The sequence below is a fragment of the Desmodus rotundus genome, chromosome 2 (genome assembly GCF_022682495.2).
Source record: "Desmodus rotundus isolate HL8 chromosome 2, HLdesRot8A.1, whole genome shotgun sequence".
Classification (NCBI taxonomy): domain Eukaryota; kingdom Metazoa; phylum Chordata; class Mammalia; order Chiroptera; family Phyllostomidae; genus Desmodus; species Desmodus rotundus.
In genome coordinates, this window is record NC_071388.1 from 195,339,797 (window position 1) to 195,475,625 (window position 135,829).

At 54.2% G+C, this 135,829-nt stretch overlaps 7 protein-coding genes, 1 long non-coding RNA gene and 1 pseudogene across 20 annotated transcripts; 5 read left to right on the top strand and 4 right to left on the bottom strand.

Annotated features, from left to right (window-relative positions):
- Positions 1-3,167: 3,167 nt before the first annotated feature.
- Positions 3,168-25,132, top strand: ASIC4 (acid sensing ion channel subunit family member 4). 2 transcript variants are annotated; one of them, XM_024564253.3, is made up of 10 exons: positions 3,168-4,240; positions 19,363-19,507; positions 19,605-19,732; positions 19,927-20,089; positions 20,544-20,600; positions 22,513-22,666; positions 23,851-23,942; positions 24,019-24,098; positions 24,426-24,530; positions 24,717-25,132. In XM_024564253.3, the coding sequence occupies exons 1-10, from the start codon at positions 3,659-3,661 to the stop codon at positions 24,828-24,830; spliced, it is 1,620 nt and encodes a 539-aa protein (XP_024420021.2). In that variant the 5' UTR covers positions 3,168-3,658; the 3' UTR covers positions 24,831-25,132. The 2 variants fall into 2 exon arrangements, with proteins under 2 accessions (XP_024420021.2, XP_045054261.1); XM_045198326.3 differs by lacking the exon at positions 20,544-20,600 and having other exon boundaries at positions 3,327-4,240.
- Positions 25,133-25,701: 569 nt separating this feature from the next.
- On the bottom strand, positions 25,702-30,513 carry CHPF (chondroitin polymerizing factor). The gene is made up of 4 exons (XM_024564160.3): positions 29,929-30,513; positions 28,380-28,953; positions 27,693-27,872; positions 25,702-27,371 (listed from the first exon to the last, which is right to left on the bottom strand). Exons 1-4 carry the CDS (start codon positions 30,240-30,242, stop codon positions 26,112-26,114), a joined length of 2,328 nt encoding a protein of 775 aa, XP_024419928.2. The 5' UTR covers positions 30,243-30,513; the 3' UTR covers positions 25,702-26,111.
- A 174-nt stretch (positions 30,514-30,687) lies between these two features.
- Positions 30,688-37,203, top strand: TMEM198 (transmembrane protein 198). 3 transcript variants are annotated; one of them, XM_045198146.2, is made up of 6 exons: positions 30,688-31,079; positions 31,255-31,287; positions 31,380-31,584; positions 34,159-34,734; positions 35,740-35,942; positions 36,318-37,203. In XM_045198146.2, exons 3-6 carry the CDS (start codon positions 31,419-31,421, stop codon positions 36,453-36,455), a joined length of 1,083 nt encoding a protein of 360 aa, XP_045054081.2. In that variant the 5' UTR covers positions 30,688-31,079; positions 31,255-31,287; positions 31,380-31,418; the 3' UTR covers positions 36,456-37,203. The 3 variants fall into 3 exon arrangements, with proteins under 3 accessions (XP_045054081.2, XP_045054078.2, XP_045054082.2); XM_045198143.2 differs by lacking the exon at positions 31,255-31,287; XM_045198147.3 differs by having other exon boundaries at positions 30,688-31,584; positions 34,213-34,734; positions 36,318-37,008.
- Positions 37,204-37,334: 131 nt separating this feature from the next.
- OBSL1 (obscurin like cytoskeletal adaptor 1) lies at positions 37,335-56,699 on the bottom strand. 5 transcript variants are annotated; one of them, XM_045198142.3, is made up of 22 exons: positions 56,547-56,699; positions 55,371-56,401; positions 53,426-53,695; positions 53,091-53,342; positions 52,619-52,921; positions 52,157-52,453; positions 50,778-51,050; positions 49,478-49,750; positions 48,676-48,948; positions 45,688-45,960; positions 44,625-44,900; positions 44,255-44,542; positions 43,801-44,076; positions 42,909-43,178; positions 42,470-42,742; positions 41,201-41,467; positions 40,183-40,295; positions 39,496-39,652; positions 39,170-39,331; positions 38,722-38,826; positions 38,149-38,418; positions 37,335-37,470 (listed from the first exon to the last, which is right to left on the bottom strand). In XM_045198142.3, exons 2-22 carry the CDS (start codon positions 56,380-56,382, stop codon positions 37,463-37,465), a joined length of 5,691 nt encoding a protein of 1,896 aa, XP_045054077.2. In that variant the 5' UTR covers positions 56,383-56,401; positions 56,547-56,699; the 3' UTR covers positions 37,335-37,462. The 5 variants fall into 5 exon arrangements, with proteins under 5 accessions (XP_045054077.2, XP_053775085.1, XP_053775087.1 ...); XM_053919110.2 differs by having other exon boundaries at positions 55,371-56,699; XM_053919112.2 differs by lacking the exon at positions 44,625-44,900 and having other exon boundaries at positions 55,371-56,699.
- A 248-nt stretch (positions 56,700-56,947) lies between these two features.
- On the top strand, positions 56,948-60,086 carry INHA (inhibin subunit alpha). Of its 2 annotated transcripts, XM_045198386.2 has the most exons (3): positions 56,948-57,108; positions 57,479-57,762; positions 59,097-60,086. In XM_045198386.2, exons 2-3 carry the CDS (start codon positions 57,492-57,494, stop codon positions 59,924-59,926), a joined length of 1,101 nt encoding a protein of 366 aa, XP_045054321.2. In that variant the 5' UTR covers positions 56,948-57,108; positions 57,479-57,491; the 3' UTR covers positions 59,927-60,086. The 2 variants fall into 2 exon arrangements, with proteins under 2 accessions (XP_045054321.2, XP_024420086.2); XM_024564318.3 differs by lacking the exon at positions 56,948-57,108 and having other exon boundaries at positions 57,352-57,762.
- A 117-nt stretch (positions 60,087-60,203) lies between these two features.
- LOC128780319 (UBX domain-containing protein 2B-like) lies at positions 60,204-70,413 on the bottom strand (annotated as a pseudogene).
- A 903-nt stretch (positions 70,414-71,316) lies between these two features.
- STK11IP (serine/threonine kinase 11 interacting protein) lies at positions 71,317-87,277 on the top strand. The gene is made up of 25 exons (XM_053919115.2): positions 71,317-71,497; positions 71,663-71,748; positions 73,727-73,932; positions 74,157-74,231; positions 74,428-74,523; positions 74,869-74,976; positions 75,118-75,189; positions 76,514-76,640; positions 76,880-76,983; positions 77,117-77,212; positions 77,473-77,514; positions 77,708-77,842; positions 78,017-78,101; positions 78,686-79,009; positions 79,168-79,379; positions 79,637-79,753; positions 79,841-80,018; positions 81,577-81,807; positions 81,927-82,030; positions 83,054-83,151; positions 83,253-83,431; positions 83,663-83,744; positions 83,897-83,967; positions 84,466-84,713; positions 85,432-87,277. Exons 2-25 carry the CDS (start codon positions 71,688-71,690, stop codon positions 85,579-85,581), a joined length of 3,201 nt encoding a protein of 1,066 aa, XP_053775090.1. The 5' UTR covers positions 71,317-71,497; positions 71,663-71,687; the 3' UTR covers positions 85,582-87,277.
- Positions 87,278-95,331: 8,054 nt separating this feature from the next.
- Positions 95,332-109,009, top strand: SLC4A3 (solute carrier family 4 member 3). Of its 5 annotated transcripts, none has more exons than XM_024563854.3 (23): positions 95,334-95,592; positions 95,759-95,902; positions 96,237-96,402; positions 96,980-97,260; positions 97,351-97,466; positions 97,896-98,095; positions 99,655-99,803; positions 99,934-100,114; positions 100,577-100,712; positions 100,993-101,176; positions 101,599-101,698; positions 102,159-102,343; positions 103,175-103,400; positions 103,618-103,836; positions 104,187-104,335; positions 104,537-104,731; positions 105,186-105,404; positions 105,718-105,807; positions 106,345-106,511; positions 106,934-107,187; positions 107,535-107,704; positions 107,872-108,045; positions 108,700-109,009. In XM_024563854.3, the coding sequence occupies exons 2-23, from the start codon at positions 95,852-95,854 to the stop codon at positions 108,775-108,777; spliced, it is 3,690 nt and encodes a 1,229-aa protein (XP_024419622.2). In that variant the 5' UTR covers positions 95,334-95,592; positions 95,759-95,851; the 3' UTR covers positions 108,778-109,009. The 5 variants fall into 5 exon arrangements, with proteins under 5 accessions (XP_053775091.1, XP_024419622.2, XP_045054345.2 ...); XM_045198410.2 differs by lacking the exon at positions 95,334-95,592 and adding an exon at positions 96,496-96,623 and having other exon boundaries at positions 95,862-95,902; positions 96,323-96,402; XM_053919116.2 differs by lacking the exon at positions 107,872-108,045 and having other exon boundaries at positions 95,332-95,592.
- A 10,343-nt stretch (positions 109,010-119,352) lies between these two features.
- On the bottom strand, positions 119,353-123,576 carry LOC128780339 (uncharacterized). The gene is made up of 3 exons (XR_008426263.1): positions 123,490-123,576; positions 120,084-120,178; positions 119,353-119,912 (listed from the first exon to the last, which is right to left on the bottom strand). It is a non-coding gene; the product is annotated as an uncharacterized lncRNA (long non-coding RNA).
- Positions 123,577-135,829: the final 12,253 nt, after the last annotated feature.

Consider the following 135,829-nt stretch of genomic DNA (forward strand, 5'->3'; position numbering starts at 1 on the left):
GACTGGCCCAGTCCCGGCCTCCGCCCCCATCCTTGCTCCTTCCCACCCATGTCTGTCCCACACTGGCTCATCCCTTGGCCCACACCAGAGCGGGGGTCTGGGACAGGTGTGTGAGTGTCAGGGGTGGCATGGGGGTGTCCTTTGGGGCCAGGAGGAGGCTGAGGACTCTCTCTAAGAGAATGCTTTCTAGGAGTTTGGGGATCATGTCATTTATGATTGGGGACACCCAGGCAAAGAGTTGGACCCACAGGTGGTGGGAAGGGGCGAATGCAGTTCAGCCTGAGGGGAAAAGAGGCAGAGCCCCAGGAGCCCTGAGCTAGAAGGGCCTGGAGGCACTCTTGGAGCACCCAAGCTGCATCCTGGGGGGTCTCCGGGTTTGCCTTGGGGCCACTTTGCTCAAATTAAACCTCTTGCCCCCTCCCAGGTGCTGAGTCAGAACCCTTCTGCCCTCCCTGTCACCTCCCTCATGCTTCGCGGCTCCCCCCCCCACCCATGCCCTGCCTTGTCAGGCTGTATGGATGCCATCTAATGTCACCTCTCAGTCCTTCTACCATCCTCTCTCCATCAGGGAGCCTAGTTCATCCCCTGGGGGGTAGGAGGGTGGAGGACTGGGCTGGGAACAAACCCAGGGAATGGGGGGCAACTGGAGGGCAGAGGACACCTAGCTAAGACTTCACAGCCTGACCCTGCAGCCATACCCCACCCCCACTCCATGGCCCCCTGCACTGGGCACCCACACTCCCGACTAGAGTGCCCGACAACCCTTCCCATTTCTATCACACCCAGTGCAGGTTCTGGCCGGCAACACTGGCCCTGGTTCTCACTGCAGGGTGCAGCTGGTCCCCTGGGAGTGGGTGGGGGAAGCAGGGAGGGGATGGGAGAGCTTGGGCGCTGGGCTGGGGGTGGGGAAGAAGCTGGGCCGGGCCCCAGGGACCAGCTGGGCAATGAGCCGGGGAAGCAGCCAGGAGGCTAAATGAGGGAGATTATCACCCAACTGCAGCCGGGCAGAGAGGGAGGCAGGCAGGGAAGCGGGGAGAGGGAGGGGAGAAAGGACGGGGGCCAGGGAGAAAGCAGGAGACACTGGAGTTGGGGGGTGACCAAAGGATGGGCTGAAAGGCTGTGGGGGGATTCCTGGGAAGCTGGGAGACTAGATGACGGGGACCTGGGGACAACTGGAGACAGCTGCCTGTGTGGCAATGGTGGGGGGTATGTGCTGTTCCGTTTCCCGGGGCCTGGAGCTCTCCCCCCTCCCCGTACACCAGGTTAGCTCCCAACTTCATTCCCTCTAGAGGGCGAAGGCTCCCTGCCAGGCTCTCAGAAGGAAAGAGGGTGTACTTTGGGCTCATGATGGAGGCCAGTGTGTGGGGGGAAGCATGACCCTGTGATCTCAATGGGTGGCAAGGCAAGTTAGGGATGTGGGGGGGGGTGTCTAGCGCAGCCACGAGCGCTGGGCAAAGTTTGGGGGGCAGCTCCCCACTTTTCTGGCTGAGCCCCAGACTGAAATAACCTTAAAAAAGCAATTAAATCACCTTTTTAAAAAACTCAGTAAAGAAAAATCAATACTAGGAGAAAGGGGAAGAGAGGCTCAGGGAGGACAGGGAGGTGGGAGAGGAAGCGCTGGAAGGGTCGAGACTGAAAGTGTAGCAGGGAAGGGAAAGCATGGGAGGGGCTACCTGAGCAGGGGGCAGAATACTAACTCAGCAGCTGCTTCCAGTGCCAACTCAACTTACCCGTTAGGGACCCTACTGGATGCAGCCCCTGGCCCCAGGGGTCTTATCTTCCCAGCTTGGGGGAGCAGGCTTGTGGGGAAGTCCAGCCGTGTGAGCCCCGAGGAAGCTACTTTGATGAGGTTAGGGACAACCCAGCAGGAGGCCGCACATGGCCAGGGGGGTGTGTGTGTGTGTGTGACCTGTGCTGGGGTGACCTGTGGTGACCGAAGGGGCTGACCTGGTCTTGCAGCCACGGGTGGGCAGAGTAGCTCCCTGCCCGCCTGCCCCCCCCATCCCTGGGCCCCTCCTCCAGGGCTAGGCAGGGGCTGTGACCTGAAGGGCAGGCCTGCCGCCTGACACAGGGGAGGGGTGGCCACCGGGCAGTGGGTGGACCTCGGGCTCTAATCCCCAGCAGCTGCAGTTTCCCTCAGATCGATTCCCTTCTCACTTTTTTTTCAGCTGCTGGTTCCGCGGCTCAGATCGATGGAGCTGCCTCCCCCGCCCTTCTGAGCTTCCTCTCCCTGCTGCTCATTAGCGCCCCGATTAATCAGCCCCCCATTTCCTGTAGGGGACAAGTGCTTCCTCCCCCAGGAGGGCTCACTTTTTCATAGGGCCCCCCCCAGGCCACAAGCTGCTGTGACCCTGCGGCACCCAGGCCCCACCTCCTGTCCTGCCAACGGGGCGTCCTGCTCGTGACAGCAGGCCCACACGCCTGCCTTTCCCCCCCCGAAGGACAGCAGCGGCCCAGGGCTTCCCTGTCCTGCCCCGCTAGGGGACACCACCTGGGTCTGCCTCTTTAGGACTGCACCCCCTGCCGTGCAAGCCCTGAACATTTCCAATCCCTTCGATACCCCCATTTGGCCTCCCTGCTCCCTGGCCTGTTCACTCAATGGCATCCTCCCCCGAGCTCCCAGCCCAGCTGTGACTAGAAATTTGGGAAACATTTGAGGAAGCAAAGTGGCCATAGATGTGCGATTCAGCCCGGGTGCCCTCTGCCCCAGATATTCAAGTGACTGAGTCTAGGGGTTGGGGCAGCTGGTGGCCTAGAGGGGGCAGGGTATGGGAGGTGTAAAAGTCGGGAGTAAAGCTCTAAGGAAGCCAAGAATCTTGCTGGCCTCCCTGTTGTTCCCTTGTCTGTCTGTCTTGCCCTCCTCTGCCCCCCATTCAAACAAGTGGCTCTCCCGAGGAGTTTCTGGAAGCCACTGTGAGTGGGGCAGTGGGGGTCAGGAGGTGGCTGGGCGCTGGCGTCAGGAGTCAGGGAGGCCGGGAGCTGCGAGATGGAGTTGGCTGTGACTCCTCCTGAGGTGTGGTCCAGAAAAGTGGCAGGATGAGCTGAGGACTCTAGGGGCAGCCCTCTTTCCTGGTGGCGTGGGAGTGGGGCCATCTGAGCACCCCACAAGTTGCTAAGGTCTAGCCAGAGTTTGGGGAGCAGATCAACGAGGTCTCAGAAAGGGACCAGGGATCTCTGTCCTAGGCTGGGGGCTGCCCCCTCCCCTGGCCTGGCTCCTGCCGCCCGTGCCGCCGGTGAAACGCTGTTGACATGTCCTGAATTATTAAGCACGGGGTGGGCTCCGGAGCACATGCTGAGCGGAGCGGCTGGGGCTGCGCGGCGTGGCGGAGCAGCTCACTCGCTTGCTCGCAGGGACACACGCAGGGGCTGACAGCTGTGCTGGTGCTGATAAGGGAAGCCACAAGGAGACGATCGAGGAGAGAGACAAGCGGCGGCAGAGGCAGCGGCGGCAGAGGCAGCACCAGGGCTGCGGAGCTGCTCGGAGTGGGAGTGACTCCCCCACCTCAGGCCCCCACCCTGTCCCCATCCTCCTCCAGCTTGCCCTGAGTTTAGAAGAGCAGCCGCTGCCACCACCGACACTCCGGAGGGCACCAGGGGCTGCTGGTCAGGGAGGGACAGGGGCAAGGAGGCTCTGGCCAGTCCCAGCAGCCAGGGACAGATGCCGATCGAGATTGTGTGCAAAATCAAATTTGCAGAGGAAGATGCGAAACCCAAGGAGAAGGAGGCAGGGGATGAGCAGAGCCTCCTGGGGGCTGCGCGGGGGGCAGCAGCGCCCCGGGACCTGGCCACCTTTGCCAGCACAAGCACTCTGCACGGGCTGGGCCGGGCCTGTGGCCCAGGCCCCCATGGACTTCGTAGAGCCCTGTGGGCACTGGCTCTACTCACCTCGCTGGCTGCCTTCCTGTACCAGGCGGCAGGCCTGGCCCGGGGCTACCTAACCTGGCCTCACCTGGTGGCAATGGACCCCGCTGCCCCAGCCCCAGTGGCGGGCTTCCCAGCTGTCACCCTCTGCAACATCAACCGCTTCCGGCATTCGGCACTTAGTGACGCTGATATCTTCCACCTGGCCAATCTGACAGGGCTGCCCCCAAAAGACCGGGACGGGCACCGTGCCGCTGGCTTGCGCTACCCGGAGCCTGACATGGTAGACATCCTCAACCGCACTGGCCACCAGCTTGCCGACATGCTCAAGAGCTGCAACTTCAGTGGGCATCACTGCTCCGCCAGCAACTTCTCCGTGGTGAGTCCTCCCAGCTGGCCCGCCTGGCCTGGGGTGGCCAGAGACTGGTGGAGGGTGGTGCGTGGGGGCATCCTCAACAGGGTTTCCCTTCCTTCCGCCACCAGAGGCTGGCCTCGAGTCTCCCCCAAGCTTGGTGTTTCCCTCTGGCTCCACAGCCACGGAGCAGGGGACACTCAGGGGCTTACCCTGGCGCTGCTGCTCCTCTTCTTGGCTCTGCTGCTGCTGCAGTGCCCAGGGCCGGGCCCGGGTCCTGGAGGGCCCTCCAGGGGCCCCACAGCTGGTCAGCTGGCAGGGAAGGCATGTACCAAGGCTGGACCAACTGACCCCACGTTTCTTCTGTGACTTCTGGATTCTTCTCATCACCTAATGAGGGTGATGGGGAGAGGGTGTTTGGGGGATGCTCCAGCAGGGGAAGGACTCAGACTGCCTCCTGGAGAGCTGGCCCGGCCGGCAGGCTGGATAGAGATGATCTTGGTGTACACTGGGCACCAGTGTCTCTTCTGTCTCTGGGTCTCTCACACACACCCCCTTTCACAGACTCCCTCACACATCCCTCTTTCATGCTGCCCCTCTGGTTTCTCCCACCTCCAGTCCCTCCCTCCTTCCCTGATTCCTGCTGCTCCCTTGCCCGGCTCTGGCTCTGACACCGAGAATCACTCATTCACTCTATTCACTCCTCAGTGCACGGCTCGCCCTCACCGCTGCTCGGCGCGTGCACACACGCACACACCCCTCTACGGCTCGGGGCCACAGTTTCCTGCACACTCTGTGTCACACACCCTCAGTGCACACTCAGTGTCCCTGCCACCACACTCACATGCACACCCGCACACCCACACATCTGGAGAGCTACTTATCTCTGTGCTCACTTCCCACCTCTTACTTAGCTGCCAAGGACAGGGTCATGCTGCGGATGCCATGCCCTCTCGTGGCTACCCCCCCATCTCAGCCCGTTCCCCAATGGGGGCCGCCGCCGCCATCTCTCACAACACGCGTGAGTGTGGGGGTGTGTCTTGTGCGCTGTCTGTCAGTGCTCTGGTCACCCCGTCGTGGGGTATCTATTATTCCTGGTGTGTGAGATGGCGGTCCCCAGTCCAGTTTACTCCCTGTATCGTGTATGTGTGTTTGCACGCGTGTTACCACTGCCCAGACGCATATGCACACACATGTTGTCAACATGGTGCCCACTCCAGCCCAGCCTCCAGGGCCGGCCCAAGAGATGGGAGACTTTCCCTCCTCACGACCCAGCCACCCCCTACCCGGGTTCTCACTCACTCCCTGCCTCAGTATCACCAGGAAACGCGCTCCCACCAAGTGCCTGGCTCCCATTGTGCCTGCATCCTCGGTCCTCTGTCCTAGGGGTGGGGCAGTTGGGTAGAAATGGAGGAAGGGACAGAGGGAGAGAATTGTGCCGGGAGAGGAGTCGGGGGCACTGACCTATTGTCTGGCTACAAACCCCCTCTTTTAGGTAGAAGTCACCTCTCCCAAAGCCAGGCTGTGCGAGTCCCCTAAAAGAGGTGGGGTGTGGGGTGTGAATGTGGACTTTCAGACCCGTGGGGCTCCTCTATACAATATCCTCACACCCTGAGTTGGGGGGACAGAGCCCAGTCTTAGCAGGTGCTGTTGGGGCAGAAATCAATGGGGGCTTTGTGTTCCCGAGTGGGAGTTTGTGTCCCAGGCCCTGGCTGGGGGGTGGGAAGGAAGGAGAAGAGGGATGAAACCTCAGTGGGAGGGAAGGAGAGGAAGAGATGGAGGGTCGAGGAAGCAAGGTGAGACAGGCATGGGTTCCTGCTTTCCTGTCAGGAAAGGAGCAGTGCCAGGGGCTGTGGGAGGAGGGAGTCGTCGTCGTCCCCCCTCCCGCCACCCGATCAAGGCTGACAATGAGTCTCTCTGAATCCCGGGGACACCCTCGCAGGGATAAAGGCGGGTCTCACACAGGCCCTGGGGCTGGAGGGTGGAGGCTAATACAACTTGTGGGTCTCAGCTCTAGGGCTGCAACAGGACAGTGAGGGGGCAGAGGGGACAAGCAACCACTGAGGGGCAGGAATTTCCCTTTGGATCCTGCTCCCCCTGCCCCCACCCATCCTAGACCCCATGCCTTTCTGCCTGCACCCCACCCCTATCTGCTGAGTATAACTCTCCGTTGGACTTGGCATTGTAGGCTGAGACTTCTGCAATTCACAGGGTCTGGGACTATGGATTGGGATGGGGGCTCATGATCTACGGTAATGGGGGAGATGGGGTGCGTTGTTGCAGCAAGATGGGAAAAGGGGTGTGGAGATGAAGACGGGGGGTCTCTGATGAGGACATGAGGTCCATCATGCACCATGGTGAGAACATGGAGCCTTGACAGGGATCTATAGTGGGGAGATGGGTACAGGGACCAGTGGGTGAAGAACCTGCCAGGGCATGAGTGGTAAGGTGCTCAGTGACAGGGACAGGCTTTGGGTAAGGGGCTGTTGTGTGTTTTCTGTTGCTTTCCTTGTTTCCTCCTTTCCACTCCCCACTCTGCTGTGACCTTTCCTCTGGAATCCAAGTTAATAAATGTCACATTTTCCAGCCTATTTTTATTCCGGGTAATTCACCCTCCCCCAGTCCCCTAAGCTGCTGCTCTTGCTTCTGCTACTACTGCGATTGCCACCCCCCCCCCATTCCCTGATATCCCCTCACTGACTCCCAATCACTCACTCACTCGATCCATCAACATGGTGTTCTGAACACCTACCAGGCTCCCTGCCAGGTGCTGCGGGGAGAACAAAGAAGGGAAGCCCTCGTCCCCAGTCCTTGTCCTCAAGCAGCCTACAGTCTTGTGGTGGAATAGGGACAGAGCCACTCCAAAGCTTAACCAACCATGCAATAGTGACCCAGCCATGCAAACCAAGCAGTGTCATGAGGTGCCAGGATTAATTGCCAAACTAGGTACATGGACAGTTAAGAGCCTGAGTTCAGAGAGGAGACCACTCCGGGCCAAAGAAAATTGGGAAGGTTTAAGGAATGAGCCAGGCTGCAGTGCGCGAGGTTTGGAGAGAGAGGACGGGGAGAGAAAAGAGATGGCTCCCAGGTGAGGATGTTCTCGCCTCTTCACCCATTTCACCCTTACCCCCCTCCACCTAGCCCCCCCCCAGCTCTTCTCCTCTTTCCCTTTCCCCTACTTAATCACTCTCATGCCAACCCACGCTCACCTCCACCTCCTAATTTCACCACCACCTTCATGTTCGCCCTTTCCTCCCGGATTCCTTCCACCATCTGCTACCTTGCTCCAATGCTCCAAGGCCCATCTAGACTTTCCCCACTGCGGCTTGCTCTCAGCCTGCCCGCTTACTAGAAGGCAGAAATCACTCTTTCTTCCCAGGCATCATTTCTTTAGCTGTAAAATGCAAGGATGACTCTAACATTCAGCATCTCCTCTCAGCTGGGGACTGTATGGTATGCAGTCAAGTGTGTGGGTTCTGGAGCCAGGCCACATGGACTCGAACCTTGGCTCTACCCTTTAAGCTGTGCGCCCTTGGAGGAGTCAAAAAAGCTTCCATAAGCATCAATTTTCGTAGTCATTAAATAGAATATTAGAACCTAAAAAATGTGGGTGGTTGTGGGGATTAAAGAGAGAGCTTAACACAGTACCTGGCACGCACAAAGTGTCAGCTGTTAGAATGCCACGGCCCCAACTCCTGGCTCTCTTTCACCTGCCTGTGCCCAGCACCACCTGCCATTGTCTGACCCATACACTGACTGGCACCTTCGCTACTCTCCATCGCCTCGCCTTCCCCCTTTCTAGACCCTCAAGCCCCCTCTCTCTCCCTCCCCTATCACAGCATTCCCCTGCTTCCTCCCAAACATTCATGCACACAGGCATAGATGCAGAAGCGTGGGCACACACTTGAGATCACTGCGACCCCACAGAACATTCTGTGATGACGGAAATGTCCTGTATCTGCGCTGCCCCACACGGTAGTCACTAGCCACCCCGGCTATTGAGCGTCTGAAATGTGATTAGTGTGACAGAGAAAATGAATGTTCCCTTCAAATAGCCGCATGTGGCTAGTGGCTGTTGTATTGGACAGTGCAGCTCTGGTCCTAGGAACGAGGTTCTGGCTGCCAGATTGGGCGGGGCTAGGAACTCCAACTGGTATCAAAGAATATAAGGCGACAGCTGCGCGCTGTGATTGGAATCCTGGCATCTAATCTCTGGGCTGAGGTCCCAGGTTGAGCTGAGGATAGGGCCTGTGTCTGGGCACATCGAGGTATTTGGAAACACCACGTGAGCCGTACACCTTTCTTCCTAGGTGCAGGACATGACCTTGGTCTTTTCCATTCTATTGTCTGCAAAATCGAGGCACAGGGGAAATGGAGAATGAAGCCTTGAGGAGACAGGGGTATAATCCTGCCCCTCTCTGTGGATGGGCAGGTGACCAAGGACCTGTGGGCACTTCACTGTCCCCATCGCCTCCGGGCTCTGACTTCCCTCCCCCTTCCAACCCTCCTTCTGCACATGCTGGTGACTGCCGAGACTATTAATCACTCGCACTGTTCTCTTCCTCTCTACTAATCAGGCACAATTAGACAAGGCCTCTTCCAGCTGGGCAGTCCCCTCCCTGTCCTCCCCCCTCCTCTCCCAGCTCCACCCCAGCTGCCACCAGGACAGCGCTGGGGCAAGGGGAGCAACGTGCAAGCTCTCTATCACTCTCTGACTTCCCTGACCCCCTGTCGAGGCCCCTTAGCAAAACCCTGCCTTCTGTCCAAGCTTCCTACTGAGACTGTTCCCTTCCCTGGTGTGGTCAGGCCAATACTGACGGTCTCTGCCCTCTGTCCTTGGTCATGGGAGGGGCTACTTTACGCATCCCAACTCCATGCCTTTGCCACTATCTCCAGAGGCATGAGGGCCTTTGCCTTCTTGACTCTGGAAGGGAGGGGGTATCCACTGAGGTTAGTCCAGGCCTCTTACTACCAAATGAGCTCCCCTCTGATCCCCATCCCCTGTCCAGCCCTCTGTCCTCTCTGGTCCCATTTTCTCCTGAGGCATGAAACTTGACAACATTTAATTCAACATCTAGTTCAGGGTTGGTCCTGCTTTCAGGAGCCAGGCAGGTCAAGCCTGGGAGGGCACACAAATAGGGAAGGATGGGCCCTGAGGAGACCTGAAAATCTCTTACCCTTGAACGGAGCTGCCCCAGCTAACTTGCCCTATGGTTAGGGACGCCCAGTGTTGGTGGGGGTTGAATAGGCCTTCCAAGTTGTCCATAGAAGCCCGGAGCCTTGATTATTTTAATAAAATTTTTCCTGATTAAAAAAATAAGACTCTGAGGACTACCTACAACTCAATTACAGAAATCCAGCGTTCTAGCCCTCACCTGCCACCCTGCCACTGGCTGCTGCCCCTGGAAGGGGCGCTCTCAGGCGGGCTGATACTCATTGGCCAGCGGAGCTGGCAGAGGGGGATTTGAGTAGTGATGGCAGAGCAGCTAAGGGCAGGGGCTGTAATTGTTACAGAGGACTGGTCTGCAAGGGCAGCGGGAGGGCCATGAGGGACGTGCCCCCACCCGGCCCCACTTAGCAGCCCAGTGGCCTCTTCATTAATCAGGAATCAGCCCCGAGCTGGGCTCATTATCAGCTCAGCTTCTCACGGCACTGCCGGAAGATGCTGATTAGCATTTGAAGAAATGGCCCCCACGTCCCCCTCCCATCGCTCCTCTATCTCCCCTACCCGTGCTCCTTTCTGGACTCCCACCCCTGCCCTTCCGCTTCCCGGAGGAATCTGCTCCCTCTCGTGGCTGGCGGCAGGGTTGCCTCTGCTCCACCCAGGCAGGGGGCAGGAAGGATCAGGAATGAGGGGCAGGGAGGCGGGAGCACCCCAGGGAGCACAAAAGCCTCAGGGTTGCTCAGGTGGAGACCCCTGGGTAGAGGGGAGAGAGTGAATGCCTGCTGCAGACTAAGGTGGTCAGGTGGAGGTGAGGAGTCTGGCACCCTGGAGGAAGGGAGGAGAGGGCAGCCCCAGGCTGGTGAGTTATCACTGTTTCTCTGCCCTACCAGGCTCTCCCAGCAATGCCCTCTTCTTAAAGCAGCTGGAGTGGGGACAGCCAGAACCGTGGACAAGAGCCCGAGGGTGGTTTCTTGGGTTATATTATTTTTTTGCAAATCATGGTGCAGGCTTAGGGTCTTGGAACCATCCCAGATGAATGGGAGTGTAAGGCAGGAGAAGGACAGGCACCCAGAGGGTAGAGGTAGGAGGGTTCGGAGTGCTGTGTGTTTTCCAGAAGGGGCAGAGGGTGTCTACTCGTCTTACCCTGGCTCCCAGGCCAGAGGATGGTAGCGCTATTGTCTGGAAAATCGAGGCACGGGGGAAATGGAGAATGAAGCCTTGAGGAGACAGGGGTATAACCCTGCTCCTCTCGGTGGATGGGCAGGTGACCAAGGACCTGTGGGCACTTCACTGTCCGCATCCCCTCCGGACTCTGACTTCCCTCCCCCTTCCAAATGTTCACCATGCCCTTGGGACACCCGGTTTGGGATGGAGGGAGAGCCGTTCCAGAGACACAGGCAAGGGCTGCAGCAGCCGAGGCAGCAGCGAGAGTTCAGAGAGGAGCCACGGGATGATTAAGGGGAAATGGAGGATTGATTTAGGAGGAAAGATTAAAGGAGCTAAATCCGTGGCGCTTGGCTCAGCGGTGACTAAGCGTGGACAGGATAATAGCTTACAAATGTGTGAAAGGTGTAAATACCAAACGGGGGAGGGGAGGCAGCTAGGCGGGCCAGGGATGCGGGGCGGGGGCTGGGCTGCCTCGGGGGTGGGGCGGGCTGGGGACCCCTGGGCGACTGCCCCATACGCCTGGCCCTTCTCCAGTGGGAGTGCCGAGGGAGGAAAAAGGGTTGTCGGGGAACCCCAAGTTTCAAGCAGGGGTTCCGTTTCTGAGGCGCAGCTTCGCCGCCCGGGTGCTGCGCTTCAAGTCACACTCCCACCCCGCTGGGGACCTGAGGTCGAGGGTTCAAATCCCACCCGAGTCCCTCTTCGCCCCCCTCTCCCGGCACCAGGCCTTGCCCACCTCTCCCAGGCCGGCCAGGCGGACCCTGCTCTGCAGGCCTCTTCCCCGGCCCCCGCCTCGCCGTCCAGCCTCTCGCCCCCTCTCCCCTCCCCGGCCGGGCGGGCGGCGGTGGCTCCCTCCGCGGTGGAAGCCTCTGGCGCCGCTGTGTGCGGAGGTCACTTTGCAGAGGAGCCGGGAGCCGAGGGAATGCAAATGAGGCAAACCCAGGGAGGAGAGCGGAGGAGCCCAGAGGAGACGGGAGGGAGGGCGCTCGGGCGCTTTGATGGATGCCTGCCCCGCGGGAGAGAGGGGAAGGCGGAAGGGAGCGCGAGGCACTGGGTGCAGCCCCCTGGGTGTGGCCCTCTGGGTGCGGGTGGGCCGGGCCTGGACGCCAGGGTACCTGTGAGGGGGTGGAGATGTGGGGGCGGGGATGGGATCTGGAGAGGCGCCCACCCACCCACCCAGCCACCACGGCCACTGCCGACTTCTCAGTCTTGGTTCCTGTACTCCCGCCCGGCCGTGGGTTTGTGCTCCACTGTGTAAGCAAAACTCTTGAACGCCTAACTTTGCATCGAGGGGCGGGAATGTCAGGGAAGGACTTCGTTACAAATTAAAAATATTCCCGCCTGGAAAATTGACTTTCTAGGGTTTGAGGCCTAGGCAGCCGTTACCTGGGAATAGGTTTGATTGTTTACCTGCGTCTTGGAGCCCCGAGCTCTCCTCTCCGGTGGAAATGCGGCGCTCGCCTGTAATCATGGCGTTCTGCCGCGCGGCCTCAAGCTGTCCCCGGCTGCCAACGCGGCCTCAGCCTGGAGTCACACGGCCTAGACACGGTCCCTACTTTTCTTCCACCACCCCTCCCACATTTACATTTGAACAAATCCTGCGCCCATTTCCTCCTAGGCCTACAGCACTTCTACTTCGGGGAGGAAGTCACCCTGAAAATCACTTGAGTGGCTGTAGGGGTGAGGGGTGGGGCACTGTGATGGCCATATGGTAAGGGAGGGGGCCAGGCCTGCTTGGGGAAGGGTATTCTCCCTCCGTCTGACTGTGGCATGGTTGATGCCCTTCACAGGCTGGTGATTGGGCTTTCTCTGGGGGGGCTTTACTCTCCAGCCCAATTGCAACCCTGTTCCACTGTCAGAGGACCAGGACCGGCACCAGCCCCCCATCACAGCACCAAACATAACTAGCAATGATCTACTGTACCCCGTGCTTTGTGTTTTGGTGCCCACTGCTTTGCACCTGGCTCAGAGTGTAAGTGCTCAATAAACACTTTTTGTGTGAGTGAATGTCTCTGCAGCCAGATAGCAAACTCTTTCAGGGCTGAAATTGTTTTGTTCGCTGAGTCATCCCCAGCACCAGGCGCTGCGCCGGACACGCTGCCCAGGCTCAAGGAATCGTGTCGGGCAAATAAGTGCTGTTGGAACACACACTTTTTTCTTGAGCACCTACTGTTTGCCAGTGCGATGCCAGGCACATGTCATCACGCTGTGGCTGTGAGCACAGACCAGCACCACACTGCCTGGCCCCCAGCTCCGCCCCGCGACGAGGCCCTGGCAGGCTCCTTACCTCTCTGGGCCTCATTTCTTGTCTGAAAAATGGAGATAAGAGACCTCCAGTTCCGGGTTTCTGTGAGGATTAAGGAGTTAATAAAACACCTAGGACTGTACTTGGCACAGAGTAAGCACTAAATAAATATTAGCTGTGTCTCTTTCCTTGTGATACCTCTGAAGGGTACCTATTATCAGTCCCATTTTACAGATGAGAAATGGAGGGTCCGAGAGGTTAAATGACAGAGTCCTAATCCCACAGACAATAAGGGCAGGACCCAGATGTGACCCACACTGGGCTTCTGGCCTGTGCCCCGGGTGCTGCTTCCCATCTGGTGGGAGAGGCCTATCTTGGAGCCTGGGTGTTTTGCTCTGGTAGAGCTCTGTCCTCTGCGAAGCACTGTCTCTTCCAAATCTCCGAGAGAGCCTTTACCAAGGTGCCTGAGGCCTGTGAGAATGGGTCTGGTATGAATCCAAGATCAAAATGGCTTCACCATCTTGGCAGGAAGCTCCGTTCCCGATAAGCTTCCACTCTTCTTGAACTGATCTCTAATCCTCATGACTAATGTTCGGAGAAGGAATCCCCATTCCTTTTCTACAGATGAGCAACCCAAGGACCAGACAGGTTAAATCATGCATCCAAAGTTGTTTGTCCAAAGTTGGTGGCAAAGCCAGGATTTGAACCCTGTTTTGTCGGGCTTCAAAATACATGTGCCCCTTCCCCCACGTTATGAGCTGATGTGGACCTGTCTGTGGCGCCACATGCAACGGTCCTCTCTGCCCCAGCTTGGTTCTTCCCGGTCTCTACAGCATTCTTACTACTAATATTGGGGCATCATGTATATGATTTGGCTTTGCAAATGGCTTTCATATATTTTGTCTCTTTTGAGACAATCACCCTATGAAGTAAATCAAGCAGGAATTTCTATCTTCACTTGACAGATGAGGAAACTGAGGCCCCGAGAAGTCGATCAATCACTTTACTGACCAGGTTTATATAGGGTGTCAGTGGTGGGGCCCGAGCTGGGACCAGGGTCTCCTGACTCCCTGGGGGAGACCGAGGTTAGTGGAGAATGCTGGGGTCACTGGGTGGGGAGACTGGGCTTTCATTTTGAATTTGCCCCCCTTTTTGGTGCTCCCTTCGACATGTACCTTGCCATCTCCAGACTTCTGTTTTGGCCTTTGTACCGTGAGGGTTTGGACTGAGTGACTTCCAATTTCCTCCAGCTCAGACACCCCAGGCTTTTTGAGTCGGTGCCATCTTCCTGCCTCTGCCCCTCCTGAGGACGGAGAAGAGGAGACTTCGAACCTGGATGCTTCTGCCACCCCTGAGTAAAACTGGGCCGGTAGCGCTCCAAACACCTGAATGAGGATGCACCCCCTTCCACTGGACCCTGGGGGAATGCAGGGCTAAGGAGCAATGATCTCGGGGCCTAAGTGAGAGGCTTGGGGCTGGACTGAAGCAGAGGACAGCCGATGGAATTGGAAGCGGGGGTGGGGATGAAGCTGCCATGGAAAAGGGGGGGGTGATGCCAGGGCCTTGGCAGAGGCAGGGTGCCCAAAACACAGTGGAGATAAAGCCCAGGCCGCAGATTAGCTCAGGGATTAGCCCAGCCTCTGCTGCTCCTGGCGGCTCCTTATCTCCTGGAGGCCGGGCCCTCTCCCTCACAGCTTTGAGCCCTGGACCTGCTAATTGCCTGTTAACCCCATGGGCTCTGTGACTACAGGGAGGATGGGGGGCGGGGAGAGTACGCAGGCAAGCCAGCCAGAGGAAATGGGAGCTGTGGGTAGATGAGACTCAAGGGACAGAAAAGCCACATGTTTGGATCTCTCTCAACCTCTGATCATCGTCTGGGGCAGACCTGGAGGAAGGGCAGGGTGAAGGAGGGGAGAGCACCAGGGAAGGCTTTCTGGCTTGGACAGGGGGAGCTGCCTCAGGCCCAGGGAAAAGTCTAAGAGGAAGACAAGAGATAGAGACTGGACAGCTAGACTAAGGGATAGACAGAGAGGAGAGTGAACAAGATGCGGATGTAGACAGCAAAGGAGCATGGGGTGGGGTGGGGAGCCAGGATAACAAGAGGGAAAGACAGAGGCCAGGGGCATGGACAGTCCAACAAAAAGCAAGAGACAGAGAGACAGAGAAACAGAGACCAGATGGATAATTGATTGGATGCTGAGGACAGACAGGCCAGGAGGAGGGACTTTAGAGAGAGACTGAGATCGGAGGCAGAGGCTGGGGAGACTGACCAACCCAGAGCAGGTCCAGGCTAACACTAAAGGGGAGCTGGTCTGAGAGGGACCGGCAGAGGCTGGTCGGAAGGAAGGTGGTGGAGAAGTCCAGGCGTCTGCACACAGCACAGATAGATTCCCATCAAGCAGCTGTCCAGCCTAGGTCCACAAGGGCTCTGGGAGGCCATGTGCTCAGCCTGGAACCGGGAGGGTGGACCTGGAAATAGGCAGAGAGCAAGGAAGGGCACAGAAGAGGGAGGGTGAAGGAGGTGGTGGGGTGTGAGATGTGGACAGGGGCTGGGGCTGAGGGCTGGTGGTGGGCGATCTGGAGACAGCCCCTCAAGCCATCAGCGCACATCCTGGCCTGGAACCTGCCCCTTTGCGTGGCCGAGCCTTGGACTCTCAACTTGTATACACACACCCTCCTTTCCGGCCAGTCCGTGGGGAGAGAGCAGTGGACAGCCAGTGGGGCCCTGTGGCTGAGCGGTCGTGCCGTCTCCATGGAAGAAGCTGTGGGCTGTGCTGCCACAAATATTCTGCCACTTAGGAGCTGGCGGCCCCACCTGCCACCGCCTGCCTGGCCCAGGGACCGTCTCCAGAGCAACGCTCTGCTCTGCCCAGCAGTTGGGCCTGACCCGGGCTGTGCAGGTGGCCTGGCCCTGCCAGTCTGGCCTGTCCATTTCCAGCAAAGTGCACCCATCACACCCAAAGTCCTTCCGCCTGTCCCCCTTTGTCACAGCCACCTCAAGGCCGGGGTGCCAGATAACTGCTCTCCTCCAAAGCCATTAGAGCCAAAGCCGTCCCCATTGGCTTGGCCCTGCCCAGCGCTGGGCTCAGTGTCCTGCAGCAGCGTGTGTGTGTATGTGTACCTGTTGGGGGCATCAGGTAGGGAGGATGCCCCAAACCCACCTCCGGTGAGGAATCTCCCCAAGTCATTCACTCACGGAACACTGCCAGATGATTTAGAAGCACTCTGTTTTGGCATCAGGCTCCATTCTGTTTGAGTCTCATCTACTTGCTGTATGTCCTTAACCAAGTCCCTTTTCCTCTCTAAGATTCCTCATTATCAAATGGGGGCAATGCTACGTAGCTCGTGTGGTCATCTTGGAGGCTCAAAGGGGAAAACAGACCACAGGCCTGTAACAACAGGACCTGGTACAGAGTGGGGATGTTTGACAGTGCTCACTTTGCACTTCTTCCCTCCGCCTCAGGCCTCCTTCTATGAACTGCATGGGACTCTGGGGGTGCCAAGATGGCAACAGGGGGCTCCTGGCCTCAGGCAGTCCACTGTCCTGTGGATGAGTTGCCAACAGGCAGGGCTCTGCTGCCGTGATCCAGCGTGCTGGGGCACACGAGTGAGCAGCTCGCGCCGGGTCCCCCCTGCAGCTCACGCCTTGTCTAGCCTCTCAGCTGGAGCATTCACTCAAAACTGTCTGCATCAGCGAAAGCGGATTCCAACATCTTGGCCCGGAATAGGAAGAGGGTGGGTGCTTTGAAAACTGAGGCAAATACTTACATGTTCACTTCTGCCTTTCCTGCACCACTGGGGACACAGAAATCTTGCACCCAGTCTCCTCAGGGTTCCTATCTCTCCAGGGAGAGCATGGGTCTAGCTGGACTCTCCCCACTCCATCTAGGGCCTTTTGACTCCAAGTGCAACCTGCAGGTGGTTAGAATGCAGACTGAGTCCAGGCCCCCGCCCCACACATTTAACACACCCAGAATCTGCATTAATATGATCCCCAGGTGCTTTGTGTGCACGTCGGCACATTCAGGTTTGCGAAGCACAGATCTTGGAGATCTGGGCAGATCAGCTCACCTCTCTGAGCCTTCCGTTTCCTCCTCAGTCAGACGTAGGGTGGTTGTGAGGATGCAATTGGAATGAGTATGGTAAGCATTTAACGCAGTGCCTGGGCCAGAGAGAGCGCACTGGACTGTCCGGGATGCCTACTACTGCCCCACCCATGGACGCACGCATGGCAGGGAGTTGGCCACGGGTGAAACAGTTAAGAACTGGAATCTGGAAGATGGTGAGGATGCCAAAGGAGGAAGGGAGAGACAGGAGAAGAAGTGGGGGACTGAGAGTAGCAGTCATGGAGAAGGAAGAGTGAGGAAGGTGTGGAGAGGAGTGGAGTGGACGGGAGGGAGGGACAGGAGATGAGGGGATGGTTTGGGTTACATCACAGCTGAATGGGGCTGAAGCAGGAGCTGGGACTTGGAGCAGGGTGGTGGTGGCGGGCACCTACCCAGAACAGGTAGAGTCTTGCATCTAGATGAATTACGCCTCTCCCACTGACTAGCTGTGTGGCCCTTGAGTAATAATCAGGTTAACTCCACCTAGCCGATACCAGGGTTGCCGAGGGGATGAAACGGGGCCGCGGTAGATGTTGCGGGTTCTGTAAACTGCATGGTGCGTGTTTTGTTTTAGGAACCTGAGGCAGGGTGTTAGGGTGATAGAAGAACTATGTGAGAGGGGAGGAGCAGCAGGGTTATTAACCTAGTGAGAATGGGAGACCTAACCTCGTTCCACAACAAGGGTGCCCCCAGCCCCCCAGTTCTTAGAACACCTCACTCCCATCGCCCTCAACCCAGCCCCTCTGCCTTCTACACTGCGCCTCTGAAGCTAGGCATTTAGGATATCTTTTCCCTGACATGCCTCATGCCTTTCCACCCAGTTTTTGCCAGCGTAAATATGTTCCCAAGGAGAGGGGAGGGGGAGCGAGAGAGAGTGATTGAGTGCGCTGACCCCTGGCCCCCAGGGACGGTGCTGCCTGTGATGGCTTTGACACGGGGGCTTGTCTCTGTGGGGTGAGCCTGGCAGGGGAAACTTGCATCTGCCTCTCCCTCAGCCTCCTCCCACCCAGCTGCTGAGCAAATCCTCACCCAGCGGCGGCCCCACCCGGAGCCTCGGCTTCCATCCCCGAGGCGCCAGCGCCCTCTCGTGTCTATGCTGGGGAGCTCTCCACTGGGTCAAAGAGGGGCTTCGTTCTGCGCTGCAGTAACCGCTGATTTTGTTCTTTGCGTTCCTGGTACTGGGCCAGGTGCTGGGAACGCCAGACAAGCTCACTGTTCCTGTGCAGCACAGAATCTGTTGGTGGGGGAAAGATGAACAGTGAACTAGGAGACAAACAGATAAACAGTGTCATCTCAGGTCTTTTTATTGTTTAAAGATTTTATCTATTTTTTAGAGAGAGGGGAGGGATGGAGAAAAAGAGAGAGAAACACTGATGTGTGAGAGAAACATCAGTTGGTTACATCTCACACGCCCCCAGCCAGGGACCTGGCCTGCAACCCAGGCACATGCCCTGACTGGGAATTGAACCTGGGACTTTTGGGTTCACAGGCCAGTGATCAACCCATGGAGCCACACCAGCCAGGGCTCTGCTTAGGCCTTGATAAGCACTTAGAGCCAACCAACAAACATGCTGATTGTTGGGTGGGGGCAAAACTGGGAATGTGTGTGTGGTATAAGAGTGTGCGTATGAGGGAGGGACACTTAAGCTGAGGTTTTGAGAGATGAACAGCTGGCCATGCCAAAACAGGAGGGGGAGGCATTCCAGGAGAGGGACCTGCCTGAACAAAGGTCCAATGAAGGAAGGCGCACCGTGAGTTTGAGTTTGTCAGAGATCTGGGGGTAGAGTGGCAGGAGAGATTGGCAAGGGTCGCCTCCCATGGTGACTTTCAGGCTAGGGAGGGAGTCTGGCTTTATTCTGCAGGAAATGGAAATCCGTTGTGGGGGGGCTTTAAGCTGGCAGGTGACTTGGTCCGGAGGAGCTCTGGCTGCAGTGAGAATGGCCTGGAGGCAGAGGCAAGGACCGAGGAAGGGAAACCGGTTAGGAGCGCACTGCTGTGGCCAGGTGGGAGATGGCGGCAGAAGGGGGAACGCAATGTGGAAGGAAAGTGGGTAAATTCTAAATAGATTTCAGAAGTAGAATTGCCCAAGAAAACTGCCGGTGAGGGAGAGGAGGTTTCAGGGATTCTGATCTGAGCAACTCCGTAGATAACGGAGGCCTGTATGCAGAGGAGGAGAACGGTGTGTGTGGTGGGGCAGGATTCGGAAAGATGTCAAGAGTTCTGCTATTGATTTGTTAAGCTGGAGATGCCTTTTAATCATCTAAGGGAGGATATCAGCAGAAAAGATGGAGCTCAGGTGAGAGGCTGGGCTGTAGATTGATTGCTGGAATATGGGACAGGGCTGCCCGGGTAGGTCTGGTGACCCTGGCAGGGGGCAGGGAGACAGGGAACCCTAAGCATAAGGAGTTGTCTTAGCCTCTCCTTCCATCTCCCCTTCTCTTCTCTCTCACACCCTCCCCTCCCTTGCCAGGTCTATACTCGCTATGGGAAGTGTTATACTTTCAATGCGGACCCACAAAGCTCCCTCCCCAGCCGGGCAGGGGGCATGGGCAGTGGCCTGGAGATCATGCTGGACATCCAGCAGGAGGAGTACCTGCCCATCTGGAGAGAGACAAGTACGTAGGTGGGGAAGGGACAGGGCCAACCTGGGGGCTCTGGCGTGGGCTGCCTGCCTGGGATGGCTTTTTCAAGCTCCCCATCTCCACCGTGCAGACGAGACGTCGTTTGAGGCTGGCATCCGAGTGCAGATCCACAGCCAGGAGGAGCCACCCTACATCCACCAGCTGGGCTTCGGCGTGTCCCCAGGCTTCCAGACCTTTGTGTCCTGCCAGGAACAGCGGGTGACCACCTCCGGCTGGGCATTGGGTTGGGCACGGGGTGGTGCCTTTGGGTTTAGAGGGGATGCTGACCAGACCTCTCTTCCCAAAGCTCACAGCCCGCCAGTCTGCCCATGGACTTTGCTCGGGGCTGTGAGCACTGGAGGGCTGGGTGGGATTCTTGGGCATGACCCACCCCATCATGCCCACCTCTGCAGCTGACCTACCTGCCCCAGCCCTGGGGCAACTGCCGGGCGGAGAGTGGGCTCAGGGAGCCTGAGCTTCAGGGCTACTCAGCATACAGTGTGTCTGCTTGCCGGCTGCGCTGTGAGAAGGAGGCTGTGCTTCAGCGCTGCCACTGCCGAATGGTGCACATGCCAGGTGGGCACCCCGCCTCCCCACTAACCCTCCGGGCCACCCTGCCAGGCTCCAGAACCTCCAGGAGCAGAGCACTGCTCATGTGCATGTGTGCAACATGTGTGCATGTCTGTATCAATGTGAGTGTGTGCTTGGGATTTCACACATGCTTTAACATGTGTGTGGAATGCACACCTGCACAATAACATGTATTTAAGCATGCACATGCTTGCACACATCTGTACCTGTGTGCTTGTGGGGGTTGTGTGCGTGTGCTCGAATGTGTGCGTATACACATGTTTGCACATGTGCTTTCATGTTTACACACATGAGCATGCACACGGCCTTGCCTGCATGTGTGTGCAAACATGCCCGTTGGGGCATGTGTGTGTTCATGCAGGAGTGTGCCCACGTTGGGAATGTGGTGGGGATTGGGGATGGAACCCTAGACTCCAGGAATAATCTTCTCTCCTTCTAGGCAACGAGACCATCTGCCCACCAAATATCTACATTGAGTGTGCCGACCACACACTGGGTCTGTGCTGCCTGCTCCCTTTGTGCCTCTCCATCACCCTCCTCTTCACCTCTCTGTCCACCCTCCTCCTAACTGCCTGGGCTCCTCCCAGTCTTTCCCTGGGGGGCACTTCCTGGGGGTCGAGACTTATCCCATACCTCCAGGGGTCTGAAGACCTTTGCAGGTGTGGACATTTGGGTAAGTGGAGGCAGCAGGGTGAGGGGGTGCAGAGAGTCCAGGCTTCCTGTCTTGGTTCAGCAAATGAGCTTGCCTTTCTGGGGAAGTGAAATGACTGCTTTCTTGGTGTGAGGAAAAATGCATTGCTGGCTCTCAGTGTGGGGAAGGCAGACCCATCTGTCCATAGGTCCTGTCTGATCTGCAATTCATTTACTCATTCATTCATTCATTCATTCATTCATTCTCCAGGTGCTTACAGCCCACGCTGGTGCTGGAGGTGAGAGGGGAAACAAGAGCCCCGCTCTTGCAGAGCTCACTGCTGGGCAAGGCTGTGGATAGGCACTACAACAGGGAGTGTTAATCTTTGCATAGGGGAAACTCAGGGATCCTACAAGGCCCCGGGGCGGGGACCTGGGATGGCAGGGAGGATTCCTAGAAGTGACGGAGTCACCCAGGTGAAAAAGGGGCGTGTTCTAGACAGTAAGAACAGCACATGCTAAAGACCTTGTGGCCAGGGAGAGCGCGTGTTTCGCACACTGACAGATCAGTGTGCTGAGAGCAGAGAACGTGAGGGGGCAGCGGAAGCCTGAGGGAGGGGGAGAGTAGAGGAGGCTCTAGGAAGCCAACAATGGCTAAGGCATGGCAAGAATACTATCTGATTTGGGGAAGGTGACTCCGATTAGATGTGGAGAATGGATAGGTGGGGAGTGAGACCAGAAGCAGGGTGACTGGTAAGAAGAGCGTTGCAATAATCCAGCTGATGGAACCATGGGAGGAGATGCTGAGGCCACAGAATCACATCGGGACCTTCTGTTCTGCACACAACTGTGCCAATCAAAGGGGCAATCGAAGAGTGTCTAGTGAAGGCGCAGATGTGTGAGCAGGGATTAGTGAACCACAAGAGGTGGTAAGACTCCTCAGAACTAGCAATATCAGGGGGGCTTTACTCCCCCAGGCCTGGATGGGGACAGGAAGGGAGCCCTGTTGGAACCCAGAGAGAGCTGTGGCTGTCCGAGAGGGCCAATGGACAGGGTCTGTGAAGCCTCCTGCCAACTACGAGAGGAGGGATGAAGCCTCTGCCAACTACGGCCTGGCAGTAAGGAAGCCGGGAAAAGAAATACCCTGGTATCTCTTCCCTCCTTGCCTTCTGACCCTGCTGGGGCCTCCCATTGGCCAAACCAAGCCCAAAGCCAGAAGATGAGGGGGCCTAGGTGATACATTTGGCAGAGCTCAGCCTACTGGCCACAGAGAAAGGTGGAGGAGAACGGAGGGTGGATCTGAAGGGGTAAACAGAGAAAACCCAACATACTGAGCATACAAATCCTATCTACCCACTTGTTCTTTTGTCTGTCTGTCTGTCCATCCAACCATCCAACCACTCACCTATCCACCCACTCATCCCGGCATCTCTCCGGGTCCCTTGTGTGTCTGAGGCCTCACGTGTTTGATTAGCTCTGGTGGATGGGCCATGCCCTCCCTCTAAGCCAGGAGGACCTCCTGCACCAGGGAACTGGGGGACAGAGGGACAAGCCTGTGGGAGGGTACCTGGGAGCTTAGCCTTTGCCTGCTTTCTTGGGTAGTCTGAAGCTGGTCCAGGAAGGGACCCCCATCCCGTGATCTCTGGGCAGTGCCAGGGCTGGCCAGTCAAGGCCCTCAGTGTGGACGTGGCTGCCGCAGGACAGCCTCTGCAGCTGGTGGCCTCTGGGCCACCCAACCCTCCCCTGCCCCCACTGCAGCTGGTGCCTCTGTGTTGCAGACTCCCTGGGTGGGGGCTCCGAGGGCCCGTGTTTCTGTCCTACTCCTTGCAACCTGACCCGCTACGGGAAAGAAATCTCCATGGTCAGGATCCCCAACAGGGGCTCAGCCCGGTACCTGGCCAGGAAGTACAACCGCAATGAAACCTACATACGGTATGTGTGTGTGTGTGTGCGTGCGCGTGTGCGTGTGGTGGAGGCCACCCTCAACAGGCCTGGTGCATGGTGGAGACAGGGAGCAGGGTGCAGCTTTGTTAATAAGGAGTCTTCTGCCAGGAATGTTTTTCACAGTTCTTTCCTTCGAACCAATCCCTACCCACCCTCCAAGTCACATCCGTTGTCTCCACCTCCATGGAAGCCCCTGGTCCAAATGCCTTTTATTTGAGCTACCAAGCACCCTGTACCTGTTGCTGTCCTTGCACGTACCTATTGTTTTAGAGTCTCTGTTATGTGTCTTTTTCCCCCAGCAACCTGGGGCTATTGAAGGCATGTTGAATAAATGCCGTGGTGAGGGGGAGAAACCGGGAGGGCTGAGAGAGCAATAGGGTGGCCTGCAGGAGGGACCACCCAGAGCGCTGGGTCTGGTACGTTGCAGCCAATCTACAAATGCTGGGCATCTTCTGAGTGCCAGGCCCAGTGCTGGGTCCTGTTGGGACAGAGGTGATTACAACACAAAACCCACAGCACAGTGTGTGGATGAGCCCACGTGTGGCTGTGTTTTTGTGGCTCCTCAGGCCCCAGGAGAGACGAATGTGTATGGGGTAGGGGAAGCAGGGTAGGTGTGAACTGGGCCTCTGAGGACCCCAGGTCTGTGAGGGGAAGAGAACGGAGGAGAGAGAGGAGGCATCCCAGTTAGAGAACTGTGGGACGAGGTGGAGACTGGCCTAAGTTGCAGGGGCGGGGCAGGTGGGTGAGATGCAGATAAGAAAGGCAGCTTGGATAGGAAGGCACAGACAGTGCAACAGATCATGGGCATTCTTGGAAGTCTGGAAGAATTTTGGAATGGACTATGGGGCATAGGGAGCCACTGAAGGTTCTAGAGAGGTATAGGGATGAGGAACATGAACACTATTTGCTGCTTTAGAGAAGGCAGGCGGGAAACTGCAGGCCCAGGCTTTTTTTTTTGGCTCTCCCAGGCCTTTTGCTAGTCCTCAGAGTGTGACACTAACTCGTATCTAGGAATGGCCCCCCCCCCCCACAGCCTTTGGGAGTCTGAGGGGAGTCACCAGCTTCCCTGCACAGGGGTTCTCGGATCAGCACTGCTGGACCTGGGATGTGCCTGCCAGCCACTCCCTTGGGAAGGTGGTCTCACGTGGACATCCTGCTTCCTTTCTCCGCAGGGAGAACTTCCTTGTCCTAGACGTCTTTTTTGAAGCCCTGACCTCTGAGGCCTTGGAGCAGCGAGCAGCCTATGGCTTGTCAGCCCTGCTGGGTGAGACCTGGCCCAGATTCCGTGGGTGTGGGTCAGCTGGGCCTGCTCCCTCTGACCCTGCTCTCATGCTCCCCAGGAGACCTTGGGGGACAGATGGGCCTATTCATCGGGGCTAGCATCCTCACGCTGTTGGAGATCCTTGACTACATCTATGAGGCAAGAAAGGGGCCTGTCTAGGGCCACCCACACAGTGAAAACAGGAGGGGGAGGGGCTCTGAGAAAAGCAGAGGGGCAATGCTGGCTTCCTGGTGGAGGTGGTCCGGCTGGGAAGTCCAGCTCTGGGTCCTTTGCCAGAGTTCCTTGACTGACTGGGAGGCCTGAGGGTTCTGAGAAGTCAGGAGAAAGGGATGGGTGAAGAGGATCGGGCGGTCTTAGTGGGGGTTTGCTGGGCAGCAAGTCTTATAACGTGAGCCTGGTTAGTCTGCCCCTCTCCTCTACCAAGTTTCCTGAGCCCACAGCTATGCCCCGACCCTGAATCCCAAGGTGTCCTGGGACCGACTGAAGCGGGTGTGGCGTCGTCCCAAGACCCCCCTGAGGACCTCCACGGGGGGCATCTCCACCTTAGGACTGCAGGAGCTGAAGGAGCAGGTGAGGGTGAGCCTGCAGGGTGAGCAGCCAGCTCATTCTCCCAGGACTGAGTGCCCCCATGATTTCTGGACTGGCCTGTGAGAGGGGGGTCCCTGGCCCCCTTGGAGCCTCTGCCCCAGGGACATGGAAAGGCTGGCTGTACAGGCCTTGGGGGCATGGTTTGAACTCTCCCGCTTCACTTTGCAGAGTCCCTGTCCAAGCCGGGGCCAGGCTGAAGGTGGGGGAGCCAGCAACCTGCTCCCCAACCATCACCACCCACATGGCCCCGCAGGAGGCCTCTTTGAAGACTTCGCTTGCTAGGATGATGCTGTGTCTAAGAGACCCAGGAGTCTGGGACTTCTCCCTGGATCTTCCTGCTTCTGGGACAGAAGGCCCAGGGGCAGCCCAAGGCTGCGGGTGGGAGAGGGTGGTGGTGCTCACTAGGACAGAGCCTCAGTCCCTGTTCTCACCACCATGGCACCAGCTGCTTTGCAAGAGGGTCCTTCTTGTCCCTACTCCCCTCCTGAGGCTGGTGCCCAGGAAGGCTGGAGAGCAGGCCATGGGCCCCCAGGAAGGGGAGAGGGTAGAAGAGAGGGAGGTGGAGAAACCCCAGAAGGGGTGGAACCCTGTGTACATTTGTATATATTTAGGGAGGACAGGGTGGGGGGGGGGTACAGACATAGAAGGTGGGTGGGTGATTCAGGGACAGCCAGGGTCCCAGCCCTAGAGTGTCAGCAGGAGAGGGTGGGCTCCCAGGAGTCAGGACTGCTGGGCTTCTCCTACTTCCTGCCCCTCTCCAGGCCCAGCTCCTCATTTGGCAGGGGGAGCGGGTGGCCCAGCAGGCCTGGCCCAGCTCCGATTCCCCCTGCCCCATCCCCACCCACAGAGTCCCCTCCACAGGGAGCAGGTGGGCCTTTCAGACCCTGGATGAGCTTGGGAGTGGGAAAGTCTCCTCAGGCCTCTGTCTCCAGTCTGGTTTTATAAAGTGCTGATGAAACTCAGAATAAAGAGGCATAAGGAATCCTCTGCCTGTGTGTGACTGAGCTGGGGGCTGGGGCAGGGCTGGGTCAGGGCTGGGCGTATGCGTGACGTGGTTCCAGGAAATCCAGGCCCAGTCAGGACAGGGAGCCTCCATCCTCACTGCCAGCCCTCCCTGCTCCCTGCCTAGCTTACAAAAACTCAGAATCACCAGTCCACACTCAGCCTGTTTATTTAAGGCAGAGAGCTTCATCAGGGGTCCAGAAAGGAGAAGCTGGGAGACACCGCACATTCCTCTCTCAGTTCCCCCGTTCCCCAACATGTCATCTACAGCCCAGCCCCCAGGACTCGGAGGCAGGCCTGGCGTCAGACAGACTGCACTACATAAATACTGAGGCCACAGCTTGAATCAGCAGCGTCAGGGGCAGGGATTCAGGGCAGGGAGGGGTGGCTCCTAGGGCATCTCCCACAGGGCTTGTCCTCAGCCTGAGGACCCACAAAGCCAGGGAGACGGGGCCAGTGGGCTGTTCTGAAGTCTGAGGCTGTCCAGGGAGGCTGGCGGGTGGCTCTGGGTGGTTGGGGGAGAAGCACCGCCAGGCCAAGGTTTTGGAGTGCAGGGTGGGGTCAGGTGCTGTTGCCCTGCTCCTGCTCGAAGAGCAGCATGGCGAGCTGGGTGCGGGAGCCAAGGCCCTCCAGCATGCTCTGGCGGCAGCGATGGTAGAGGTCCTCACTGAGCCGTGCGCTGCACGTCTGGGCCCGGTAGCGCTGCATCAGCGCTGGCTCCACTGCCCGCAGCACGTGCAGGCTGGAGAAGCGCAGGAACAGCTCGTACACATCCATGCTCTCCAGGAGCTCCTCCTCCTGCTCTGAGGCCGCTGCCAGCCGCCCTCGGGCTGCCACGTAGTCAGAGTTATAGAAGCAGGCTTCACTGGCTACCTGGCGGTCAAAGTGGCCCGTGTCTCGGCCAAGTTCTGGGGGTCCTGGGCCCTGTGGTGGGGCCACAGCTGGGTGGAAGGCCTGGAAATGCATGGGAAAGAAGGTCTGCCAGCCAGAGATGGCGTGCATGCGGCAGCGGTTCAGAAAGTCAGGTGTGAGTACCGTGTCCGGCCCGGCCAGCAGGAACAGTGTGTCCAGCGGGTGCTTCTTAGAAAGCAGATCCATGAGGCGCAGTGGTGAGGGGGCGGCTGTCTGCACACTGAGCCAGGGGACCCGAGCACCTGGAAAGCGCTGCTCCAGCTCTGCCACATGGGCCTTGACAGGGGCGAAGACATCTGCATGGGCGGCCCGCTGGGCCTGTCGTGGCTCATACAGCAGCAGCAGGGTCAAGGCCGCTGCGGTATCGCCAGGCTCCAGAGCTGCAGTGGCAAAGGCTTCCAGGAAGCCAGGGGCCAGGTCACGCTCGGCCGCAGCCAGAGGCAGTAACACAGTGAGACGTGAGGCCTCGGTGACATAGGGCACTGGCAAGATCTCCACTCGGCTCAGTGGCCGCAGCAGCTGCACTCGGTGAGTGAGGGGCCGGCGGCCACCCTGGGGGGTCAGCGCCTCCAGCTGCAGATCCAGTGTGTACTCCATACCCCGAGCGGGATCGAAGCGTCGGTAGCCATTAACCAAGTGCTGCTTCTGGAGCCGCAGGGCTGGGTGGTAGCGGCGGTTGAGCTCCTCCAAGGCTGCCCCCAGAACATCGGCCACATCAGCCCGGTCAGCCCCACGCAGAGGGCAGCGGGGTGAGCCATCAGCACAGGAAAAAGCGTGCTGCTCAGTGAAATAGTCCCAGCGCAGCACCTCAAAGCGAGAGGCTGGGCGGGATGGTGCTGGAATGCCCACAGGCCAGGCAGCTGCCCGCTCCCCATCAGCTGCCAGACGGCTGGTGTTCTGGATCTCCCACTGGGTTGGAGAAACAGACCGTGAGCAAGGTACAGACCCCAGGGGCCAGCACACAGCTAGGGGACTGGGCAATTGGCAGGTGCCATTCAGGGTGGGTCCTGTCCCCTGCCAACCTCTGCCCTCCCAGGGCCTCTACTTATCCTTTCCCCTGATGCAAGCAGCCTGGGAGTTAAAATGGGGGTTTACGGAGGGGCTTCTCAGAATGGATAGGAACAAACAGGGACAGGAGGCAGGCGTGTTCTGACTCTAGTACTCAGAGTTTACTCGCCTGGGATCTCTAAGACCTCATAGGACCTGCCCCAACCCCGGCCCAGACCATACCTGCAACTCCTGGATCTCCTGGTACGTGCGTTCCAGTTCAGCTCGGGCAAAAGCCTTGTGCAGCTGGTACATGTGCACAGGGTCACGCACAGGGTGGGCGGTCAGGGCGCTGCGGAAGCGAGGGTTTCCCTCCTGCACGGGCTCCCCAGAGCTCAGCTCCAGGTAGCTATAATGTACTCCCTGGGGAGGGGAAGGGAAAGAGTCCATAATGGGGAGAAGGATGGAACAGCCTCTACCCTCACCTCACAGTATGCATCTCATCTACCCCTCCTAGGACCTCTTGTGGACTTGCAGTCAGAATTCTGTGGGTTTAAGTACCTTAAATTGTGAGCTTGGGGAAGCCTTTGCTAGCTAGCTCATCTGCAAAATGGGCACTCATCTGGTCTCAGAGCTGTCCAGGGGCTCAAATAAAATAGTAATAGCCAACACTGAACACCTATCATGTGCAAGGCTCCCTCATTTTTTCTAATCCTTGTAACAACCCTAAGCAATAATTATTTCCATTGGTATGAAGATACTGACACTCAGGAGATCCAGTAATTTACCCAAGGTCACAGAGATAGAAAAGGATAGAGCTGGCAGGGAAACCCAGGCCCATATCTCCAACCACCCCTTTGCCCCTCGGGGGAAGTGCACAAGCTTAGATAGGAGGCACCCGTGGGGCGGCTTATCTTTTTCACTTCTCACCTCGTGGTCGCCAGTGCAGCCCACTCCGGTGGCATCAAGGATGCAGCGTCCCAGCCACTCATCCGGACTTGCACTGATGATGTCATTGCGGCAGCCTTCCAGATGGGGGCGCAGCTGCTGCAGCAGAGTACGGGACAACAGTACCCCAAAGCCGCCATGGCAGTAGCGGCCTGGGGTGGGATCTCCACCGATTAAATCCTGGGGCCGGCCCAAATAGAGGTGGGCAGCAGCTGCCAGGCTGAGGTGGCCAACGAGGCGCGCCAGTCCGTGCGCCTCAGTATAGGTGGTATCATGCACTAGGAAGAACCAGTCAAAGTCGTCACCGTGCTGGTCCAGCAGGTGTCGCAGTGCCAGGTGCAGGTGGCCGATGGGTCTCTCCTCGCCCAGTGTCACCACAGCCATGCCCGGTGGTGCCCGACGGCCTCGAGAGCCTGTCAGGAACACCACACGCTCTAGCCGGTGCCCCAGCGTGCGGTTCACGGCCACGCCGAGAGTGGGCAGTGTGGCCTGTGAGGTCAGCACTGCCACCAGCAGCCTCTGCCTGATGCCCAGCTCGGTGCTGATGTAGCGGGTTCTGGGGAGGAGACAGCATAAGATTATCAAAAAGACAATCAGGGTGGGCAGGAATAGGATAAGAATAACAACTCCCTCCCAGGGGTCATGTGGAATTAAATGAAAGATCAGTGTTTTGGGGGAGATGGCAATATTCATGCAGATATGAAAGGTTTATTATGTGTCTGATTCCCTGTTTCACGACTTAGTAGTTGTGTCCTTGAGCAAGTTATTTAACCTATCTGTGCCTCAGTAGCCACATCTAAAAATGGGGTTGGTTATATTTACCTAAAGCACTTAGGCAAATGCTTGGCTCATGGGTACTCTACACACCATGCATACAGGGCTTATTTCTGTGTACATATGCCATTACATCACAAATACATTACATAAATGATGTAATGGAATATATACATAGGGGGTGTATTGAGTGCGTTTGGGGGAAGGGCAAACTGGAGTTCAGGAGTTCCAGTAACTTCTCTTCCACAACATAGAAGTTGCAGAACTGGAATTTGAACTCTGTGTTACTTAGGAGAAATTATTTTAACTAGGCAGAGGCATTAATGGGATGGCTCTATCACTCCTCTCCCACACATCTCATCACGAAGTGTCCCACCCAGGAACACGAGATACAAGTAAACCTCAGTTCTCTCTTCTTTCTTTCCCTCTCTCTTTCAACCCGTTGTATATACCAGTAATTTATCTAAACCCAGCAGCCCAGCCAGGAAGCTAAGAGGATCTTTGGGGGACCATGGAGTCGAGCTGGTTTAGCACAGAGGCGGACAAGTTCAGCCCAAGCCAGACGGGACCCAGAGAGGGCCTCAGAAGGGCTCCACTGTTCCCCGGGAAGCAGGGCCATCGGAAGTTATCTGGGCCCAAAGACTTCCTGGCCGGCCAGTCTCTTCCTTCCGGAGCCTGACCCGGCCCCCAGCGGCCTCCCCAGAGCGCCCGTCCCCGCTCGTGCCCACGGGGTGGTGCTGGCGGGACTGATCCCTACCTGACGGCCTTTTTGGCGACCTGGCCAGGCTGTGCAGGGTGGTAGGGCAAGACACGCGGCTCCCAGTTCTCCGCTGCGGCTGCGCCAGCCCCGGGTCTCTCGCGCTCCGCTCCGTGCTGCACTGAGTTGGGCCGGCGCGCAGCGTTGGTGTTGCCTCGCGGCGGCAGCTCAGAATCTCCGGGTTGGGGTGGCCCTGGGCCGCACGGCTCCTCCACCCAGGTGACGCTGAGCAGGCTCAGCGTGAAGCCCAGGGAGATGCCCACGGCCACGGGCCCTGCGGGCCGCAGCACCGACAGCAACAGCGATGCCCGCATGGCGCCCGGACCGCGGGCCCCCGGCACTGGAGCAGCCCCAGAGCAGCCAGAGGAGGCTCCGAGGGGGCGGGACCGGGGAGGGGGCGTATCCGGAGAGCCCGGGCCAAGCGGGCGGGCCCGCTCCCGCCCCGCGGAGCAGAGCCCGCGGCCCGAGCTGAATCCCCTGCGCCGTGCTCCAATCCCCCTCCCGCCGCCGCTCTGTATCGCCCAGGGTCGTGCTTTGGGCGCGGGAGCCCCCGCCGTTGCGGCCGCGGTCCGACGTGTCACTGCGAGGGCCCCGCCCCCGGGGTGGGGTCTTGGGCTCAAGCTACCGGAGAGGGAGGAGTAGGGGGAGGTTAAAGGGGAAGGACCCCCGGAAGTGCCCCCTCCACAGCGAGGGAGAGAGAGACGCCGGGGCGGAGTCCCCTACCTCCCCCCGGCGTGGTTGGTGCGTCCCGGGTGACGTCAGAAGCAGCCCGCCCCTGCCTGGCTAGTGCGCCTGAGTGACGTCACGAGCCGAGGCCGGAGCTGTCCATCAGCACCAAAGGCCGCGGGCGGGCTCAGGGCATGGGGCCGCGGCTCTGGGGCAGCCCGAGCCCCTGCTCTCGCTCCTTACCCTTCCCCAGGCCCAGCCCGAGTCCCCGGACGCCGTGGGACTGGAGTGCCAGTCGGTGTGGGAGGCGGGGCGGCGACGACGCCGCGCACAGACTGGTTCCTTCGGCCCAGCAGCCGCCTTCCCCGCACAACGGACTTTGCCTGGACCCCAGGCATCTGGGGCCTCTGGAGCCCCGCAACCCCGGACCCTACGGCCTCTGCACAGCCTCTTTCACTCAAAAGCTCAGGTCGCCGCCAGCCCAGGTAGATTTTGGACAATCCCGGATTTAGCCGCCCACAGACGAGTCTCCTGGCTGCCTCCTCACCGGCAGCACACTGCCCTCATCTCCCCCCAAGCCAGTTGCCCTTTTAACTTCTTCATCCTGGCCCCCTCTAGCCAGGCACTTTTGTTCCCTTTGTCTTTTGTCCTCCACTTTAGGGATGCCTGCTGTGGGCAGCACTCCTTTGTCCGGTGTGTCCTTGCCTAGTTCTCCCACGCCCGTTCTTGCCCCATTCTGGTGGAGACCCAGGACTCCTCCTTGACTCCAACTTCCTCTCCGTCAGGCTGACCTGGGAGGGTGAGTCCCTTTCGTTCCTAGCATTATGCCAGGCACTGTGGCGACACTACGGTTCCAGCTGCTGCCCCCTGAGCCAGATGATGCCTTTTGGGGTGCACCCTGTGAACAGCCCCTGGAGCGCAGGTACGAGGCACTGCCGGCTCTCATCTGCATCATGTGCTGTCTGTTTGGAGTCGTCTACTGCTTCTTCGGTGAGACCCCCAACTGGGCTTCCTTCACCTGGGCTTCCCATTGTTTCCCTAAGTTATTTTTCTGAGGCACCCCAAATCTCCAGAACTTCACCACCACCACCATCACTGCCACCACTACCACCATCACCACCACCATCACCTCCACCAGCACCACTGCTACTAGCACGAATAACTATCTTTTCTTACTTTCGTTCATCCTACCTGTTCGTAGATCCTCTTAGACGCTAGATCCTAGAGAACACAGGTTTTTGAATTAGGCATGCTTCCATTTGAACCTGGCTTTGTACCTTCCTAATTGTGATGCCTTCCTAATGTGAGTACATTAACCTGCCTGAGCCTCAGTCTTCTCATCTGAACAGTGGGAACAACGATGTTTACCTCCCGTAGTGTTGTTGTGAAAAGTAGCAGGGACTCAATAAATACTAGCTATTGTGATGAAGATGTGTTTGGGTCAGCGTGCTAGCTAGAAAATGAAAACACTTAGCAGAGTGATTAGACATGCTAAGTATAGGTGCGGGAGAGACTGCTGGAACATTCTCACTTGTGATACACGTTATAATTGACCCTTGAATAACACAAGGGTTGGGGGTACAGTCGAAAATCCATGCATAACTTAAGAGGGCCCTCAGCACCTGCAGATTCCCAACCTTGGACCCCAAATACTGTTTTCAGCCTGTATTTCAGTTGAATTCGTGCATGTAAAACCTGGGGATATGGAGGGCTGACTGTATATTTACTGAAAATATCCATGCATAAGTGGGCCCGTGAAGTTCAATCTTGTGTTGTGCACGGGTCAGCTGTAGAGTAGGCTAGACGGTAGTCACACACATGGAGGTTGCCCACAAGGTGGGCTCCAGTAATCAGGGCTGCCATGAACTGTCCTACAGGATGGCTACTATACAAGGGAGCTCAGTTGAGTGGGCAAGTGGGCCTGAAATCCAGCCAAACTCTAGGCCTTGGCACTGGGCTGCTTTGCTTAGAGGATGGCACACCTTTTTCTAATTTGCACAAAGGTGCTAGGTGGACTAGTGGAGTAAGTGCCCAGTGACTCTACGGCCAGAGTTACAGAACTTCAGAGAGGAGAGCAAGCTCTATCGGCTGGGGGTCCAAGGAAAGCCTCCAGAGGTACATTGTAAGTGGCTGGAAGAAGTGCAAAGGAAGTTTGCAGGTCTGGGTTGCAGGCTGGGCAGAGGTGGGGTGAGACTTGTGCTCTGATGCCTCTACACCTCCCCCTAGAGTGGCTGGGTGGTAGGCAGGAATGGGAGCCAGATGGTCCTTTTCTTTCCACCCCCAAATGCTTGGCTGAACAACTGCAGAGTGGGCAGAAGAAAATGCCCCTCCTAGGGTTCAGGATACATTGTGGGCCTCCAAAGAGGCTGTGTCACCTCCCTCCCTCTCCTATCCATACCCACTCCCTCTGCAGTTGCTCATCACATCCTGACATTCCCTCTCCCGTGCTTCCCCGTCACCTTACCCCACTTGAGTGCCCCCACTCCCTGGCCCTTGGACTGAGCTCCTGTGCATGCCCTTCTCCTCTTCCTGACCTGAGAACGTCCTGGACACTGAGGCTTCCATTCCTTCCCAGAACTGAGTCTCCTCTTTGACCTTTGTCTTTGGCTCTCCCTGACCCTTTACCCCCATCCTCCCAACTATTTAGGATCTACAAGTCCCTCACTCTTCCAGGTACCCTTAAGCGGCCCAATGGCCCTATAAGCTCGTTTTCCTGGAACTCCAGAACCACTATTTCACTCTATAATCCTCTTTGACCCCTTATGGTGGGTTATGACCCCTTGTAAGCCCTAGTGACCCCTGCCCCAGTTATCTCATCAACTTTTATTCTTCTGATTCCATTTCTCCTAACTCTCTGATTCCTAGGATCTCATTGCCTCATTGCCCCTCCTCCACTATGATCTCAGAGATCCCATTTCTCTGGCCTCAATATTACCCTCTCTCTGAAACCCTTTAATACTCTCAATGATTCCAGGCTGTTGGTCCCCCTGACCTGCAGAGACCTCATCTCTTGGAGCCAGTCCCTAATAACCCCGCTTCCCTGTTCTCTTTGTAACCTTTTCATGATGTCATGTCTCTGAAGCCTTGTGACCCCTCCAAGACCTTGTCTTGCTGAACCCCTGTGACCCTCATCTCTCAGATTCTTTCTGCCTTTCAAATACCTCCTCTCTCTGAACAGTCCCTCCCCAGACCCCAATGCAGCTCCCCTTCTGACCCTGTGACCTATTTCTGACTCCTACAACTCCAAAGACCCCAGTGACCCACCACTGATTCCCTTCTGACCCCGTGACCTATCTCTGACTGCTCTAACCCTCGAAGACCCCACGTTCATTTTGGTGACTGTCTCTCCGTTTTCCAAATGACTCCTGGTGACCTATCTCTCTGACCTCCCTTGACCCCAGTGGCCCCATCACTGGTGCCCTCAGGGCCCCAGTGACCCCCAATTCTCTTATCTTAGTGCCCTGCCTCTGGTTCCTCTGATTCCATGTTTCTGGCCTCTCAGACTCCTTGCCTCCATCCCGGTGACCTCATGTTGGCCCCTCACTAGCCCCTGTTCCCCTCTAGGTTACCGCTGCTTCAAGGCAGTGCTGTTCCTCACTGGGTTGCTGTTTGGTTCAGTGGTCATCTTCCTGCTGTGCTACCGAGAGCGGGTGCTGGAGACACAGCTGAGTGCCGGGGCGAGTGCGGGCATCGCGCTGGGCATCGGGCTGCTCTGCGGGCTGGTGGCCATGCTGGTGCGCAGCGTGGGCCTCTTCCTGGTGGGGCTGCTGCTCGGTCTGCTGCTCGCCGCTGCCGCCCTTCTGGGCTCCGCGCCCTACTACCAGCCCGGCTCCGTGTGGGGCCCACTGGGGCTGCTGCTGGGGGGCGGCCTGCTCTGCGCCCTGCTCACGCTGCGCTGGCCCCGCCCTCTCACCACTCTGGCCACCGCTGTGACTGGTGCCGCACTCATCGCCACCGCCGCGGACTACTTTGCTGAGCTGCTGCTGCTGGGGCGCTACGCCGTGGAGCGGTTGCGGGCCGCCCCTGTGCCTCCCCTCTGCTGGAGGAGCTGGGCCCTGCTGGCGCTTTGGCCCCTGCTCAGCCTGATGGGTGTTCTGGTGCAGTGGAGGGTGACGGCCGAGGGGGACTCCCACACCGAAGGTGAGAGAGGGCGCTGAGCAGGGTGGGCATAAGAGAAACGGGGGGTTGGATGGCAGCGGTGAGCAATTCGGGAGGGGGAGAAGCTGTGCACCAGTGTCGGAAGGCCGCAGTGGGATTAGAGAGGTGACTCGCTCGTGGTCTGGGAAGATAGGACCTCAGTGGTGCATTCATTCCACAACATATGGAGCAGCAGCCCGTTGCAGAGCTGGAGAGACCGCAAAGACCAAACAGGAAAAGTCCCTGGTCTTTATGGAGTTAGATTTGTGGGGGTGAGGGTGGGCAGACAGATAATAGACATGCAAACAGAGGAGATAATTCCAGTTGTGCAGAGTGATATGCAAGAGATATGCTGGGTAATGTGAGTTTCCTTCTGAGGCTATTATAGACAGGGTGCTCAAGGAAGGCACTTCAAAGAGGAGACATTTAAGTAGAGTCTTGGAGGATAAAGAACCAGCCATGCAAAGAGCTAGAGAAAAGGGAATAGCAAGGGTCAAGGTGAGAAGGAATGGGCATGGCTTGCTGAGGAAGTGGGGCTGGACTGTGATGGGGAGGGATGCTGATTGTGTGGGCCCCCTGGGCCACACGAGGACCCCAGATTTTATTAGGAAGGCCATAGGACACTGTTGGAGGTTTAAAGCAGGGAGGATGTGATCTAATCTAGCATTCGGGATACTCATTCTGGCTGCTGAGTGTGGAAAGCACTGGGGAAGGCAAGCGTAGAAGGGAAACCAGTGAGGAGGCAGCGGTGGTTGTCCAGTCGAGAGATGACGATGGCTGGGAGAGGGACAGCAGCTGGGGATGGGATACCTACAAGTCTAGGAATCTTCCTCAAAGACCTTTAGAGGTAAAAATCAATGGAAATCCCATCTGGGAGGTAGAATACTAGGAACAAAAAGGGGGGAGGTTACACACAGGGGGAATCTGGGAGCTTGGAGCCCCTGGGTAGGAAGGGTGCAGATGGCGCACGTGGGCCTCTGAGACCCTTCTCTGCCCGCCCCTTTGCAGTGGTCATCAGCCGGCAGCGACGACGTGTGCAGCTGATGCGGATAAGGCAGCAGGAAGAGCGCAAGGAGAAGCGGCGTAAGAAGAGACCCCCGCGCCCTCCCTCCAGAGGTGCCCGGGCCCCTGCAAGGCCTGGACCTCCTGACCCTGCTTATCGGCGCAGGCCAGTGCCCATCAAACGCTTCAATGGAGATGTCCTCTCCCCGGTGAGCACTCCGAGCCCCTCCAACCCGAATGGGGGACCAGGGAGTGTTGTAAACTCTGTCCAAGCAGGACCAGGCTTTCCCCGGGGGCTCGTCACTGTTTAGAAGGCTTAGCGTTTGTCCACCCATCATAACCCCTGTACCATGAGACTGATGGGTCCAGCTCTGGGATGGGGGAGAGGTGTCTGAGTAAGGGTTTTAATGAGGTATGATACGGGGTAGGGCCTCAGGGGTGAGGACTATGAGCATGAGGAGGTGCCGGGCCTACAGCTGTCTGGGGTGAGTCATAGGCTTGTGGGTTGCAGGGAGAGGCTGTCTGCCTGAGGTGGCCCTCAGGGGTCTGTGGCTGCACTCACATCTGTGTTCACTCTCCCACAGAGCTATATCCAGAGCTTCCGGGACCGGCAGACGGGGAGCTCGCTGAGCTCCTTCATGGCCTCACCCACAGACACGGACTATGAATATGGGTCCCGGGGACCACTGACAGCCTGTGTAGGGCCCCCTGTGCGGGTATAACAGTACAGCTGCTCCTGCCCCCCTGGACTCTGTGCTCACCAGCTCTGTTAGCTTGGGGAGGCCTGCTGGTCCACCACCCAGCCCTCCTGGACCTGTGGCCTACGGCTGTCCCTCTCCCCTCCCTGGAGAAGACTGGCCTGGCTGCTGGAAGGGAGAACCTGTCTCAGGCTAGGCCTGGCCTGAGGGAAAGGCCCCTCCCAAGCTCCCAAGGGGCCCCTGAGGGACTCGAGGTGTGAGCCCCTTTGGGGTGTGCTCAGGGTTGTGAGTGTGTCACCTGTGTGTGCGTGTGCATGGAGGGGTGGGCTTGGTGGGGACACTGGGACACTTGCCTTAGATTTCTGATTGGTAGGGCTTCTGCAAGGTTGGCCCCACCTCCTCTCCCACAGCTGGGGTCCCATGGGCCACTCTCCTGCATGTCTAAGTGGAGGAGGTCTGCCTTCTTCCCCCATTGCTCTGCCTCTTAACGAGATTCATCCAAGGCTTCTTGTCCTCGTCCACTGCAGCACCCTTTCCCCTGGTCCCCTGTCCTCTGCAGAGCCACTAGCCTGAGGGCAGTGGAAGGGGATGGGGGTGGGGGTGCTGCTTTGGGTTGGGTTGGGGAGGGGATCTCGGGGGAGGGGGCTTAAATGCACGATGCATGTCTGGTGTCTGTCATGCCACCCTGGACACCTCATGCTTCTGTCTCCCTCTACCCCAACCTGTTTTACATCTTTTATAAATGTGCCAAACTGTGCGGCTTCTGGCAGGAGTGGTGGTCTTTGGTGGCTGGCACGTCCATGGGCCAAATTAGGAGCACAATAGTTCTTGCTTCCCTGTGTCACTCACTACGCAGGGTTTCCAGGCCAGTTCTGCCCTCCTACGTCACACAGAGAGCCAGGGAAAGGGGCTGCATAACTTTTATTGTCTCCCATCACCTCTGGTTCCCCTGCCTCCCCACCCCTGCCCGGCATAAGGGCATGCGCCTTCCAAGCTGTCCGAGGGCACCCGCCTGGCCTGGTTCGGTCCTTCTAGCTACCTGCAGAGGAATGACTTCGCGTGGGGCTGGGGAGAGAATGGGTACCACCTTCCTCCCTGGCAGAGGCTGGGCACCCACACAAGAAGAGCGGGCCCTCACCCTCTGCCCCACCCTTGCTGGGCCTCTGTCGGAGCTGTCTTTGGGGCAGGACAGTGGGGGCTGGTTAGGGTCAGGCAAGGCATCTAAAGGGAATGCAGGGATCAGGGTGGAGAGTGGGGCATATCCTACGTGGGAAAGAAAATAAACAGGACTAGTTCAGAAGCCTTCTGCCCAGGCTGATGTTGAACTCCCTGAGATGGGCAGAAGCCAGCAGAGAGCAGGAGGGGGGTGAGGGACAGGTGGGGGGCACGAAGCAGAAGCATTGGGAAGGATAGGAACTTGGGTGCAAATGGGGTGTTCAGGTGACACAAACATGGTCCAGGGACAGGAGGGAGTGAGGAGAACACTGGACAGGAAAGGGTGTAGAAACGTGGGAGCAGCTGCCCTGAACCAAGGGGTTCCCGCTGAGAACACAGTTCCCTCCTCTCCTCGCCTGGGTGAGATCTCTGGCCTCCCCACTTCCTACCTTCAAGACATTCCAAAACCAACTTGCTATCCCAAGTCCTGAAAAACCTGGGTAGGTGTGTCTCGGACCACTTCTGCTTGGCCAGCCCACCTGTCCTAGTCGGCTCCACTCACCCTCTACCAGCAGCCGCGTGTGGGCACTGTCTTCGCCAGCCTGGCAGCAATAGGTGCCCTGGTCCTCAGGTCGCACGTCATGGATGACCAGGCTGTGGGTGGGGCCGTGGCTGCGCAGCTCATACTTGTCTCCTGGACTCAGCTCGATCCCCTCCCGCAACCAGCACACGTGGCCCCCTGAGCGGGACACAGTCACCTCCAGCACCGCCCGGCGGCCCGCTAGCACCGTCTTCTCTCGAGGCGGGCGGCGGCACATCTGGAGAGGCAGTGCTGGGGGTGGATGCCGAGGTCTTAAGTTAATAGGAAGACGCAGGACCCCCGCCCCCGCCAGGAGGAGAAACGCATCTTCCCTCCCCCTGCGGCCTCAACTCCTGGTCTCAGATCTCTATGCCACCGGCCCATTACTCTGCAGCCTCTACCCAAGGTCTCCTCCTCCCCAGGAAATGCGCTGCCCTCTGTGACCCGCCCCAGGAGAGCCCCTCGAGGAAGGGGCTTTCCCAGGGCCAGCCGCCAGCCGGCCTGCCCCACGGAAGGTGACGCCCGCTCCAGGCAGCCCTCGCCGCAGTTGCTTACCCTCCACCTCCAGCTCAGCCACGGACTGGGCGGGTCCCGCCTGGAAGTGGACCTCACCCGCATCCTCCGCGCGCAGCTCACTCAGCATCAGAATATGTTTCTTCCCTGAGGACGAGGAGGGCGCTAGCGAGGCTGGAGCCGCCTCGGGGGAGGGATCGGGGATGAGGGTGGGGCCGGAGTAGGTCTCCCCGGTCGATCGGGACGAGATGAATAAGCACTAGGGCAGGGGACGGAACTGGATGCGTGGAGTTGGGATGCCGAAGGGGAAGTGGAGCCGGCCAGGACGGAGGGCTCAGAGCTGAGGGGCGGAGAGACAGCGAGACTGCTCTTTGGCCCAGGGGGCTGGGCCCATTCGGGCTGGGGGTGGGACTTATCGTAGTGGGGCGGGGTCTGTGGGAACCCCGGACGCGGCGGCAAGGGGCCAGAACCAGTGGAAAGTCGGCCAGACCTTCATGGCGGATGCGGACGCGGCCTCCGGGCCTCAGTGGGCGGCCTCCAAGCTTCCAGCTCCCGGTGGTCTCGACCTCCGATACAATGCACTCAAATGTGGCGCCGTCGCCTTCGCGGGCTCTCACCGACCGGAGCTCGGAGAGCACCGAGACCACCCGCTCTGGGGCGGAGCCGAGGGCGTGAGGCGGGACGGGGCGGAGGGAGAGGTATTCGCTCCCGTCCCTCCCCTCTCCCAAGGAGCACCCGAGTCAGTCCCAGGAAAGGGGCCATCTGCAGCCCCCAAGCCCACATCAGTGTCCGGCCCCAGCAGCACCCCATACCCACCGCGCACGGTCAGGCGGACAGGGCCGGCGCGAGCCGTCCCCACCGCGCAGCTGTAGGTCCCGGCGTCCAAGGGGCCGCAGCGCCGCAGCTGGAGAAGGCGTCGAGTGCCGAGGGCCTGAAGCCTGAGCCGAGGGCTTGGGGTGAGCGGGCGCCCGTCCTAGGGGTGAGAGTGGCAGAGGGTCGTGATGAGCCGGCGGCCGCAGACGTGGGAGGCGGTGGCGCCCTCTGTTGATGCCAAGCGGTTTCGAGGGGCGTTTAGGCTTGTCTGTGTTCCAGAGGCTGGGATGGAGCCGTTCTGCGCCGAAGTAGCGCGCTAAGAGCCTCATTGGGAAGGTGTCACCCTTTGGGGACGATAGGGCTGAGAAGGGGCTTCACAGGTGCGGATAGCCCAGGGTCATGTACCAATCACACTGTCCATGTGCGTGGATTCTGGAATTAGGTAAATCTAGATTCAAATGTGGGCTCTGCCCCTCGTCTTCCCCTGGGCAATCCTTCACCCCACAGAGTGGGTGACATGTAGGTAACACGAAGATAACAAGAACTACCTCAAAGGGTTGTTGTAAAGGTTAAAGGATTAAATGTAAAGCAGATCTGAGCACAGTGCTAGGCACATCCACTCAGTATTCTTAGTATGTTTGGGGTGTTATTACTGTTAGGATGCTGAGGTGGGTTGGGCTGGGCTCTGACCTTCTCCCAGGTAACATCAGCCAAGGCCTGGGAAAGCTCACACTCGAATGTAGCTGTGTCACCCTCGGTCACCTCTAGGTCCCGTGGCACCTGCACAATGGTCACTGGGGCCTCTGGGAGTGAGAAGAGGAACAGTGCAGAGGGAGCAGGGGTGAGGGCAGGACAGGGACCTGGCTCCTGGGGACAAGAACACTCATGGGCACAAGGGTCAGTCAGCGGTAGACACACTTAGGCCAGGCCAGGCCAGGCCATCAGTGTGGAGGTCACTGGTGAGCGGGGGACACGCTGGGACAAATGGTCCATGGGGATGCTGGTCAGGGAGGGTACAGGGGTCAATGGGGCAGGAGTGGCCAGCGTGGGACATGCTGGTGCTAGAGGGGAATGGGGGTGGGCGGGAACCAGAGCAGAGGTACCAGTGGAGTCTCCCATACACAGGCATGGCCAGTGGGGGCCACCTTTGGCTGGATGAACAGGAGACCCTGGACCATAGGGGACACAATGGCTTCAGAGGAGCAAGGGGGACCTTAGAGCAGGTGTGGCCAGTGGGGAACACACTGGGCTAGAAGCAACGATGGGGACACTCAGCAGAGCTGCTAGTCCTTAGGCACGGACAGTGGACCACTGGGACTTGAGTGGTCAGAAGGCCACGCTCAGGCAGGCAACAGGGGCACAGCAGGCAGGTGTGGTCAGCAGGGTCACACTTGGAGCGGTCAGTGGGGCCATGGTCAGGCAGGCAGACAAGAGGGCCCACGTGTGCTCACAGTGGCACAGTCAGTGGTTCGCAGGGGCGGGAGGGTCAGTGCAGCCACGCTGCATCATACCAGTGAGAGGAGCCACACTCAGGCGGGGCAGTCACTGGGGCCACTTGGGACCCAAGGGTCAGGGCAGTCACACTCAGGCAGAGAGGTCATTGAGAGGCACACTGGGACAGGCATGGTCAGTGGGGGCCACACAGGGAGTGGGTCAGTGGTGTCACACCCAGGATGTCATCAGGCAGGTGGCGTGTCAGAGTCCACACCTTTCACAGTGAGTCTGGCCGCACAGCGTAGGGAGTCCGCGGTGAAGGAGATGCAGCCTGAGTCGGCCAGGCCCAAGCCACTGAGTACCAGGCGGTGAGTGTGGCCCTCTGTGTGCATGTGGCACTGGGGCCCTGAGTGCAGCCGGACTCCACCCCGGGCCCACTCCCCTGTCACACCCTCCTGGGACAGCTCCAGCTGGAAGGTAGCACTGCCCCCCTCGATGATGGTCACATCCTCCAGAGGCCTCAGCACCCTTAGCTGCCTCGCTGGTGGGGGGAAGATAGGGAGAGAGGGAGGATGAGAGCTCTGGCTCTGGGCATGGCTTTAGGGGGGCTCACCCCCCCAGCTCTACCTGCACCACCCCTGGCACCCAACCTAGTGAGGGCCTAGCGAATGAAGCTCAGAACCAGGGTGCAGGAGAAGGGAGCACGGCCCACCAGATGTAGGGGGAGAGATGAGCTTATAGGGGTTAGGAGAGGGACACATAGAGCAGGTGGGGTGTGGTTCAAAGGGTGAGGAGTCTGGGTGAGGGGGCTGTGACCCTCCCCAGAAGGAGCACAGAACTGGGAGTCAGACATACCAACATTGGACCCTCACTCTGCCACATGGTTTGTGTGCTGAGAGGCCTTCAACAAGCTGTTTAACCTCTCTGAGCCTTAGTTTCCCCAATGACACAAGGCAAGTAGCATTGTGACGTTGGTTTATTGTGACTATATGAATGAAATAAATTAGAAGAGAATAAGTGTCACCAACGAGAACCATCTACCGAGCTCTGTGTGGACACTTCCATGTTATCTCATGTAATATCGCCAAAGACCCTTAAAGTAGGGGTCAGCCACATTTTTAAGAAGACTTGGCCCAGGGAAGTTAAGCAATTTGCATGAGGCTACACAGAGAATACAAGGCTCCAGCTTGGGGGGTGGGGGTGCTATTTGCCAGACCCCCCTGCTTCTGCAATGGGACATATGACTAATGGATAAATGCCACAAGTCTTTCTAGAGGGTAATATTTATGTTTACAGCAAAGCCAATGTGGACATTTGAAATGGAATGCAACATCCACACGGACTCCTAAGGTAAACAGAAAACATTAGAACAAGAAAAGTTTTGCTTTGGGAAGGCCACTTCGGGTCACATTCCTGGAGGTCAGTCAGGGCTGACTTGCCTCAGGGGCAAGGGGCACTTTGGTGGGGGTCTGAGGGCCCTGGGCCAGCCAGGAAAGGCTGTGCCAGGGGCGGACTGCGTGTTAGGAGAGGACAGGACACTCACGCCTCACGCTGAGCCTGGCCAGGGTACGATCGTGGTGGCTCTCACAGCCGTAGGTGCCCTGATCAGCCAGGACGACGCCATGGATGAAGAGGCGGTAGACGTGGCCATCCTGAGCCACAGACAGGCGAGAGTCGTGGGGTAGGGGCTCCCCACCTCGAACCCAGCGCACAGCCCCTGCTGTACCCACTCGGCCCGTCTCCACTTCCAGGCACACGTCCTGGCCTTCCTCCACCCGCACATCCTGCAGCCGCCGAAGGAACAGCAGCTCCGTTTCTGGGGAGGAACGGGATGGGGGCCATGGAGCCTGGAGGGGCCTGGAAGCTGGCCCCCTGCTCCATCTCACCGGTTTGTCCCTGGGCACAAGGGCAAGGCTGTGAGGGACCGGGCTGGGGGAAGAGGGACAAGGGACAAGACCACTGCATCCCCATCAGGATCAAACCTCGAACGTGGAGCCGGGCACTGGTGGCTGTGCCCCCTGCTTGGGCAGTCACGGTCCCTGCGTCCTTGAGCTGGCACCCTCGCACGGTCAGTGTACGGCTTGATCCATTCTGAGCCATCTCCAGCCCAGGCCCCGGAGTGACAACGGCCCCATTGCGCAGCCAGGTGACATCGGCGTCTGGAGGGGAGACTTCACACCGGAATGTGGCATCGTCACCCTCGTGGATGGTGAGTGGTATCAGGTCTGAGACCAGCTTCACCAGCGGTGGTTCTGGTGGGGGGAGGTCAGGCAGTGAGGTGGGCTGGGCCTTTGCCCCTCCCTCCTTTTCATCCCCGCCAGAGGGTAGAGGCCTCACCCCCAGTTATTTCACAGGCCTTTCCTGAGCCTACTGTGTGCCAGCCACAGGGGTGTCCCAAAGGACTAGATGCCAACTCCCTGCCTGTCTTGGCTCACTCCTCTTCATCCTGGCCTGGCACCCCACCTGACTTCCTAAGAATAATGAATCACTTACCATGGACCCCCCCTTATCTCCTTTAACTGCCACAACAGTCCTATAAAACAAGCACTGTCCCCCCACCTCAGAGCTGTTAAAGGACTCGGAGAAGTTAAGCAACTTGCTGGGGTCACACAACCACTGGGACACAGAATCCAGACCGGAACCTGGGTGGGTCACTCCAGAGCCTCTGCTTTTAACCACTGGGCAATGCCTCTTCCTACTTGAGGGTTTCTGGACAAGGGGCCCCTGAGCCCCTATCCAAGCAACAGTTGTGCATGAACTGGTTGTAGCTAGAGGCAGCGAGGTGAGGGTGAGGGATGAAGGGGTCCCAGAATGGTGGGGGCGTGTGGACTTTGGGCACCCAGGGCCCACAGGGTGTGAGGGGTGCACTGTTACCTTCCACACTGACGAGGAAGATGCGGCTGTCCTGGGGGGCGTCGCACAGGTACTCCCCAGCGTCTCTGCTCTGTGCCCCCCGCACCCGCAGCGCCTGCCTTGCCCCGGCCTGCTCCAGCTGCACCCGCCCCTGGCTCGCCAGTCGCTCCCCGTCCTTGTACCAGCGCACAGCGCCCCCAGGCCCAGAGAGGTACACCACCAGCTCTAGGTCCCTGCCTGGGGTACCACGAACCCTCGTCTGGGCCGCCTCGGGGGCCACCACCCTCACGGGGGGCTCTGTGGGAACAGAGCTGCGGGTCACTGGGAGGAAGTGGCTTGAGGGCTATGTGGAGGGCAGTGGGAGGCAAGATGGGGAAAGGTTCTGAGAGGGGTGGGACAGGGAGTGACTAAGGTGGTCACTGAGCTGGGGAAGCTCGGGGAGTAGCTCTTAGGTTTCCCGCCCAGGCTGTCTCACCTGCTACCTGGACAGTGAAGCTGAGGCTGGGGGCTCCTGGGGCCTCCCCGGACTGACAGGTATAGAGGCCTGCATGGGCCGGCTCTGCAGCCCGGATGCAGAGGATGCGGCGGGGGCCCTCAGCGCGGAGCTCCAGGCCCTCACCCTCCTGCACCGGCCTCCCGTTGTGGCTCCAGAAGACAAGGGCCACAGCCCGGGACAGTTCACAGCTCAGTATCACCGGCTCTCCAGGTGCCACACAGAGTGGGGCCGGGGCTGCCTCTGGGGCAAGGAACTGGACTGGGGGCTCTGGAGAGAGAGAGAGAGAGAGGAGGGCATCAGCTTGGGCTTGCTTCCACCTCCCCTACCTGGGCTGGCCAGGAGCACCCACCAGCCAGGCTGACGTTGAAGGTGACAGCTTCATCATGGGTCTCACACACATACTCCCCAGCATCCTCGGGCTGGGCGTGGGGCAGGGTCAGGGTGCGAGCGGGTCCCTCAGCACCCAGCTGCAGGGCGTCTGATGCTTCCACCTCCAGCCCATCCTTGTACCAGCGCACCTGGGACCCAGCAGGGGCCACCTCGCAGCGCAGCTCCACACGCCCTGGAGCCCCAAACTGCAGGTCCAGGGAGCGGGCTGCAGGGCGCACGATCCTCTCTGGTGGGGCTGGTGGGTGGACAGAGAGGGGTGCAGGCAGGCTCAGCCTCACCTGCTAGCTCCTCAGCCCTCTCCCTTCACAGTGCAGCTCCTGGGAAAGGTACCAGCTACGATCCATGGCACCTACTGTGTGCCAGGTGCTGTGCTGAACACACAGCAGCTCCTTTCTCCACCGCTCCTGACACTCTCTAGAAGGGTACAGCTGCTGGCTTCGTTTTACGGATGAGGACCTGAGGCCTCTTTGGAGGGAAGTGACTTGTCCAAGGTCACAGGGACAGACAGAGGGGGCCCAGATCTGACTGACCCCAATGGACACCCTCCTACCTCTCCCCCACTTTCTAGCCCTTCCCTGCTTTGCCTCTGATGCACTTATACCACCTGAAAAACCTTCCATTTTTATTTGTTTGTCATTTGTCCACTCTCACTGGAATGCTCACTCCATGAATACGGGAGGTTTTCTCTTACTGGTTCATTGCTGTACCCATCAGCATCTAGAACAGTGCTGAGCACAGAGTAGTTGCTCAATAAGCACTGGTTGAATAAATGAATGAATGAATGAGTACACTTGATTGCTGGACTCTCTTTACCGGGCCCCTGGTCTCTGTCCTGGCCTGATTTGAACATCCAGAGCTCTCTGGTGGCTGAGAACAAGGAGGCTGGAGGAGGCGAGGAGGGTGGAGAGGGGGAGCACTGTGTGGGTAGGAGGGGAGCCCCAACGATACAGAAAGTGGGATATTTGGGTGTCTGTCCCTCAACCTCCTGCTTCTCTAGTTCTCCAGGGTGCCCCAGTGCTCACCTGTGACAGTGACGGTGAAGAAGGCGGAGTCGTCTCCAGCGTCGCACACGAACTCGCCCCCGTCCTCAGGCTGGGCGGCAGGCAGCACCAAGCGGCGGCAGGGCCCGTCACTCTCTAGCACCAGGGACTCGCTCTCCTCCACCTCGAGTCCGTCCTTGTACCAGCGCACCAGGGCATCCTCCCGTGACAACTCACACCTTAGCACCACACACTCCAGGCTCACGGCGATCAAGGTCACCTCATCCCGGGGGTATATGATGCGCACCGGGGGCTCTGCGGAGTGGGGGCAACCACAGGCTGTTACGAACTCACCGCCAGCCTCCCTGGAGCCATTTGGCAGCACGAAGTCCCTGTCACCCACAATAATAAGGGCAATGAGGATAACAACAAGGAGTCATAGGCCCACAAACTGTTCCCTCAAGTTCCTGCAGCCAGAGGTGCGACAGGGTCCAGCATGCTTCAGATTGGTGCATTTACCATGTCACATGCCCGCCCCTCGCCCCCACTGGGGCACCCCGAGTCATCAATCACGTTAGCATTTCCTCAGGGTAATGCGTAGACATACTCGCTCTAAGCAGAATAATGAAGGAGCGCAAATAGCTTCACCGTGTTTGAGCGCAGCTTTTACTGAAATGATGGCGAGTGCCTGACTTACAAAACGCCTTTTGATTTTGAGAGATTTTTCGACTTTGGAATTGTGGGTAAGGGATCCCACACCTGTAATGGCAGATACTTATATACCACTTTCTAAGGTTCCAAGAGCTTCACACATTCACACAGTTAGCCCTCACAGCAGTCCCTGGGGTAGGCTATTTCCAGATGAGAAAACTGAGGTGCAGAGTGATCGAGCAATTTCCCTAAGGTCACAGCTGGCTACGCCTACTCTAGGGCGGGAGGACGAACCACCACCTGTTAAAGGGAGGCCCAGACTCTGTGAGCAGTGGCAGCGATTCTGAGCCAAGCACAGCCCACAGGTCGGCACCACACAGGAACTCCGCATCTGTGTATGAGTTACCAACAGCTGTCGGAGAGTTCCCCAGGGACACTAATTGCCGATTCTGGGAGTTCATCTCCAGCCGCTCAATGGCAGTTATTCCTCCATAGGAAGAAGCCCGTCACCGTTGGAGGTGACAGTGCGCTGAGCCAGGGCTTGCCCTCATTCCCACCTACCCTGGGGGTCTCCCAGAACCTTGTCTGAGACATTCTGGTGCTCCTTTAGCATTCGGCCCCCTTGTGGCTGGGCTGGGAAACTGCGAGCTTCCTGGTCTCGCAGGGTCACCAGCTTGGGCAGAGGTGCCCACCAGCACACTCAGCCCTCTGCCTCTGCAAACCACCTTCCTAACCGGGCTTGTTCTGAGTCTAGAGGATGCAGGCTGGTTCTCTGGGACCCAGCAAGGTCAGCTGATTGCAGTGTGACTGCCTGTGGGGTGGGGGAGGGTATGGGGCTATGGGGTAAGGACTGGGTGGAGTGATGGGGTTGGGGTGCCTGCATAGCCGTGGGACCCCAGCTTGGCATCAGACTTGATTCTCCCTGGTCCACAGCCGGGGTGGTGTGTGTGAAATTCCCTGTGAAGAATCTGGTTTCTTGTGTGCAGGCCAAACGAGGGCTGGCACGTGTGTGGCTGAGGCCATTATACCTGGCCAGGGCATGGTGCCGGAGAGCTTGAAGGGACTCACTACAGGACAGAGGTACAGAAAGGCCTCCTTAGCTTTGTGGGCGTGTTTGTGCCAAGCTGCACTATTTGGGGCCGCGGCAGCCTGGCCTAGGATGAGGCATTATTCCCAGGACAGGGCAGGGGAAGGGCAACGAGACTGGCAGCAGCAGGACGGTCCCTCCGGCACAGCCAGCGGTGCCTAGGCCCCTCCATCCCCAGCACCTCCATACAGGAACTGGCTGCAACCCCACAGCTCCTGGCACTGAACTACCACCACTTCCACAGTCGTCTTGTGCTTTCCCCGCCTTGAACATTCTCCTCCACCTTCAGCCCGAACCCCGCAGATTTCCACTTAGCTAACTCGGCCCTGTGCCAAGTTATCTGTTTTGAAGGCGCTTCCTACTGCTGACCTGGTTAACAGCCCCCGGCCTTGGGCTCCCACTGCACCCTATCGTGACATTTGACAACCCACACTCAGAGACCCTCTGCAGGGCCTGGCTTTCCCACCATCCCGGGAGCTCCCCGCGGGGAGTGGGTGTGTCTGCCTTTCAGCGGTGGAGTGTCTGGAGCCAGGCCCAGGGAAGCAGGGCAACTTTCTCCCCGACTCTCTTGCTCTTATCTCTTGAGCCCCCTTGCCCTCATCCTCCACAGCACTTGTCACGAGGTGTCACTGTATATTTATTTCCATGTTTATTATTTAACACGGGGGTCACCAACTCAAATGCCCACAGGGGCCAGGTGTTTAAGGTCAGTGGCTGACGTAATCTGGGGAGAACTGGGAGAGTGGGACAGGAATGTGGGCCCTGCATTATGGGGGCAGCTGCTACTCAGTGCCAGCTGTTCGTAGCCATGGCGGGAAGCGGGACCACAGCCGCTGGGTCTTGGGCTTTTTCAAAAGGAGGCACAACTCCGGATTGTTATTTGAACTGTCCTGAGTTTGGTAAGTCTCTGCAGGCCAAACAAAACACATCTGTGGGCTGCATGGGGCCCTAGGGTCTACCTATTTGCGACCCCTGGTTAACAGGCGCTGCCCCAGCTAGACTGGCAGCTCTCTGAGAACAGGGGATGGTTCTGCTCTGCGCAGCAGTTACCCACACACCTGGCCCCATCTGGCATGAAGAAAGTGCTCCATAAATGAGACTGGACCGTAACCATTCCTGGCCTTGGGCGCCTGGCAGGGGAGCCTGTTCACTCAGGCCGGGAAGCCGGATACATGCATCTGTAACCATGCCCCCGCCCCCGGCAGTGTGCTAGTTAGGGGCTATGAGACCAGCTCCTCCAAGGGCTCAGCATTGTCCTCTGGTGACTCCAGGCAGCTGGGGGAGGCCCATACCTGTGACGGTGACGGTGAAGGAAGCTGACTCATCATTGATTTCACACAAATACTCGCCGGAGTCCTCGAGCTGGACGGCAGGCAGCACCAGGCGGCGGACGGTGTCCTCCTTCTGCAGGAGCAGTGCTGGGCTCTCCAGCACCTCTTCCCCGTCCTTGGTCCAACGCACCTCAGCCCAGGGCCGGCACAGCTCACAGGTCAGCACCACACGCTCCAGGCGCACAGCAGCCACATACACCTTGCCGCTGGGGTACACAATCCACGACGTGACGTCTGGAGGACAAGGACCGCATGGCCGGGCATCAGGGGGTAGGGCGATGGGCCCCACCGCCCTGCCTGACGCATGCCTGGTCTGCCGCACGTGGAGCAACCGGGCCTCCCTCTCGTGTCTCATAGCCGCTCAGACACCTGCTCACAGCTGCAGACAAAACCACTCCCCCAAGCACATCAAGGGTATGGCCATAGAACATTCCGTATTCTCTGGTTGGGACAGTGATGGTATGAAGGGTGGGACGGGGAGGAGGAAAGTTGGGTGCCCAGATGGAGCTGGGGTTTCCTGAAGGCCTCAGATCTTCTGACCCCTCTAGCGCCGGCCTGCCCTAAACCCTGCCCGGTGGTACCACTGCCTTAGCACGGGTCTTCAGGAGAATGGAGGGCAGGGCTTCCCTGTGACCAGCGTGTTTATGACGATGCATTTCCTGCAATGACTGAACCTCAGGGTAGAGGCCGTGGGTAGGCGTGTGATCAGCAGGAAGAGGGAGGCCAGGGCAGGGAGCGCCTCCCCTGTCCCACGGGCCCCCACCTGTGACAGTAACGGTGAAGTAGGCGCGCTCATCTCCGGTGACGCACTGAAACTCGCCCCCGTCAGAGGGCTGGGCGGCAGGCAGCACCAGGCGGTGATGGGGTCCTTCGTTCTCCAGTACCACGATGTCACTCTCCTCCACCTCTTGCCCATCCTTGTACCACTGCACAGGGGCATCCTCGCGGTCCACCTTGCAGGTCAGCACGACGCACTCAGAGGTTATGGCGTGCACGAACACATGCTCGAGGGGGTCCAGGATGTGCACGGGGGGGTCTGGGGCGAGCAGAGTCAGGGTCACACAGGTCCCCACAACACGGGAGACCTGAGTCCCTACTGGAGAACACTGGGAAGGTTGAGGCCATGCTGTGCTGGGGACGCTGGGGTAATGACATGAGGCACGACAGCTCATGCGACAGAAGAATGCTTTGGGAGTCCACAGAGGATTGGAGGCAACTGGGTGGGGACATGGGAGGGAGGCACAGAGAACCTCTGGGTGGAGAGGAGGTCAGTATCACAGGGTCTGGCAGGGCCAGGAGGTGGGAATGACCTAGCGGTGCCACAGTGGGACAGCTACTCCCCACGGGCAGTGAGGTCCTGTTACTGGGTGCATTCGGGCAAGGGCCAGAGGCCCTCCTGGCAATGGAGCTGAAACAGGATTTCCACTTAGCGTGAGGTGAGCTGGCTGAGTGGTTCTGCAGGCTCTGCCCTGTGTGTTCTGGCTCTGGCAGTCGGGGGCCTGGGCGTACGCTGCACCGGTAACAGGCCCCTGGAGCAGTTCCAAGGCAGCCAGGACACGGGTTAGCGTCTGAGAACCACTGGACCACTGCACTTAACACTTCCCTTTGACCCTGCCACCTGCGACAGTGGAGGAGGGTGCCCTGCGTGTAAACCCAGCTCGGGTGTGTGCTAGCTGTGGGATAATGGGCACACTGCATAACCTCTCCTAGCCTGTTTCTTCAGCTGCAAACTGGCGACGTATTGCCTTTCATCTAGTTGTGAAAGTTAGACCAAAGCGTGTGCTTGAGGGATCTAGCACAGTAGTTGGCTAGTAGATGTCCATGTAGATGTCCAACATGTGTCAGCGCCCACTCTCCTTTCCTTAGCTGAAAGTAGTTGCCCACACCCTCACCCAGCAGAGGGTGCACAGTGGGCCAGTGTGCTCGCTCATGGGAGGATTAAGAAGCAAGTGCAGAGCGATCTGAAACACCTCCCCTGGCCCACCAGGACCTCCCTGGAAGGGACCCCACCCCCCAGGCAGGTCGCCTCAGATGGAGGAACCCAGGCTGCCGTGGTTCCTGACCTTGGACGGTGACATGGAAGAAGGCCGAGACCCCTTCTGTTCTGCACTCAAACTCGCCGCTGTCCCGGACTTTGGCAGCAGGTAGGATCAGGTGGTGTTTGTGTCCATCCATCTTCACCACCAGTGACTCACTCTCTTCCACCTTCTGCCCATCCTTGTACCAGCTGGCTGGTAAGTCCATCCGGGAGAACTCACATGTCAACACCACCGGCTCCAAGGTTGTGAAGGTCAACGACACCTTGCCCTGGGGACTCAGGATGTGCACCAGGCTCTCTGTAAGGAGAAACTCGCTTGCACGCAGGCCCTTGTCGTGCACCGCATCCCCCCACCCCCGCATGTGCTCACTCTAGAGGTGTGGGACCAACAGGCCAGACAACTGCTGTTCATACATTTGGAATTAAAAAAAAAAAATAGGTTTGCGCTCACACACCAATTCTTAAGAGCAGTGGTTGGGGTGTGCACAAGGATTCCTAGGGAGCCTGTTCAAGTGCAGATTCTTAGTCACCCTGTCCCCAGTCCTACAGGGGCTGGGGAACCTGCGTGATGACCCAGCGCTCCAGGGGACTCTGATGGTGGTGATCCCGGGTTGCATTTTGGAAATGCTGCTCTGGCCGCCAGTTAATCCTTACTTTGCCCTCTTCCCGGGACGCTGGCAGCTGACCACCTCAGCGCCCTGTGTGTGGTGCTGAGGAATTCTCGACTGCCCTTACGATCTCTGGCAATGGTGAGACGGCAAATGCCAGCATGCTCCCTGAACTTTCAGACCCCCACCACTGTGTTCCTAGGGCACCTCAGTCCCTCTCCTTCCCTGTCTCCACAGGTGGCAGAGTGTGACTCTGGAGCCAGGCTGCCTGGGTTCGTAGTCCAGCTCCACAGCTCATTAGCTATGTGAGTTTCCTTGGCCCAGTCACTTAACCTCTCTGTGCCTCAGTTTCCTCATCTGCAGAATGGGTTGACCAAAGACCCCACCTCCTAGGGCTGTTGAAAGCATTGTGATAATACATGTAAAGTGATTAGGACTGTGCCTGGCACACAGGAAGTAGCTATGTCAGTGTTAGTGATCACGGGATAGGGCAGGCAGCTAGGGGCCTAGGGACCAGGCCTGTGTCTCTGAGATGACAAACACGACAGAATTCTGTAAACCACAAAGCACCCCAGAGAATCTGGATATGATACTGATGAATGGGCAAGGGGTCCCCTGTACGTTGCATGTGGTTTGAAGCCTGCCTGCTGGACCAGGGTCCTCCATCTGAGCCCACCACGGGCGCTCCTTACTCTTCTGGCCCAGGTGGTAGAAGTGGGAACAGCATCTGCTCCATCGTGCCAACAGGACTGTGCCTTGGCCGTATGGGCCCACCCTAGTGCCCACCAGCACCAACCTTGGATGGTGAGGGCAGCCGAGTCCTGCACGCCCAGGCAGCTGAAGCCAACGAGGGCCCCACTGTGCTGGCGCGTGACGGCGTGCAGGACGAGTAGGTGCTGCAGGCCCCTGTGCTCCACGTGGTACCGCAGGGCCCCGGGCTCCACCTGGCCCTCCGGCTCAGCGCTCTGGAGCTCCACCCCGTTAAGGAACCAGGTGCCCTGGATGACGGTGGAGAGAATAAGGGAGAAGACAGCATCTTCCCCGTCGTATACCTGCATGTCCCTCAGACCTGCCACCACGCGAGCTGTGGGCACTGAGAAGGGGAGAGAGTGCAGCCATCAGAACTAGAGGGGTGACAGAGGGCAGACATTTGCAGGAGGACATTTAAGAAGACAGGGACCGAGAGCTGCAGAAGGAAGGAGAGGGTATGACTTGGGGTGGCGCTGCTGACAGGCCAGGTCTGGCAGGGTCCACTCACCGAGGCGAGCACACCCGTGGAACACAACGTGGGGACTGCGGCCGTGTTCGCTGACTGTGCAGATGCGGAAGCGGTAGTCACCCTCAGAGGGCACACAGTCCCCCGACAACTCCACAGCCCCAGCGTTCTCCATGCTGAAGCACTGGACCCAGTCTTCTGAGCCCACCTTCTGCCGCTCCAGCCGGTAGACGAAGGGGGTCTCGGGAACCGGCTGGGGAGGCTTCCAGGTCAGCAAGACCATGTTCTTGCGGCCCTTGAACATCTCTGCCAACACCGGGGGTCCCGGGGGATTGTGCTTGATGCCTGAGACGAAGGCAGGGTTTGTACCGGAGCCCTGCTCCACACTCCCACCGCCCTCCCACCTTTGCAGGTCCACTTTGCCAACCCAGACGACTGGCATCTGGTCGCCCTCCTGCTCTGGCCCGCCTGTCCAGCCCTTCAGGAGCCTGACCAAGGGCTTTCGTGTCCTCACATTTGACTCTGAGAAGAGTGGTGGTACGGGAGTTGTCCAGGCTAAAGGTGACTTCGCCGGCATCTTCTCGAGTGACGCCTGGAAGGACCAGGGCATGCATGTGGCCGGAGCTGCTCTGGCAGGTGGTCGGTAGGTCCTCCCCATCACGGCTCCAGCGCCCCTCGACCCCAGCCTCTCGCGTCTCCACCAGCAGCACCGCGTTCTCGCCCTCTAGAACATCAAGCTTCCGGGGCAGCCGCTTCAGGATAGGCCCTGAGATGCGGACAGAGTCCATTAGCCCGGGGTCAGGGCACTTGTCCGTCTTAGCCTCGGCCTCCTCCCGCTGGCCAGCCGACCTTTGACTGTCACACTGGCCACAGTGCGCACCCGGCCCCGCATCTCGCACAGGTAGACACCATCGTCATCCGCCTTCAGCCTGTGAATGATGAGGCGCCTGATGGCGCCCTCCTCGATCTGTTCATATTTGCGGCAGGGAAGCAGCCGCTGGTCCTCGCGGAACCAGGCCGTGGGAATGCGGGAGTTGGGGACTTTGCACTCCAGCACGGCAATCCCATGCTCACGGCCCTCCACGTCCTGCAGGGGCCTGGAGAAGCGGAGGCGGGGCTCTGTGGAGAGGAGAGAGACCAGAGAAGACTCTGGAGAGGGCCAGGTTGGGAGAGGGACTGCTCCTCTCACATGCTCCTCTCCTGTGCTCCTGCATCATCAACAGCTGAACCCATTAGCTATGCCGTTTGCTTTTCTCCTGGAGCCGGCAGGCATTGTGGACTCACAGGAAAAGCTCCAGAAGGGAAGTCAGATGGCCTAAATTTTCACCTGACCCTGACACTGGCCCCATCACCTCGAGCAAGGCCATTTTAGTGATCCTGGGCCTCAGTTTTCTTACCTGTAAAGTGGGGAAGGGGACTGAAGGGCTTGGACCACATCAGTGATTTTCAAACTTTCACTTGGGACCCCTCAGGGGCATGACACAAATTCCGCCAGGGTCTGAGCTGAATTTCCTTTTTAAAGTACTTTAAGCATTTTCAAAACTGCATTTTGCAAGAAGAAAGCATGATGCTGGAAAGCAGCTGGTGGGTTCACCTGGGTGAGGGTGCTGGATAAGTGCTTACTTATGTCCTGTAGCTCTGGGAAGCTCTGCCTTCCTGCTGGGCGTTTTATATTAATAGAATTTAGCCCCCCTGGCCAGTGTGTGGCAGCGCACCCATGAGGTCAGCACTGTGGCACAGGGTCTGCATGCCTGAAAGTGTGCCAGGCCAGGCTCAGATTTGCCAATTTTTTTTCTTCTGGGGGAAAAAGTTGGACAATAACTAGTAAAGGTAAAATCCTGCAAGTTGTGACGAATTCCTATCATGGAGAGCTTTAACTTCCAGGGTGAGACAGGGGTGTTCCCCTGTTTCCTGTTTTATGAGCATTTGCTAGACATTGTTGGTGACTCAACTTTGAAATACAAATTTCTTCTCCTTCACCTTCCTCCTCTTGCAAACCTGGGGAGAGCAGTCTAATGAAAGGATTCTCAAAAATCGCAGGGCAGTTTTTCTCCCAAGTTTGCCTTTGGTGTGAGTTAGGAGTTTCCCAATGGGAGGCCCGCAGCCAGGCCTTCGCCACACGGCTCACAGACCAGACCCCGTGATGAATGCAACCTCCACTTAAAATGTGTGTATCCAATAAAAGAGCCCACTCGTCCTCACTAATTGGTTTTCTAAGCACACGTTAAAATCTGGACTTAAAAATTTACAGCCATAGCCCTGGCGGGGTAGCTCTGCTGGTTGGAGCATGGTCTGAGTTGGCCAAGGCTGCTGGTTCCATCCTCCGTCAGGCACAGACAAGAATCAACCAATGAATGTGTAAGCGGAACAACAAGTCCATGTTGCTCTCTCTCGAATCAAGAAATCAAAAAAATTTTTTAAAATAATTTCCAGCCATAAAATGACCCTTGCCTCTCTAATATGTTGGGGTCCTAAATGGGATTTCCATGGTGGGGGGCGGGGGAGGAGTAAAATAACGGAGGTTGAAAAACTAGTGGACTAGAAGAGTTCTAGACCCCTCTCAGTTTGCAAATGAAAGGGGGGTTTTCCACTACCTGCTTCAGAATCACCTGAGTTTGCTAATAAGTTCCTGGGTACCATGGAGACCTACTAAATCCGAATCCCTGGGTGGTGGGAGGCGGGCAGGAAACGGGATTTCAATACTCCGCCGCCCCTCCCCCCACCGCGTTCAGGGTCGCGCGGGGCACGAAGGGGCGGCTGGAATCCCGAGGACCTGGGAGGGGCGCCGCGGTACCTTTCACGTGCAGCTGCACTGCGCTGAGCGTCTGGCCCGCCGAGTTGCGCGCGGCGCACACGTAGAGCCCGCGGTCCTTCGCCTGACAGTAGAGAACTTTGAGCACGAAGCCGCCGTCGCGGTCGCGGTAAAAGAGGCGGCGACGGTCGGGGAGCAGCGGGCGGCCCTCCCAGTGCCATTCGATCTCAGGCTCGGGCTTGCCCATCACGTAGCAGCGGAACTTGGCGTGCTTGCCCTCGTTCACCCAGAAGGTCTTGGGCGCGCACTTGAGTGGCTCCGCCACGGGCTTGGGGGCCTCGTCGGAGTCCTCTGGCGGGCTCTCTGGGGGCTGGTGCACCTGGAGCAGCGCGCCGGCCTGCGCGTGGCCGTGCGCGTTGCGGGCGTGGCATACATAGACGCCCGAATCGGGCAGCCTCGCCGCCAGGATGCGCAGCGCCAGGCTCGCGCCCCCAGTCCCCTCTGCACGGCCAGGCTCCAGCACGAAGTGACTGGTGTCCCACACTTCGTCCAGGGCCATCCCGTCCTTCTCCCAGTATAGCGTGGGCGCGGGGAGGCCCCCCACCTGGCACGTCAGCACCACCTCTGTCCCCCGAAGCACCCATTGCGACCGGGGCCCTGTCAGGAACACCGGGGCGCCCTCCCCGGTCACGGGCGGCAGCAGGGAAGGCTCGGTGGGCTGGGGATCGGGCTCGGGGGCCGCTGGCTCCAGCACGGTGATCGCGGCCGCCGCGTAGGCCTCCCCGGCCGCGTTGCGGGCGCGACACACGTAGACCCCCGCGTCGGTGGGCAGCGCGCCAGTCAGCAGCAGGCCGTGCTCAGCACCGTCGGTGGGGAAGCTAAAGCGCTCCGAGGCCGCCAGCCGCTGCCCGCCCTTCTCCCATACGACAGTGGGTGGCGGCTCCCCCAGGACCACGCACTTGAGCTCGGCCTCGGCGCCACTTACCACCCGCACGGGCCGCGGGAAGCGCAGAAAGCACGGTGGACTCCCCTGATCGCCCGCGCTCGCCTTCATCGCGGCGGCCGCAGACGACCTGCAGCGCTCGAAGGAAGGGCGGGTGGTGGACGCTCAGAGGCCCGGAGCTGCGGCGGGAACCTGGGAGGCGGGGTGCGCCTGGGGGTCCGGCGCGGGGATTGTGGAGGTCTCCCCGAGCCGCCCGCTCCCGCTTGCCTCCTTACCCTCGGCCCGGACCTGCAACTCTGAAGTGGCGGCTATTCCCGGGCCGGGAGCCCAGAGATCTGGGGGCAGTCCTTCCTGTTTGCCTTCACAGCGAGGGGCCCGGCAGCCTCCCCAGCCAGCGGCCAGGCTTCCTGCTCCAGAAAGCCTCCCTTCCCAGCCCCCTTCCACAGCCTGGGCCTCTTCCCCTCCTCCCTCCCACCTCCAGCCGCCAGGTCCCCAACCACCCGCCAGGCTTGGGCCTGAGTGGCAGAGGCGCCTGCAGCTGCCAATCCCAAAAATATTCTCTGATGACACAGCTGGAGGATAAGAGCCCAGACTGGCTCCTAGAGGCTAAGTTTAGAGCAGGCGGGACCACCTGCCCCCCACACCAGCCCCATTTCTAGCTCCAGCCTCAGCCTGTCCTCCCATGACTGGCCAGCAGCTGCTTGTTTGAAAGGGGCTCCAGAGGGTCTCAGGGGCTGGTGCATTGTCTCCCTGACAAATAACACTTTCAGGAGCTGGCAGACCCAAGCTCCCAGCCTCCTGTCCCACCTGATGTCTCTTCTGTGCTGCGTCTGGGATGTGAGTCAGGGGGAGAGAGAGAGAGAGTGTGTGTGTGTGTGCACACACGCGAGTGTGCAGGGGGAAGGGCTTGTAGGCACGGGTCAGGTCACTTGGGGTGAAAAACCTCACCAGTACCCTCCCTGCATTCCTAGCGGGAGTGGGAGATAAGGCTCAGGGCCACAGACATCTGCGTCAGAGATGAGGTCTCAATGCCATAGGCAGGCGCAACTCAGACTGCAGGGCGTGGGAAGGCCTGGGAAGTCTAGGGTGAGAAGGGCAGAAGAGGGTAGGTGGTGGGATGGGGAGGGACAGTGGGGAGGCCCCGGGCAGACCCTGACAAAGGGGCACAGGTCAGGGTGCCTTTGGCAGAGTCTCTTACCTCTGGCAGGGACAGGTGAGCTATGTTGCCCCAGCTGCCACTGCTGCTCCTCGTGCTGGTGGCCCCACAATGGGGCCATGGCTGCCATGGGCCAGAGCTGGACCGGGAACTTGTTCTGGCCAAGGTGAGGGCCCTGTTCCTGGATGCCTTGGGGCCCCCAGCAGTGACCGGTGAAGGTGGGGATCCTGGAGTCAGGCGGCTGTTCCGAAGACATGCTGTGGGGGGCATCATGCAGAGGGGCTCTGAGGCTGAGGAGGAGGATGTCTCCCAGGCCATCCTTTTCCCAGCTACAGGTAATGAGGATGGGGAAGGCGACTTTGAGAAGCGGTGTGGTACATAGCATGGGATCAGAAAGCAGGCAGGTCTGAGTTTGAATCCCAGACCTGCCAGTCAACTGGCTTTGCAACTATGGGCCAGTTACTAAACCTCCCTGAGTCTCTGTCTCCTCATCCATTAAATGGGCAGTAATGCCTGCCTCTCAGGATTCGGGGAGGTAGTGTCTCAGAGTGCACGGCTCCTTAGGAGGCATTGGGGGGATTTTTGCCTGGGAGGCCCAGTTTCTCTAGAGACAGAGATATGTGGGTATGGACCCCTTTCTGCGGCTTTTTCTCCTATCTCTGCCTTCGCTCCATGCTCTAAACCTTGTTTCTTTAGCCACAAGTAGCTGAGACTTGGGAAGACATCAGGGATGCAGGAGAAGGATTGGTTGGGAAACTTTTCTGGGATACTTAGTTCACCATCTCTTGAGTTCCCGTCTCACCTCCCCATGTTCCACTAACTCAATGCGTAAGGGCCTCCTCTGGGTGGTCTTTCTTGTAATCTTCTAGAGAGGACCCCATGCAGCACAGTGAGTAAAAGTATGGCTTTGGGATCAGGCGGAATCCCAGCCTGATCCCAACTACTTTTTTTTAACTACTTAGTAGTTAAAAGCCGCTTTACCTTTCTAATTCTCAGTTTCTTTATCTGCAAAATGAGTCAGCTGTGAGGTTTATAATGAGATAATCCATTTCCTCAACTGGTGCTGGTTCCTGCTTGTTCAGTGTAGCCTGTGTACCTGTCGGGGGAAGAATGCCAACTGCACTTTCTTAGAAAGCACTGTCTTTTATTTTTAGCTATATCCTTTCTCCTCTTCCTGCTCTTCCTCCTTTTTGGTGTTGACTTGCCTTTATAAAGTGGACTTATTTTAAAGAATTTGTCTTGTAATATTTCTGACATGTAAAAAGATGTAAAGAGTAAGATAACAAAGGCTTGTGTACACACCATTCAATTGCCCTTTCACCCCATCAGATGAACAAAAATTTAAGTCTACGTAACAATTCCAAGGGTTGGTGTAGGTAAAGGGGCGGGGACCCTTGCACACTGCTGATGGGAATATTAACTAATTGGTGAAATCACTGGGAGAGAAGTTGACAATATCTTGTGTTTTTAAAATCCTTTAATGATGAAATGACAAATGGGGAGCCTCTGTCTGTTCTCCCAGGACTGGGGACAGTCCCTGAGTCTGGCAGAGCCTTCAGTAGCGTGCTTGGCAGGCTCCTGAACGGCAGCACCTTCCCTCCTGACGAGGAGGAGGGGTCCCAGGTTCCTCACTCAGGGCTGCCCTCTTCCCACCCTCTGTCCCCTGCAGGTTCCAGCTGCGAGGGCCAGCCAGCTGCGACAGAGCATCGGGAGGCTGAGGAGGGCCTCTTCACGTATCTGTTCCGGCCGTCCCAGCACACGCGCAGCCGCCAGGTGACTTCGGCGCAGTTGTGGTTCCACACGGGACTGGATAGGCAGGGCACAGCTGCCTCCAATAGTTCCGGGCCCCAGCTAGGCCTGCTGGCCCTGTCGTCTGGGGGTCTCCTGACTGTGCCCATGTCACTGGACGAGGCACCCCCTCGCTGGGCTGTGCTGCGCCTGGCCGCCTCCGCCCTCCCCCTGCTGACCCATCCCATCCTGGTGCTCCTGCTGCGCTGTCCTCTCTGCTCCTGCTCAGCCCGGCCTGAGACCACGCCCTTCTTGGTGGCTCACACACGGGCCAAGCCACCGAGTGGAGGGGAACGAGCCCGACGTTCAACCCCCCCGCTGCCCTGGCCTTGGTCTCCCGCGGCCCTGCGCCTGCTGCAGAGGCCTCCAGAGGAACCTGCTGCACATGCGCACTGCCACAGAGCAGCCCTCAACATCTCCTTCCAGGAACTGGGCTGGGATCGGTGGATCGTACACCCTCCCAGTTTCATCTTCTACTACTGTCACGGTGGCTGCGGGCTGCCCACCTGGCCAAACCTGTCTCTGCCAGCCTCTGGACCTCCCCCGACCCCTGTTCAGCCCCATTCTCTGGTGCCAGGGGCGCAGCCCTGCTGTGCTGCTCTCCCGGGGACCATGAGGTCCCTGCCTGTCCGCACCACCTCCGATGGGGGCTACTCGTTCAAGTACGAGACAGTGCCCAGCCTGCTCACGCAGCACTGTGTTTGTGTCTGAGGGCGTCCTGCTCGTGGTGGAGCGCCGCCATCACCTGCTGGGGGGAAGGGCAGAATTCGGAAAACAGATGTTTTCCACCTGCCTCCCCCCTCTACTATTCTGCCTGAGGGCGCCCCTCCCCATCCTACCCTGCCCCATGGGTAACGCGACAATAAACGACCCCGTGCATGCATGTGACCTGGCATTGCATTCTTGGGCTTCTAGGATACCGCGGGGCGGGGCGGGGGAGGTCTGAGCCCTGGCAGAATGGGACTGTGAGGTCTCAGGTCACTTAGCTTCACCTGACCTTGGAGATCTGGTGTTCAGGAGCGGGATTTGGATGCGTGTCTGGTGGGAAGCTACCACATTTGGGGATGACAAAAAGGTGGTTGAAGCTCCTGACAGCCACTCTGGAGACAGAACTGGCCCTCATGTCAGCCGGACCTGACAGGTTAATCGGGTTGTCTGCCCCACCACACCTAAAAGCAGCCGAGGCTCGCAGAGCGCCTGCATTTAAGGGGGCCAGAAGCCCCTCCCCTGCCATTCTCTGCCTGAGCTGATGGGCACCTAGCTGAACGTCAGATGATTCGTGGACCCTTCAGAGCTCGTGGCTTGGGGCCCCACTAAGGCAGGTGTTCAGAGCCAGTAAGATCTTGGATTTCTCAGGAACTTGGGTGGGATGAAAGGCAGTGTCTGAAAGGTGACAAAGATGGAGAGCAGGTGGAAGAACGAAGACCTGAGGATTTTAATTTGCTGAGGGCCCCGGAACTCCCTTGAATCTGTCACTGGCCAATGATGTAGCCCTTCATGAAGCCTGGTTGTGCTGGGACCCAGGTTACGGGTTCTTGAAATATTCAGCTCCCTGACCCACCCTGTGTATCTTTACGTTACCCCGCTCAGTCTTTAACGTTGGAAGCAAGGCAAGGAAAGCCTACTGCTGGAAAAACGTGTGCTCTTGTGTGACCCTTTGCACACACTTTGTGTACATGCTGAGTCCAGAGCATGGTGCAAAGAGCCCCTTTCTTTTCCCATTGGACTCTTTCTGCTCGCCATAATTGGCCATTGGGACCTCCCTCCACCCCTTCCTCCCTGCTGTTGTCACTCTCCTCCTCTGGGTCTTGCTATCCTCCTGTCCCACCCCAGCTCTGGCTCTCAACCAGCTGGTTCCATCCAGTCTCCCTTTAATGCAGGTGTGTGTGGAGGGGAGGTCCCTCGGACTGAAATTCCAGAGCACTATCTAGTACTCACTGCACAACTGCGGAGTGTATTTCTGCTACCAGACGGACTCATCAGAGACCCCCTTCTACTAACCCAGCTGGATGGGGTGAGCCGGTGAGCACTGCCCAGGAAGGGGATGTGCAGTGGAGAGAATCCCACCCGGCACCCTCTGGCTAACACCTCCCCTACCTGAGCTGAGTTGAGCTGAGCTGAGCTGAATGAGAACTTGTTCCCCGAAGCACAGGAGCCCACCAGAGCAGCCCTCAGCCGTGCCCCTGCCATGGCCTCAGTGGGCACTGAATCCAAGAGAAGGCTGCTGCTGCTCTGGAGAGGAAATCTGCCTGTCGTAGTTCTGAGTCTCTCCCAGCACCTTCACCTGCACCCAGCATAGCAGCTGGGCCGTGCTAGGGGCTGCTGGGCTTGCTCCGCCCGCAGTGGACCACAGAGAGGACTGGCTGGGCTGGGCCAGAGCAGGGAGTTGGGATATTTGCCTCAAGCCTGCCTGAACATCACTCTGTCCCCATGGCTCCCCTTGCCAGATCCTCTCTGCCTGAGTGGGGCGTTTCCCTGGGATCTTCAATCCTCCTAGCAGGCTCAGGATTCTCCTTCTTCCCACCGCGGCCGCCTACGACCCTGCGCTGTGCAGACTTTCCCCGGCCCGGGAACGTGATTGGGATCCAAGGGCTGAGGACACTACTGAGGGGCACAGCGATCTGCACCAGGTCGCTTAGCAGGCTGGTGTCGCTGGTGAAAAGTTTTCATGTATCAGAGACAAAACGAGGAAAGTGAGTACAGCGTAGTACCTTTCAACAAAGCCAGAGGTATTCATTTTAAAGGGCCATCCCTTATTCTCAAGTTATCATTTCTCTGTGAGTGTGTGTGAAACTGTTGTTTCTTTTATGGTATTGAGGTGATGGTAGAAGGTAGTGGTGTTTGTTTGTTTTAAGGTTTTTATAAATAACAAAATTAAAACTTGGAAGTTCTTATTTGGACCTTAAGATTTTTCTTTGTAATTTTGCTGATGGAATTTCCAACTCTGTAAAATCTGTGAAATTCTAAAGTCTGGGAGTCACTGGTCTGGGCCACCCCTTCCAAGGTCTTAAGGGATTCTGCTAACTGAGCAGATCTGGGAGATACAGCTGCCCCTCCCTAAGACAGGCAGACGTGACTAAAGACATCTTTTGTCCTCAGTGCTGGCCAGGAGACTAAGAGCAGCACACTTCAGTGATCCTCCCTGTTCCCAGGGCCGATACTTGGGAACACTATGCGTACTCTTCACTCAGAGTTAGTTTGAATAGAAAACCCAACTCAAACAAGCTTAGATAAAAAAAAAAAAAAATCATTGGTGGGGGTGGGGGGCGGAACTGGGAAGAGCATCACAGGGGAAACTGGGACAATTGTAATAGACCAACAATAAAAAAAAAATCTAAAAAAGCCCTGGCTGGTGTAGCTCAGAGCGTTGAGTGCCAGCCTGCGAACCAAATGGTCCCCGGTTCCATTCCCAGTCAGGGCACATGCCTGGGGGCATGTGAGGTGCAACCACACATTGCTGTTTTTCTCCCTCTCTTTCTCCTTCCCTTCCCCTCTCTCTAAAAAATAAATAAATAACATCTGTAAAAAAAAATCACAGATTTATATCAAGTCCAGGAGCACAACTGGCTAAGATGGGCTGATTCTGGGCTTCAAAGATGCTGCAGGGTCAACATCCCCTGGGTCAGCTCTGTCCATCCCAGGTCCAGGCTCCCTTCATCACACTGCTTGGTCTAGCAGGAGGGAGATTGCATACAGAAGACCCAGAAAGAGTCTTGGTGGCCTGATTGTCCCAATTAAGGTCATGTGCTTCTCCAGGAAGGGTGCCCGAGGGAACAGAATTAGTTAGTAACTTAGATTATGTGTCCTAGCCCTGTAGCCCAAAGCCTAAAGCACAAGGGCTAAAGGTGAAAAAAGGTGATATCCCCAAAGCAGGGTACAGTTACCCCACAAAGGCGGGGTAGAGAAAAGCACTGTTGTTTCCTCCTCCTAATTGTCTCTCACATTAAGCCCTTTTTCCCTACTTAGACACTATTTTGCCCTTTAGGCAGCAATTCTTTTTTTTTTTAATTTTATTTATTTATTTTTAGAGAGAGGGGCAGGGAGGGAGAAAGAGAGGGAGAGAGAAACATCGATCAATTGTCTTACCAGAACCAAACCCACAACCCAGGCATGTGCCCTAGCCAGGAATCGAACCAGTGACCTTTCGTGTTGCAGGATGATGCCCAACCAACTGGGCCACATCGCTCAGGGCTAGGGAGCAATTCTTGGTTGGGCAATTCGGCAGCCTCTTTAACCAGTCTCCTAGCAGTTGTTCCCTACCCCTCCAGGGCATGCTCCCCTGGCTACCAAGAAACAGTCACAAAAGCTCCAGAGCAGGTCTCTTTTGAAATCTTCTCCCAGGGGTAATGCCACTTTAAAGACTTTCTATTATTATAAGTCGCTGACTTTGGGAAGCATGCAATGACAGTTACCCTTCTCACAACAGACTCTGGGAATTAAGTATTCATGGGGTTATTGAAAGGTCTCAATTATCCATCATCTAAATTGAAACTGTTGCTTGGGGTGGTGACCACACAAAACTGTCCAGGTGATGCGTTGTGGAATTGAGCACCTGAAACCTGTATAATTTTGTTAACCAGTGTCACCCCAATAAAGTCAAGAAAAAGGGAAAAGTAAATGGAAACTTGCTCTACAGTTTAAGCAAAATCTGAATGAACATCTTGCAGCTGATTTCTCCATAGATGTATTCAAACCACTTATGAAAGGAATGACCCAATCTGTATTGTCACCTGTAAATGACTTAGATTTGTCATCACTTGAATGTCTTGAGGCTTTGTTCACAGGGACAGTCCCATATTCTTTTGCCCCTTTGAAAAGTTTATTCACAATTTTCCCAGTAGAAAGTCAAATGATATGTAGTCCCCTGTATTCACGTTCCCTTGAACAGCACCGTGCAGTGGAAGGACGTGGTGCTCAGCCCCTCAACGGAGTGGACACATCCCCAGTAGTGGGCAAACCTTTGAGGTGGTTGGTGTTCATGAAGTTTTAAAGACCGTAACTTTAGGTCTATCAGATTTGGATTTTCATTTCACTTCATTTTCCTATAATTCTGCCAAAGCCAATTTATTTCTTGATATGTCACCACTTTGGTGGTCTTGAGGTTTCTTTGCGAGGTCTTCACTTTCTTATTAAATTCTGCAAATCCAGTGCTTTTGGGGGCCACAGCCTTGAAGGCCTGTCCTACTCTGTGGGCTGGTGCTGCTCTTGCCACCTTCTGCCAGCTAGCTCCCTGGACCTTTACCCTTTTAGTGTTTCTTCTTTCCTCCTTTTTTTGGGGGGGGGGTGAGTGGGGGGACATTTTTTCCTACCCTGTAGTTTGAACACATCTACTATTTTTGCTTACCATCGTTTTTGTCTCATATCTTCCTCCTAGATTCATTTTTCTTAGAGCTGACCTATCCTCTTTTATTATTTATCTCAGAGTAAGTCTGTAGGTGATAGACTTTCCGAACTCCTCTTCCACCTGAAAGTCTTGAATGATAGTTGGGTTGTTTATAGTTCAAGATTCAAAGATTTTTTTTCTGAATTTTGAGAGTCTCTTTGTTTTCTTCTAGCTTCCTGTTTTTCAGTTGAGAGACTTAACGTCAGCATGATTCTCAAATCTTTGCAGTTCATCTGTTTTTCTCCTCATTGGAAGTTTTCAAGATTTCTTCTTTACCAGGACATCTGAAATTGTATTACAGTAGACCTACAGGTTAGTTTTGAAACTAACTTGTGATGTCAAAGAGCTCCTTGGCATTTGGTGGACCCTTTTGAATTGAATATACATAGTTTTCTTCAATTCTGGGACATTTTCTTCTTTTATTTATTTGAGTATAACTTCCTCTCACATTCTTCCTAATTTCTACTCCGAACTTTTATTAGATGATACTGATAGTTTTAGATCAGTTCTCTGTATATTTTAGCTTTTCCTTTTAATAAACACTTTTTATATTTCATCTTGTATGATGTGATAGAAAAACATTATTTGCTCAGTCCTCAGGTCACATGGTATCTATCCATTACTATGCTCATTTTGATCATTCTTTTGAAGGGATTCTTGTTGTTTCAAAATCGTCTTTAGTTTTTTAGTTGATTTTAAAAAATGAATGTGACATCTTTTTGCATCTAAGAATGTTATAATTATTCTAACATCCTGTTCTTGTTTTATAAGCTATTTCACGGGATAAAAGTTTCAATTGGATTTGATATCTCTTTCATGATGTTGACTTTCTTAAAATGTTCAGTAATTATTGGTTGGAAGCCCATCTTTATCTAAAATTCCCCGTTAGACTGTTTGCCCTCTCTGACTGTGTAGTCTCTAGCAAAAGGGGTGTAAAATAGTGCGGCCTAGAAAAATATTCTTTCCCTGCCACTTTCTAAGTTCTCCTGACTAGGCCAATAGCCAAATTAGCAGACACAGAATAACAGGCAAATAAAATGAAGGTTTAATGCATGAACCTAGGGAATTTACACAGACACAATAAATCCATGAAAATTCCACGGCAGTGAAACGACATTGGGTACATAAGGCATTTGAACAAAGGAAAAAAGGGAGGGGGATGGGATATTAAATTTCAGAAGTGCGAGCAGGCGATTCACAGGTAGTTGAGTAGAGGGAAGACACAGGGGAGGAAAATCCTCACTCGGCGACTCAGAAACAACCGGACGCTGCGGTGTCCAGGCACCTGCTGGACACCTGCTCGAAGCCCTCGTGTTTACCATACTGAATTCAGACTGGGCTAAGGGGACCATCCTAATGTCTCCTTCCCAAAGTAGATTTCTCTACCTGAATCTCCGGGGCAGGAAAGTGGAGGAGGATCAAAGGATATGAGTCCTTGTTTCTTAAAAAACAAGCTTAAAATTAATATCCTAAAAAGCAGCTTCAGGGTGGCAGAATTTGGGTCCCTTCAAGGTAATGTCAGGGTGCATATTGAAATTTATCCTCAGTAACTGTCCGGGAGGGGGTATTTTGGCAGCTTGTCTTCTGCAAGTTGGTGCTTTCCTTTCCTCTTAGGTATTAAAAAAGAAGGGAGCAAAACTGGCTAAACTTAATTAGGCTGAAAGCTACAGCTTCATGCACTCCAGGGGGGAGTTGAATCCCTGACAAGAGGATTAACACCCTTCCATTGTCCCCTGTTTAGGGAACCAGCTTTCCAGTCTTCCCAGGGTACAACCAGTCCATTTACCCGAACCACTGGGGGGAGGAACAGACAATAAAGGGGAAATTCCTCTTCTGGGCACAGGCTCACTGGAAGCCAAGATGGCTCAGAGGGAGGTCCTTCCACTTTGCAGCCTGCGCAGGAGGAGCCTAGATGGCAACCAGAAAGGGAAAAGGATTGGATTGGGTAAGGGACAAAGAATCCCGGAAAATCTAGGAAATGGATTGTTTTGGGGGAGGGCCCAGCGCAAGCCCACAAAGGATTGGGAAAGAGATTGGTCACTTTGAAAGCCTGAGGTAATATAATCAAAGCTTAACAAAGTCCTCTCCCAGTTAACACACATGTGTTCACCTGTTCGTTCGTGCATTCTCTGTAGCAGCCTTGTGGGCCTAGAAGCTGCGGGGGTCCGAGCACGGGCTCCAAGCGTGAACCTGGGTGCAGCAATGGAGCACTGGCCAGAGTGCAGCTGGGAACAGAGACTGAGCTAGCCAGATGGGGGCAGAGACTGAACTGGACTAACCTTTGGCATGGACTGAACTAATGGTACAGAATTGCTAGACCCTGGCCTTTCTACTGGGCCTGATGAAGATGAGGCTGGACTTCTTCCACAGCAGAAGAGCGCCGAACCACCTGATGCTGTATGAGACAGACTCTGGGAACCTGGGGGACAGTTTTTTTTTTTTGGTCCAGCTTCAGTAAATCTTACCACTACACCTCATCCTCCTATGTGTGGTCCCCAAAATGCTTTTCTCATGACACTTCAAGAACCCCATTTCTACTGGCAACACTTGGGCTAGAATCACCTTTCATAGCACTATCTCCACCATCACATGCATCATGTCTGTGGTAGGCAGAATAATGGCCCCCTTCCCCGAAGATATCTATATCCTAATCCCTGAAACCTATGAAAACGTCATGTTACATCACAAGGGAGAACTAAGATTGTGGATGGAATTAAGATTGCTGACCTGAGGACCTTAAAATAGGGAGACTATCACAGATTATCAGGGTGGGCCCCATGTAATCACAAGTGTCCTTAAGTGTGGAAGAGGGAGGCAGAAGAGCTACTGTTGGAGGGTGTAATGTGAAAAAGACTTGTCACCTGCTGGTGGTTGATGCCAATTCAATGCCAACAGGAGCCCCCAATTTAGGATGTGGTAAAAAAAGGAAACTTTATCCAGTGCAAAATAGCTCAATTGTAATACAGCGCAGCTACAAAAACAGCACGGCTGTGGTACAGCTCCGTTGTGGTACAGCACTGCTGTGAAAACCGTATGGCTGTGGGGCCAGGCCCCGCTCCAGCTAGACAGCTATGCTCTGCCACATGCAGGTCGGCTCTGCCATTTCACCTTACCCAGGGAGGCACTGTCTTTGGGTGGAAAGGAAAAGTGTGTTTTCACAGTCGGAGGGAAGCTGGCCTATACAGACATAAATCCCCATCCCAGTCCCTGATTGGTCTGTCCTTATGCAAATGAAGACTCCAAATACTTTCAGTTTGATTGGTCCAAAAGGCACTGTCCTGATTGGTCAGAGTAGTGTAGTTTTGACTGGGTGGGGAAAGCCTCAGTCCTACTGGTTGAAATAAAATTCCAGGAACTCCTTCATAAGGGCTGGCTTAGGCCAGCAGTTCAGTGCAGGCTTCTCCCTGAAGTGCAGTTTGTATGAGAGGCTCCCAGTGTACACATGACTGCTAGGCTTTGTTTTTAAAATTTGAGCCCAGTAAGCCACAAGCAGCCCTGCTCAGTAGGTGTCTTTTCCAGGGTTCACATAAGCAACTGGCCATTGCTGGCTGTAGAGATGGAAGGGTGCCACAAGTCAGGGAAGTGGGCAGACTCTCAGCTGGGAAAGACAAGAACAGATTCTCCCTGGAGCCTCCAGAAAGGAATGTGGCCCTGCTGACACCTTAATTTTAGCCTAGTGAGATACATTTTGGACTCCTGGCCTTGAGAACTATGAGATAATAAATGTGTGGGTTTTTTTAAACAGCTAAATTTGATGCAAATTCTTGCAGCAGCGATAGAAAACAAATACAGTGTTGAAATGTGACAGCTGGTGTCTGTCTCTTCCACCACACTGCCAGCTTCTGGAGAACAAGAGCTGTTGGGAGGTCTAGGTCCCATGCTTAGAAGGGTCCAGCTGCACATTTAGGTGGGGTGTTATTCTTGGGAAATAAAACTCAGAGTGTTTGTATGTTAAGAGTGTGCTATCATAGCAATTCTCAGAAACACAATTTAATTCATGGTAATATGAAATTATGCAGCAGCAGGCCATACATCCTATATTACTTTCTAAGGATGCATTTAAAAAAAGATATTATTTATTCATTTTCAGAGAAAGGGGAAAGGAGGGAGAAAGAGAGGGAGAGAAACATTGATGTATAAAACATCAGTTGGTTGCCTCTCGCATACCCCTAACTGGAGACCTGGCCTACATACAACCCAGTATGTGCCCAAACAGGGAATGGAACCAGTGACCTTTTGGTTCACAGGCTGGCTCTCAGCCCATTGAGTTGCACCAGCCAGGGCAAGGACAATTTTTAAAAAAAATTGATTGATTGATTTATAGAGAGAGAGAGGAAGGGAGGGAATGAGAAACATCATTTTGTTGTTCCACTCATTTATGCATTCATTGGCTGATTTTTCTATGTGCCCCAACCCAGGGTCAAACCCGCAAACTTGGCATATCAGGATGATGCCCTAACCAACTGAGCTACCTGGCCAGGGCAACGTTGCATGCCTTTGAAATAAAGACCATTCTCTGAGAAGTTGGGTCCAACTTCTGAATTTGAACCTCAAGCTTTAAGGAATCCTTAGATTTAATTTTAAAACAATGGGTACCTCTTTAATCCTTCTGGAATTTAATGTGCATGGTATGAGAGATAGAACTTAGTTTTTTCAGACGGAAAGCTAGTTGTCCCCAAACTACTGAAGTACTCATTATTTATACCATTAAAATAAATTTTATTGTGTATAGTAAAAAATCCCAAGTAATCATGGATTTTTCTGTATTTTTATCAGTATTTGTCTTTGTGTCAGTATCACACTGCTTTGGTTATTGTGGCTTAATAGGACACTTTGCTGTCTGGTAGGGCAAGGCCTCTATTAGTGCTGCTTGTTCTTTTCTTCAACATTTCTTGGCAGTGCTCATGTGTTTAGTCTTCCAGAGGAATTTTAGAATCAAGTTGCAAAATCCTCCTATTGGAATTTTGATGAAAATTGCCTTAAATCGACATCATTATAATATGGAATTAAATCGAATAATCTTCTCAACAGGATCATGTTATCTTTTCATTTACTTAAGACATTTTTAATGTCCTTAAAGTTCTCTGGTTGTGTTCTCATAGATCTGGCACTCTTCTCAAAATGTTCTAGGTATATACTTTTTTTTTCCCTGTTACGTGAATGAGATAATTGTTTTCATTTTAGACTTCAGTTTTTTGAAAAGGTTTTGTCTTAGTCACGGTTCGTATGGTAGCAATTTTCAGAAATATTCTCAAACTTAGGCAGAGAAGGAAAAGGGAGGATTCTTTGGAAGGTCACCAAGGCCTTCTCTGCAGGCCAAGGGCAGAAAGAGGAGTGGGCCTCCCATGGGGGCTGGGTAAAAGTGCTGCTTGGCCTCCTGCTGCTGCATCTCTCGTAGATGTTTTTCTCCCTGTAATCCCACTTTCCTTGCTGCTCTTTGTCCCACTTTCACTCTTCTGGGCAGGAAGGGGGTATAGAACAAATCTGACTGCAGGGGTTACCCGTGTGAATGGAGGTATTCTCAGAAAAATTCTGTGGGCTGGGGAGGCACCCCTGAAACAGGTTTCAGAGCACTGAAATGTCAGAAACTTTGAAAGAGTCTGTCTCTTCTTGCCTAAAGGGGTTAGTGTTGGCAGTTACAGTTTGGGGAAGCCCTCTCTCCCTAGTTGCAGGTGATTGGATAAACAGGGACTGACAGTCATCACCAGGTATGGGATTAATAATGCAACAAAAATATACCAAGCCCATATTATTTAGATTTGTATACTGCTTTGCTGTTTCGCTGTGTCTACTGATGTGCTTCCACTTACTCCATTTAACCACCTTTTAGGCTTTTGAGTCAGGTCCCATGTAGTTAAGCCATAAATGCTAAATTTTGTGGCTTAGAAGCATAAATTACCATGTTAATATTTTCTTTAAGAAATAGCCTCCTTCAAATTTTGCAACTTGGTATAAAGATGATTATGAACCTATTCCTACTCTCAACTAGCTTATGATTCATTTTGAAATGAATCAGAAATGGGGGCACTTCATTAAAAAACAAACCAAAACCCAAACCAAACAACTCCCACCCCCTGAACACCAGAAATTCTCTTAAGACTTTTATTTTATTTTTTAACCTTGGATAGTTGTTTGACCCGGAGCCAAGTGAAAGCTACAATAGTAACTCGGAACGAAGAAACTTCGGCAGTCTCGGCGCAATCGGTTACTGATTGAGTGACCTTCACAAGTAACCTAGCCTGTGTGAAGCAGTTTTTAGATGCAAGTGTTATGAGGCGAAATACGGTAAAAACAAAGGTCTCGGTACACGTGGAGCGTTACCAGTCACTAATGTGAACCTGATATTGCTGAAAGGGGGAAAAAAAACCCCGAGTTTGGGGGGAGATTTAGGAAAAGGTGCCAAAGGAACCCCAGAAATGGCACCTCCGCCCGCCCCAGCTCTTTCACGCATATCAAAGAACTCTTTGCTACGGTGAACACAATCTCCTTCAATTGGAAAAGTATTGTTCTCTTTTCCTAACAGCAATTCTATTTCTCCAAACTTTGCTTCGCCGCCCTGTCTGCAAACAACCAGCCAGGTTTTCCTCAGTGGTTCGGAGGGGGACGATGACAGCCCAGCGCGGGTCCTAGGCTGTGAGGGGCTCACAGCGTGAGAGGAGAAGGGATGAAGGGGCCAAGCTCTGGAATGGGGTCTGGGTCTCGAACGGAAGGACGACCTCTACGCAAACCAGCGGGCAGCGTCCCAAGCCGACAAATTTGCACGATTTAGGGCGTGGCTTCCGGCAGCGGAAGCATGTTTACAGGTCTTCCCTTCTCTTCGCTTTCTTCCGGGGTGGGACTTCCTGTTTATCACTGAAAAGCGCCGGCCTGCAGACCTGATGAGCCAATCGCACAGGAGGGTGAGTCTGGCTGATCAGGCTTTATGCTACTCAAAGGACACTATGGAGGATTCACGTCCTCTCTTTCTTGCTTTTTTTGTACCCGCGAGGTCTCGGTTTGCACGGACACCCTGGCCTTTCGGCACTACCACCCACCTGAGGCTCTTCCGCTTCCTCTTTTCACAGGCTCCGCCCCCAGCGCCCCGTGACCATGACGACCGCCCTGCGGGACTCCCTGTTGTGGAAGCTCGCGGGGCTGCTGCGGGAGTCCGGTGAGTGGACTTCCGGTTTAGCTGGCGCTCGGGTGAGGAGGGGTGTTTTCTGCTTTCCAGAGACACGCCCCCTTACAAGTCGCGCAGTTACAGTTGTTTAGGGTCAGGAGAGTGTGAGTGTGGTTTCATTTCTTTATTCCTCCGGGGTTTGTTCTCTCTGATGGCATTGCGTACAGTGTCCTTTATCTTTGACAGTATAAACCTCACCCATCCTTCGAGGCCAAGCTTCACTTCCGCTTCCTCCATGTATTCTCTGATACTCTCCCAGGAAAGTGATCGTTACTTGGCCCTGAGCCCCTCGGGACCAGGGACTGGTCATAATCGCTGTGTGGCAAGGCCCTAAATCCAGCATAAGTTACAAGCACGAAATTTGAAGTCAGACCCACCTGAGCTGGAATCCTGACTCTCTTTTATACTTGGCCAAATTTTCAAAGATTTTTTTAGCCAGTTTTTCTTACCAGCAAAATGGCATAATGATTGTACTTAACTCAAGTTTGTTGCGGGGATTAATTCTCATTCACATGAAGCATTGTAACTTCTCTCAGAGCCTGGGCACGGTGGAGCCATAGTAGGTGGAGCCATAGTAGCTGTTCAGTATGCGGTTGGCATCAGTTGTGTTAGACAAGCCTTGGTTTGGAGATCACGCAGAAGTGGCAACTTGCTACCAGCCATATGATCTCAATCAAGATTCTTAACTTCTCTGAGTCCCAGTTTCTGTATTTGTAAGAGGTGGTTAATAGTGCTCGTTAGGAGACTTTGATGACGTTTAAATGAAGTAACAGAGTCGTCGGGCACACATTACCCAGTTAATGTTAGGTGCCTTCCATCACTGCATTCCCAGTGATGGTATGTGTGAAATCTCTCTCTAGCGTTTGAAACTGGCTGTGCTATGAGAGTGCACATGTCTTATCTCCTCTTCTAGACCCGGAGGCTCTTTCAGGGTGGGTGGAGTCCTTGAACCGTGTCTATCCTCAGTGTATGGTACATAGAAAATTCTTCATGCAAGGTTATGGGATTTGTTAATGTATTCAGCAAAAATCTGACTTGGCTCCAGGGGTTAGGGGTGATGGTATTTGTGTGGGTGGGTGACTATGAAGAGGTAGCAAGAGGGAGGTTTTTGTGTTGGTTTTAGGAATCTACACGCATGACAAAGTGGCATAGGACTATAAATATACATTGTACCAATGCCAATTTCCTGGTTTTTATATTGTATATAAAATGTAACCATCGGGGGAAGGATGTAGAGGGACCTCTTTGAACTATTGCTACAACATCCTTTGACTTTGTCCTTATTTTTTCAAAAAAGTTACAAAATTCTCCATTGTAGTTGCGCCTTTTTTTTGGTGCCGTGGTGAATACCAAAGAGTGCCCTGAGGGATGACAGTCTCGTCGGAGAAAGGCAGTTCTAATGTAGAGAGCAACACCTTAGTGCTATCCTGAGCGTATTCCATGACATGCATTTTAGTATTGTTTGAGGTTTTCTGTAAGTGTGCTTGATGCTTTAGCAACCTGAAAAAAAATGAGATAAAACATCCAGTCAACTTTTACGTAAAATGAGTGATTATAGTGAACAGTTGAGCACTGTCGTCGTGTATTGAGGAAGTGCCTGGAAGTGTCAGGCTGGGCAGAGTGGAAGGGGATGTGTCAGAAAGTGAGGGAGCTGAGAACCAAGTTGACCCGATTTCCAGCAGTGTGAGTAGACCAGGCTTTTTTGAAGGGAAAAGAAACTTTAGAAAAGTTGGAGGCACGTAGTAAAAGTAAAGCAATCCATATGGCAGGCTGAAGCGGTAGGGTGCTTTTTGACAATGGAGGAGCCGTCGAAGGCCTTTTAAGTAAGGAGAAGATACAAAGGTTGATCCTGCAGTGGAGGATCTGCAATATAGATTGGTGTGGGTATATCCTGGGATCACAAAGTCTCAGAATAAAGGCAAAGACCCTTTCCTTACGTCCTCCTTCCTGTCCGCCCCTCTCCCTGCAGGAGATGTGGTCCTGTCTGGCCGTAGCACACTGAGCCTGCTGACTGCCACGCTGCAGCAGCTGAACCACGTATTTGAGCTGTACCTGGGGCCATGGGGCCCTGCCCAGACAGGCTTTGTGGCTCTGCCCTCCCACCCCACCGACTCCCCTGTCATCCTCCAGCTTCAGTTCCTCTTCGATGTGCTGCAGAAAACGCTCTCACTCAAGGTTCTGGGGTGGGAGTGGGGTAGGCTGTAGGGAAGCCCAGGAGAACAGTGGAGGTGGGGCTGAGGGTGTAGCATGGGTGCAGGAAGTCTGCACGGCTCAGGTCCAGAAGCCTCCAGAAGCCGTGGGAGCTGCAGGTGGCTGTGCTAAGAAAGAGATGCTGGGAAAAGGTGTGCCCGGCCTCACTGACCTGAATGCCCTTTTTTTTTTTTTTTTTTTTTTTTAAGCTGATCCATGTCCCTGGTGCTGGCCTTCCAGAGCCCATCAAGATTTTTCCCTTCAAGTCCCTCCGGCAGCTGGAGGTATGGGGCATTGGGGATGTTGCTGCACAAAACCCAGCTTGAGGCAGCCTTTTGAGTATGAAAAAAAAGAGATGGCCTCTTTTGGTGGCCTCCATTGTTCTGTAGTAATGTGGCATCTACTCTCTTTTCCATTTAATGCTTCCCTGAGGCAAGTTAGCTTTGTCATCTTCCCCCTTCTCCCCTTCCTTTGCCGCAGCTCCGAGGTGTCCCTGTCCACCGCCTTCATGGCCTCCGTGGCATCTATTCCCAGCTGGAGACCCTGATTTGCAGCAGGAGCATCCAGACGTTAGAGGTAAGGAGGATGGGGGTTGGGGGCCCAGATGCTTTGTCCTGAGGGATGGAGAGGACCAAACTCTGACACTCCCCCTTCCCTGCAGCCTTCCCTGCCTCCTGGCTCCCTCTGCTGTGCCCCCAATGACACCCTGCACCTGTCCATGTATTTATATCACACCTGCCGTATTGTATTAAGTAGCCTTCTCTTTATCACCTGACTTCGGGGATAGGACTGTCAGCTCTCTGTAGGTCCATACTCAGGCTGAGCTGAACATATAAAGAGTGAATGAATGGCTGCGCCATAGAGCGAGGCTGTGGTGTGGGGAGGAGGGGAGAGTGGAGCTGACTGAGCACCTCGTCTCAGGAGCTCCTCTCAGCCTGTGGCGGTGACCTCTGCTCTGCCCTGCCCTGGCTGGCTCTGCTTTCTGCTGACTTCAGCTGCAATGCGCTGACTGCCTTAGACACCTCCTTGGTGAGTGCCTTGGAGGGAACGGGGCCTGGGGAAGGACAGGCATGGGCCCTTAGGGAGGGGGACCAGCTGGCTGCCGGGGGTGGGGGGGGGGGTGGGGGGGGTGGTGTCCGATCCTTCATTTCCCTTTCCGCCCTTTCACAGCGTCTCTTGTCAGCTCTGCGCTTCTTGAACCTGAGCCGCAATCAGCTCCAGGACTGCAAGGGCTTCCTGATGGTGAGTGCGAGCAGCTTGCTTGGGGCTGGCGCCACTTGGGCCTCTGATTGGGCCTCTGATTGGGCCTCTGATCGGGCCTCTGATCGTGCTTCTCTGACCCCCTTCGGACCCGGTTTTGCTCCCATGTGCTCTTGCCCACTGGGCGGAGCCATGTACTGGGAGGCAGTGCTGTTTGGGGCTCAGGCTCAGCATAAGACAAACCAGTTTTCAAATCTCAGCTGCTAACCCCTGTGTGACTTGGGACAAATTAGTTAGCCTCTTGGTTTCTTCCATAGAATGGAAATAGTAGGAGCCCTCACTTTTATAGTTTAAGGTGATTGTGAGGAGTATCTGATGCTACTTAGCGCAGTGCTTGGCCCAGAAAAGGGCAGCTCTTACGATGAAGGGGAAGAACCCTTTTCCCGTGTCTTCCTGTCAGAGATAAACAAAGCCGGACACTAGTTAAAGTGGTAAGAACAGATTTTAATAATGGACTACTGTAGTTTATTAAGTAATAAACTATTGTGATGTTTAATCAGTAAAACTTTAAAAAAATTTATTTATCAATATTTAGAGAGATGGGGGTGGGGACGGAGAGAGAGAGAAATATGGATTTGTTGTTCCACTGATTTATGCGTTACACTGATTGATGCTTGCATCTGCCCTGATGGGGGATCGAACCCATAACCTTGGTGTATTGGGATGACGCTCTAATCAACTGAACTACTTGGCCAGGGCCAGTAGTGAAACTGTCTTATTCAGTAATAAACTATTCAGCATGAACCGAGCTCACGTTCAGTTTGTGCAGAGGTAACTGGATGTGTTGAAGTGAGAGTGAGGGAGGGGGGAGGGGACTGGCGGAGGGTTGAGCAGCTTTTCCCCTTGACCGGGCTGTAGTCAGGGTCCTCTGAAGTCAGGGAAGCGGGAATGTACAAAGAGCAGGGAGGGGACATTGGTCTGGGTGAAACCCACCTGTCTGGGTTTGCTAACTGGCACTTGCCAGAGTGAGGCTCCTACCCTCCCATAGAAGCTGGCGGACAGGGGTCCTGTCTTCAGTGTTGTTGGCCGGAACAAACTCAGTTCTTCTGGCAGCCGTGAGTTTTTCTAGGCAGGAACATAAGGAGGCTGGAGTTGTCATCCTAGGGACGTGGGCTTGAGCCATCAGAAACTATGCTCGTTCAAGTCTTTTAACATGGGGGAGTGGAGAGGTAGATTAAATCATTTGTGCTGAGAGGCTGCAGTTTCTGCAGACCAAGGATGAGGCCGAGCGGAGAAGAGGGCTCCAAGGAGCCTGGTTAGAGTCTGTCAAGGGAGAGAATCTTTGTCACCTCCCACTTCCTCCTAGGACTTGTCTGAGCTCTGCCACCTGGACATCTCCTATAACCACCTGTGTTCGGTGCCGAGAATGGGACCCTCCGGGGCTGCTCTGGGGACCCTGATACTGAGGGGCAATGAGCTCCAGGGCCTGCATGGTGAGTGGGGGAGTGTGGGGGGAGGGCCAGGCAGAGGGGTCGGGCAGGGTGAGACTCAAGAGTGGCGAGGGGCCTGGGAACCGCGTGCCCCCAGAGCCTCCTGCATGCTCATGGGTGGGTTTGAGTGCCAGGGATTGTCTTCTCACTGCGCGCCCCCCCGCCCCCCAGCATGCTCCCACCCCTCCACCCTCTCTCTCTCTCTCTCACATGCCTTTCCTCTTTTCTCGCCTTTGCTCCAGGCCTAGAGCAGCTGAGAAACCTGCAGCACCTGGATGTGGCATACAACCTGTTGGAAGAACATAGGGTGCTGTCACCGCTGTGGCTGCTGGCTGAGCTCCGCAAGGTGGGACTGGGGTGCTTCAAAGACCTGGAAGCCAGCTCTGTCTGCCCCCCCGCCCCCCCATGCGAATGTGGTCAGTGTCCGTCTTCCCACAGGGAGGCTCAAGGCCCACCCTAGTTTCTTTCTTGCCCCTCAGCTCTACCTGGAGGGAAACCCTTTGTGGTTCCACCCGGCGCACCGCGTGGCTACCGCCCAGTACTTGTCCCCTCGAGCCAGGGATGCTGCTTCTGGAGTGAGTGACTTCCCCTGTGCGCTCTCCTTTGCCTTTCCTGCCCAGTCCCACACCCACCCCTGCACCTCTTGCCTTTTCTCACCCCCTAGTCACAGGGCCCAGGCCCTGGACCCCTTGCTTATTCTTGCTTGTTATGCTGGTACCTCCTGCTGAGCCTGGTGGTCCTTACTGGCCTAGGAGGGCTCCCAGCCTGGCATGGAGCTCCCGGGGTGTGTGCCCACCACCAACACTGCCCCCTCCTCTCTTGTCTCTCTGTTCAGTTCCTTCTTGATGGAAAGGTCTTGTCACTGACTGATTTTCAGGTTGGTGTGATGGGAGTGCAGGGACTGGGCCAGCAAGGACTGGTTTGGGAAGATGGGGGGAAGGATGCTAGCTTCTGGGGCAAGGGCCTGCCTGGTGGGCTGGCGGGGAGATCCCTGCTCTCGGTGAACTTGGGGAGGGCAGAGATGCTCCTCTGACTCCGACCCCTTTCTCCTTCCTGTTGTCACACGCCAGACCTCCACATCCTCAGAGGCCCCACCTCTGTCCTGGCCAGTGGGGAGTACCACTGAAACCTCAGGTGGCGCTGACTTGAGTGACAGCCTGTCTTCTGGGGGCATTGTGGCCCCACCCCCGATTCGTAGGTTTAAGGTAAACAGTGTCCTAGGCTGCCTTGGACCTGGGGTTGGGGCCCTTTACTGGGGCTCTGGGTTGTTGAGGGGCTGAGAATAGTAAGGCTTTGTCCTTGGTTGTGGGTGGGATGCTTTCGGTAGGTTGGGTGGGAGGCCTAGCTGTATGGAGTATCTTCCCTCTACCCAAACGCAGAGCCGCGTTCGTGTGAGGCGGGCCAGTATCTCGGAACCCAGTGATACGGACCCAGAGCCCCGGACCCAGGACCCCTCCCCGGCTGGTAAGTCAGCCCTGCCCCCAGCCCTGCCGTGCCCTAGCCCGGCAGTCCCCAATCCTCCGATTAGGAGGGACGTTAGTTTGGGTGGAGTGGAGCGTTGCAGAGGGCCTCCTTGTCTTTCCTCTTTCCTGTCAGTTTGGAGGGAGGAGGAGAGACTGCTTCTGGGCAGCAGTTCCCCGAGTGTTTTACAAGGAATGTTAGTTTTGTGGGGTGTCAGAGGGATTCCGTGGCCAGACAGGTTTGGGAGATGCTGTCTCCCAAGGTTAAACAAGTAGCTGTTCCCCGCAAGACATCACAGGACCTTAAATGTGCTCCTGTGTACTGCGAGTCTCCCAAAGCAGCGCATGACGCACAGTTGTGAGTGCGTGAACTGAGAGGGTGTGTGAAACACACGCTGGGGCTTGCTGCTGAGGGGAAGCCTTTAGCCTGTCTCTGACCCCGCCCCTACCTCCTCCCCATTGCACAGACTTTTACCTTACTCTGCGGGGGCATTCACAGGAGAGGCTGGGATTGTTGGGGGTGATGGTGGGGACATGGGCTGGCTAAGCTGTGTAACACTGCCCCCCATCCCATACACACCTGTCTAGGACGGTTTGTACAGCAACACCGGGAACTTGAACTTATGAACAGCTTCCGGGAACAGTTTGGCTGTGACTGGTTACAGTATAGGAATCACCTGGAGACCTCTGGGATCCCTGTCCTGGCTTCTTCCAAGACCCCTGCCCTTAGCACCCTGCACCCGGACACTCTGAGCCCGGAGACTGTGCCCAGCCCGCCACCCCCGGAGAAGGAGTCCCCACAGGAAGTGACAGAGGAGGTCAGCGTGGGGCTGGAGCCACAGGAGGAAGAGGAGATGGAGGAGCAGGGAGAAGAGGAAGAAGAGGAGGAGAAGGAGCAGGATGAAGTAGAAGGTGAGCTCCTGGTGGCTGTGATGGTGGCGTGTTGGGAGAGTGAGGAAAACCTGGGTTCAGGGTGGCTGACCCCTTGTGGGGGGAGGGCCAGCGCATGGGAGGGCGGAGTCTTGGTACTTCTCCCTGCTTACAGGGTCAGTCTCATGCTTTCTCCTCAGCGGAACTGGAACTCTATCGTCCCTTATTGGTGTGTCCCCTGGAGGGGCCTCAGGGTGTGCGGGGCAAGGAGCGCTTTCTCCGGGTTACCTCGGGCCACCTGTTCGAGGTGGAACTCCAAGCAGCTCAAACCCTGGAACGGCTCGAGCTCCAGAGTCTGGAGGCAGCAGAAGTAGAGTTTGAGACCCAAGCCCAGAGGGAACCCCTGCCCGAGGTGAGTGTGGGGGCGCTGGGCGTTTTTCAGCAGCCAGCTCTGACACTGTGGATCTTGGGTGCCCAGCACCGGGCTCTGAGGCCTCATGGTCTCTCACTGGTGCCGAGGAGGTAGCTGGGAGAGCAAAGGCGACCCCAGCCACGTGGGAGGCTGGCCCAGGGTGTTAGCAACAGCATTTTAATGGGGTCCAGAGCTCTGTGCTCTCGGTATAACCCCAATCCCTCTGCTGTTTTTTCCTGGTCCCTCTTTCTGAGCAGGGCTCAGAGCCGCCACCCACGGCCCCCGTCCTTGTTCTGCGCTTCTCGTACATTTGCCCGAACCGGCACTTGCGGCGCTATGTGGTGCTGGAGCCTGATGCCCACGCTGCTGTCCAGGTGATGGGGTTCAGGCTGCTGGGAGAGCGGAAGGCTGAGGGCCGGGGTTCCCCTGCTCACTGCCCCGTCTGGCCTGCCCTGTCTCAGGAACTGCTTGCTGTGTTGACCCCAGCAGCCACCGAGGCTCAGCATCAGTACGGGGAAGCGAGGGACCAGCTAGCAGGCAGACTCCAGTGTCTGCGCTGTGGCCACGATTTCAAGCCAGGGGAGACCAGGTCGGGCCTGGACAGTGTGGAAGGTGGAGGGTCTCAGTTCCAAAGTACAGGTACAAGCCCTGCCCTTGACCTCCTGGCCCATGGACCTCCTGCCATTTCAGGGAAAATGGCTTTGAGGGTGGTTTGAGGGTGGGAGTGTGGAGGAGGACCCACAGGGGAGAAAGGAATGGGGACCCATTTTCTGCCTGGAGGAAAAACAAAACCATCCACCTGCTACATGTATAAAAAAAAGTAGAAGAAATTAGATCCTTTTTCTCCCTCTAAAAGTCAGGAAATACAATCTCTGTAACTGTTTAAACATACTCATTATTTTTTCATAACTTGAAGGCTTTCTCCCCTTCTTGGGCTAACGTTTTAGAAACTCCATAAAACCCGATGTGCCCTCAGCGCACTCGGGGTGTAGCTCTGCCTTCGGAGCGCTTTGGCGTCCTTCCCGACCGACCTTGGGGCCACTGGATGCCAAGTTGTGCCTGGTTGTGTCTCTCCACATCCTGTTCTTTAAGACGAAAAAATTTTCCCTGGTAGACCGGTCCAAAAGATGGATATTGATAATTTCTGTGTTGAAATGCATGATTTTTATAACTTTCCTCTTTTTGGCAGTAGCTAGAGCAGGGGTTTACATTTTATTCAGAAAGTGGACCCCTGTCCAGCGTGCTCCCCGAGCCCGCCCAGGAGGCGGCGGGCCCCAGGGGCCCAGCATAGCCGTGTGTGTAGTGGAAAGAGCCCCACCTCCTCCCAGACCCTGTCTGTGCTGGGGTTGTGTGGCCCCTGGGGTCACTTCAGTGGAGGCACTATTAATACACCTTCCTGTGTGAGCTTGCTACCTCCCCCAAACAAAGATGAGAATGAACTTGCCCCAGGGTGCTAGGTGCTGGTAGGAGATTTAAATGTGACAGAAAGGCAGCAGGCACAGGGCTGGGCTCCGAACAAAGGACTTCAGTCAGTGGTAGCTGGGGCCCTTTGCTTTCCTCATTTGCAGATGGGATGGGGAGAGTATTGATGCTCTGGTCAAAGGCTCCAGCACAAGCCCAGCCCATTGTAGCTGCTCAAGGAATGTTTCTTCTCTCGTTGCTGGGCCCCGTCCTGGATCCTTTGCCTGATTAGTTCACTTGTCCTGACAACCCTGTGAGATTGGACCGTCATCCCTTTTACAGATGAGGCACCAGGCACAGGGAGCTCAGATGACTTGTAATTGCTTAGATGATAGCCTTTAAGTGACGGAGCCTGGAATTAGACCCATATCTGGCACCTTGCCTTCCCTTTCTGTTGAGTTGGGGCTTTAGACATTGCTGGTAGAGCATCGAAGTACATGATTAGCCCTAGGTGGTGGGAGGGGAACAGCACAGGGCCTGGTGGAGCCTGGCTCTAAGAAGGCCTGAAGGGCGGTAGTGGGGTGTATTTTGAGGAGCTGTGGGCCGCGGGTCGGGAGTGATCGTTTGGCAGCTGGGCCTGTGGAGGGAGGCGGGTGGCTGGGGAAAGGTGAGGAGTGCATGCGGCTGGAGGTGTGGGCCGAGGTGAGTCAGAGTGGGTGGGGAGCCAGTGAGCACGGCGGGGGGGGTTGTGGTGCTGTGTGGGGCTTCACGGGGGTGTGCCCATCCCTCTCTCCAGAGTCTCCTGCTGTGTGTCCCAACTGTGGTAGTGACCACGTGGTTCTCCTGGCTCTGTCGGTGGGGGCCCCCAGCGGGGAGCAGAGGCAGGAAGAGCAGTTGCCAGCTTTCTTGCAGTCTCCCAGCACTGTCTGTGACCCTCCCAGTGACGGGGACCACAGTGCCAGGACTGACAGCACCCCATCTCAGGCACTGGTCTCCCATGACTGCCACAGGTGGAGCCTCAGCCCCCGTGAGTATAGGCCAGATGAGATGAGGCTGGTGTTTGGGGGAGGGAAGGGGCCCTAATGGGGGGAGGTGGGATGGAACCGGGTGGCCAGGGCAGACTGATGGCCCATTGCCTGTCCCCAGCCCCTGAGCGCTGTGGCCTCCGCTCTGTGGACCACCGGCTCCGGCTCTTCCTGGATGTTGAGGTGTTCACTGATGCCCAGGAGGAGTTCCAGTGCTGCATCAAGGTCCGAGTTCCTAACTGACAGGGCGCCTGCTTGTTTACGTCACAGCCGAGTGTGCCAGAGCTGGTGCTCTGGATCTACCAGGCCTGGCGTCCAGTGTCTGGGCCAGCAGTTACTTGCTGAGTGCCTTGATGTGTGAGTCTCAGTCGTTGCTCCTCTGTGAGGGGAGTAATACTCGCTTTCCGAGTGCGGCAGCATCAGCGAGCCCTCGGGTCTGTAAACTGTGCGGTGCCTCACTGGCCTCAGTGGTACCTCTGGTCGTTACTGGGCCCTCTCTGTTGAGCACCTAGCATGTGCGAGACACTAAGCATCTAGACTAAATCAGTCTTGCTCTCTGTCTTACACTCTGGTGTGGGAAACAGACAATGATCATGTGACATGGAAGTGCTGGAATCAGGCTAAGGCCCTAGAGGGGCATCTGATCCTGCCTGAGTGGGCCAGGGAAGCCGCCCTTTCCTGGGGAGGTGACGGCCCAGCCAGGTCCTGAAGGATGAGTTACAGAGGAGGGAGGGAAAGGGTGTGCCAGGGGAAGGAAGCAGCACGTGCGTGGAGGCTTCAGAGGGTAGCTAGTGGGGACACCTGTGGGGAGGGGGCAGCCAGAGTGTCAGGGGAGTGTCGCAAGAGGAGTCCAAGCAGGCAGGCAGGGGCCAGTTCAGGAGCCACCTCGTGTGTCCACCAAGGGGTTTGGACTGGATCCCAAGGGCCATGGGAGCCACTGAAGGGCTGGAAGCAGGGGAGTGGCGATCAGTTCTGTGTTTTAGAACAATCTGGCTGGCAGAGTGTGGAGGGTGGATTGGAGGGATGAGGTGACAGGCGGGGAGATCTGCAAGAACCTGCTGTGGTCAGAGTGCAGGCAGGGGGAGTGGGATGGAGAGCAGGTGGTTGGGGACTGTGGGGGATGGGGAGCTGGGGTGGATGTGCCGGGGGAGGGGCAGGCTGAAGGTGCTGTCACAGTAACGTGGCTCTCGGTCTGGCAGCTGCCTCCCTGGTCCTCTGTGTTTCTCATCAACTTCCTCTTCCCCTTAGGTGCCATTGGTGTTGGCAGGCCACCCTGGGGAGTGTCTTTGTCTTGTGGTTGTGTCTGACCACAGGCTTTATGTGTTGAAGGTGACAGGGGAGATCTGGTGAGTGAGCAGGACCGTGGCCAGGGAAGGGTCAGGGTTCCCTTGTGGGTTCCACTCTATTCTTCCTCTTTCCCACCACTCTGTCCCTCCTCTCCCTACAGTGGGCCTCCAGCAAGCTGGCTGCAGCCAACCCTGGTCATTCCCCTCCAGGATCTGAGTCACATAGAGCTGGGCCTGGCAGGACAGAGCCTGCGGCTAGAGTGGGCATCTGGGGCGGGCAGCTGTGTCCTGCTGCCCCGAGATGCCAGGCATTGCCAGGCCTTCCTGGAGGAGCTCACTGGTGAGAGAGGAAAGGAAGAGGCAGGGAGGGCAGGCTGGGGCAGGGGGGTGCGGGGAGGGTCATAGATTCCATGTCTGGTGCACACAATTGAGACAGACAGGTAATGAAACTCAATCCTTGGAAAAGTTCCTGAAATTTAGAACTTGGAGAATGGGCAGGCGTTGAGAGGCAGGGAGCTTGGGATAGAAGAGGTGGAGTCACGAGGGCTCCTGTCTGGTTGGCTCTGTCCAGATGTCTTGCGGGCTCTGCCCCCAGCCTGGAGGAGCAGCGTCAGTGCCACGGAGGAGGAGGTGACCCCAAAGCACCGACTGTGGTAAGTCGGCAGGAGGATGAGGCTGGGGTTGGAGCCCAGGCCCTCTGTCCACAAGCCCCTGCCCCCTGTCCTCGGGGCCCCAGGCCTGGTCCTTCCTCCCTGCTGCCCACCCCTGGCTGACCACTCTCCTGGGGCTGCCACCTTTCTCCCAGGCCACTGCTGGAAGGAGCCTCTTCCCTGGAGCCTCCCCGGTTCTTCTACCTTCAGATGTTCCTGGTTGAAGGTGAGGCCTCTCTACCCCATTTTTTCTCGGGCCTCTGGCTTGGCCACCAGTGCGTGTCCAGCTCTCAGTTCCGGGGATCTGGACTTCCTGTCACTCATGGGCATACCCACATGAGTGCCTCAGTGTTCCTGGTCTCTCTGGGTAGGGCTGGGAGGTACCCTTGGTTTCGGACCCAGGCTTTCTGTGAGGTGGAACAGGTTGGCTGGGTCTGCTCTGCCTCAGCCTTTTGGAGAAGGTGAGAGTGGACCCTCCTTTCTGAGTTGGTGAGGTGGTGGGGCAGGCTTCCTTTGTCTCAGAGGTTTTGGAGGCTAGAGATCCCTGGAGCTGGGAGCCCCAGCCCAAAGAGGCCCAGACGCTTTGTGGCCGTCTCAGCGTGGTCTGCTCCTCTCCGAGCCCCAAGCAGTGCTGGGGCTCCGAGCAGTGCTGGGGCTCTGCGGTATGGGCCGGGCTTCTCCACGGCCTTCCACCCTGCTCCTCATTCTTCCTCTTACACTCCAGGCCCTGCTATGTGTCCCGTGTCCCTGTTGCTGACTCTGTCCACCTTGTACCTGTTAGAGGAGGACCTTGTGGGGTCCCAGGCAGAGCCCCCTCTTCCAGCGGCATCTGGCGAAGGCTCTGAGAAGGCCGTGCTCTCTGGGCCAGGCCCTTCCTTCTGTGTCAGGGAGCAGCAGCCCCTCAGCAGCTTGAGCTCGGTGGTGCTGTATCGCATGGCGCCGGAGGACCTGCGGCTGGTTTTCTACGATGAGGTGTGTGTGCATGCGTGCATGTGAGTGTGAGAGAGGGAGAGATTGGGGCAGAGGTGGTTTGTAGGTGGGAAATGGGTCTAGAAGGCTGGGAATGGGGGGTGTATGGAACGTGCCGTGGACAGTCGCAGTTGGGGGGACAGAGAAGTCAGGTGCAAGGACTTGGGAGGCTCACTGGTTTGGACAGGAGCAAGTGGGGGGCGGGCAGCTGTAGGCAGTGGAAACACCCTGAACTTGGAGCCCAGCCTTGTGTTAGCTGGGTGACCTTGACTGAAGCACCCTGCTGCTACTCCTGCTTCTGGTTTGCATTTGATCGGGCCCCTCTGCCAGCCATTTGCTCTTCACAACCTGCACGTGAGGAGGTACTGTCGTTAGTCCTGCTACAGGTGAGGAACCTGAGGTTTGCGCACGTTAACCAACCTGCCCAGGTCACAGGTGGTAGAGCCAGGAGCTGAACCCCAAACAGTTCCTTGGCATTGACTCCAAAACTAACAGGGAAGATTAAAGAAACAAGGTAGTAATTGTGAAAGCCCTTTGGGGGCCTTCAGTAGGTGTCAGTTGGGTCTTATATAAAAAGCCAGGATCTTTTATGGGGACTGACAGGCTTGGGGAAGGGAAGAGCCTGCGAGGAAGGAGGGGCAGTAGGTCCTCCTTGAGACCTCCCCTCCCCTTCTTGCAGGTGGCCCTCTGTGAGTTCACCTCACCACTCTTGGTCCGCCAGGTGTCCCGGCTCGAGAGTTTCTGGGCACTCCGTGTGGTGTGTTCGGAGCAGCTGACGGCCCTGCTGGCCTGGATCCGGGAGCCCTGGGAGCAGTTGTTTTCTATTGGACTCCGGACTGTGACCCAGGAGGCTCTAGACCTTGACCGGTGAAGCCTGCCTGCCGACCCCACCCTGGCCTTGGGAGCCGTGGCTGCAGACCTTCTCTCTCCAGACCCTGGCTGTGGACTTCTCCGGTCTTTGGGTGCTGGCCAGTGAGGCCCCAAATGACCCACGGCTCAAGGGAAGGGCGAGAGAAGTGGTCAGGCCTCTGGGTGATCTGGCCCAAGGGGGACAGGCTCAGTGGTCAGTGAGGATGTTTCTCTTGCACTTTTTCTCAGGTATCAATAAAGCCGTTTCTATTCCGGATGTCACGGGTGTATTTAGATATGTCACTCGTGAAGCCAGTGGTCCTTCTACCTCTTCTAAGAGTAGCTGCCCTGCCCCATGAGGAGCCCAAGTAGCCTTGTTTGTACCTGGAGACCGTGTCTCCCGGCCTCCTCCGCCCCCACTGATGGGATCCAGTAGGACTCCTGACCCGTGGGCTCCAGTCCTCAGCCAGCAACGCCTGTCATGTGGCGCAGCGTGGGAATCACCGCCTCACGAATAGCAGGGCCTGTTAGATTCTCACTCTCGAATGTGAATTGGGAACTAATGAGGACCTGAGGCCATTGACAGGGGTGCTGACCATGAGGGGTGACTAGGGAGAGGGGTGGAGTTGAGGTTGGCATCGGGTGGTTTCTGTTCCTACCTTCTCAGCATGGCCTCGCTCAGCGGAGGGGTCCTGCTGGTGCTGACCTCACTCCTTTACCTCTGTCTCCATGGCCAGGGTGATGGGTGCAGGGAGGCTCATGCAGCCCATTCGGCCTGCCAGCACCCAGACCTGGCCTCTTGCTGGAGCAGTCAAGAAAGAAGGAAGTTTCACCCATGAGGGTTGCTGAGAGGGTGAGCCTGCAGCGGCTGGCCTGGAACGGGAACATGCGGAGAGAAGAAGACAGAGCTCAGAGGCAGATGGAGCAGGTACAAGTCCGGGTGGTGTCTCTGGAGTCCCTGGTCCAATTGCGCCTGCAGACAGTTACCTCTGGATTTTTAGGTAATGTGAGCTAAGGGGGACCCCTCTTTTTTTCTTTTTTGGTTTAAGTTAATTTGAGCCACCTGGGCCTTGAGGCAAGGCCCTCACTACATGAACCCCTATTCTGACTTGAACCTCAGTAGGGATCTGCGTCTTGTACCCAAGAGTGACCACAGTGGAGTAGGGCACCACGTATGTGTGTAGACCGGCCCTGTCCTGGTCGGGGGCTTGGGGAAGGAGCGGCGGAGAGTCAGGCCAAGCTGCCCTTGAGCCCCAAACTAGGCTTGGCTGAGTGTGTGTGTGGTCTTGAGTACTGGCAGATGGATCTCATTTATGGAGCATTTGCTTGCCGGGGGTCCTGGGAGGTGGGTGGCATCTTGTTACTGGTGAGGACACTGAAGCTAAGAGGAGGTAAATGACTTGCTCAAGTTCACGCCAGTAAATGGAGGAGAACTGATGAGTCCAGGCTCGAGTGACTCCCAAGTCTGGGCTGTCAGCACACCAGCAGGCAACGCTGCCCCCACCTTTTCTGCAGTGGATGGGCCTGTGTGCCCAGCTCCACTCACAGAGAGGGACCACTGCCCACCCTGCCCTGGGTTGGGCATCTCTTGAATAATCCTTGACTTGTTCTGGATAGGCAGACCCAGGTGGACTGTATTTGAAGTTTCTCTTTCCCCCCCGGGTATAGTGAGATGTAACTTGAAGTATCAATTTCTGGGTGAGTCTCGTCCCCCACAAGCCGACTAGAAAAAACGAAGATGCCAGATCTTTAGGTTTTAAGTGAAAGAGCTAAGCTGTAAGAAGAGATTGGAGAGGGACCGTAAATAGCAAAGAGCTCCAGAGCGGGGAGCGGAGGGTTTTTAGAGAAGAGCATCGGAAGTGGTGGAGGAGCAATTCCTTAGCACTGGGTGGCTCTCAGGGTGGAGGGGCCCTGGTCCTTGCTCCCTGCTTGGAATTAGGGAGGATAGTGACCTGTCAGATGCTCCCCAGGCCACTGAGGCAGGTGGAGATGGCAGTTTGGAAGGACCTGGCAGGATAGCGCTGGTGAGAGTTGCCCAGATTTCTTTTGCCTGGAGAAGGGAGGTGTCTCAGAGAATCCTGTGGGTTCCAGAAGTCAGCTGAGAGCGTGCTGGAGGGGGTGCCGGGGTTACTGCGGGAGGATGGGTAGGCCCAACCCCCAAATGGGGATGTGACCTGGTTAGTTGTGAACTGATTGAGTGTATATCAGCGGCCTGAGTTCACCTGAATGTTATCTTTCATGTTAGTTAGAAAAGGGGGCTCATGATAAGGATAAAGTTGAGTTCTAGAGAAAAATTTACATTTTCGCATGTCTGCATTTGTGGGACTGCTACATTTCTGGAGTTCCCACCTGTTTTCATTGGAAAGGGCAACATTGAAAGGTGTAGAAGGTGGGGACCTAGAGGTCAAGAGGGGTGGTTCTTTTATAGTGGTTTTGCCCACTATACTACTCCTTATTTTCCCTCTCAATGGGCTCTCAACTTAAGGTTCCCAAGGGGAGACACGTGTTCTGTTAACTTGGTCAGACCTCACGGCAAACTTTGCTTTGGGGAAGTCCGAGGTGGGGCCTCTCAGGGTGGGGAGGGGGAGGAGAGGGGTGGTTGTAGGCTGGAGAAGACTTAAATCCCCCTGGAGCCCACTTCCACCTTTGACCCAACCAGCCCTCCGCAAACCCTGGGGCTCTGGAGGACGGAGTCCTATGGGAAGGAATCAGTGCCCTGTGGGCCAGTTGCTCAGACTCGGGCCTGCTTCACGAAGGACTGGAAGTCCTTGAGTTCCCAGGGAAATGGCTGCTGGGCCCCAGGTGGGAGAAGGCAGCCAGGGTGGTTAGGCCCACTCTGGCCAGTTCTGCCTTTTCTGACCCCCGGTGTGGGCCAGCATTGTCCCTGTCCTGAAACGTGCGCATTACATAGTCTTTCCTAAGTGCCCTGAATGGGCACTTAGTGCCCTGAATTTCTTTGTACCTTCCCTGGACAGAGACCAGTAGGACACAGGTCCTGCCGCACAGCCCATTAAAGCATATGTCGGAGCAGGAGGGGCTCCCCAGTGGCTCATAGACTACCTCCCTGAAAGCAGCTGCCTTCCCTGGGCCAGGACGGCCAGGAGGGCAGCTGGGGGCTGGATTTAAAGCTCCCTTGAAGATGTAGAGGAACACCTGTAAAATAGCAGTGATGGTCACAACCTAACAGCTAGGGCTCAGGGAGCCCTTACTACGTGCCGCGCGTTGTTTAAAGCAGCTGATCTTCCCCAGCGTTTCTCACACTCTTTGATCCACAAGATACAGAGCCTGTGTTCTCCAGAAAAACGGCTGTCCGAGGATAGACGTGACCCAGACCGGGAAAGCTGTGCCGAGGCCCTGGTGCAGGGTTTCTGCCATCTTGTGGAGCCCACTGGTGCTCCCTCCCTCCCCTCCCTTGCAGGGCCCTGGTCTGGTCTGGCGGGAGAGTGGGGAGGAAATGGTGGGAACCTCCAACCGGCCAGGTGGGAAGTACTGGCTGGAGTGCAGGTCCCGCAGAGGCAGACCTGCAGACAGACAGGGGGCCCAGAAAAGACACTGCAGAGGTTCAGAAAAGAAGTTCACCTACTTCTGTGTTGCTCAGGGCTGGCCTGGATTTTTAATTGAAGCAAATTAAAACTTCCCAAAAATACTAGTCCACTTTCCTGACCGTGTGCACAGCCCCCTTCCCTGCCCGCGGTTTTGCACCGTCTACAACAGAGAGCCCGCGTGGGCCTTTCATGAAGGTGGGGTCCACTTACAAGCACTTTCCCAGAAGCCCCTTCAGGTCATGGTCCAGATGGAGCCGAATAATCTCCGGCCATTTTAGGGTGATGTGCAAAGAGGTGTGAGGCTGGGGCAGTTGAAGGAGGAGCTTCTCCCATTTCTTTGTGCTGAAGGTCTCCGACCGTTTTTGTTCTAACAATTCAACGGTGTCCTCTGCATCCTTTGTCCTGTGGGTGCTCTTCCGTTGGTGACCCAGAAGACAGACGTACTGGTTTTGTGTGTGACCTTGAACCCTGCGCCTCTCTAGAAGTGCCAGGATGCACTTTCTCAGACCCTGCCATGCTCTGAGCAGGTGGGACAGCTTCGCCACCGACACTTGTGGACAGATGCCAGTCAGCAGGACTTGCCTTACGTACCCTGGGCTGTCCCCTGAGACCAACTCGTCCATGTAGGCTGGCCTTCCCCTCCAGCAAGTGCTAACTGATTGCCTGCCTCTGGCCTTGGGCTTGCTGGCAGTGGCGGTGGAGGAAAAGGATTCGCTTCCAGAAACTGTGCATAACAACACGATGCTGTATTTTCTGTGGGAAAAAAGGTGGGAGGAGATAAAATACATATTCACGCTCGCTTCTGTTTGTGTAAATTCTAGAGGGATGGGCAGAAAAGGGATGGTGGGGGATGAAAATGAGAACAAGGCAGAAAGGAGAATAGGGTGATTCGGAGTTGTTTTCACACTTTATCTGAAATGTTTTAGAACTCTCACTGTATTAGGATTCAAAATTACATTTAAAAATATTTGTCAGCCCTTAGGGGGTCAGTAGTAGTTAATACCAAGTGAATGGTACTGACCCGGATTCCTAAGATTTTGGGGGCGGGGAGCAGGTCAGCTTGAAGGACCCATCTCTCTGTCTCAGTGGGAAAGGGTTCATCTTTGCTGATGAGTCCTTTCGAGTGTAGTGAGGGTGCAGTCCTTCCTCCTCCTTCGTCCAGATGCTGCAGTAGCTTCTGAGAACGCCGGGCCCAGACTGTTTGCTGCGGCTGGAAGCTCAGCACGGTTGTGTGTGTGTGGTGCTTTGCCGGCTCTGGGGGCACGCAGTGTTTTGCATCTGCCCACCGAAGATCCAGTGTGGCATGATGGTCACATAGGAGAACCACAGTGAATTAGATGCAAAAGATTCAGGATTATGCCTTAGTTTTGCAGCTCACTATTTAACCACCAGTAAGTAACTTGCCCCTCCTGGTCCGTGGTGCCTGCATTTACCGTGAGGTTGTGAGGCTGGCTAATCAATAACTTACCCAGTTCACAAAATGGTTGAGTGCGGTGATGTATGTGGAAGTGCTGTGTGAACCTTAAAACATTAAATAAACACTGGTTTAAAAACCCACCTGTTGCCCTGGCTGGCGTGGATCAGTGGGTTGAGCGCCAGCCAGCGAACGGAAAGGTCCCGATTTGATTCCCAGTCGGAACACATGCTTGGGCTCACACGCTGCGGGAATGTGAGCAGGCCGTGGCATGTCTTCCCTTGGCTCTTCCTGTCATTTGATCATCTTGGACTGAGTGACTTCTCTGTCCTCCACAAAAACATTCTTCAGTTTATTAGTTACTATAATTACTTGGTGCACTTGCCTTCGATTCCACAGATGCTTATTGAGCTCTTAAAGTGTGCCAGACTCAATGTGAGAGGAATGGGGGGTTGGGGGTGGCGGATAAGGACAAATCAGACATGCTCCTGCTTTCATGGAGCTTACGGTCCCTTTGAGGGAGAGGAACAAGTCCCCTTGGGGCTGGGTCATGAAGGACACGGATTACAGTAGGAAAATCTCGTAATGATGGCCGTTCTGGAGCACCGGGTCTGTGCTGGTCTTCGTACTAATCATTTTACTGACATTATTGTGCTCAACACAACCCTGAAGGAAAAGCGTGATCTCCGTTGTACAGGGGAGGAAGCTGAACCGGGTTAAGAAAGGTGATTCTCACCCAGAGGATGCTGCATCTCCAACTCAGGCCCTTTCTGGTTTTCCCTGAAACTAGACCTGTTAGAACGTCCACACTGGCTGACCCTCTAGTCCTTTTCGGTCTGTCTCCCTGAGGTGCCGGGTTTCAGGGGTACCCCAGTCGACCAGAAAAACCATCCAGATCCTCAGCGCCCAAGTATCCGTGCAGATCCTGTTCTTCTCTGTCATGGGGCCTCTCCTGGGCTCTTCCTTCTGCCCAAAATGCCCTCCTCTCCTGAGCTCCCCAAGCCTGCCCTACATCGCACAGCGATTCTTAGAGTGTGTCCGTGACTGCGCTACCGAATGTTTTCTGTAACTGGGATTTCTGTAATTTGCTTGCTTGTCTGCAAGCTGCCCAAGGGCCAGGACCATGTCAGGTTTTCCCACTGATGCGTGTACACCCAACCTCTGGTGTAGAGTGTAGAGTGAATGAGTAGGTTTTTGTTCACGCTCTTAGGTGTGCATGAAATACTACTTTGCAACATTTTCAAAACAACCTTTTATTTGATCCCCTCATCCCAGGGGGTTGGTAGGACTCACCCCACTCATTCCCCTTCTGACCCCCCCTTCTTGGGGGAACCTCCTTTTGCTTTGCTCATTGGGGAGGGCAAAGGCTCGCTCCTCTGACCACTGCATCTACTCTTGCTAACCCTTTCTTTTTCCTCCTCTGCAAACCTCCCTCCCCACTCCCCAGAACAACACAATTCAAAGCAGGCTGCTTGCTCAGGTGGAGTTGGGGGAAGAAAGAGAAAGGACATAGCTTCGTATGTCAAAATGTCATCCTAGCCGCAGATAAATCTGTGCTTCTGGAACTAAAAGGTGGGCCCTGCAGGGTGAGAGCCTCCAGGGACAGGCGGCACTGGCCTGAGACGGGCTTTGTTTCAAAGCTGAGTCTGAGTTTACCGAGGGACACAAGGATTACGACAGGACTAACCACAGCGGAGTCACGACAATACTACATAATAACAATGGCATTTATCGAGCACTCACTGCGTGCCAGGCATTGAACTGGTATTTTATGTAGAGTCCACGCGTCTTCTCAACGTCACGTTACCTCTCTTGTAAAAGTAAGGTCTCACCATGAGGCCAGGCAACAGCGAATGACACCGGGCCCTCACTCTCTGGAAAGCGGGGACAAGGGGAGTTCCATGTCAGTCTAATGACAACCTGGGGCTTCTTGAACCCACATCTTACTATCTTGCAGAAGCTCTTTAGCCTGCTAAATTAGGGCTACAAAGGTACAGATAGGCCCATCGGCCAAGGAGTGTCAGACTCTGCCCCGGTGGAGGTAAACGTGGTTCTGACCTGTCTGCTGTTTCAACTGTGAATTTGCATGGGTGGCATCTGGAGGACTTACCACCCTCGTAAGTGGAGTTCCCACTTCTTTCCTGTGTGTGTAGTCATCATTTTTCATACTGCCATTCACCTGAGGGCTTCCCAGCTCTGTACTTGTGTGTGTTTGATTTGTGGTAGTGAAGCTAGCTAACACTTACTGAGCACTTACTATGTGCCAGGCACTGTCCTAGTGCTTTACAGGGTTGAACTTACTTCACTGTTTCCACAAGCCCGTTGTCATCCCTCTCACGCAGGTGGGGAAGGTGAGGCCCAGAAAGGTCATGCGGTTGTCAGGTGGCAGAGCCGGGCTGTGAACTCAGACCGCTTGGCTCCAGACGTCATGCTTAATCCCTTCCCTGTGTGGCCCCTGGCAGCGAAGTGTAGTCTCCTTAAGAAATTCATCCGGGAAGCTTGCGGTGGGGTCGTTCACACTGGACTGGGCTGCGGAGTAAGGTGCGACAGGGATGCTCTGTGCTTCTGCCTTTGCTATCACCTTTCCTGTCACTGTTGAATATCTCCAGGCTCTGAGCTGGGAGCTGACAGGGCAGCCACTGGCACACTTTCTGTCTCTCTCACACACACATGCACACACACACAGCAGCCATCCTTTGTGCACACAAGGAGCATTCTCGGCACAGGAATGAAGACCCCATTGGAACCAGCACTGTGTAGGGGGCTGGAGGCAGTGGGACACCATGGAGAAGCCTCCAGGATGCCAGGAGATCTGCGTTGGAACGATGAAACCAAACACGTCTAAACGGAGGAGCTGCTACCAAACAACTGGCGGCTGTCGGCACCCCGACCCTGAAGGGGAGATGAACTTGGGGGTCTAAGTTCATAGGATCTTTTCACGGGAGATTGCACTTCACCGTCCCACAGGCTAGGAGATAGAGCAAAGGGCTTGCAAGGTGAGAGACCGAAGCTGCTGACTGCGGGAGGCCTGGGGGAGTCCCCAGCTGGGGGGAGCATGGGAGTCTGAGGGTCTCGGGAAGAGCGTGACCTGCAGCAGGGCGTCAGAGGACGAGCCAGGTGGTGTCCATGGGCATCAGTGTCCCCGGCCCAGTTCATGAGGTCCCAGGTTAGCAAGACCCACCTCAGGCTGCATGGTATTAAAGTTGCCGCTGTCTGAATTTACTGGGTAGAAGACAGGGCCTGGGGCCATGTCCAGGTGTAGGAGGTGGACTGAAGACCAGAGGAAATGAAGGCTCCACCCAAACAGCACTCAAAGTGGAGACTTGGAGCCAAATTACCTGGTCAGAGTTGGGGTGACAGGGTCGGGGTGACGTATGATCCTGCAGGGCCGCCATCACGAGGCTAGGGAAAGATCTGTTCCAGGCCTCTCTTCCAGCTTCTGGTAGCTCTTGGCTTGGGGAAGCATAGCTCCAGTCTTCACAGGGCATTCTCCCTGAGTGCATCTGTGTCCAAATTCTCCTTTTTATAAGGACACCAGTCATACTGGAAAAGGAGCCACTCTGTCCCAGCCTGCCCTTAATGTCTGTCAACTGCTATTTCCAAATAAGGTCATGTTTGGAGGTACTGGGGATAAGGACTTCAACATACGAATTTTGGGGAACGCACTTCAACTGATAACAGATGGGTCTCACATTCTGAGATTTGGGGCACAGTTCACCTGCTCTGCTTATACACAGCTGACTCCCACACCGGTGTCTTCACTCAAGACCCTGTGACACAGGGTGGTCGAGCACCCTGTCAGTGAAAGGGGGCTGTGGCTCAGGCAGTCACCTATACACTGATGATTCCCTGATGGCAACCTGCTTCCCAGCTGTGACCTTGGCTGGTTAACAAGCCTCCCTGAACCTTCGTCGTGGGAAGGCTGAGATGAGCCTGGAGAGGGCCTGGCATGCTGCTACCGCATAAAGCAAAAGTGGGCGTTGGATAGATGCTAGCTGTCCGCCCCCTCTGCCCCTTGTGTGGCTCTGAATGTAGAACAATCTTCGTTTGGGCTGGGCTGGGAACCACATGACGGCAGGGGTTGGAGACAGCAAATTACACATCCAAGGTCACAGGGTTGAACTTTACCCCTCATAGAGCTCCATCAGGGCTAGCACCCTTCCCCCCTCCTCCCAGGAGTTGGTTTCCTCTCCTGGGCCTGGCCAGTTCCACCTTCTCTTGCCCATCAGCTCCATCTCCAGTTCTCCGCTGACCTCCTTTTATGTTTTCCTGAGGATTTGGGGGTGCCTTATCGCATGTGATTGCGGGGTTAATGCACATGGCCTTGTGCTAAGTGCTCAGTTTCAATGAGACCCCCAGAGGGTCAAATCCATTAGTTTGGTCCTAAGACCTTTGCCCTTGGAAAAGGAGATGTAACCTCAGGGAGTGGGAGACCAGGGAGAGAGGAATGGAAACAGCCACAGGATCTCAGAGCCCCATGGAACTTTGGAACACCCCTATTCCAGGCCCTGCTGGCCACAGGTGGGGAAACAGAGGCCAAGGTCAAATACTGGGTGGTGCCTGGTGGCAGATGCCCAGCATTTGGGGCTATATTGGGACTGAAGGGAGAGGTGGTGGGTGCTTCCCCATGCTGTGTATTCAGGTTGGAGGGGCTTATGTTTGTGGAGGGGTCACCCCCGCGGCTCTTGAGGGGAGGGGAGGCTAAAAGCAAGATGGGGGAGGGATCTGCCCCAGCAATGTGTGGGATGTCCAGAGAAAGGGCTGGTGGGGTGCTGCGGAGGCTGTGCGTGGGTCCCGTGCGTGGGGCCGGGCCGGCCTGGGGTAGGTGAGTCACCGCACGCCCGCTCCCATTGTGCTGCCCGGCGGCGGCGCGGAGCTGCGGAGCGGAACGCGAGGAGGTGGAGCCGCAGGCTGCGGGCTCCGGCGCCTGCGTCCACCAGGCCCGCCTGGCTCTCCTCCACCCCGGGCATCCCCTGGCTGCCTGGCCCTGCGTGGCGACAGACTCCGGAGCGAGAGTCGGAGAGAGATGGGGCGCGGAGGCCGGCCGGGGCGCCGCACGTCCGGGAGCCCCGAGGTACCGCAGGGCAGGGTGGGGCGGGGCGCAGCGGCCCAGGGCCGGGCCCCAGGGTGCCCCGGGCGTGGCCGGGCCTTGGTTGGGCGCTTGGGCGGGCGGGGCATCGGGCTCTGGAGAGGGGAGCGGACGGCCGTGAGAGGATCCAGACCGTGCCTTCCTCCCCCAGGACTCCCCACTAGGTCCCTGCAGCGCCCCCTTCTTCTCGCCCGGGTCACGCGTCCCTCAGTGAGCAAGAGCCTCCCAAGCCGCCTCCCCGGACATGGCCAACGGAGTGATCCCGCCGCCCGGGGGCGCCTCCCCCCTACCCCAGGTGACTGACGCGTGGGGGTGGGGAATGAGGAGGGCGGGAGATCTCTAAGAGGACAGGGGCGCCCTCTGGCTGACCGTGGGACCCCCGGCTCCAAGATGGAGCTGGGCTAGGCGGTATGGAGAAAGAGGGGTCTTTTGGTATTTTTCAGATCCGTTGTCCCGTTTTCCCAAGCCCAGGGAGCCTGGGGTGCTGACCCTAGCCTGGGGCTCTGGAAGAAGGGGCTGTGGAAGATGGAGCCTGCTGGTCTCCCCTGCCTCTGCCCAGGGCTTGGAGTTGGGTGGGTGTGAGACGTTGATGGGTCAAGGGTCCTTAGGAGAGCTGTCTGAGCCTGCAGGTCCGGGTGCCCTTGGAGGAGCCCCCTCTGAGCCCAGACGTGGAGGAGGAGGAGGATGACCTGGGCAAGACCTTGTCTGTGAGCAGGTTTGGGGACCTCATCAGCAAGCCCCCGGCCTGGGACCCTGAGAAGCCCAGCCGCAGCTACAGCGAGCGGGACTTTGAGTGTGGGTAGCCTGGGGACCCCTAGTGTGGCCGCCCTCACCACCATCACCTTCATTGCCACCATCACCGTGCTCACCACTGGCTTGGTCACCCAGTGCCATCTTGTGCTGGACGCTGTGCTGGACGTTGTGCTGGGCCACCATGCCATGTCAAGTCATTCTGCCTCACTCACCCATCGCCTGTCCACCTGCCAGGGAAGCCGGGTCCCAGTCGCAGGGGAAATGTAGGGACGTGGGTCAAGGCCTCGCTTAGTGACTTCCATTTTCCCCAAGGCTGCCGTACCCCTGGCCCGCCTCTCTCTGCCTCCTCACCTCCTCTTCTGAGCTCTCTGACTTGCCTTCTCCCTCCTTTGCTGCGTCGTGTCCTCCCATTCCCACCACCCCCTCTTCCATGAACCCCATCTCCATTATTCCCGTTCCCCCACTCTACCAGGCCATGCACACAGGTGTTCGGGGGAGCCTGGCTCTGGAGGAAGGGCTAGGGTGCCCTTGTTTGAGCTAGAATAAAGTGTGTGTCCCTAGGGTGGTGTGGGGTCCCCATCTGCTGTGGGGGCCCCAACTGACCCTCCTGTACCCCCAGTTCACCGGCATACATCCCACCACACTCACCACCCGCTTTCGGCGCGCCTGCCTCCGCCCCACAAGCTGCGGCGACTGCCCCCTGCCTCTGCCCGGCAAACCAGGAGGAAGAAGAAGGAGAAAACCTCTGCTGCCCCCTCCGAGGGGACCCCTCCCATCCAGGAGGAAGGGGGAGCCGGGATGGAGGAGGAAGAGGAGGAGGAGGAAGAAGAGGAAGAGGCAGGGGAATCTGAGGCAGAACCTGTGGAGCCCCCACCCTCAGGGTCCCCACAGAAAGCAAAGGTAGGAGTCTGCCCCTGAGGGTGGGCTGGTTGCTCAAAGTGCAGAGTGTCTGGTTTGGGGAGGGGCCCAGGACGTGTCTTTTGTCCACAGTTCTCTATTGGAAGTGACGAGGATGACAGTCCCAGCCTCTCTGGAAGGGCTGCCTTCACCAAGCCCCTGTCCTCAGGGGCTCCTCGCTCTGACAAGAGTCCCCAACACTCGGTCAGGTACTGGCCTTCAGCCCAGCTCAGAGGAGGTCCCGGGCTCCTGCCTGATTCCAGGGAATGTGTCCTCCTCTGACCCCAGAGAAGGGAAGAGGAGAGGAGATGAGAGGGGCAGAGGAGGTGGGGAGCGGGGGCCCTCTCTGTCCACATGATTGGCAGGGAGGAATCAGAGGGCCAAGAGGGGAAGATTCCTCCAGGAGAGAGGGTGTCGGAATGAAGAGGAGGGTGGAAATGGAGAGGAAGGGGACCAGTGCAATGGGACACGAGGGTGGCGGTGAGCTTTATCCTCTGCCCAGGAGGAAGGGGCCTGTGTCTAGTGCCCAGAGGGCCACTCCAGGCCTTGTCCTGAGCTGGAGGCAAAGGAACTCCCTAACCTGGTCCATCTCCACTGTGACTTCTTGTCAAGTCCAAGGCTGCCTGTTGCCTCCTCAGCTCCCCCAGCCCCCGGGCCCGGGCCTCCCGAGTCGCTGGGGAGAAGAGCCGGCCCTGGAGCCCATCAGCCAGCTATGATCTTCGGGAGCGGCTCTGCCCAGGCAGTGCCCTGGGCAGCCTGGGTGGCCCAGAGCAGCAGGTGCCCACTGACGAGGCGGAGGCCCAGATGTTGGGCTCTGCGGACCTGGATGACATGAAAAGTGAGTGACACCCTGTGGCAGCCCCCGTGGCCCACTCCTGTGAGCGCTGAGCCTGTGAGGGACCTTGGAGAGGCTCGGTGTTCGCCCCTACCCAGGGCTGAGCCACCCTCTGCAGTATCCCTGTCTGCTAGAATGTGGCTAGTGATGGGGGCTCATTACCTCTGGTTTCCAGAGCTGAGATTTTCCTTCATGACACCTCTGCCCTTCTGTCCTGATTCTGTCCTCTGAGTCACCCCCAGAATAAGGAAGCCCCCCTTCTCCTAGTGTTTGGAGATACCATTCTATCTCCGTCCTCTTCTCGAGGTGGACTCTTTTCAAACCAGAGCCCTGAGTCGGAGCCACTGTGCCAGGCCCTGCTTCTCTCTGTGTCGGGGCCTGCCCCCTCCCTCCTGACCCACCACCCTTGGCCAGCCCTGGCTGTGATCTCGGCACATTCTTTCCATCTTATCAGGCCCTGGTTTCTGTGCCACCTGTCATCACCCATGGGGCTCTGTGCCCAGGCCAGAGGCATCACTGACCCCGCCTTCCTCCCCCCTAGAACCAGCGTGTGGGCGGGGGTGGGAAGGAGGGCTTGAGCTCAATACGTCATGGAAAGTTGCCAGGGCCTGAGGACAGGGACAGGAACAATCCGATGGTGGCAGCAGTGGTGGTGGTGGAATGGGGGGGGTTAGGGGTGGGTATGTTTACAGACCTGGGGTAAGGGCTGACAGCAGCCGGGAGCCATCCTGGGGATGTGGGGAGTCGGGGTTGAGAGGCCCAGCCATCCCCAGCTCTGGCTGGACAAAGGCCACTCCTGTCCAGTCTGCCATCTCTTAGGAGAGCTGGAGCTCTGGGAGGGAGCAGGGGCTGGGGCCTTGGCCACTGCCCGGGAATGACGAGCCCGCTGGAGGAGGTCACAGCACCCGATGGGGCCCTGAGCCCTGGGCTTCGGGATGCTGAGGGCCAGGGACCTGGGAGGGCTCCAGCTCTCGGCCCTCGAGACTCACTGGCCTCAGAGGACTTAGAGATGTTTGTGCTGGCCCTTGAGGACTGTGACCTGTGGGAGTCTGCCAGGGATCCGCTGAGCCCCATGGCAGGGGGACCAGCTTGTGAGTAAATGGGCTGCTACTGCCTTTTCCCAGCTGCTGGCCTAGAAGGGGCAGGCAGGGAGGAAGGGAGGGAGGAGCTGCCCGAATCTGCCTGCACCTGTGGGTTGGACACCGGTGCTGAGAGAGGGCTCAGGGAAAGTGCTGGGGGCTTGGGGCCTGGTGACTCACTGTGGGTCCCGACACTCCAGAGTGAGAGGCAGTGGCCGTGGCAAGGCCTGTGGGCTGAGTTGGAGTCTGTCTTTTTATTGTGGCTTGGCTAGTGGTCCCCTGTGTGACTTTGGGCTAGTCTTTCCTCCTTTCTGGGCCTTAGTCTTCTTATCTATGAAATAGCCACATTGGACAAGTAGTCCGTTGGTGTAACCCCTGGGTGACTGTGGACTGGCTGGGCAGAGCAGGGTGCTGGAGGGGCTGGCCATGACCTGAAGACCCCGAGGTAGACCCCTGGGACTGCTAAGCCCACCTCCTCTGCAGGTCACCGGCTTGAGGACAACCCTGGCGTGCGGCGGCACTTAGTGAAGAAGCCGTCTCGAACACAGGGCGGGAGGGGCAGCCCCAGTGGCCTGGCCCCCATCCTGCGCAGGAAGAAGAAGAAGAAGCAGCTAGACCGGAGGCCTCATGAGGTGCAGGACCCAAGGGGGTGGGCCTGCAGCCTCCTCTCGCCTCTGCTCCCCAGAGCCTCCCTTTCCCTTCCTTTCCTCCTTGCCCCGTCTCCACTGCCCACCTGGCCCCTACCTTTGGCGTCCACCCCAGGTGTTTGTGGAGCTGAATGAGCTGATGCTGGATCGCAGCCAGGAGCCCCACTGGCGGGAGACGGCACGCTGGATCAAGTTTGAGGAGGACGTGGAGGAAGAGACAGAGCGCTGGGGGAAGCCCCACGTGGCCTCACTCTCCTTCCGCAGCCTTCTGGAGCTCAGGAGGACCATCGCCCAGGGTAGGGGCCCTGAAGGCCTGGCCCTGGGGCTGTGCACACTCTTCCCAGACTGCAGAGCCTGTGCCAGGCTGCCCGGCTCCGGGGGACTACTCCCTGGAGTCCTGGGCCCAGATGAGGTCTGACTGCCGCTTTGGGGATGTGGAATCCAACTGCCTGCACAGCAGTGAGCTCTGAGGGGCAGAGCTGTGCCCTGGGACCTGGCCCTGTACCTGGGGCACAGTGGACGGCAGTCCATGTGGGTGAAACCAACAGATGCCTCCCTTCCTGGGGTGAAGAGGGGCCACGTCCTCCTTCCATGCTCCGTTTTTCACAACCTGGCTGGGCTGTGGCCGCGTGGGATTGTGTATCTGCATGCATGCATGCCCTGGGTGCATGTTTGTCTGCCTGGGCGGGCTTGGCAGCTGGGGGGTGGCTTTTTCCTATCTGATGGGACTGTGTCCCCTCCTCTGCCTGTGCCCCTAGGAGCTGCCCTCCTGGACCTGGAGCAGACCACTCTGCCAGGCATTGCACACCTCGTGGTGGAGACCATGATTGTGTCTGACCAGATCCGGCCAGAGGACAGGGCCAGCGTCCTGCGCACCCTGCTACTGAAGCACAGGTGCCAGGGTGGGGTGCCCAGGAGGGGGCCTCCTGGTTCAGCTGTCCCTCCAGGATCACAGGCTCTCCTGTGTGTGTTTCCAGCCTATGCTTGAGTACCCTGAGTGATGGGGAGCTCATTCCTGGCTCACCTTTGGACAGTACCAACCGTTAGAAGGTTCTTTCTTCCACTGAGGCTGAGGGATAGAGGCCCTGACCCTTCATTTCTCACTTCCTTACCACCTCAGTCCACTGAGAGCCTCTCCTCCTAACCTGCCTCTCCTCCTTTGCCTTTTCCGCAGCCACCCCAACGATGACAAGGACAGTGGCTTCTTTCCCCGAAACACGTCCAGCTCCAGCGTGAACTCGGTCCTGGGGAACCACCACCCCACTCCCAGTCATGGCCCTGACGGGGCAGTGCCTACCATGGCTGATAACCTGGGGGAGCCAGCCCCACTCTGGCCTCACGACCCTGATGCCAAGGAGGTCAGTCACCTTACTCTGACTTGGGGTTGGGGAGCGGGAGGGCTTGCGGTTTCAACAGAGGCCGCTGACTCTTCCTTGAGTGGGTCAGGAAGGTGGGATACCTGGCACTGTACTAGGCCTGTGGGGGGATTTCTGGGGGGCACCGACTCTGGAGAAACAAGAGGGTTAAATGGGAGGATGTAGCAGGCCTAGGAGAGCCATTTAAAGAAGATAAGGCTGGGGTGGTCATGGTGGGCTCAGAGAAGGGGTTCCCTCCTGATGTAGGGCACATCACCAGCAGTCCCTTCCTTGACTGGGACGGGAGAAAGCAGGACCCAGATCCAGGGGTGGGAGGGCAGAGTCCAGGGCTGGAGCAAGGGAAAGGAGGGCCTGCCACGGCCTCCGGTCTGGGTCCCAGCCCTATTCCAGTTCTGCGTCCTCAGAAGCCCCTCCACCTGCCTGGGGGAGACGGTCACCGGGGGAAAAGCCTGAAGCTGCTGGAGAAGATTCCTGAAGATGCTGAGGCTACTGTGGTGCTCGTGGGTAAGAACGGATGGGCGCTGGGGGCAGGGGCACGGGGGTCTCCACAGCCTCCACTGGGGTCTGCTTGTCTTGAGCTCTGGCCTGCAGGCTGCCTCTTCCTTCCCTACCCTGGCCCCCACCTGTACCTCCCAACCTGTCTTGGCTCCAGCCCTTTCTTCCCCTGTCCTCTGCCTGCTTCCTTTCAGTCGTCGGCTCTGTGGGACAACTGCTAATCCATATAGTGCCTTTGTGAGAATTAGAAAAAAGCACCCCTTCTTTACGACCCCTAATTTCCATCTGTTGGTAATTGTGATAAACACACAAACATATAAACAGGGAGAATAAGTCTCCTTTCAGATGGGGTTTCTTTACGCAGAGCACACCCTGCCCCACCGTAGTATGTGATGGCTAAGACTTCCCCTCCAGGGCCTGCCTGGGCCACTCCCCTGCACCCAGCACCCTGTGCCTTATTCTCCCCCAGGCTGTGTGCCTTTCTTGGAGCAGCCAGCAGCAGCCTTCGTGCGGCTGAACGAGGCTGTACTCTTGGAGTCCGTGCTCGAGGTCCCGGTGCCTGTTCGCTTCCTTTTCGTGATGCTGGGGCCCAGCCATACCAGCACTGACTACCATGAGCTCGGGCGTTCCATCGCCACCCTCATGTCTGACAAGGTTGGTCCTACAGCCTGTGGGCTGGGCACTCAAGGCCTGTCCCCCCAGGCTCCCCTCATTCCCTGTCTCTCCCCCTGTCCCCAGGGCACCCATGGGTGGAGGCCCGCCTGGGTGGAGGCAGTGCTTGGGAGTGGTGGGGAGGGCTTTTGGCCGAGGGGAGAGGAGGGAGTCCCTGCAGCTGGGGCTATGGGAGAGGGAGGTGGGAGCAGGGGAGACGCAGCCCAGACCTCCAGGTTTTGAGTGTGATGTGAGACTCAAACGGGTTGATGTGTGGGTCTTTGCTGTGGCTTCTCCTGGGCTTGGACAGGAGTGTGATGTTTGAAATATGGGGCCTGGCACAAATAACGCCCCTTGTTTATTACAAAATCATAAGCATGTCATTCTGTAATGTAACACTATCCCACTCAAGCACACCATATGACATTTGAGGTGAAATGTTCAAACTAAAATCTTAAATTATTACACCCATATTATTACTCTACCAACTGCACTCAAGCAGGCCTTACTTCTGTTGGACCCTGTGTTCACCAACCAAGAAGATGTGTCTACTCTTCATTCCGAGAGGCCCTGGAGGCCTCTGCACTGCCGGGGGTTAGCCCTGCGTGGTTTTGTTGTGGAAAACCCTGAAGGCTCCCAGGGGAATAGAGGGCAGGCACTTGGAGGCGCAGGGTTCAGCCTGTGGCTGCCAGCCCGCCAGGAGGGAAGGCCCCTGAGTCAGAACATTGACACTGGACTTGGCCTGTGTGTGGCTGAATGTCCTAACACCCCCTCCCTGAAGCCCCCTCTCAGGAGCTCCCTGGGTTGGCTTAGCCCCTGCTTTCCTGCCCCCAGCTGTTTCACGAGGCTGCCTACCAGGCAGACGACCGGCAGGACCTCCTGAGCGCCATCAGCGAGTTCCTGGACGGCAGCATCGTTATCCCTCCCTCGGAGGTGGAGGGCCGTGACCTGCTGCGCTCTGTGGCTGCCTTCCAGCGCGAGCTGCTGAGGAAGCGGAGGGAGCGAGAGCAGACCAAGGTTGAGATGAGCGCCCAGGGAGGCTACGTGGCCCCTGGGAAAGGTTAGACCCTTTGGGGCCCAGAGCCACCCCTTCCTCACCCTCGCCCTAGGCTCCCCGACACAGCTTCTGAGACCACGACTCCAGCCCCATCCTGGCTCTCAGAGTCCTGTGTCTGGTCTCTACCCCAGACCTCTGCCCCCTGGGCCCGACTGGGAAGGATTGAGGGTCTCCAAGTGGGAGGGAGTGGTCTGTGTTCCAGCAGCCCCTTGTTCCCCAGAGCTGTCAGTGGAACTGGGGGGCTCTGAGGCGACCCCTGAAGACGACCCCCTGCAGCGGACTGGCTCGGTGTTCGGAGGGCTTGTCCGGGACGTGAAGCGCCGGTACCCACACTACCCCAGCGACCTGCGGGATGCCCTGCACTCCCAGTGCGTGGCCGCCGTGCTCTTTATCTACTTCGCTGCCCTCAGCCCTGCCATCACCTTCGGGGGGCTGCTAGGTGAGGGGGGGCCGAGAGGTCAGGGGGCTCGGTGTCACCTGCAGGTTCCTGGGTCCGGGTGTCCCAGTGATCGCTTTAGGAGCTTATGGGTGTGAGGGGGTAGTCTCCAGTGTGACCGCCCTGAGCTGCTGGGGCAGGGGAGTCCAGGGGTCACTTTTGGGGGCTATCAAGTGAAAAGAGGTGGAGGATTCCATGATCACCTCGGTGGGGGGGCGGGCGGGAGGGACCCTGTGTATTGCTCTGGGGGACTGCCCCTTTCTTGGGTCCCCAGGTTAGGGTAAGCTAGATGAGGCAGAATGGCCAGGTAGAAGCCAGGCCAGGGCCATGCCGCTGACGCCTGCCCTCCCCAGGGGAGAAGACTGAAGGGCTGATGGGTGTGTCTGAGCTGATCGTGTCCACGGCTGTGCTGGGTGTCCTCTTCTCTCTGCTGGGGGCCCAGCCGCTGCTTGTGGTTGGCTTCTCAGGGCCACTGCTGGTCTTTGAAGAAGCCTTCTTTAAGGTGACAGCCCTGCCCTGCTCCTCCCCAGGGATCACCTGCCCCTCTCCTGTCTCTCCCCCCTCTCCCAGCCCAGGTGATAGGTCCCTGCTGTCTGTCCCTCATCCCCCTTGGAGGTAACCTTCCCTCCTCCCTCCACCCCATGGGGCCCTGATGTCCAGGGCAGACTTCTGTGGGTGACCACCCCGCCCTCCTGGCCACCAGTTCTGCCAATCCCAGGACCTGGAGTACCTCACCGGCCGGGTGTGGGTTGGCCTCTGGCTGGTGGTCTTCGTCATTGCTCTGGTGGCCGCTGAGGGCAGCTTCCTGGTCCGCTACATCTCGCCTTTCACCCAGGAGATCTTCGCCTTCCTCATCTCTCTCATTTTCATCTACGAGACCTTCCACAAGCTCTACAAGGTGGAGGTCCAGAGAGGTCTTGGGGGCAGGGCAGGTGTAGATGCAGGTGGGCAGCACCCTGGGGAGAGGAGCATGGGAGGGGGCAGCATGGAGACTTGGAGGCGGAGGGCCTGAGGAGGGGGGCTCTGTTGGGTGTAGGGACAGGGGGGCGAGGACAACCTGGGTTAGGTCTGAGCTGAAGGGGAAGAAGTCAAACCCATGGGTATTGCTCAGAACTCCAGGATTCATCTGCGTAAATACGTGAAGAAGTGGTCACTGTCAGCACTATGGGGCTCGGTGTCCCTGGGTCCCCTTTTGTAGAGGGGTGTGTATGTGTTGGAGCTAGATGTCCTGTGTTACCGTTGCCTGGTTGGTTGGCGAGGGGCCAGCCTTCTCCCTTGCAGGTGTACTGATGGTGATGAAATCAGGGTCACCTGCCCAGGTGAGCACTAAGACACCCTTGTAACCCACACAGGTGTTCATGGAGCACCCACTGCTGCCATTCTACCCCCCTGAGGGGGCATTGGAGGCTCGGCTGGACCTGAATGGGAGCGCTCTGCCGCCCACTGAGGGGCCACCGGGCCCGAGGAACCAGCCCAACACAGCTCTGCTGTCGCTCATCCTCATGCTTGGGACCTTCCTCATCGCCTTCTTTCTACGCAAGTTCAGGAACAGCCGCTTCCTGGGTGGCAAGGTATGTAGTTGGCAGGAGTGTGGGACTCCCTTAGTTCCTACTGTCACTGCCAGACACTGCTCCAGAGATGGGCTGCCCCTTCTCCTGGTCAACGCATGGACCTAAAACAAGTCTGGGTAGCCGCAGTCCTATTAGAAGCCTTGAGAAGTCTAATCAGAAGAGGAATGCCCGCCTGGGCTGGCCGGCACCCATGGGGTTTAAAGGGACAGATTGGGGAACTTCCTGAACCAGCTCAGACCCAAGAGAGCTTGGGGGTAATAAGCCCCTGCTGGCCTCCTGATCCTCACCCCTGCCTCTGCTCCCTTCTCCTAAGGCCCGCCGCATCATTGGGGATTTTGGCATCCCCATCTCCATTCTGGTGATGGTCCTGGTGGATTATTCCATCACAGACACCTACACACAGGTGAGTAAGCCCCGGCCCCCTCTAGCGTCTGGTTCTTGCCCCAGGGCCTTGGGAGGCAGGCTATGACACGTCCCCATTGCCTCAGCAGCCAAGATCAGGGCTGGAACCCAGCTTTCCTAGTAGAGGGGCAGTGACCTGCTGGGGCCACACTGGGATGGATGGGCTGGGGTTTCAGAAGCAGGCATGTGGTCCCGCTGAGGAGGCCACCCAGGGGGTCTGAGGCCATGTGTGACCCTTAGGCAAGAGTCCTGGAGGAGCAGGTATGGGGCTGGGAGCAGAATGACAGGTGCCCCACAGCAGGTTTCCTGGCAGTTCTGGGGATCTGGGAGAAGGTATGCCATGCCTCTACCCTATACCAAACCCTTAGAGGGACAGCAACTTTGGAGGATGCAAAACTAATTCCCCCCAAACCTGTTCACACACCAATTCCCAGAGCCCTGGTGCTGGGGACACACAGCTTGGTGGGAGCAGCTGCTGCATCGGTTCCTAGCATGGGGCACAGGGTCCTTGAACCCCATCTTCCTTCTGGCCACACAGAAGCTGACAGTGCCCACAGGGCTCTCGGTGACCTCCCCCCATAAGCGCACGTGGTTTATCCCGCCTCTGGGCAGTGCCCGTCCTTTCCCGCCCTGGATGATGGTGGCAGCTGCTGTCCCCGCCCTCCTGGTCCTCATCCTGATCTTCATGGAGACCCAGATCACTGCGTGAGAGGGCTGGGGGACCCTGGCGACGAGTGGAGAGTGGTGGGGCTGGCGGCAAGGGGGACAGTCTCCCGTGGGGGCTTGGACACGTGTCAAGTGCAGGGTGGCACTTGACAGTTGTCCGCACACTCGGGAGGCTCGTGTTCCCTCTCAGTGATGCTCACGTTCTCTCGTTCTGGTTAAACCACGATAGCGTGGTGAGATCTGGCATCTGGCTTCTGTGGTGTTTCCAACATCTACAGTGTAGGAATTTGGCTCAAATTTGCTTACATGTGAGAACTTTAATCTGGGAACTTGACAGAGGAAGCTGACAGGTCCCCGGAAGAGCTCTTCTCTGCCTGTGCTTCCCCCACCACCCCACCCATGCTGTGTGAGCCAGGCCGACTGCTGGGCCGACTCCCCCGCCATTCATCCTCTCCCTGTAGGCTTATTGTCAGCCAGAAGGCGCGGAGGCTGCTCAAAGGCTCCGGCTTCCACTTGGACCTGCTTCTGATTGGCTCCCTGGGGGGACTTTGTGGGCTGTTTGGGTTGCCGTGGCTCACAGCTGCCACCGTCCGCTCAGTCACCCATGTCAATGCCCTGACCGTTATGCGCACCGCCATTGCACCTGGAGACAAGCCCCAGATCCAGGAGGTGCGGGAGCAGAGGGTCACCGGTGTGCTCATCTCCAGCCTCGTGGGTGAGAGCGTCCACCTTGCAGGGCCCTGGCCCCTGCCCCACAGACTTGCCTTCTTGGACCCCAAGGCCTAAAATCAACTTTCTATTCCAGGCTTGGCCCAGGTCCCTTCTAATCTCCACATGTGGCCTGTCTAGCCCCTGCCCTGCCCTCCAGCCCTGCTTCTTGACCCTCCATAAGTCCCCTTTTCCAAAGTCCTTTCCTGGTTCTCTGTCCTGCTCCATCTTCTCTTGTTAATGGTGATGAGGCCCAGCTCATCAGCTGGATGGTCCACGTCCCCTCCCCACCAGGCCTGTCTGTCCGCACAGGAGTGTCCGAGGGGTCAGGTAGGTCTGTGTCATCTCCTCCAGGCCTGTCCATCGTCATGGGGGCTGTCCTGCGCCAGATCCCATTAGCTGTGCTCTTTGGGATTTTCCTGTACATGGGAGTCACGTCACTGTCTGGTATCCAGCTGTCCCGGCGTCTGTTGCTCATCCTCATGCCAGCAAAACACCATCCCGAGGAGCCCTATGTGACCAAGGTGTGGCCAGGAAGCGTGGAAGTGGGGAGGTGGGTGATGGGGAGAGGGTCCGAGGGGTCCCTGGGCCAGACACGGACAGGATGACAATGACGATAAGTTGGGACTTGGGGAGCCAAGTCCTCAGAGATGTGGGTGGGAGTGTGGTGAGACCTGATGCCTGTTCCCAGGTGAAGACGTGGCGGATGCACCTGTTCACCTGCATCCAGCTGGGATGCATCGCACTGCTCTGGGTGGTCAAGTCCACAGCGGCTTCACTCGCCTTTCCCTTCCTGTTGCTGCTCACGGTGCCTCTGAGGCGTTGCCTTCTGCCCCGGCTTTTCCAGGACAGAGAGCTGCAGGCGGTACGGGGTTGAGCTAGGGGCAGCGTCAGGGTGGACGGGGCCTGGAATCAGGGAGACCTGGGTTCCAGTCTCTGCTGCGCCGCCTGCTGGTTGTGTGACTGTCCACATGTTACCTGACCTGAAATCTTACTTGCATCTATGTAATGGGGCTAATGGGGTTTCTGTGAGACTTAGTCTAATCTGGGTAAAGCACTGAGTATGACGGTTGTGGTGTGAGCAAGCACAAGGCTGCTGCAGACAGCTGTGCAGGCTGTGCGTTGAACAGAAGCGCATAGCTGAGGGATGAGTAGGGTGGGGGGGTGCTGAAATCCATCTGAGCCCTATTTTTGTCATCTAGAGGAAAGGACGTCTTTTTGCAAATCACCCACCCAAACACGGTCTACAGAGGTATACCGCAAGAGCTAGGAGTGGCCCCAAGAAAGTCCTTCACATGTGGTGTCATGAGTCTTGTTATTAGGAGCTGCCACTGGAGGTGGTGGGGAGTATGAGGTTTTGGCTGAAGGGAAGTGCTTCGATCTGGGGTCACAGTTCCTTCAGACAGTGAGGGCTGGGAAGGTCTGGGAGCCATGAGGGCTGCTGGCCAAGGGAGGAGCTGGGGAACCGTGGGGCTGAGTCAGCATCCCTGCCTCTGCTGACCTTCTGCTCCTCCTACAGCTGGACTCGGAAGATGCCGAACCAAACTTCGACGAGGATGGGCAGGATGAGTACAACGAGCTGCACATGCCTGTGTGATCCTCTGACACCTTAGTGACTGACGCCCGGGGCACATCAGAGCCCAGCTCCAGGGCCAGTGGGCCCCTCATGACCCAAAGACGTGCCTGGAACCACGATGATGCTGCAGCCGGAGGGGCCCTTGGACTCTGTCTGAGGCTCTGACCCTGTCTCATCCAGGTCCTCTCTCAGACCAGACCGGCACAGGCTTTGAGCTCATTATAACCACACCCCTTGTCTTGTGTTTGCCTCACTTTCTTGGTTCCTTGTCTGGTTTCTTAGGTCATATTTATCTATCTGGAATTGGAAGAATTGGAAGAATTCAATTCTCAGGGTCATCAAAACCGGAGAAGAGGGTTGAGGCAAGGACAGAATTCTTGGGGGAAAGGGAGGATCAAGACCACAGAAGGTCAGAACTAGGCCTTATCACCCCCTGGAGCCCCTCAAGTGCAGCAGAGGAGCCCTGGCTCAAGGTCTGGCTCAAGGTCACATGCCTTTAATCCAGCCCTTGTTTAGAAGGGTGAGTGGGGGAGGGGAGGAGGTGGTTGCTCACTTTAGCCACCAGGGAAATCCGCGCTTGCCCAGTGGCTGTGGAGTTACAGAGGGGAATGTAAAACGTACATCTTCCTGATTCCTGGCATTCAGAAGAGTAGGGATGATAGCCCAATCCCCTAGACGCCAGGGTGGTGCTGGATTTGGGATCCCTGAACCGTTTTAGATTCTCTAGGTTTAAAAGAGAGGCAGTTCTGGGATTCCTGAGGCCACTCCTTGTGCAACAGTCTGTTAACGCTAGAAATAACTTGGGGGCCTTGAGGAGGGTACGAACTCGGAGCCCTTTGCGTCACAGTTGCTTGGCAACCCACAGCGCGGTGGAGTCGCTAGTCTTTGCGTTGCCATCTGGTGGCCGGTCTCTCACATTGCAGACTGCTCCATCGGGCTGGAGTTCCTCTGTTCCCTGGTGGACCTGCTGTGGTTAAAGATCCCAGTCACACACCTTCAGTTCCTCCTTGGGAGAAGAGGGGAGGCAGAGACGTTCTGTGGGGTCCCCAGCCCCAGCCCGAGGCCGGGATCCCGCATCCCCATTAGCCGGTTCCACTGGAGCTAGCCCTGCTTCTTCCTTATCCTCTTCCCAGCTTGCTCCCAGGTGTTCAGGCCAACAGCTGGAGTCCTGAAGCTGGGCAGGAGAGAAGGGGCAGACTTCCGTGAGGCTGCTTGTTGTCTTCATAAGGAAGAGCTGTTCCCTTCCAGCTGTCTGGAATTGGCACTCAGGTTTAAGCATTTCATTCCAGACGCCCTGGCTCCCTGGTCCCTGGCATTGTGCTGGCTTCTAATAGCATCTGGCCTCTGATAGGCTACCCTTGCCTAAGGGCCTAAGGACAAAAATCCCTTTTCCCTAAGATTGGCCAAGGCCAGGTAAAATTTCAGAGGAACTTTGCTAAGAAGCAAAGCAAAGGCAAACACAAAAGCCTAGAACATAGATGTGTTCAGAGCAGGATCCAAACACCCATGGCGGGGGCCGCGCCCAGAGGCGGGCTGAGGGGCTTTGCGTGCAGGACTCCATTCCTTTCTCCAGCCCTACCTTAGGTTGCCTCAGTGGGCCCGGGCTTCCCTGTTTGCTCTGGGGGATGCCAAGACCCCCACAGGAAGGAACCACTTCTTCCTATGCCTCTGAGATAGAGGAGACTTGAATCAGGAAGGCTCAGCTCTTTATTGTTCACAGGTTGTGTCAGTCATCTCTGCTTGACAAACAGCTGAGAACTGTGGGTGTTCCTCAACAGGAAAATAAGAAATAAGGAGGGGGAAGCTTTTGAGAGAGAATGAGCCTCCATCAGGGTGGCCTCTATTATAACTAGGCTCTGAGGCCTCAGAACCATAGGTGAAAAATTTTCAGTGAAGGGTAGAACCAGGCATAACCTCTGTCTAGTGAAACATCTGCCCAGTATGAAGTACAAGGATAAGGCCCGGGAGTCTGGACCCTTGAAGTCCATTGCCATTCTCACTTGCCTGGACCCTCCAGCCCCAAGGGGAAGCAGCTGCAGCATAGTTAAGTACCTGAGGCCAGATTTGGCGGAAACACATCCTGAGCTGGGCCTGCCTGGGGGGATGCTTCCTCCCCCAGGGTGGGGTCCTGGGGAGGCCCTCAGAGCACTCAGGGAGCTGCAGCAACCCAAAAGCTTACCAGGGATGGGTACCTTGGGGTATGCGGGAGGAGAGTGTCAGCGGGGGCCAGGTTGGGCATCTAAGGGAGAAAGACAAGGGATAATAGGACTGTGGCCAACCCATAGACAGGCGACCAGCTGGCCTGGCCTGGGGCTTGAGCAAGCAGAGGTCATTTTATTTGGGGACATTAGGAGTTTGTCCTAGAGTCATTGTAGCCCCTGCACTTCTGACTCTCTTTGCTCACCTTCCAACTTTATCCTCCTGGAGGGGCTGGTCGTCTTCCAGGCGTAGAGTGGAATCAACAGAGAGAAGCCTCATCTGGCTCTGGTGTACTAGGGGGTGGGTTAGAGGCCATGGGGATTTTGGATGTCAGGCCCCATGGCAGTCTCCTTTAGCCTGGAAGCAACTTGAGAAGCGGGCATGTGCAAGGTGGCACAGCACCCTTCCAATGAGGAGGGTAGCAGGTCCATTGACATCTTACCCCTCTGCTTGCAGCTTTCTGAGTGGGGTTAAGGCCACATCTTGGGCAGCTGCCCAAAGCTTTCATTATCCGTGGGCAAGTTCAAGTGCATTCCAGGCCCCAAGAGGTGCAAATTCTTTCTTCTTTGAGTGAAGAGGGCGGCTGGCATTTCTATGTTCCACGCTGAGGATTTAGGTCACTTGAGATGTCTGATGACCTCACGACAGCTTCTGGTGGTCAAGCTCACAGACTGCCTGCCTGGATTGCCCTAGGCCCCTCCGTTAGGGCAGACCCTGGCAGCAGTGTGTCTCATTGGGCAGCCTGTGTGACATTGCTTCTTGTATTGTATCAGGTGACTCCAATAATGATCATGCCTGTTGACACGTAGCGCTGTCAAAGGGAATTCTGAGCAGCAGCAGAAGGGCAACGGAACTCAAGGGCACTTGCACCAAGTGCTGCCCTTGCAGCTGGTGCTGAAGCTGTTCTGAAAACAGCAATAAAACAGGTTCTGGGCAAACACCCAACAGGGGATTGAATCTAGTGTGGCACGTAGGAAACCCGGGGGGAGGCGTCTGGTTTCCAGATCAGTTATGTGACTGAGAGAGAACCTGATGGCTCCCGTGCCTCCGCCCTGCACAGAGTGCAAACGCTAATGCAGCGTTGCTGGGGGTTCTGCTCCAGAAGGAAGATTTCATCTTTGGGACCTCTGATGGGATGATTTTTACTTTAGTAAGAAGTGTTTCTTTTTGTTGAACAACTTCTTTATCAAGTGCTGACTAAACACACAGCTATTGGGGTGTTCTCTTGGAGCTGGGGGCCTGAAGGAGGAGCAGGGAGCTCCTGCGACAGGACCTTGTGGGGTGAAGGACAGAGAGGGGTGGGCAGATTTGGAGATGGGACAGAGGCTGGGAGCTGCTGGGATGATGGGATTGGGTGGGGGAGAGAGGGCACTGAGGAGCATGCAAGACAAGACTTGGGTTTGAGGGTCCCTCATCAAGCTTGCGGGCACCTCTGGCACCACGCTCCCATGACGTGTACGTGTTCGTCCCCCTTCTAGGCCGCAGGATGGGCAGAGACCCAGCTTGAGCCTCTTTTTGCACCCCTACCAAAAACACCAGCGCCTAGTCATAGCAGTACATGGAGGGCATAGGGGTGAGCAGGTGGCAGAGAAGGAAGGACTGATAGGTCAAGGATGCTGCCCCATTTAGGGTCCAGCAAAAGCCGAGGGTGACACCAGCAGAACTTTTACAGAATTCTGGAAGTGTTTTGATGATCATGTTTGGTAGTTTCCGTTACAACTGCCCCTTTCCCTGTGTCTGTTAGTAAGAATACCCTCAAAATCCAAACGGGCATTGTGTGTTTCTTTCCGAGCCTGCTGGCATGAGCACTGTTGGCGATCCTGCATACGGGGCTGCTGGGTAGACAGCGGCAGGTGGGAAAGATGAGGTGCTGTCAGAGGTCCCGGGAGCTGGAGGAGGCGAGATGGGGATAAATGGGGAGCCTGAGAGAGGGCGCCGGGACTCGAGCCGGCAGGAAGCCTCGTGCTCCATCGTGGCTGTCCATCCCTGTTCCACTGGTGGTTCTTCCCAGTGCTGATGATGGAGAGACCAGAGTGGCTTCTTCATCCTGGCTTTTGGCGGGCCCAGTGTGTACAGGGCTTTTTTGGTAAGAACTTTCCCCAAGGACAGGACCCCTGAGGCCTCCCTTTTCCCCCATTTTCTCTCCTCCAGCCTCTGATTTCTGCTCCCCCCGTTCCCACTATAGCGGAAAGTTATTTATTACTGTCACTTCTCCTTAGAATGGAAATACAAATACATGGTATGTATATTTATTTTAGAAAGGACAGGAGCTATGCCTATTTCTATTCTGTTTACCAAGCAACCAAAGGGCTGTGCACAGCATACTCTAATGTTTGGACTGGTTGGTTGAGGCTGTGACCTGTGAGCTTTCTGGCTCTACTGATTTGACCCTCATTGAGGGCCTTATGGTTGAGTGGTCAGAACACAGCCTGGGAGTTGGGGTCCTGGGTTCTAGCACTAGCTGGTGACGTTGGCTATGACTCCTCATCCTCTGGGAGATTAGGGGTTTGGCTCCAGTGCCTCTTACCTGGACCTTGTCCTTCCAACAGACCTGACCACTACAGTACCTGGCCCTGACAGGGCGGAAAGCAGGAGGCTGTGGTGCCAAGCACTCTCTGGGGGAAGTTACTAGGCTTTAGAACGTTTTCCTTAGCCTCCCAGGTGGAATGGTGCATAGATCTTGGGGGAGCCTACTTTTCCTTTCCCAGGAGAATTAGGAACTCAGGGACCACAGGGGATGAAGTAGGGTGAGGGGGTGGAGCTGAGCAATGACCTTGGAGAATGACTTTGGGAGGCTTGACTGAATAATCACACAAAGCTTTGAGAGATAACCAGAATTCAATTAGATGAAAGTTTAATATCCACGAGAACTGCGCAGCCCCAAGAAATAAGCATATAAAAAGAATGCAAAATTCTTTAGAATTAGATGGAAAAATATGTAATTATATAGCTTAAGGGTCAAGTAAGTGCAAAATCATGGTTGGGGCCTGGGTAGGAGTTATGGACTGAACTCTGATTTGAAAACTAGTTATCAGTTACTAGTAATCAATCTCCTTGGCCACCTCCACCTTTAAGTTAGGATGTTGGAGACAAGAGTTAGTGACTGAATGGTCCACAGAGTCACAAATGAGGATCAAGTCCTCATTTGTGAAATCTCTCATTGATTAGCAGCCTCAGTTAGAAGAAAATTATCTCCCTTATGGGTAGGCATTTTAGTGGCCCAGGGAAAATTTAAAATCGAGCATACAGATGTTTAAGGGAATCCTAACTGTAGCTTTTTTCAATTACAAATGTTTTATTGTGAACCGACAGTCTCGAACTTACCATAGTTCAACTTCAAGTTTCTTGACTTTACAATGGTGCAAAAGTGATATGCATTCAGTAGAAACCATACTTCGAATTTTGATCTTTTCCTGGGCTAGTGGGTATGCGGTGTGGTCCTCTCATGACGCTGGACAATGGCAGGGAGCCGCAGTTCCCAGTCAGGCAGGTAGTCACAAGGGCGAACAACCAGAAGTCTACAATGTAGCATCAAATGCACTTTGACTTGAAATATTTTCAACTTACAATGGGTTTATAGGGATTTAACCCCATGGTAAGTTGAGGGGGATCTGCATTTTCAAGTTAAAAGCATCTGGGCGTATACTATTATCTTAGCCTGTTTGGGCTGCTGTGACGAAATACCATATACTGGCTGCCTTAGAAACAACAGAAGTTTGTTTCTCAAAGTTCCTGAAGCTGAGAAGTCCAGGACCAAGGTGCTGCAGATTTGGTGTCTGGTGAGGACCCGTGTCCTCATTCATAGACAGCTGTCTGTCTACACACTGCATCCCCATGGTGAGAGGGATGAGGGAGCTCTCTGGGGCCTCTTTAGTAAGGGCACTAACCGTATTCATGGGGCTCCACCCTCATGACCTAATGACCTGCCAAAGGCTCCAGCTCTTAAATACCGTTGCATTGGGGGTTAGGGTTGCAACATGAGTCTTTGTGTGTGTGTGTGTGTGTGTGGGGGCAAGTATTAAGTACATGCCAATGATGCATTATATATACATACAATTTTAAAGAGAACTTGGCTCTTAGAATAATAGACCACTCTTAACACCATACTTTTATGTTTGGACTTGAATAATTGATTGAGATTTGTGATTTTAAAGTTGAAATCTTTCTAAGTTTGCATACAGATGGGAAATTTAAGAGAATTTAAGCTTCACTATTTTTTTTTCTGTGTGGTTAATTTTTTAAATCTATAAGAGACACTTTACAACTTGGGAAAGTTTCTTAGTTAGATGAAGTACTTCCAAAGGAATTGAATATATTAAATTTATAAATGCTGCTTAAAATGTTGAAAAGGTTTAATTAACTAAGTGTTTAAATGAGACTGAACATTAATCAAAAGCCCTCTCAAAGTGATTGTTAATATTTTCTAGGTCTATACATAGGATAATAAGACTCCTAAGCTGATTTTAAGAGCTTAAGAAAGAGCCATGAATTTCCAAAACTCTACATTTAATAAATCAAATACTAATTTTCAAGACCCAAGTAAAGCCACGAGTGGTCTTTTCTGCACACAAAAGCCACCCTTGAGGAAATAAAAACTTTTCCTCCAATCAGCGAGTGTGTCTTTAGTGGTGCAGGAGGGAGGAGGGTGGGTGGGAAACTGGGGAGGGGAAATAAAATTTCAGTGTTGGGATTGTCTCATTCCCAGTGTCAGGCTAGTATATTCTGCCCAGTGCGAAGTTGCTCATCTCGTGGGGAGAGACTATAATTGAGCCTATGCTCACAGGGCTAGGGGAGGGGTGGTTCAGCATAGCTGATTAGGGCATTTGGCAACTGAAATAGCAGGTTGAGTTGTGATGGTTTTGGGCTTCCAGCAGCCCCTCTTAGCAAGCCCTTCTAGTTGGAATTCCACTGTTCTGTTTTCTGTAAGTTATTCCTCGAATCATTTCACCTGGGCAAAAACCAAGGATGTTCTGTAGTAGAGCCTGAGGTTTTTGTCTCCCAGAGGGATCTGAGAGTCAGACTTCTTACTCGCATCCAACAGAAGGCAGCTCTGGCCATTTAAGCAGAAACAGCTGTTGAAGAGCCACTCACAGAACCAATGGGAAAACCCAGTTCAGAAGTGATTTGGTCAGAACCACAGTCAAAGTCATGGCATAGAAAACGTTTGGAGAGGACGCTACTCTCACCACGGAGCATGAAATGACACAGTTCGATCCCCAGGTGGTGGGTGCCAACATGAGTATTGCTGCTATGCTGCCCCTGGAATGACCACTAGAGATTCTCCACTATCCTGCTTCTCAGCATTGCTAGCACCTGGTCCAAACCTCAGATGCACGTGTCTGATTGGGTAACTCATGCACCTGTGCCCAAGGTGCAGGGAAGGCTGGGAGAGAGTATGCGACATTTAAGCGTCTGTGATGGGAGCTGGGTCTTGTCTCGCTTTGAGACTCATAGCATGGTGTATTGGGGCCAGCTTACGAGAACCCATTGTGAAAATTTGAGAGACTTGAGCCAACCATTATTAAACCCAACCATTATTGAACTGTAACTTATAGTAGGTGTACTTTCCTACTATACCTCCTACAAAGTACAACTGAAAACCCTGGACATTATATAAGAGAGAAACCAAGAAGACTCTGAAAGGAGGAGAGCAGAAGGCAGACCAGCTAGGGACCTTGGGACCTGAAGAACAATGCATCAGTGAGTTCCTTGAGATTTCTTTCTTTCTTTTTTAAAAATAATTTTTTATTTTTTAATTACAGTTGACACACAGTATTAGTTATTTCAGGTGTACAACCCAATGATTAGACATTTATATAACTTATGTATTAAAGTGATCACTCTGATAAATCTAGTGCCCATTTGACACCAACCATAGTTATTACAATATTATTGACTATATTTCTTATGCTGTACTTTACATCCCTGTGATTATTCTGTAACTACCAATTTGTACTTCTTAATCCCTTCACCCTTTCCACTCCCCCTTTCCATCTGGCAACCATCAAAATGTTCTCATGTCTATGAGTCTGCTTCTATTTTAGTTGTACATTTATTTTGTTTTTTAGATTCCACATATAAGTGAAATCATATAGCATTTGTTTTTCTCTGACTTATTTCACTCAGCGCAACACCATCTAAGTCCATTCATGTTGTTACAGATGGCAAGATTTTATTCTTTTTTTTTAATGGCTGAGACATATTCCATTGTGTATATGCACCCTTTCTTCTTTATCCATTCATCTGCTGATGGACACTTAAGTTCTTCGACATCTCGGCTGTTGTAAATAATGCTGCAATGGACATATGGATGCATATGTCTTTTCAAATTAGTGTTTTGGGTTTCTTCAGATAAATACCCATAAATGGAATTGCTGGGTCCGTCTTTGTCTCGTTATATAGCCTTTGTTTTAAAGTCTGTTTTGTCTAGTATAAGTATTGTTACCCTAGCTTTCATTTTCCCATTTCCATTTTCCTGAAATATCTTTTTCCATTCCTTTACTTTCAGTTTGTGTATTTTGATCTGAAGTGAGTCTCGTGCAAACAGCATATATAAGGGTCTTGTTTTCTTATGCATTCAGCCACCCTATGTCTTTTGATTGGAACATTTATTCTATTTGCATTTAGAGTAATTGTTGATAGATATATATTTATTGCCATTTTGTTAGTCATATTTTGGTCTTTTTTCCTTCCTCTTAAAGAAGACTCTTTAATACTTTTTGTAATACTGGTTTGGTGGTAATGAACTCCTTTAGTTTTTTCTTGTCTGGGAAGCTCTTTCTCCTTCAATTCTAAATGATAGCTTTGCTGGGCAGAGTAATTTTGGTGTAGGTTCTTGCTTTTCATCACTTTGAATATTCCTTTTCAATCCCCTCTGGCCTGCAAAGTGTTTGCTGAGAAATCAATTGACAGTCTTATGGGAACTCCATTGTAGGTAACTAATTGCTTTTCTTTTGCTTCTTTTAAGATTCTCTCTTTGTCTTTAACCTTTGCCATTTTAATTATGATGTTTCTTGGTGTGGGCTTCTTTGGGTTCATCTTGTATGGGAGTCTCTGTGCTTCCTGGGCTTGCATGTCTTTTTTTCTTCACCAGGTTAGGGAAATTTACAGTCATTATTTCTTCAAATAGGTTCTCAATCCTTTGCTCTATCTCTTCTCCTTCTGGTACTCCAGTGATAAGAATGTTGTAACATTCGATATCCCAGAGGTCCCTTAAACTATCCTCATTTAAAAATTCTTTTTCTCTTCTTGCTGTTCCACTTGGGTGTTTTCTGCTACCTTGTCTTACAAATCGCCAATTTGACCCTCTGCTTCACCTAATCTGCTATTGATTCCTTCTAGTGTGTCCTTCATTTCAGTTATTGTATTATTTATTTCTGACTGGCTATTTTTATGGTTTCTATATCATTTTTTACACCATTGAATTTCTCACTAAGTTCCTTTAGTATCCGTATAACCATTGGTCTGAACTCTATCTGGAAATGGCTTGGGTAGACCCTCGAGTTGGGTGGGATGGTGTCTCAGGGAATCACCAGGGCAGTGTACACAGGGTTAGCCAAGTTGGAGGAGACTCAAATGTGGCACCTGCCTGTGCCTGCAGGTGGGGGCTCAGCAAAGGAACAATGGTTTCTGCCAGTTTTTCTCTGAGAGAAAGCTGCCCCTCCAGCCCTTGTTCCAAAGCCAGACAATTCAATTCTTCCCTGTATGTCCCTGGTGCCTTTCGAGCTGCTGCCCCAGTGCTGGCACACATCATCCAAACATTTAGAAACTAAATAACACACTTTTATATAACCCATGATTCAAAGGTAGTCTTAAGGGAAATAAACAAAATTATTGAATTGAGTAAAATGAAAATACAGTATCAAAATTGAGGGACACAGTCAAAGCAGTGCAAAGAGGGAAATTGATAGCACTACATGCAAACACTAGAAAAGAGGGAAAGTCTCAAATCAATAAGCTTAGCTCCTACCTCAAGTATCGAGAATTAAGCTGGGCACACTCAACCCAAAGCCAGTGCAAGGAAGGAAATAACAAAGATAAGAGCAGAAATCAGCAACTGAAACCGGACAAACGGTACAGGAAATCAATGAAACAAAGCTGGTTCTTTGAAAAATTCAACACAATTGACAAGCTCCTGGCAAGACTGACAAAGGAAAAAGAGAGAGAAGACACAAATTACTACCATTAGGAATAAAGTGGGGGATCACTGCCTACCCTGCAGACACCACAATACTAACAAGGGACCACTATGAACAAGTCTGCGTGTACAAACTTGACAACTTAGATGAAGTGGATCATTTCTCAAAAAACACAAGCTACCACAACTCAATAAAAAAGAGATATTTTGAATAGCCCTATAACAATTAAGGAAATAGAATTCTTAATTTTAAAATTTTCATAAAAGTAATCTCCAGACCCAGATAGTTTTATTGGAAAATTCTAATAAATATTTAAAAAAGAATTTATCCTACTTTTACACAATCTCTTCCAGAAAACAGAAGAGGATAAAACATTTTAAAATTCCTCTTATGAAGCTAGCATTACCCTTATACCAGGACCAGGAAAAGATAATATGAAAAAGGAAATCTGAAGACCAGTATCCCTCATGAGTAGAGATGCTAGAAATCTTTTTTATTAGCAAATGTAACTCAGCAATATATAAAAAGAAGTATGTATCAAGACCTGTGGGGGGCTCATTCCAGAGATGCACATTTGTTTCAATATTCAAAAATCAGCCAGTGAAATCACCATGTTAACACATCCTCATATCAATTGATACGAAAAAAAGCATTTGAGCACTGACTAGTGTGGCTAAGCAGGTAGGGTGTCATCAGGTAAACTGAAAGGTCTCTGGTTCGATCCCTGGTCAGGGCACACGCCTGGGTGGTGGGCCAGGTCCCCAGCTGGGGGTATGTGAGAAGCAACTGATTGATGTTTCTCTCTCCATTCCCGTCTCTCTAAAAATAAATAAATAAAATCTTTAAAGAAAAGAATAAAAAGGAAAAAAAGTGTTTGACTATATCAATGTCCATTCATGATCAAAACTCATAAAAATAGAAATAGAGGGGAATTTCCTCAATGCAATAAAGAGCATCTACAAAAAAATCTACAGGTAACATTATACTTACCAGTGAGAGATTGAATGTGCTTCCACTAAGATCGGGAACAAGTTAAGGATGTCCTCTCTCACTAGTCTTATTCAACACAGTGCTGGGAGTTCTCGCTAGTGCAACGGGCAAGAGAAAAGAAATAAAAGGCATGAGAGCAGAAAGGAAGAAATGTAATTGTCCGCTTTGCAGATGACATGATTGTCTACGGAGAAAACCTTAAGGAATCTATAGAAACAAAACAAAACAAAACTAAACTCCCAGAAATAATAAGTGAGTTTGACCAGGCCACAGGATACAAGGTAAACACACAGAAATCAATTGCATTTGTATTTACTAGCAATAAACAAGTGGACACCAAAATTAAAAATACAGTACCATCTATAACTACTAAAAAAAAAAGAGAAATACTTAGATATAAATTGAACAAAAATGTAGAGGGTCTGTATGCTGGAAACTGCACACAATTGATGAACGAAATCAAAGATCTACATAAATGGAAAGACATACTGTATTCATGGATTGGAAAACTCAACAGCATAAATACAGCAACTCCTCCTAAAATGATATATGACTTTAATGCAATTTTAATTAAAATCTTAGCAAGGTTTTTTTGTAAGTACAGGCAAGGTTATCTTTCTAAAATTTATATGGAAAGGCCTAGTAGCTAATAGCTAAAACACTTTGAAAAAGAAGAATAAAATAGGGCGAATTAATTTACCTGATTTAAAGACTTATAACATAGCTGTAGTAGTAAAGACTACGTGGCATTGGTGGAGGAGAGATGCATGGGTTAATGGAGCAAAATAGAGACCTCAGATATAGACCCACACAAATATGACTGCTGGATTTTTGACAAAAATAATGCAAAAAAAAATCAATGGAAGAAAAATAGTCTTTTCAACAAATGGTGCTAGAGTCATTGGACATTCATAGGTAAAGAGGTGAACCCTGACTTAAGTCTTATATACAAATGAACTCAAAATAGATCACAGATTTAAATGTAAAACTTAAAACTATAAAAACTTTAGGAAAAAAATAGGAGAAAATCTTTGGGATCTAAGGTTAGGCAGAGTTCTTAGACTTGAAAACAAAAGCATGACCCATCATAGGAAAAACTTATAAATTAGACTTCATCAAAATTTAAAAATTTTGCTCTGCAAAAGACCTGTCAAAAGGAAAAAAAAGATAAGGTACAGAGGAGGAGAAAATATTGGCAAACCACACATCTAACAAAGGACTAGCATCTAGGCTATATAAAGAATTCCCAAAACTCAATAGCAAAAAATACAATCCAGTTACAAAAACAGGCAAAACACTTGAAGAAACATTTCATTGGAGAGGACAGGCAGAAGGCAACACGCACATGAAAAGCCGTTCAACCTTATTAGCCATTAGGGAAATCCCAAGTAAAATTGGAATGAGATTTCACTACACTCTTACCAGAATGACTAAATGAAAAGTAGAGATGACACCGAAGGCAGAGGAGGGGATGGAGAAACTGGGTCACTCACACCTTTCTGGTGGGAAGTAAAATGGGATAGCCACTCTGGAAGACAGTTTGGCAGCTCCTTAAAAACTTAAACGTGCAAGGACAATGTGACCCAGCAATTGCACTCTGGGCATTTCTTCCAGAGAAATGAAGACTTAGGATCACACAAAAACTTGTGAACAAATGTATACAGCAGCTTTATTCACAATGGCCCCAAACTGGAAACAGCCCAGATGTCCTTCGATGGGTGAATGAATAAACAGACTGGAATATTAGCAATGAAAAGGAATGAATTTTTGGTAGATGCAACAACCTGGGTGAATCTCCAGAAAATAATGCCGAGTGAGAAAAGCCAGTTCCCAAAGGTCACACACTGTATGATTCTATTTATATAATGTTTTTAAAGTGACAGACTGTAGAAATAGAGAACAGGTTAGTAGTTCCAGGTGTTAAGGAGGGGATGTGGGTAGGAGGGACGTGGGTGGCCACAAGAGAGGGTACGAAAGGTCATTACTGTGATGGCAGTGCTCTGTGACCTGGCGGGGTCAAGGTCAACACCCTTGTTGGGATAGTGATCTCAGATAAAAAGCTTAATTTAAAAAAGTAAATTATATAAACTCAGTTAAATATATTCTTTAAAAACAACAATGTTCAATACTCAAAATGTATCACTTCCTATTATTTTATTGCTTTTACTATTATCTGTGCTCTTTAAGTTATTTATGCCAGCTGTATCTGTACGGGGGAGATATTCTAGAACGATGTGCTACTGTGCCCCTCTCCCCACTAATACATTCATAGCTAGAAATCAGCCACTGGGGGAGTATCCACACCACAGAAATGAGCAAACACTGCAAATTAGTTCTCCCTTCCCTTCATTGCAGGTTAAACCTTCACTGGGACACTACTGCTCATAAGATGAGAAATTTCCCAAACATAAGAACTAGGTCACTCTATGACCATCCTCACACCCAACCAAATAACAAGCGTCCATCAAAAAATAGATGGTGATGCCGATCAGTTTTGAGAAGAGGAAGAAGCTGGGCTCTTCTTCAGGCTGTTTCCTCTCTACCTGATCGCTATTCTAATATTACACATGGACACTGTGGACTGTGGGTAAAGTGGATGCTGGGAAAAGGAATCCTGACTGTCGATAATCTCAGTTCTTGAATATTCAGCAGACAAATGGCAGAATGGTGGCACTACAAGAAATAGAGCCTTATGAACACTCAGATTTCTATGTATTTTCCCCTAGGCAATGTCTTCTCTACTCTCTCTCCACTAAATTCTGATGCTTTCTTTAGCACCCTGATGTAGGAACCATTGGTTTTGCTTCTCCAGCAACTTTTCCTTCCATGCTCCTCTGTTTGGCCATGGAAGTGGGGAGAGCTTGGCTGGGGTCTGGTCGACCATCCTATTCCATATAGCAGCTATGGAGACTGGTCCACTGGCATGCACAGACAGTGGGTATAAGGAGCCCTCTTCATTTACTAGGGATGCTAAATTGGCACTGGTAGCATCCACACTCCCTCCTGCAAAGAGAAGGCCTCTGTGCAGCCAGAATGTGGCCAACACAGAGCTGGGCAGGGATGAGAGAAACAGGCAGACAGATATGAGTCTTGTGTGGGCTGAGTCCCTGGGAACCCCTGAGGCCCTGTTTCCTGTAGCTTGTCCTTCCTAGCAAAATTCCATTTTTGGTTTAAGCAAATTCTAGCTGTTTTTTTTTCTTTCTTTTTTTGCACATGCAGCCAAAAAAATTCCAGATAAACACACATCCCTTATAGAGTCTCCTGTGGTCTCCATGGCTCCTCTTCTAACCTCTGGCTCTCAATCCGTTGCCTCTCTATTTGGAATTTATACGTGCGATCTAAAACTGTCAGCCACAGCCTAAACCCAAGGGAAACCCCTTCCAGCCTAGAGATCCGGTTAACTTACAGATAATCTTCAGAGGTCCCCTGAGCAGGCTGCTTCTCCCCTCTGAGTGTCTTTGGATGCTGCAGCCAGCCGTGGAGTTGAGGCAGAGGCAGGAGAATAGCGTGGTTCTGCTGTTTGATAGCCTGAAAGAAACATTTGGGCAGGAATGCACTTCTTTTTTCAATATAGAAGAAACCTCCCCAAATCAAGCCAAATGTTTCTGAGAAACCTTTTATGGTTGAAGCTGATTGGGTGCCAAGACACACCTCTGTCTCCGGTCCCCACACTCCCTGATTTATTTTGGCACCCACACGGCCATAATACTACCATCTAGCCATGTGTTCATCTTCTGTCTGCGCAATGGTGTAAACCGCATATGGTTTATTTCAATGAGCTTAATTGTTTTTGCTATTTAATAGCTAATTGTCTTAATGAGCTTCCGAAGCACAACAATGCTGACAACGGTAATGAATACATCTTATCCATATGGTTACAGAAGACGGATGACTCAATCTCCCGTCCTCAGGCTGTGGGAGTCTCTGGAGGAGAACCCGGCAGAAGCGAGAGGAGGAAGATGGAAGTCCTCCAGGGACCTGACCCGGCCTTGAATGCCAAACCTGAATATTAAGACTAAATGAGGAGGTGATGGACAGGGGAATAAAATAGGAGAATGAAGGATTTATGTAGGACTTGAGTCATCTATTTTCTTAATGTCCATACCATTGAGTGATGCGGGGTGAATAATAACAACACATTTCACGGTGCCAGCAGGCTATATTGGCTCTGATCTGAAGAGGCAATGTTCAGAGATCAAACTGTGGGGCATGGGATGTGAGAAATGCCCTGTAGAGCTATCTGTCTTAGGGAAAGCTGGTACTGGTCAAAGCCTGGCTGACATTTCTTTGGCAAATCTGGCTTAGATGGAGTTCAGAGCTAGTGCCTGGCATTTATTAGGAGCTTAATATATGTTTTAATCAGCACCTGTCAGGAAATCCTTTGGGCTCTGTCTTCAGAATATATCTAGAGCCTGACACTTAGCACCTTCTGTACCGCCTCTCTCCTGCTCCGATCCGCCACCATCTTTGACCTTCCCGCTTCCAGCGGCCTCCCCACTTGTCTCCCTGCCATTTATTCTCAATGAAGCATCCAGAGGAATCTTTTAAAATGTAATTTATTATCATATCACTGTTCTTCTCAGAACCCTCGATGGCTTTCCTCTCAGTTGGAATAAAGCTGGACTCCTAGCGCTGGCTGGCAAGGTCCTACCTGATCCTGCCCTACCTTTCTGAGCTCACCTGCTCCTCCTTGCCCCTACTCCCTCCACTGTATCTGCACTCCACACATTCACGCTTTAGGGCTGTGCTGCTGGTTCTGTTCCCACTGGCCTGTGCAGTTAGCGACTATCGTGTTGATAGTGCTCACAGAGAACATTTCCATCATCACCGAGAGTTCTACTGGGCAGTGAGTGCTGCTTCAGGGACTTGACACAGGCTGGAAAGCTCTGTCCAAACATATCCACATGGCAGACTCTCAAATCCCAAGTCTTGGCTCAAACGTCACCCTCTCCAAGAAGCCCAACCTGATTTAAAAATCTCAGCTTATAACTCAGCTCCCCCTCTGGTTGTTCCTGCTCCTCTCAGTCTTCTCTACATTCTGTAGCACTTAACAGCTTATAGGTTATTAAGTTAGTTAGTTATTATGCTCATTGATTATAGACAGTCTCCCTCTATGAAGTGTACAGCTCAAGAATAGGAGTTTTGGCTAGGTTTGTCTGCTGTTGTATCTCTAGCATTTAGAACAGTGCTCGGCACAGAGTTAGTACCAGGAACTATTCCTCAAAGGGATTAGTTGACGGATTAACGTATTTGTAGAGTGCCTACTGTGTTCCCGATTCTGTGCTAGGCACTGAGGTGACTAGAAGAACAACATAGATACTGTTCCTGCTGCCCTGGAGTTCCTATTCTAGTGGGAGAGACAAGCAAACAGAGGCCAATACAAATTCTGAAAGTTCTATGGAAGAGACAAATGAGGAGCAGAAATAGAGAATATCATGTGTTTTGGGGTGGGGACACTTTTTCACGAGGACATGCCAGCTATGTAAGGGAGGGTGGAGGGAGAGAGAGGTTGCAGGGAAGGGTTGAAGAGTATGTCAGAGGGAAGAGCGTGGGCAGGGGCCCTGATGCGGGCAGGGATGCAGACACATGTGCATGCGTAGTGCTCGGGAGATGAGTGATGAACCAGTGCCGATCGGCCACTGAGCGGGGGCTGCCTCTCTGGGCATGCTACTCAAAGTGTGGTCTTAGACTGACAAGTTCGAAATGCAAATTCACGGGGCCCACTCCAGACTTGGGAATTTGTGTTTTAATGAGCTCTTCAGGCAATACTGATGCTCACTGTTCTGTAACACTGTGTCCTCTATAGAATCTAAGCATGGGCGGGTACCTGATAAGCATTACCCAAATGAATGCGAGAATGAATGAATGAGTGAGTGAGCCAATGGGGGAATAAGTGTAACAATTACCGCTGCGCCTGTTCTTCTTTGGCAGAAGCTCGGATGGTGATAGCATGGAATACATAGTGATGCTTTCTTATGTACCGACCCAGAGGGCAATCGTTAAAGGGAAGAATGAAAGAGAAGAAAACACCTGAGTGTCCCAGGAATTCAGAGATTTAGATTTAGGGAGTTGGGTGAAAGGCATTCCTGAGGCGGGGGAGGGGGGGGGGCGGGGAGGGGGTGGACAGTGGAAAGCGGAGGTTGGAGGCCAAGAGGAGCAAGGCTTGATCATGGCAGAGGGTGGGAGCCCCCAGCCGAAGGGGCAGGTTGTGTTTGAGGAGGCAGAGACCTCACTGGAAGGGGGACAGGTCTCTACTGCTGGTGTAGAAAGGGGAGCTGATCTTTGGATGTTTTTAGGAAGGTCGTGTTGCCATTTGCAAAGTGATTAGAGCGACAAAATTGTGCAGTGGCTGTGGCCTGACTTACAGAATTCCTTAGCTATGCGTTGAATGCTTAGAAGAGCAGGAAGGTACCATCACCATCTAGCGTTTTCCATGTGCCACACACTGTTCTCAGCATTGTACAGGCGTGTGCTCCTTCGATCCTCCCAGTTCAATGGGGTAGCCACTGGTATTATTGGACCAATGAGGGGACTGTGACACAGAGAAGTCAAGTCACTTGCCCCAGATCACCCAGCCAGTAAAAGGTCGAGCCTGTTACCGAACCACGACATTCTGGTTCCACCACACTGTCTTGCCTCGATTATACTCTTAAGTTCAAAGGAACTTGGGAACATATTCTCTGCCTTGCTGCTCACCAGTCCTCTTGGAGGCCCTCTTATGGGGAGGGTGAGCTCTTCAGGATGTCCCTCCTTCCTGGCTCCTTTCTCCTCCCCCCACCCCCTCACCCGATCCTCACCCTGGGTCCCAGTCTTTCCTCCTCTATGCTCTGGTTTCTGTGGCCCATGTGCCGGCCCATTAGCTTCACGTTCTGCAAGAAGAAGGCAGAAGCTGTGGGCATTTCCCCAGGTCTGGGCAGGAGTGGAATTGGACTTTATGAGGCTTGAAGTTTATATTATTTTGGGGGCCTTCTTTTTGAAAGGAGATAATACAAAAATGTTTTCCTTTTACACATTTTACAAAACCATTGACTGTGTTTGTCCCTGGCCAGCCCTCACCTCCCACTGGGCCTCAGACAGGGCTGAATCAGCTTCTCCGAAGACTTGCCTCTGGGTCCAGGACTGGCTTTGAGGGCCATACCAGAGCGGAAGGTCTACAAGATGAGCTTCTTTGTCTTGCTAATACTTAGCTCCTCTTAGAGCAAAAGTCGCATGCATGAATATGCGTGAATCTTTTTTTCTCACCTTCCCAAAGCTTTGGGGCAAAGTTTTATCATTCTAGCTTAGGAGAGAGCAAGACAACTCCACTCTGATTAGGAGTTTAGGGGTTTATTTAGGAGACCAGGGGTTTATTACAGGGTAAAGCAGTAGGTAGAGGATTCTGCAGTGAAGTTAGGACCCCACTACTGTAAACTTTTACCTGTGGACTGCTTGCCAAAAAAGGAGCTGGCAATGTCCTGGCTAGGCTCCCTGGGACAGGACAGGCCTGCCATTGATGCAGCAAATGACCCCAAACCCTTCCTTTCCTCTGGCTTCACTCTTATTTTAGCCTATTTCGGCACGCATTTTGTAAACACAGTCTAGGCAGGCTGTAGCGTCAGCAAGCCCCTAGATATTACTTATATTTAAGTAATAGAGTAGGTAGCAAAGCTAGATTTGCAGCTTCTATAAACAACTCTTTTTCCGGGCCGGATTTGGGCAGGAAAGGCTGTGCCAGAAACCGGTTCTGGCCTGTCCTTAAAACAGGGACAGGACCGCGGTGGCCTTAAGAGCACTGATTGAGAGATCTGAACAGGTTTCAAGACAGGAGAGGCAGAGCCGAGCTGGGGCTGGGGAAAGGGCGCGAAGGTGAGGGGTGAGGGGTGAGGCGGGGTAGTTGTGCGTTGGGAGCAGGGATCACGCTCACAAGTTTTCCATCCTCGTGACCCACTGGCTTCTAAAGAACAAGTGCGCCACTCCAAAGGGGGTGATGGGCACTCTCAGTGTGTGTACCGCTAACTTCACTGCGATTCTCCGGGGACTAATCTAGGCCACTGAAAGCACCCATTTCATATTCAAACATTCTCTTTTTTCATTCTCTTCTCTGTCTGAGGAAACCGACTGTCAATGGCAACTTCACAGACAGTCCTGAGCTGTGAATTAGAGCTGAGCCAGCAGTCCTGGGATTTACAATCATAACCTCTCGGAACTGAACTATTAACTAATCTAAACACGAGTTTATTAAGTTGCCAGCGGTGGCTTTAGCAATTACCAAAGGCACCTGGTCAGTCACTAATTCTAAAATCATTGGCTTTGCTGCCATCCCTTTAATCAGGTTTCAAGCTCAGGGAAGCTGAGTGTCTCCCTTTTTCCTGCCTCCTTCATGTCATCCCTGAAAGAACTGTAGGGGCCTGGGTGGGATATCTTTTTTGTTCTTTTCCCTCCTTCTCTCCAGGAATCATGTGTTAAAAGTGAAAGCCTGCAGATGGTAAAACTGAGAATTATGTGCTAAATGTTTGAGTATCTTGAAACATGCTATTCCTTTTAAGCACTGTGTTATTTGAGCAAGAAGCAGAACAACAGGCAGATTCACCTGGAAAGTGAGCGGTGGAGTGTGTTGTAACAGAAATACTTACTGAAGGTAACAAGTGAATAAGGCAGGTTGACCTTGAAAGCAGGAGGTGTTTTTTTTTTTTTTTTTTTTTTATCAAGGTCACTGTGTAGTGAATACTAATACTGACTCTAAATGTGTGAACTTGGGCTGGCATGTTCCCCGTTCTGATTCCAGCTGGTCTTGATCAGTGGTTGCTAAAGGGTGGGGATTTTAGGTGATGTGTGTACAACATTAATAACATCAGAGAAAGGGAGGCTGCTTAGAGTCACACCTTGACTTTACCATTCACTAGGTAAATGACCTTGGGCAAGTTACTTAATCTCTCTGCCTCAGTTTCCACATTTCTCAAGGAATAAGACTGATATCTGCCTTTTGGGGCTGTCAGGAGAACTGTGCTCGGCACATAATGCTGTGGAAGCGTTCATTGTTATGATGATGAATGCGTTTCCAATACTTCCGATTAGGTCTGGGCAGGTCTCGTGTGGCGCTAATAGGTCTTTTGCAGCCACTTGCTAATCTCCCTGCAGCAAAGCAGGGCTCAGTTTCAGAGTTCGCCAGGATATAATCATACTGTTTTTCATATTTATTTTTATGGTTGCCGCATTTTTACATGGCAAGTGAAACTGGTTTTCTCTTTATAACAGTGGCCTAAGTTTTTAAAAGAGTAACTTCATTTACAACAAATGCAAGTTGATATAAACAATATTAAGAAAATAGTCGATACAAGAGGAAAATGAAGAGGACAAGAGCAATAAAGGTGGGCATGACCGAAAGAAGCAGTAGACCAGGCAATCCCGTATGAAAGAATTCTAGCATGAAAACGTCGAGATCAATGACACATTTGGGCACTTTTATATTTAGGTGAGGGTGCTTCAGCAGGAAGCTTCCTCTGGCTTCCTCCTGGCTTCCTTTTGCCCTTCCATTTGTGAACAGTGACAGACATGAGTCACTGGGCCAGTCCAGGGTCTGCTGCATCCTATGCCCACTCACTCCCCATAGTTCTGCCCCCTCTGACCGTGGGGAGGGAGGCTCCCAGGGGAAACAGGCAGACTGGTCATTAGTGCAGGGCACGGCGTGTGTGTGTGTATGTGTGAAACTACATTGGAGAGTGGAATTGTGAAAAACTGATCACGTTGGCCAGTTGTGAACAACTGATATGGTTTGGTTAAGCCTGAACCCATGGCTTCCCTTTCCAGACATCAGATTCCTTGCCCATAAATGAGAAAGGGCAGCTTGTCCAGGTCTCAGGAAAGCAAAGGGAGTGAGCAATGAACTATAGCTATTACCACTGGAGGAGGAGGCTGGGCAAAATTGGGTCAAGGCAGCAAGAACTGAAGAACATGTGTTTTTAGACAAAGATAGATTTAAAAAGATGGAAACACAAAATTCAGGAAATGACATCACCTAACTGAGTCATTACAGAGAGGCAGATTTGGTGATCATATAAAGAAAATCTGGGCAACTTAAGTCATAATTAATAGATGATATGGGTGGTTGAAATAAAGGCCTTTAATGAAACTTCCCACCGTGAGAATTTCTGTTTCTATAACTCTGTGCCTTGGACTTCCAGAATCCTCCCCTTGGGGCTGCCTTGGGGATCCATCCTAGGGCAGTTTGAGCCAGCTCTGGACTAGTCCTGCATGAGCAGAGGTAGGGTACCTATTCCACTAGAATGCCCTGCTATTACTGTAAACTAAATTCTTCTTGTCTTCTTTCCTCCAAATTTCCTATTTGCATCCATGGTATTCCTGTTGAATAGGGCCCAAGGCTTGAAATCTTTGGGGTCATAGTTCAATTTCCCTTCTCTTTTATTTCTCCATCTATCTAGTCAAACATTAGCTCCTCAAACATTTTCCAAGCAATTACTACAAGCCCAGTGTCTTTCTGTTCATTCTTCCCATTCACACTGCTGTCTTCTTCAGCTGATTTTTCATTCAATAAATACCAAGTGCTTAATGTGTGCAGGAATGTGACCTGTGTCATCTTATGCCTGATTCCTTGATCACAGTGCCTGGCCCATAATTGGGGCTCAGGAGGTACTTTGAGTTGATATAAGTATGTCTCAGTCTTTTCTCTCCTGCTGGGGATGTTGCATCATGGGGAGAGAAAACTCTCATGAGACACTGGGCCAGTCTGAATCTGTAAGACATCTCTGAAGCTGACATTCTCCTGTTACTGGATGGGGTCTGGGCCTGGAGTGGGTGGGTCTTGAGCCCATCAGTAGTGTGTGGGTTCTTGACTTCGTGTAGGAAAGATTCCACAGCGCAAGTCCAGGTGATTTGGAGAGCACACTTATTAAAGCTGGGGGCAGTGAAACAAAGAAAGAACTTAGGGTGGAAGAAGCAACAGGAGAGAGCCTAGGCTGTGCCTTGCTTTGGCTCCCTAGAAATGTTATAGGAAAAAAATGAGCCAAGGTGGGGTCGCTGTCAGCTTCCTGGGAAGTGACGGTCACAGTGATAGAAGTGAGCCAAGGTGGGGCTGTTTTTGGCTGGCTCACTGGGAAGTCAGAGATAAAGGGGGGCCTTGGAGACAGGATCAGGGGATGAGCCCAAGAGACCTGCTGCTGCCTGCTGGTCCTCTGGTTGCAAGTCTTGTGGGGATCCTTAGAGTTTAGGAGGAAGTAAAAAGTTTATGCCCCGAGAAGGGGCATGGGTGAGCTCGCACCCGGTCTTTGTCTTGAGGGATTTTGCCTCTCTTCTGTGGGTGAGAATCTTCAGGGAGGGTTTCAGCGGTATAGTCATTAGCTTTCCAGGTGTGTTTTTAATATGCTGATGCATCAAAATGAGCAAATGGGGGTGGTTTGGGATTATCCTTTGGTCTTCTCTACTGTTTGACTTTTATCTGGGGTCTGTCTGGCTCTCATGAGGTTTCTGTTCTTTGTTTCTCTGACTTCTTCTGTCTCTTGGGTTTCGCTGGCACAAATGGCATTCATTGGGCCCCTATTTTCTATTTTCCCAGACCAGGGTGATTTAAGCTATGTAATCTTTGGTGAAGGAGGAGAGGTATAAACCATTTGCTCTCAAGTGTCCTTGGTTAGGGGAGATAAGGTCTTGTGATTCACTAGCTGGCTATAAGTTGTTCAAATTGTTTGGCCTTGTTTAATTTTCTTGTTTCAATTTCCCTATTCCCCTTGCCCAAGAATCGTCCTAGCTTTTCACTATCCTGCCACACTCCTAGCAGTCAGGTCTGGGGACCCTGCACTTCTCTGTACTCCTACAAAAGCCCAACCCAGGAGTATGGGAAGATGGCTGGATACCATGGAGTCTAATTCATTGGGTGCCCAGACAGTCAACTAAATGAACACATGAATCTGCAGGCCACTGAGGGCCACTGTAGCCACGTGGGACGTCACCAGACATGCTCTGCCTTAGGTCCTGGATCTTTAGGTTAAGCTGTCCCCTGCTTTCATCCTTTAATCAGTTTCAGAGAATCCTTTTTCATTGGGGGAACCTAGTGGCTATTTTTACTACTAAAGGTAATTGACAAATGATATAGGAAGAATATGTAGTCAAACTCAAGCCCAGTGTGGAGAAACAGCTTGTTGATGTAAGGGGGTGCTTTATTATAGGTAGATAAATCTGTCTCTTGCTCATTAAATGCCTAATCAGACTTTAATGCCAAAGGTGCACATTAGCGTTTAGAGAAAGACAGCCCTTAACTTTCCGTGACACATTTTTCAATAGAATTCTCTCATGGTGCATATTTGTTATTTCAGAGTAATATGCCATAGTGTTTATAGAAAGATTTCTTATTCAACAGTAAAATGGTTGTGTTATTTTGATTATATTCTTAGTCCCAGGCAATTGTCTCATTTTCTCTTGTGAAAGGAATTCAGACACCTAACACAATTGTTCCTTGACACCAATTCCCACCGTCATGAAGAATTTTGCTGAGAGAATTCAATGGGTTGTGAATACTTTCTTTGCCCACATTTGGTTTCCGCAAATCGTCCGTGATTCATAGGTAGCAGAGATGTTCCCAGCTGCTGGAAAATGAAGCTTGACGTTCATGCTGATAAGGAGAAAAATATCTCATTGTGATTCCAAGAATTGTTTGACCTAAATCAATTTCAACTTGAGAAAATGGGGTCAACTCTCTGTCCCCCAGAAGAACCATCCCGGTGATTAAAAAATAAATCTTGAAGAATTAAATTATGTTGCTGTTCAGGTTTCATATACACACTTAGGAAAAAAAGCCCCAGCGCATCAAAGGCTGTTGGAATAACTCAATTTAGTGACGGTGGCAAAGCATTGTGAAAAAGGCTCTCTCGGCAGCGAGCTTTGCTCGAGGGGACTGCAGCACACTTCAACTGGTATCCGAGAGAAAATCTTTCAAATGAATAATTTTATAACTTTCAACCACACATATACTGCTTGAATATCAAATTATTTTAAACGAGAACTTCAAAAAGATCTACCTATTAAGCGAGTAAAATGTCTGAAACGGCTGCCTAACAGAACAAAGAGATTTAGATTAAAATGCCACACAGAGACAAACAAATCTGGGGTGGGACACTGTCTGTCCAGCCAGGGGCCAGGAGTCCCTAGGCATGCAGCGTTGACCTTCTGATGAAAATGTGCCCTTGACCTCAGTATTTTAGAATCAAATCCAGCCCTCCTTGTTTTTACAGGTGAAGACACTGAGGCCAGAGCACAGGTGTCCTGCCAGATGCTGTCCCGACCCAGTGTGTGGTCCAGCCACATCCCAAGGTAACGCTCTTCGAGGGGCATGGAGAAAAGTTAGTGATTGATAACTGCTCTGGACTGGGGGATTAATGAAAGGCAGTGGATTTTATATCAACTTTCCTAGATAATACGTACATTTTAAAAGAGAGCTTTAATGTCTTTAACCCTTAGCTCGTGGCTGAGGCAGGGATTTTTCAGGCAACTGGATGAGGATGGGAGGAGGTTCCTTGGACCCTCTCCCCATCTTTTCTATCCACAAGTGGATATGCATTTGTGAGGCTGTGTATCAGTGCTGTAGAAGAAACACTAACTGCCGGGGTCTGGTGGCTGGAAGATCCAAATCCTTGTCCCAAGTCTGCCACTACAGAGCCATGGGGGACCCTTGGGTTGTTGGTTTTTCCAAGCTGAACTTCAGGAAGTCGTGAAGAAGATACAGGCTCACAGAAGTGAAAATACTCTGCAGACTTGGAGATGGGAAGTGGAAGGTATGCTTACGGTGTCTTCTTACACTGTACTTCTGATGCTTTGAAACCTTGGGGACTTGTTGATTCTGGAGACTGTGCCCCTTCCAGGGTTAGCAAATTCCTGCGGATAGTAAACAACTCACCTGCAAACCCACCAATCCAGAGTCCATACCCCCGCCCACCTCCTTTATCAAATTCTTATACCCTGGACTTCTGCCCTAACCACTCCAGGGCTAGGGACCAGACTCCTGGGGACAGTCCCTATGTCCCGGAGGCCCAATGAAATTATTCAGATTAGCCAATGCTAAACCTGCCCCTGCCCCATCTGTTTCTTCGTGCAGAAGCCACAGTGAAAGCTCTTGCTCCCATTCTCCCCTCGCTCCCTCTGCCTCCAGGCTGACCCTGGTGCTTCCCTAGATGGCCCTCAGTGGCATGCCATGCCCCCTTCTTTGGGGACCTATTAGTATAACAAGCTATCTTTTTAAAATTAATTAATCAATCATTTTTAAAAATTAAGGCTTTTTAAAAGAGGAGTTTAAAGTCCACAGCAAAATGGAGGGGAAGGTACAGAGATTTCCAATGTCCCTCTTTCTCCCGACACTCATAGACCCCCTCATTGTCAACAAGACCCCCAGAGAGGTGAACGTTTTACAATTGATGAACCTACACTGACACATCATGACCATCCCGAGTTTATAGCTCACATGACTGTTCACTCTTGGCGTTGTGCATTCTGTGGGTTTGGACAAATGCATCCATTATTATGGTATCATACAGAGTGTTTTCACTAAAAATCCTCTGTGCTAAGGCTATGCGCTCACCCCCAACTCTTGGTAACCAAGATCTTTTATTGTCCTAGCAGTTTTACCTTTTCCAGAATGTCATAGAGTTGAAATCATATAGTATGTAGCCTTTTCAGATTGGCTCCTTTCACTTGGTAATATGCATTTACTGTTCCTTCCTGTCTTTTCATGGCTTGATTGATCCATTCTTTTTAGTACAAAATAATATCCCATTGTCTAGGTGCAATCTAGCTTATTTATTCATTCAGCTACTGAACGAACATCTTGGTCACTTCCAAGTTTTGACAATTGTGAGTAAAGCTACTATAAAAATCCACGTGCAGGGGTTTTGTGGGGACGTAAGTTTTCAGCTCCTTTAGGTAAATGCCAAGGATAGTGATCGCTGGATCATATGATAAAAGTATGTTTAGTTTTGTAAGAAACACCAAACTGTCTTCTAAAGTTCCTGTGTCATTTTGCATTCCCAAGAGCAATGAATGAGAGTTCCAGTTGCTCCACATCCTCGCCAGCTTTTGGTATTGTCGGTGTTCTGGATTTCGGTCATTCTAATTGGTGTGTAGTAGTATCTCATTGTTTTAATTTACATTTCCCGGATGACATGATGTGGAGCAACTTTTCATATGCTTATTGCATATGTCTCCTTTGGGGAGGTGTCTGTTAAGGTCTTTGGTCCATTTTTAAAAAAATTAGGCTGTTTAACTTTCTTATATTGTTGAGTTTTAAGAGTCCCTCATATATTTGGAGTAACTGTCCTATATCAGATGTGTTTTTTGTAAATAGTTTTTCCCACTATGTGGCTTGTCTTCTCATTTTCTTGACATTGTGTTTCTCAGAGTAGAAGTTTATGATTTTAATGAAGTCCAGCTTATCAATCATTTCTCTCATGGATTGTGCTTTTGGTGTTGCTAAAAAGTTATCACCATACTCAAAGTCATCTAGATTTTCTTCTTTGCTCTCTTCTAGGGTAACAGTTTTATAGTTTTGTGGTCCATTTTGAGTTAATTTTTGTGAAGGGTGTAAGCTCTGTGTCTAGATTCATTTTTAAAAAGATTTTTACATGTGGATGTTAAGTTCTTCCAGGACTGTTTGTTGAAATGATGCCAGTCAACTCCCGATCTGTTAGCCTCACCATTCCTGAATGACAATAAACTCTGTATTTTGAAGCAGAAGGTCTTATTTTCATTCAGCTGGGATGTGATATCAC

Excerpts from the sequence above, each read along its gene's own strand:
- ASIC4 (XM_024564253.3), top strand. The coding sequence starts at position 3,659 with ATGCCGATCGAGATTGTGTGCAAAATCAAATTTGCAGAGGAAGATGCG. Across the intron at positions 20,090-20,543 it reads CCGAATGGTGCACATGCCAG|GCAACGAGACCATCTGCCCA; the intron begins GTGGGCACCCCG and ends CTCTCCTTCTAG. Across the intron at positions 24,099-24,425 it reads TCCTTGACTACATCTATGAG|GTGTCCTGGGACCGACTGAA; the intron begins GCAAGAAAGGGG and ends CTGAATCCCAAG.
- CHPF (XM_024564160.3), bottom strand. The coding sequence starts at position 30,242 with ATGCGGGCATCGCTGTTGCTGTCGGTGCTGCGGCCCGCAGGGCCCGTG. Across the intron at positions 27,873-28,379 it reads GCTGCACTGGCGACCACGAG|GGAGTACATTATAGCTACCT; the intron begins GTGAGAAGTGAA and ends TCCCCTCCCCAG. Across the intron at positions 27,372-27,692 it reads AGGAGATCCAGGAGTTGCAG|TGGGAGATCCAGAACACCAG; the intron begins GTATGGTCTGGG and ends TCTCCAACCCAG.
- TMEM198 (XM_045198146.2), top strand. The coding sequence starts at position 31,419 with ATGCCAGGCACTGTGGCGACACTACGGTTCCAGCTGCTGCCCCCTGAG. Across the intron at positions 34,735-35,739 it reads GGGGGACTCCCACACCGAAG|TGGTCATCAGCCGGCAGCGA; the intron begins GTGAGAGAGGGC and ends GCCCCTTTGCAG. Across the intron at positions 35,943-36,317 it reads ATGGAGATGTCCTCTCCCCG|AGCTATATCCAGAGCTTCCG; the intron begins GTGAGCACTCCG and ends ACTCTCCCACAG.
- OBSL1 (XM_045198142.3), bottom strand. The coding sequence starts at position 56,382 with ATGAAGGCGAGCGCGGGCGATCAGGGGAGTCCACCGTGCTTTCTGCGC. Across the intron at positions 43,179-43,800 it reads CTTCCTCGTCAGTGTGGAAG|AACCACCGCTGGTGAAGCTG; the intron begins GTAACAGTGCAC and ends TCCCCCCACCAG. Across the intron at positions 40,296-41,200 it reads GGCCAGACTCACTGTGAAAG|AGGCCCCAGTGACCATTGTG; the intron begins GTGTGGACTCTG and ends TCTCACTCCCAG.
- INHA (XM_045198386.2), top strand. The coding sequence starts at position 57,492 with ATGTTGCCCCAGCTGCCACTGCTGCTCCTCGTGCTGGTGGCCCCACAA. Across the intron at positions 57,763-59,096 it reads CATCCTTTTCCCAGCTACAG|GTTCCAGCTGCGAGGGCCAG; the intron begins GTAATGAGGATG and ends TGTCCCCTGCAG.
- STK11IP (XM_053919115.2), top strand. The coding sequence starts at position 71,688 with ATGACGACCGCCCTGCGGGACTCCCTGTTGTGGAAGCTCGCGGGGCTG. Across the intron at positions 74,232-74,427 it reads AGTCCCTCCGGCAGCTGGAG|CTCCGAGGTGTCCCTGTCCA; the intron begins GTATGGGGCATT and ends CCTTTGCCGCAG. Across the intron at positions 80,019-81,576 it reads GTCTCAGTTCCAAAGTACAG|AGTCTCCTGCTGTGTGTCCC; the intron begins GTACAAGCCCTG and ends CCCTCTCTCCAG.
- SLC4A3 (XM_024563854.3), top strand. The coding sequence starts at position 95,852 with ATGGCCAACGGAGTGATCCCGCCGCCCGGGGGCGCCTCCCCCCTACCC. Across the intron at positions 95,903-96,236 it reads GCGCCTCCCCCCTACCCCAG|GTCCGGGTGCCCTTGGAGGA; the intron begins GTGACTGACGCG and ends CTGAGCCTGCAG. Across the intron at positions 107,705-107,871 it reads AGGAGCCCTATGTGACCAAG|GTGAAGACGTGGCGGATGCA; the intron begins GTGTGGCCAGGA and ends GCCTGTTCCCAG.